The 144179-nt window shown below is 28.4% G+C and overlaps 3 protein-coding genes, 1 long non-coding RNA gene and 1 pseudogene across 11 annotated transcripts; 4 read left to right on the forward strand and 1 right to left on the reverse strand.

Moving 5' to 3' along the window:
• Positions 1-7670: 7670 nt before the first annotated feature.
• Positions 7671-18853, forward strand: lark (RNA-binding protein lark). Of its 7 annotated transcripts, XR_016190828.1 has the most exons (12): positions 7671-8261; positions 10638-10819; positions 10934-11170; positions 11432-11571; positions 11704-11748; positions 11842-11980; positions 13791-13844; positions 13906-14102; positions 14185-14235; positions 16955-17093; positions 17162-17217; positions 17490-18853. XR_016190828.1 is itself a non-coding variant. In XM_089222685.1 (10 exons), exons 1-10 carry the CDS (start codon positions 8180-8182, stop codon positions 17509-17511), a joined length of 1149 nt encoding a protein of 382 aa, XP_089078811.1. In that variant the 5' UTR covers positions 7672-8179; the 3' UTR covers positions 17512-18853. The 7 variants fall into 7 exon arrangements, 4 of the variants coding, with proteins under 4 accessions (XP_089078811.1, XP_089078810.1, XP_015368028.1 ...); XR_016190827.1 differs by lacking the exon at positions 17162-17217; XR_016190829.1 differs by lacking the exons at positions 16955-17093; positions 17162-17217 and having other exon boundaries at positions 7672-8261; positions 17490-17630; positions 18587-18853.
• A 6715-nt stretch (positions 18854-25568) lies between these two features.
• Positions 25569-31802, forward strand: LOC107164641 (synaptotagmin-15-like). 2 transcript variants are annotated; one of them, XM_015512534.2, is made up of 9 exons: positions 25574-25820; positions 25894-26186; positions 26321-26564; positions 27561-27671; positions 27741-28027; positions 29259-29459; positions 29521-29647; positions 29754-29859; positions 30013-31800. In XM_015512534.2, the coding sequence occupies exons 2-9, from the start codon at positions 26041-26043 to the stop codon at positions 30342-30344; spliced, it is 1554 nt and encodes a 517-aa protein (XP_015368020.1). In that variant the 5' UTR covers positions 25574-25820; positions 25894-26040; the 3' UTR covers positions 30345-31800. The 2 variants fall into 2 exon arrangements, with proteins under 2 accessions (XP_089080483.1, XP_015368020.1); XM_089224357.1 differs by lacking the exon at positions 27561-27671 and having other exon boundaries at positions 25569-25820; positions 30013-31802.
• Positions 31803-35277: 3475 nt separating this feature from the next.
• On the reverse strand, positions 35278-40028 carry LOC149057820 (uncharacterized; annotated as a pseudogene).
• Positions 40029-52150: 12122 nt separating this feature from the next.
• On the forward strand, positions 52151-64189 carry Cals (calsyntenin 1). The gene is made up of 15 exons (XM_015512543.2): positions 52151-52618; positions 56551-56711; positions 58817-58938; positions 59000-59208; positions 59314-59460; positions 59526-59717; positions 59933-60196; positions 60281-60408; positions 60477-60654; positions 60747-60920; positions 61005-61137; positions 61207-61406; positions 61468-61772; positions 61857-62261; positions 62325-64189. The coding sequence occupies exons 1-15, from the start codon at positions 52531-52533 to the stop codon at positions 62535-62537; spliced, it is 2919 nt and encodes a 972-aa protein (XP_015368029.1). The 5' UTR covers positions 52151-52530; the 3' UTR covers positions 62538-64189.
• An 8371-nt stretch (positions 64190-72560) lies between these two features.
• Positions 72561-80131, forward strand: LOC149057821 (uncharacterized). The gene is made up of 3 exons (XR_016190986.1): positions 72561-72944; positions 78174-78225; positions 78469-80131. It is a non-coding gene; the product is annotated as an uncharacterized LOC149057821 (long non-coding RNA).
• Positions 80132-144179: the final 64048 nt, after the last annotated feature.

Raw genomic sequence — 144179 nt, forward strand, 5'->3', positions numbered from 1 at the left:
TTTGATTTCATTAAATAATTCCGAATACTCGGATACACTTTCAAAGCCTTAGAAATGATAAATCGTATCATTGAACTAACCTTTATTTAATATCACTGTTTTATCATTATAGTCATTGCTCAAATAATTGTGTTGGATACTTCTATTCCACGACTATAGTAAATGAAAGCGACATCCGCGTGTATCTTTATCTGAGGCCAAACATTTTTTACATGCAAAATGAATAACTTTCTCGAAATCTATTACAACACTGAAAGGTTATATTGTATTATAGTTTTGAAAACTAAATAGACAAATAGATTTTAAGCAATTAGTGTATAATACTGTATTTTTTTTCTGAGTGTAAACATATAACGAGTGGTGTATTTTAGCAGTTGTAAAAACCATGTATTGCAGTAAACATTAATTTAAAGTATTTAGGACAGTATGAAAATGTACCATCCATGAACAACCATTTTGATAATGCAAGAGCTTTTAAATTAGAAATGCAACCGAAACACAACAACTACTCTTTGTTAATTAATTTCACAAATGATATGGTTTTGGTAAAAAATAAAATTTCTGTGATATAATTGAAAAACGACAGATTAAGCTATACCTTTTTAACATGTACCTATAAAAATTCAGGCACAGTTTACATTACACATTTTTAGTATAGGTATATATAACGTGACCATAATTTTTTTCCTTCAAAGCGGGACACCTGTACATTTTAATAAGAAAACCATATAATTTTGCGTAAAATAACAATTTTTTTTATTGAATAAAAAACATTAATTGTTTATATGAAAAATGCGAATATTATATTAATCATAATAGTCTCCCAACAATTATGGATTTTAGTGTTTCACAGTTTATATAAAATAATATGTAGGTATACGTCATATACTGTTAACTGTATAGATACAGTCAGGGGCGTCATTTGAGGGGTGAAAAAATCATTTCATATATGTACCTACTTATTTTCTATACAATATTGTATTATTTTTTCAAGTTATCAAATCAATTAAGAATGCGTAAGTGTAAAATATAAGTTATATTTTTAACTTTTAAGGTTACGTGTAACCAACTAGCAGTATTACCCGATGTGACCGGTGAAATTAACTCTCGATAATTTGTTTTTTTTTTTTGGGGGGGGGGAGGGGAGTAATAATAATTATTTCCTAAGCTAGCAGGTGATTACTATTCCATCCATATATTTTAACTCTTTTATCTCGGGAGTATAACCACACGGAGTAAATATACAGTAAGATAAAAATAAAAATGTATACCTGACAAATGTTTAGGAATGAGGATTATTCCATTACGCGTACTTAGGTACAGTAATTACTAAATTATGGTTTTAGTAATTAGATATTGATAATTATTTTAATTTTTACCCAATTTTATACATATAACTAGCTTAGGTATTGTTATATTCTGTGGTATTACTTTGTGGCTAACGTTGCCCGGTGATAATTTAAACCGAGATGGGTAATCTTATTTTATTTGTGGTAGATTATAATAAGTAACTTATTTTCTAACGTAAGCCAATTGAAAACAGAAATAAACGAATATGACGTGGTAATGATTTTAATATTATTATTATTAGGTAAGCCTCTTTAAATTGCTGTTTCGATCTATCGCCCTAAAATTCCTTGAATCGCCCAAATCGGCCGAGTATTTAATTGCAAGCAGAAATAAATTATAATAAAATGTGAATTGCACCAATTGTGGGGTTGATAAAATGAGGTATAAACACTCTCCGAGTATTTATGAATTTATATTACTATTATTGAAAACGGTCCTGTAGTTTCTGCGTCTATAGAAAATAAGGAAACATAAAACTTTAATTTTCATATATTTAGATAGGTATACTATATTTTCTACGAAATAAATGAACATAAAACTTCGTTAAATAGTAAAAACAGAATATAAAACAAATAATTAAGCTCAGAAAAATTTACTTTTTAAATTATCTATAAATATATTCAAACATAAGGTTTATTCACGTCGAATATTTTTTTAATGTTCAATAAATAATAATATATACAACATTCATTCGAGTTATTTTTTAAATTTATCTATGTAGGTACACTGTTCAAATTTTTGATATTTTGATTAATAATCAAATTCAAAGTTTAATTTAGTTATAATTACATAAATATTTTTAAAAATTAATCTTTATAAACAGGATTGGATTGATAGATTAATAAATTTAGTACGTTAATGTTTTATACTTTTATAAAGCGCCAATCACTTTCTTTCGTTGTTCCGATTTAGGTAAGTACCTATCTAACTAATCAATATACGAAAAACGAGCATATTCATTTTGTATAGGGCGTGGGATATCCATATTTCCTGGTTATTAATTAGCTAAACATTAATAATTAGCTATACTAAATTATGATTAAGATACTTACATTTCGGTTAAGTCTTAAGTGGTATTTTCATGTTTATAGTAAGAGTTTAATCCGTGGGCGTATTAATCTCGTATTTTAAAACCTTGATTGTATATTAGGTGTTAATTTTAAACATTTATGATGATAAAATACTACCTATTTAAAAAAAACTATGGTCGAATTGATTTTATATTATTGAAGTTTGTTTTAAAGACATGACCCTAGTCCCTGATAATAAAATATTATTAAAACAAACTGCATATCCCTACCTATTACAATAAATTAATGCAGTTTGATGGTTGATGACTGGTGTACGAATATAAAAAAACGTTCCTCAGCAATCTGGTCTGGACATGAGCCAGTATAGTTGCACCTACAACAAAATGTGAATTTAAGGATCAGTATACCAATCGCGTCCTATATTTTACGGCTAGTAACATTGGTAACCCAATTACCTACGTAAACCATTTAGTTTTACCTTCAGCACATTCTGATAAATATTTTTTTATCCAATATAATATTATCAATATTGAATATTCATACATTAAAATATAAACTAGTATAATTTAAAATTGATAACTTTTATTATGTAGACCAGGAATAATTAGTGTACTAATGTGTGTGGTTAAACGAAATGGAATATGTAATCTGCACCACACTTTCAAGTTTCAACTTTAATCGTTGGAATTTACCATCAGATTTTAGATAAATTTACTAATATATCGCATCGGAAATACGATAATACCAGCTATAGCGCGTGCCGGATGTACATAACATTTTTGACTGTTGTGTTCTACTAATAATAAGTAGATACGAGATCGATTATGCCTAATTGGTTATCTTTTGTATAACAATATGTTATCTTTTGTTTATAATTATTATAATTTGACAACTGATTTTTAAATATTTTTAATATCCAAATTGTACTTAGCTGTTACGTGTCCTGATATACTTTTTTATACAATTATTTAAACTTTAAAAATATTGTTTAGTTATTTGAAAGTAGCCCAAATTACAATTTTTGAAATTGTATAAAATGGCGCAGATTACATAATACCCCTGTATTTAGTTTTAAGTAGCACAAATTACAAACTTAAACAGTGGCCTAAATTACAAAAAATAATTTCTAGATGTGTCACAAATTACATAAATATATTTTTTGGTGGGTTACTTTTGGGGCAAATTACATATGCCCATAATAATGAGTATAATGGATAGTATTACATTAGAATTCGATGATTAATATCGTTGTATACGAAAAACGATTCTGAGCGGAGACGGTTTGTTGGTCTATGATATTTTATATTACATAAATTATATTGTTATTATTATTACTTATTAGTTATTATTAATATGGTAGACGGTAAGTTGAATTAATATTATAATATGCAATTCTTTGTATACAATTCAATTGACGGATGTAATTTTCCAAAGTTTAAAAAAAAATTAAGTTTTGGTTCAAGTGTAACAAAAATAATATAATTCATCTAATAATTTCACTGAATTGTTATAAATATTAAACTATTTGTTTTGTGTAGTCTAATGTCTTGTTAAATTATAGTTAAAAATGATATGGTGTAATTTAATTTTAATGAATATAATATATTCCTTTCAATGCATTTAAACATTGAACATTAAGGGGAACCAAGGCAAAGTGATTTCTATATACTATAATATACTTAACATTATTTTATGATATATATGAAAAAATAGTATTGATTTTTAAGTATCCATATGGTATATCATATCGAATGCATATGTATTAATTGTAAATTGAAACAATTTAGTGGCTAGTTGGCACTTAAGTAAAAGTCAATGAGTAAATGATTAAATTATACTTTATTGAAAATTGCTGATGAAGTGATGACATTTTTTTAATAATTAATATCTACAAATTACATAATTATGTAACAAATTAAAATTTTTCCTAAATTCAGTTGTTTTTTAAATATTAAATTAACTAATTAATATTATGTTTTTTTGTACTAGATAGACAACAGCAACTATAAATTCAAAAAGCTTTCACAAAAGAAAAACTTCATATCTGTAAAAAAATAAAATTGTCAGTTTTCCATAATGGAAGAAGCTTTCACTGATAAAATGTATACTGCGTGGTACACATAGATGATGTATAGTCTTAACTGCCTTTTTCATACTTATCTTGTATTGTATCTGTACTGAGTATACTGCATGTCGCGTTTAATTTTAACCTGTAAATTACGCATTTGTGTCATCTACGGTAATGCATAAAATAAAACGTAACATTGTTTCATCCACTTGCTCAAATATAACGATAATCCATGACACGAGGCATTTTGGACAAGTTCAACTCACACCATAGATACTATATATCAATATTATTCAATACCAGTAATTATTTGAAAAACTAGTTTATGGTGATTTTTGAGTTCACGTTTGTATACTTGGTTCAAATAAAACTAGTTTTTTTATTTAGGCATAGTGCACTTTTTTGACTCCGGTAATATTAGTTATATTATACTACCTACTACCTAGTAACCTTATGACTATACGTTTAAAAAAAGTGTTGTTTATCTCTTTTTAGATAAAAAAAAATTATGGTTTGACCCTATTCTGATTAGTTTGATGGAAATTCTGTGTTAATGGTGAATACGGTGGTGGAATATTTCGGAGTCTGATACCATAATTTAGATTTTGGATTAAATACTAATTGCTAACTCAGCAATAGACTGTAAGCGGCCGCTCTAAAACTATATTCTAACGAATTGTATTACTATAATAATTGTGTTGTGAACTTGTGGACCATAAGTAAAATATAAAAATAATTTAATTATTCTGTTGGATTTCATAATTGATACACTATTAAATTATTAAAGTGCTTGTGTATTTTAAATTGTATTATTGTTATTTTAATTTATAAATGTATAGAATTTAAATACAGTATAATGATTAGAACTTCGAAAATAAAAGAAGAAATAAGTAGAGAAACGTGAGCGTAAACGAAACTATATAGTACCAATAAATAATAATAAAATTTTTAAAAGTATAAAAAGCAAATAGTTAAAAAAAATTTTAAATCTTGAGTGCACTAAACTGCATTAGTTTCTAGTCTAGTTTGTTATGGATATAATATTAACTATATTAAGATAGAATTCAATATTGTAAAAGCATCGTAAAAACATTGTAAAAATACTTGGTGTGTTGAAACAATTATATTAATACATTAAAAAAAATATAATTTGGATAGGTTTTTATAGTTTTCTTCTTATGACATTTGTTTTACCGTTTCTTCAATGAAAATTCTAACTTTAATTTATTATTTATAATTCGGATGAATTTATTTCAATGAAATATTTCAACAGGATACCTACATAACATATTTATCAAAATAATTTTAATATTATGTGAGAATGTTGTTAGAATAACAGGTTTTAAAAAACTAAAATTCAATCATTATAAGCAGTTTTCTCATTATAAATTATCATTTATCAAGCCAAAACATTTCTTGATATAGATAATATAATAACGGAAATTTTCCAAAGCTATTCGAATACCATATATTTTTCGATATTTACTTTATGGCTTTATGCATAATATCTAAATTAACAATTATCATTGTGGTACACAACATATTACATGTTAGGTACAATAGAATCGATAGATACATATAGGTGTTATAATATTGTTTTTTATTATCGTACAATTTTGAAAATAAATGTCATCAATTTCTTATAAATTGGATATATTTTAAACTGGAAAGGCAACTATTTTATGAATTTGGAAACTATTCCAATTTTGGACTGATGAATAAACAGAATAATTGGTTTATATATTGTAGGTGAATAACGTTAAAATAATGTAAAAATTATAACTGCACTCTGTTAAACTGTTAGCTAGTAATCTTGTATAAGTATAACCAATGTCCAATGATATTTTATATACAAATGTCAACAATTTAAATCTATGTTCCTAAATTTAGATGATAAAAAATGTCGGGAAATCTTAAATAATAATACTAAAAAAAATAATAATAATAGTAAGTTTTGATTATGAAAGGACCTCGGAAAGGACCGATGACTATGACATGTACCTAGGGGTCTTACATAGTTACATTATTGATGTATGTTTTGCGTGTATGGTATCACATTAGTTTTTGAATAAAAAAGACAAAAGCTTGACAATTTAATGTTATTATAGTAATTTAATATTTAATACTATAATACTAGGTATAAGGTTCCTTATATTTTTTTCACGCCCTGGTTAAAAAATATCAAAATTACATAATAACAATTTCAACATTTCACAAAATTCATTAAGATCACGTAAATTTGCAAATTTTTTCTGTAAAATTTATACACAATATATTTTTTTTAAATATTTGAATTGTTTATATTACTTTTTAGACTCAATAAAAAAAGCTTGAACATTTAATACAAGGTCCCACATCAAAACAGCTTTTATAGTAAGTTAAGGAATATATTAAAAATACATCTACTATGTGTTTTTTTTTTATAAGCAACCGAAGTTAAAATTTTGGCGAAATTCGCAAAATTACGAAATTGTTAAAATTATTTTCTAGATGAAAATTACATTTTCAAATGGCAATTTTACAATTTTAATAGTTTTGGGCATGGGTCCCCAATTTATAGTAGATTTTAATGCGATATAAAAATAAAGTACCAAAAGATTTTTAACTTGACTTTAAAATTGGTTCGGGATAATAAAAAATAAATAAATACAAAAAAAAAAAACATTACCAATCATAAGATGTGCAAACCCAAATATCACAAACTCACAAGCTCAATATTAGCTTAAATAAATACAAAACTTGATACATATTATTGTAATATTGTGTATTGTACTTATTTTTTCAAAAAGACGACCAACAGGGGTAACAATGATTGAAACCGAATGCCTAAGAAGTTGCCTATAAAATGTTCCTTATAATCATAAGGCCTATAATTTGCTTTAAAAATCAGAAAAATAATTTTTTACAAACATAAATGCATATTTATTTTAAGTATTGAAGTCCATAACTCTTATTTATCATTAAGTCATCACATTCATCATTCAGATCAGCTCAATATAAAATCTAGGCTGCAGCAGCAGCTCCAGCTCAATATGTTGTACCCACTACTCGCACGGATTTCATGGATGAAAAAAACGACGGAGGTAAGCGTTCGGTTGTTCCATGAGTGGGCAAAGACGTCGTGCAATTGCTCCCTCTCCCGGCGGCGTCGCGTCAGGCCATCGGCGGCTCATTGCGCTCCATGCACCAATAACACCGTCACTCACACAGTTACATACATTTACACAAATATACACAATTTATCGTGTACACACGCACTTGTACACACATACACATTAGCTTAGCTATTTTGTACACTCAACACTGACGTTTTATCCGAGAATTGGTTCTCCCCGACTCCCACCAGTCCCTCCACCCATCACCGTCGCATTCTCTTGTGTTCTATTCGTATTTCGTATGTTGACGACTTAACATTTTTTTTTATAGTTTGTTAGTGAATTTTTTTTCGTTTTTTGTCGCCGTTTACTTTTTGCTGTCCAGACACTTCGGTACATAACGTAAATTCGTTTTGGCCGCCGTAAGCACATCGCAACAACTACACTACAGCCACCGATCGACTGACGCCGCCGCCGATTCTGCTATTGCTGCTGCTGCTGCTGGTGCTGCTGCGTTCTGTCGTGTATCGTCCGTGTGTGGTGAGTGTATGACGTGGTGGCCCTTGAACGCACACGAAAATACTGTAATTAACAACGAAAACAACACTCGATCCACATCACAGTGTTGACGAGAAATGCGAGATTTTGACCACAAACGGGGCAGACAATTGGTTGACTGTACCACTGAAGAAGACACCGTTGCCGAGGAGACAGCCGGTCAGTATTATAAGCCACCGGATGTCCGCGACTCAGCATTGTCCCACATGCGCGATCGTTGTTAACGGAGTTACAATAATAAAGAGTTTGCGGTCTGCGTTTTAATTGTGCCACTGGCGTTTCTCAGTAAATTCCAGTAACAACCTGACCAAACTCGATAACCTCTGTTTCGTTTTATTCTTGTTATTCGAAATTCGTGATCAGATCATTTCAGTGTGTAAGAATAGTTTTTTAATTGATTAAACCCTAGTGTAAAATGTAAATGATTAAATGAATGTTAAATCTTTTGTGTATGTGATATCGCTCCCATCAATTAATAAGTAGTGAGTCATCAAACATCAAAACTGTATATCTATGTATACCTATGCATCTACTCAGTTTTTATTCACTTGATCACCTAAAAGTACCTATCTGTTTTCTGTTTTGCCTCAATGTGTTAGTTCATTCCCAAAGAGCAACGTTTCAAATAATTTTCAAATTTATTATGTAATGGGTAGATACTAGGTACTATTATTATATTATATTTATAGGTATTAAATAAATGCATTATCTGACATATTATCTATCTGTATATCATACCTATTTTACAATCAGTAATCTCTAGGTTTATTGAATACTGACAAAATCAAATAGGTAGACATGTACTACTCTAATTAGTGGGGGAATAGATTAGAAACTTGACATTTTGATAGTAAAATAATTATAGAGACAGTCACTCAAACATAGTTTTAAAAATTTATGATTTATATGAATATTACATATATATATATATATATATTATCTTGATGAAACATGTAAATTTGACAAAAATTTTAAATATGCTCTGATAGGTTCATTTCATACTATGTAAAATATTGAATAAATTATTGGTATGAGTTAGTTAGCACTAGTAGGTTAATACTACTTAAAAACACTTAGTTGTAGGTATCTTAATATTTTATGTAGGTACTGGTGTCTGGTATCAATAGGCATGAATATGGATAATACACCTCACAATTAATTTTACTTAAATTTCTGTATAAATTTTTTGTCATATTTGAACAAGTCTCTTAATTTTTTTCTTTCTATTATAAGTATGACTATAATCACTTCTGTAATTCCTATAAATATTATGGCTGGTAATTAGGTATATTGTACATGTTTTTCCTCTTCACAATAATGAAAATTTAAAATTAATTCAAATAAAAATACCTATTGTGTTGGTAGGTATAAAAGACTAATCATACTTAAATATGTACCTATGTTTACACATAACCAACAATCAATATTAAATGTCTAACAGATTAAGACTATTATTTGAGGACTTATCATCTAATAAATTGATGTTTTTCTTAGAAATATAAATAATTGTTTGCTAATTTTGTTTTGGTTTTATACTGATTCATTAGTTTAATTTTTTTGTGTTAGGTTGTATTAAACATGATTGGTAAATTTTTTTAAATTGTAAGTAATGCAAATATGAAGTCAACAATATTATCTTAATATTTATTATAATATAATCTTTCCATACATATTGACTCTAAAATCTAAGTGGGTTATAAACAATCTTGGAAAGACTGAAGCCCTCTCCCCAGTTATATTTATATAGACATGTTGTACATCTATCTTACCCATTAGTTTAAAACTTAACTATACTGATTAACTACTACAGTATTACCTATTGTAAACACATTTTTTGGATATAATATTATACTTTACTTAACACTTGTACCTACTTACTATACTATGTAAAAACAAAATCTATATATATTACAACTAGCTTACCATTATTATCCATCTGTTCACTCCCTACTTTCAGCTCCTTTTATATCGTATTGCCTAATGAAACAATTTGTTATTATAAACAATATTCTTAGCATCTGAATAACTACTCATTTTTTGAACTATTAAAATATTAAGAGGTATAACTAAATATTTCAGCTTTAAAAATGATTTTGGATTGAACTGATATTGTTGAGAGGTAAAATATTTACCTAAATCCAAATTTTGAGAAGATTTCAAGGTGTGTAGTATGAATTTAGTCAAAATTTCAAATTTTAAAAATTGAGAAAAATATTTTTATAAATGAACTCATACATTTTGAAATGTCAATTAACTTACACTAATAATACAAAATGAAATTTGAGTTAAAATTTAAAACAATTCAATGATGTAACTAATGATATTACATTATACTATGTATTCCAATAAAAATTAGCTCAAATATAAAATTATAAAATTGTATTTTATAAATTGTTATTTGAGTTCTCATTTTACCTTCTGAAAATCCAGATTTCAATCTAAGGTCATTAAGTTGAAAATTTCTATCGTGTGTCAACCACACTATATGCTAACTCTTTTTTAAGAAACATTAATAATATTTAATATGTTTTACAGCAAAAGAAAAAATGCCGTCCGACACCGAAAGTAACACAAGTTTTAACAACAGTAGTGTACGAACTTTTAAAATTTTCATTGGAAATCTTTCTGAAAAAACCACATCTAATGATATCAGACCACTATTTGAGAAGTATGGCAAAGTTGTTGAATGTGATGTAATGAAAAATTTTGGTTTCGTTGTAAGTATTTAAAAATTATATAACAGATTGTAAATATAAATAATCAATTTGCATACAAATACATAGTATAAATCTTTATTTTATTCATCCAAAAATTTGAATTTCCCAATTTAGCATATGGATGATGATAACAATGGCCGTGCAGCTATCAAAGCTTTGAATGGTACAATGGTTAATGATTTAGCCATGAAGGTTGAAGCTGCCACTAGTCGCCGTGGTCCCAATACCCCAACTACAAAAATTTTTGTTGGAAATTTGTCAGAAACTACAAAGGCCAATGAAGTACGAGAATTATTTGGGAGATACGGAACTGTTGTTGAATGTGACATTGTTAGAACTTATGGTTTTGTGGTAAGTGTTAATGTTCACATTTTTTTTTTTAAATTTTTTGTAATTGTTTTCTGGATTTCCAACAAAACTGATTATAGTGTGAATCAACTTAAAGATATTCTATACAATAAAATGTAGTTACTACCATTTTTGTTAAAATTCAGAAAAATAATTACATCAAATAAAAAAATAAAAACTCAAATTTAAAGAATAGAAATAATATCTTTTCCTTTGTGGGGATCATATCACAGTATCACTTTTTATTGACTTATTTAATTTTAGCATATTGATTCGACTGATGTAAGCAGACTCATAAAAGACTTAAACGGGCATATGTTAGATGGTCAACCAATCAAGGTGCAAATTTCAAACAGCCGTGTTCGCCAGAGACCTGGAATGGGCATGCCAGAGCAATGTTATAGGTATAAACTATTTATTAGTTTAGTTTAAAGAAAATGTGTTTAGAAGTAACTTGCTAGTCACATGTTTTGTTTGATATATAAAATAAAAATGAAATGAATTTCATTAAAAATGAAACGGGAAATTTTGTTCAGGTGCGGCAAGGGTGGCCATTGGTCTCGGGAGTGCAGTCGTGAAGGGTGAGCCTTACAACTTATTTCGCACATTGTTCTTTAACTCATAGCCATCATTTAAAAAAGTTGAAATTTGTATTTAAAACTATTCCTTTTTAGGTACGGATATGGAAGAGATGCTTTACCACCGCTTCCACCACCACGTGCGTTGCTTTATCCACCACCACCACCACCTTCATTTGTTCGTGATCGCATTCTTGGTTCTTATGGTACCGGCTTAAAAACTGATATGACTAGAGTAAGTACTTAGTATTAAATTATAAGTTGATACTGTTATATTGTGTTTTAATTTTGGCTCAAGAAGTACTTTTTCTTAAATTTTAAATTTGTGAACATGTATTAACAGCATTAAGATTTTAGATTTTTTGATAAGGAAAAATAATTTTTATCTTTGTAGAATTAAGCATTAATTCAGAGGTATTCAAAACTGTTTAATGTGGCATTGTAAATATGTTCAAGTCAAAGTATGGTAGATTAAATGTATATGTAATTATTACATTCATTTGTTTTTTGATGATTGGTTGATTTTTAATACTATAAATAAATAAACACAACCACTTACAATATTAGAAATAAAAAAATTATTTCAATATTGTCTTTTTCCTTAAAATTACCTAGAAGAATTAAATGAGATGTACAATTTTAAATACCTCTGTAATTTAGTTTTACATTTTATTCTATTGAATTCAATAGTTTTTGAATTTAACATTTTTTAATTATTTACTTAACACTTAACTATTAGGTATTACAACAATATAGTCGGTATATTATCATTATCAATCTTACAATAATTATCTAAGTTTTTGTTGTTGTTATTACTGAATACATAATATTAATAAAAAAGAAAAAACTATTATTAGTTATTACATATTCCAAAGTTAGAAATGTAACTACAGCCTACATCTGTTTCTGCCGGTATTCATGTACAATAAATTGAAAACTTACAGTTTTGCTGAAAATTTCAAGCTTTCAGCTCTTGATTTTTAACCTTAATTTAAATTTGAGACTACTTAATTAATCATGCACAAATTATTACATGTAAATATTTTTTTTATTGCTTGTAGAAAAAAAAATCACGGATCTAAAAATCTAATAGGACATTGATGCATTAATATTAACTCTGTATATTTCATTAATTTGTTTAAATATAAAAAAATATCATTAAAAGGGGTTCTTTTCGATTTAATAAATGTATTTACTTCAAACGGAGGGTGTTAGTGCAATAATCAGATAAGTCCACTTTTTTGAATTATTAATTAATCAGAAAATTTTTTTATTTGGTGACACTACTATTACTATAAAAAATACTTCTAGGTATTTCTGGTTAAAAAAATAATAATAAATACCCATCGTGAATGTCATTGATTGATGGCTTCTCACAACCCTTGTATTCATTTGTATTCATGTAATATATGCTAGGTTAGTATTTTGTTAATGTTAACTGTATATGTATGTATCTCTCATCTCATGTACTCATTGTGCTTCATAGGTACAGGTTGTATATTTCAAAGAAAGAAAAAAAAAAGGTATTTCTGGTTATTACTCCTAATGTTATTAGTCATGATATTCTACCTGGTGCAATAATCAAGTATAAAAACTTAGTTTTTTATTTACATGTATAAAATAATTTAATAAATTATAATGATTGTTTCAAAATGTTGGAAACACAAATAATTAAACAAAATAATAGTACTTAACTGACACAGCTGTATTGTGTACGTTGACCACATCAAGCAATTACCTCTGAAGAACATTTTTTCTTCTGTTATTAACTATGTATCTTAGCTTAATCTAGTTTCCAATATTGGTGGAATTAAATTATAATGATTATTGATCTACTAATATTTACTAGCTAAAAACTTGACTATAAATTTGGTTACTTATTGCATAATTAAAACATCTTTAGTTGAAATGTGTAAATCTAGTAGAGTTCTTCCTCTAAGTCATTTTTTTAGTTCATAGAAACCATAAATAATTAGGTCCAACTTGAAACTTAAGTTATATGTAAAGCTCAAAAATTGTATTTTATTCATTTTTTTATTTTATAGATGGATGATTACTCAATGTTATCACACTCTGATCTTGGTGGTCATATGTATGAAGTAAGCGTTTAAAAATATTTAATAATTTATCATTTATGCTGATTAATAATTTCAATTTTAGACTGAAGGCTTGTATGACCGTTACTATGATCGTAGCCTTATGCGAACAGCTGCTGATGGTTATGGCATGGATAGAAGAATGCCAAGAATGCCATCTAGTCGCGATTACTTACCATCATCCACACGTATTGGAACAACAATGCGTGACCAAGATTATGTATTCACACGCCGTTCACCATTGTCAAGCAGTCGTACATCGTTAGTATTAAAATTACAATATACATAGTATATTATCAAAATAATGTTAATGCTTGTAAAATATTTGATTTGATTTTTACAGTTCATCTCATGCATATGATGATTTCTCTAGGGATTCGTATGATGATCGCCGGTAAGTTTGTTTATGATTAAATCTACTTAAACTCTAAATAAAAATCTTCTTTGATGTTGAAATGAATACAGTTAAAAGAATTTATCATTTATAATTTATTTCAACCAGTGAACAAATAAATTAATACTCTTTTTAATATTACATTCTAAAATAAATAACAATAGTACATGATATAATATACTCTATTCCAAGTAAGAATAAACTGTTTCTTGCATGAAAACTGATCACCAAACAACTCGGCGCTTTCCTTTCAGATAGTTTTACCTTTGATAATCATGAATAGAGTTGAGTAATAGTTGACCTTGACAATCTATTGTTGTACCCATTTAGCATTTTTTGATGAAAAACCATGATTATTCAACATTTCTTTTGGTTTATTTTTGATTACACAATTAAATAATTAGGGGGGTGTTGTTACTAGGCGGATTAGGGTGTTGGTTGCAATGTGCAGCGTAACTGGTTCGAATCCCAGCCATGGGCAGCATCGCTTTCTAAGCAGTTCATGCTATCTGGAAAGTGAGGCTGCCGATGTGGCAAAAACCTACGGGTACTCATTCGAAATTCTGCCAAATAGGCGTCCAAATTAGGCCTTCATGCCTACTCCTGGACATAGTACCATACAGAAAAAAGAAAAAAAACCCAATAAAAAAAAGTTAAATTATTACTTTCGGTTGATCAATTTTTTTTTCTAAGATAAATTAATTTATTATAATATGACATACCTAATAATATAACTATTAATCAATTAATTACTCAGCTTTAATCATAGTTCATGTGTGAACCAAATAAATTATTGGTTTTTGGTTTATTCTTATATAGAATAGTGTTACAGATTATCAACATTAATTTTTAAATTTTTATTTATTATCTTTAAAAAAAACATAATTTCATTATTTATTATTAATAGTACCATAATTTATTTGTTTGTGAAGTAGGTGATAGTGTTTGCATAAAAAACATACAATATGCACTATTAACATTTTATCTCAAAATAATATTTTAAGTGATATGAATTTGTTATTATTTTTAACTTTTGAATGTACATTAAAAAAAATAGTATATTACTTACAAACTTTTTATTACTCACTACACTTCAACAACTTTCATATAGTGTTATTTATTAATTTGTTATACTTGTTTAATTTTATTGAAAAAAACAGTTAGTATATTATAGAAATTATATAATATTTTAGGATTCTTCAACGATATTAATATTTCAATTCAGTATCGATATTGCAAAACTTTTTTTGGAAACGTAGATATTCAATAATCTTAATGTATTGTACAATATATTAAATATTGAAATAAATTTTAAATTAATTGGCCCAGGCCATTAAGTATTTACTATTTAGGTGACAGAAAACTATCTGATTTGAATACCTAATATTGTGTCTAATATATTTAAAAATAATCTGTTTACTGGTCATAGGTCATAGCCCATAGGTATATCTATAAATCTTAGTAGGTATCATTATTAACTAAATAACTGTAGGTATATTAACTAAATTTTTTTTTAATAAAAAAAAAAAAAGCAATATTGATATTCAAAAATATATTGTTGAAAGAGCCTAATATATTATAATAAAAGTTCACTTTACTATTTTAAAATCATCAAAACTACTTTTTTATTCCCAAACAAGTTTTTCATTTTAATATATCTAAATATTAAACAATTTAGAATCATTATTATTTGTATTTATTTTTTTGTTGTTTTCAATAATAATTAAAAACAGTATGAACAAACTATAATACACTACTTCTCACTTTTTCCTTGAGATAAAAATGTTATAGCTTTTTGTATTCATTACTTAATGTTTACTTGAATAATTTAAATGTGCATGCTTATAAACCTTAATATTATTTTGTTTTTATTTGTGTGTGTGTAAGTATGTATGTATGTATGTATGTATGTATGTTTGTTTGTTTGTTTGTATTTATAAATGTATTTGGTTAATCCCCGATTATGTTTTTCTTTTTCCGTCAGAGTTTCGGGATCTCGCGGTTCGTCGCGTTACACGCCGTATTAAAAAAAACGTGTATATATTATCGTGCCGCCGCCGTATATTCGCGTCGCCGGATCGGATAACCGTACACTCACACATCGCCGACCGTCAACAATTTTTTATTTAAATCGGCTCAAGTTTTTAAGGAGCTAAAATTATATTTATGAAATCTTGATAAGATTATTTGTCTACATAGGTTTTTTTTTTTTAGGTTTAATTAAAAAGTATAATTTCTTAGTGTCACAAATTACAATTTTATTTTATTTATAGGTATTAGACATAAAAGGTTAAATTATCTGGGCTCTTAGATTATTTATATTGATTCATATTTTCTACTTTAGATGTATATAAAATAATTTTCTAGAATTATTTTAAGATTCATTGACTTATGTTTTTTTTTCTATATCACTATAATCACATCAATCATATATTAACAATTATTTCTGGAATTTCTGTTTGTCGAGTTATTAAACAAATTTTCTTTAGAAAATTAGAATGTAAGCCTTTATTCTTAAAGGTCATTACAGTTAGGTTAATGTATTAATTAAATTACTAAAATATATTAATATTGTAAGCCCAAATAATCTTATGACAACATTACATTGTAATTCTCATTGTAAAAAATTATATTAAAATAAAATTAAAATAAGTATAATAAATACCATCTAATTTTGTAGTCCCTGTATTCTCTTATATATTAGTTAAGTGTTTTTTAGTTTGACCGTTACAGCCGACCGATAACGTAGTTTGCCGAAAGCGTGATATTTCCGTACACTGTTCGATGCGTACAATGTTCCGAAGACTATTTGAACGAAGCCGGTGCGTTTGCGATTCGTGTAAAATACTCATTCTTAGGTAAACAAATATTAAATTAATTTAATTTGTTCGTCTGTGTGTAATTCAATATCATTGGATTTAAACAGGCCACTCATTTACCAATTTACCAAGAAAACTTGGTTGTTGTGGTTAAATCCGTGCGGTAAATATTTTATTTATTTTTTTGGGAATGGCCATTTTCAATCAGTAATTAATGATTGTACTACCAATCTTTTACAGTGACCATTTAAAATAATAATTATGACATCAAACATTTTGTATTTCATTGTTAAAACACAGAAAGTTATGTCATGTTAGAATATGAATTCATGTTAAAATTAAAAATATTTGAATAGTTTTTTGTAAAATGATTTAACTGTCATAATATTTATATTGGTTTTAAGCATTTTTAAGATGTTGGTTATTATGTTACAGAATATTATTAACATGTGGCTGAATGTGGATAACACTGACCAGTGACCATACTACAAAATCGTGCATTTTTAATACGAATAATTGTTGTGAATATCATCTTCTGACGTATATGATATTAGCTGTATTTAATGATTATCATTGGTTTGTTACTTATCATTATTTTTATAAGAGAATACTATATGCATGTGTTGTCTCTATCTTACAAATGTACAACACAGCAAATTTTAAGATCACAATGATTGAATGAGCCATTTTTACTCTTTTATTTTTCAAAGTTAAAGTAAATTGGCTTATTATAAAATTGAAAGTAAGATTAATATCCCTGATATCTCAAAGGCTTATTGGTTTTTAATTATGAAACATGTTATGAAAACTACATTTTATAATAGGTCAATCCAGTTTAATTCTATAAAATATTTGTAAAATGGATTATTGTGAGTGTAAAATTTACTATATTATATATTCTTTAAGAAAGAGAAACATATTTTGGAGATGGTGTTCTCGGTTAATTAGTCATTACATTTATTATTTTGACAATGTGGTGGTTTTATTATGTTATATTTTGTTATAAATTAATTTGCATACAATATTGGGGTAACAGTATTATTTAGAGAAATTTAAATAAGTTATTCAAGGATTATAAAGTTTCAGATTATTTATAATTAATTTTACAATTTTTGTAAAATGTAATGAATGTAATGAATAATGTAGTTTAAATGATTGATGTAATTGATATAATTACTGTTTTGAATATCATACATGGGTACCAACTATACTATTCCAAATAAGTATGACCAGTTTGGCGTATGCATACTGAGCTACCAAATCACATTCAGACTACCAAGATCTGTGAAAGAGTACTCTATGATTGGTCGCCGTTTGTTGTTTGTAGGTTTGAGGATACGCGGTGGCAACCAGTTTTCCTTGGTCGAGTGGTCATACTTATTTGGAATATAGTATAATACTGCAGAGTTAAATATTTAAACTAATAAGTAATAACTATCATATACTTGTGCAATGAAAAATGTAAAGTATCTTAATAATTCTAACCATCTGTTTTATACTTTGAAAAAATTGATTATGTTTATATTTTTCAGGGCTACTCTATTTTATGTATAGAGAACCAATGTTCAAGTGTTTTAAACCATGTTTAAAAATGATTCTTAGACATGTTTTTATACTTGAGAATATTGAGTTGATTGATTTTTCGCTCTGGAAAGTGGATTTGGTTTTAGTCATTTATAGATAAGTCATTAATGTCAATTGACATTCATAGTTATATCTATAATAATCTTAAAATGGGGAGCCAAATAAATTATCTCATGATATTTTGATATTTGAAATAAACATTAATAGTATACTCATCATTGTTAATTATTTATCCTTACATTTTATAATATTTATGTCATTTTATAATTTTATACTTGTTGTATTAATTTTATTTTAGATCTTAAGTAAAAATGATCTCTTATTAACTTAATATGACAGAATAATCCTATCCAATCATTAGTTATTTTCCCACAATGTGAGAAGGTCGGAAACTCAAAAATATTACTGATCAGGTGCATCATTCCGTACTTGTATATCTGAAAGTCTACAAACGTGTCATTAAAGGAGTTAATGCTTAGGCAATTATTTGGTTTCTTGTAGTTACTGCTCGTCTGTGTGTGGCAAATTATCATTAATATGTGTGTATTCCACACCAATCACTAGCATCATCCTTGGATTATTTTTCACACCTGCATGCACATGTCATTAATCATTAGATCAAAATATTTAACAATTCAATGAAATAAAATGATTATATATTATTTAAACGAGTTTACTTGATTTATTATTAACTGCTTGTTATAATAATAATATTATGACAAGTAGGTAAACAATTAAATTGTTACCTTTGTTTTTTTTTATAAAAAATAATTATTTTATTGCTTTTGTTACTACCAGTGCCTATTCTATAATAATAAATAATATTAAGCAAATAATACCTATTGTAAATTGATATTTTTAAGAAAAAAACTAAAAAAATACTTTACATGAAATTTACAATCTAGACCCTTCCAGTTTCAAGATGTTCCTTCTACTTATAATTCAAATCAGCTACAGGTAAAAAATCTAATTTTTTTATCAAAATAACTCTTAATGTTGAATATCAAAGCATTTATTTTTATAAAACGTGTTTAACATAGAAGTAAGAACTACAAAAGTCTATAAATTCATCGCATTCAACTACGCTTACGGCCTTAGTGCCTTACCCATTTCATTTGGCCTTTAAAATTGTTTATTTTGGGTACAAAATTATCATAATCCAGTCGTCTAGAATTTAAAATCTGAATTGATAATTTAATTCAGTCTTTAGTACTGTGAGGTGTACCTATGTACTTGAGTGTGGATTTGAATACGAAAAAATGTCAAATCCATCTCATCGTCTGTTTTCAGAATATGTGATCGCCTTGATATTTTCGTTTTTTTCAACGAAATTACGCACACACTATGTATACGATAAATCTTGTTGCCATTTGTCACTGGCGACGGCGAATGTCACGTTGACGATTCAGCCGTCTACTAGCAGGTACTGCAATATCAGTGATCTGCACCCTCAATGCGTGTGATGCATCTCACGTATATATTATATACCTATAGTTATATCGTTATATGCTTTATACATGAGTAGGGTATATTATGTAAAAAGATTTATAACGCACGTTAGTTTGTTCATTCCTTTATTTATTTTAATATAATGTAAAAGTAATCCATTAATTAGCAAACAATCCACATATTATCAACAACTCTAGAATATAAACTCAGACATAGATTATTTTTTTTAAGTGGGTAGGTGGATGTTGCTCTGCTGTACCCCTACTGCAGTATTGAGTGTAATGGATGGTGTTAAATTTGAATTCAATGATTATATTATATAATATTATTGTATACAAAAGAAGATTCTGAGGGGAGACGATTGTTTAGGTTAGGTTATTGGTACTATATATGTTAATTGTATTATTATTTCAACAAAAAAATAAAAAATGTAGGTACCTATAAAATAAATGTCTAACTAATCAAATCAGATTCATTATGTACCCGCCTCACTCAGTCATTCATAGCAGAAATACATTATTTATTTTAACGTATTTATGTATAACTTATAATTCATTGACGACATTAACTATTACAGATAGAATATAAAGTAGGTATACTCTTATAAATAATATTTTTAAATTAAAACTATAACTAAAATTGTTATTCTTGATTATTTAATATGTAATTTCATCCATATTTGAACTTCAAATAACTATAAAAAAAAAACTGTGTAGAAATAGTTTTTAGATTTTTTTTTTTACAGCCTAATCAAATACTAAAGTGGATCCTTGTTTTAAATTTTCAACCCTTAGCTAAAAAATTTAAACCTTTTATAAATTTTTAACAATTGAAGAATTTGTAAATTAAATAAATTTTGTCAAAATTCGAACTTTAAATGTGTTTAATATGTATTTTTAATATTTTCGAATTGCTATTATATCAACTTATGAAGAACTTTGTATTAAATTTTCAAGTTTTTTGACCCAATGAATAAAATTTTATTGCCATAATTAAAATAAAAAACAGAAAATTTCTAATGTCTATAAATAACTGAAAAATATTTAAAATAATTTGAAAATTTTATCAAGAAGTGTAGAAAATGCTAGTATAAACATTCAATGAAAATTTCATGTGTCGGAATTTTTTTTTAGAGTTGCACCAATATCTAAAAAAAATTGATTTTGCGTAAAACTTCCCGTTTTTCTTATTTTTTTTTTTTTTTTTTGTTTTTCACGGTGCTTTTGAAAACTACTGGAAATTTAATCTCCCCAATGCACCAACTGACCAACTAGATTAACTTACCAATCGGAAAAGCTACTGATGTTGAAAATCGAAGCATTATTTGAACAACTTATTGTGTACACACACACAAAAAAATCTACGACATTGTAAACTCAATAAGAAACTCAGAAACTAAAAAATAAATAATAAACCCAAAGTTATTTAGGCCTCCAAAGAGCTAAAAATATAATGAAAATCGTATGCTGCATATAAAATGTGAAAATAAACATTTGGTAAAAATTTAATGTAGGTACTACGATTGGTTTTTTTTAGTCACACCAAAAAAGCATAATCGTTATTTAATTTGACTAAGCGTAAGAATTTCCTGATTTTTAGTTATATCAAGTATAATTTGCACACAATTTGTTTTTATATATTGAAATTTGTCTAAAGCATGTATGATATATACATATATTATATACCCTATTTCATAGTATGTAAAAAGTTTCAAGGCATTTAGTTGGTTAGGTATTTTAAGAGAAATAGAAACAAAATTGTTTTGCTCATTTTTGCAGTGCATTTCACCGTTTAGGGTAGTTTTTGACCATGACTTAAAATTTGAATGATTAAAATAACGAATATACTTAAATTATCATTTCAACATAACTCACTTCTGTTCTGGGAAATTAGGAGTACCTATCCTTTAAATAATTTGTGGAAGTTTCTGTACTAAATGATAAATGAGGAATCATAGCTAAACACATAGAATAAATAAATTTGATGAAATACATATTTATTTGAAATTTCTAAATATGGTTTCTTAAAAAATCTATTTATTGATTAAGACCTTTTGACACATTTTCTCTTACAGGATGGATACTTGTTGTCATTGTTGATAGGCTTTCTATTTTTTTAAAACTACAAACATTTCCTGATATATTTTTGAACCCAAATTAAGCATTATAAATTTTTAAAAAACTATTATTATTTCATGAATATTTTTGCGTGTAAATTAATTAATTTGTTTACACAAATATAAATTGTTTAGTATCTGTGTTTTCTTTATTAAAACCAAAATAACCTACTTACTGAATTTGTTTATGTCTTTTTACCGTCCGATAAGCTGAGACTTTTTTTTTTATTTGAATATTTTTGCTTGCTTTACATTTTCTGATATTTTGCGTCAAAATAAAATAAATCAATGTGTTACAAATCGTAGTGAACTAGTGAAGTACGTACAAATTTGATACTGGACAAGACTACAAGAGTCGGTTATGGAAAGCAAGAGAAAATTTCAAGTCGTTAATTATTGTGATTCCCGGTTAATAATAAATAATAATAATAACACAATCCATAATAAGATTTCTATGTAATATAGTAATGCGCGGACTAATAGCACATACACATTATGAAATTTCTTTTACCGCGCGGTAAATGCGAAGTATTTGCTCACCCACACTAATACAAACTTACTCACTTACACACATACACGGTCAAGCGCCACCAATATATGTGAATTGAATTGCCTAAATTGTACTCCTAAATAAATGACCGGCACCGACTCCCTTGATAGACTCGGAATCATAACTACATATTTGTTTATTTCTGATCGCAATTGGTTCACGTTAAGTATTACTATAAACCGCAGATTTCAGTTTAATTTATTGGCAGGTAATTAATACCTATATATAACTATATTATTATATAATATACATAATATTACACATATACATATTAATATATTATACAAATGCTATTATAACTTTATAAGCTTACACATTAGACTTAGCCTATAGTCTTAGCTATACTGGCATAATACTGCTATATAATAAGGTACCTATAACACACTCGACAGGACTGATTATTGACAATTATTATGTAAAACGACGATAGTGAATCATTGAAAATTCGTTATACAGAGTGATTCTTTTAAGTGGGTACACTAATTATCTCGAAAAGTATTTACTTTTTTAAAAATATTTTTTTGCATGGTTTCAAGTTGTTAAAAAACCAATGTTTTTATTTAAGTATTTAAAGCTTAGATTGGCAGAGTAGTGTGGTACGGGGTTACCCCGAAAAATGTTTGTCCACTACTCCGCTTGTCTAAACTTTAAATACATATAACTCATAAACTACTCGTCCTAAATTCGAGTTTTATGAATCAAAATACTTAGAAAAATATTCTGCTTTGGAATATGAAATTAAAACTCTGTTATCATTCAAAAAAGTAAAAAAACTTAAAAAATGATAAGGATAAAAAATATAATTTTTTAATAAAAAAGTTGGTTTTTTAACAACTTTAAACCATGTAAAAAAGTAAATACTTTTCGAGATAATTAGTGTACCCACTTAAAAGAATCACCCTGTATATTTATAATATAACATAATATATGAAACGTATGAATTTGAATTTTGATTTAAATAAATAGGTACTTTTCAAGAATCCGTAAAAATCCAGTTAATATATAAATACATGTGCAGACTTGTATACGCTTAGTGACATACTGTTAGATATGATATAGTGGTATGTGTGTGCATCGCCTTGACGTTTTGAGTGGGTTGCTTGAACGAGTGTGTCGGAGAAACGACGGTTGTTTCAAAATTCGACATTGATTAATTGTCACATTCTGAGTATTTCAAATTAAGGTATTTTACCGACGAATGAATAAATCGTATTGCTTATTTAAATAGCTTGAACAGCCATAATATCGTTATTCTAATAATTAATGATAATATATTATATATTTATATTAGCCGGAACAAAAATTACAATATTCAATTTTTGATTATTGTTTTGTTTCGTTTAGAATATCATGAACTAAGCCGTGGGCTTATAGGTGTCAGGTGTTACAATCCCCGAATCCCACTATTTATATAATATTATTATAGGTATATCCATAACCCATATACACCAATATATATAGCCCTTTCTTGGTCTAAAAAAAAGGATACAGTGATTACTCATTAGTTTTGATTGTATAATGTAGTGTCGCAGACCGCAGTGACTTGCCCATTTCAATCCTTAACACATAATTATTATATCTCAATATTTGGTAATTATTTCAGTTTTTGATTCAACCTATTTTTCCATAGATGATTACTATGTGACTATGTATATTGGATATTACTGCAACTCTGCTTCCCCCTCATTTTTCTTGCATCCAATGACCTCCGTCCTCCAACACGAATGCAATAATCGCATAGGTCCATAACATAACCCCACATTCCATAGCAAGACGCTTATGAAATTGTCCACAGTGACTTCTCATCCAATCTTTTTAAAATTATTTATAAGTTACTTATATAGATAATTATTAATTACTACCTATATTCTTTAGTGTTATAATAATAAATTTGTGTTTAGTCATTAGTGTCAATAATAATCTATATTTTGACTGATTACAGATACAACTACTTTTACAGAAAATAAAAATAATATATAATATATTTACGTCTATAATATTTCGTGTCTTGTTTAAATATAGACTGGTCATAAAATGGCTGAAAAAAATTAAAAACAAAGTTGTAGTCTCCTTTATATAAACTGTATCATTAACAGAAAGTCAGAAACGAAATTCTTCAGATTTTATATACCGTGGCATAGATAATACGGCATATTATATAATAAATCGTTAACATTTCTATATAATACAGAAGGTTTAAATGAATAGGTTACATTAATTAGCTATAATACATCATATAAATTCGTAGCTATAAAATTTAACGGTTTGTGCGTAAATAGTTGGTAATAGTTTTCTCGCGCTGTTAAGATTACACCAACAGAAAGTTTATGTTCTTATAAGTTGGCATTTAGAAAAATGTAGGTTTAGAACTGGAAAATATTGAGTCTGTGCAAACAGAGGTACATGTTGGACTTTTTTTAATCAGCATCTCAAGAGCCTTTTTTCAATGTCATATGTGATAGTTAATTATACACCATTATTATACGAAAACAACGATGATAAGCCCTTGGAGTGCGACTTGTGCATTGTACCTACCCAGATTTAATGTTTTAATCATATCATATCATAAATTAATAGGTATTTTCTTAGCAATTTTAATTATAAATAAATTATTTTACAGGTGAACACATAGCTATTTCTAACAGTATTAGTAGGTAACAATATGGATTAGATAATAGCATTGTGACACGTCGATACTATATTCATATTTAATATTATTTGATTTTATGTAAAAATAAATAAGTAAGTATTAATAATATTGAATATACTGCAGAGTACAGATTGGCTAAATATAAAATAATCGCCATAAAAAGATAGGTACTTCCTATACCGATAAACATGGCATATTTTTGTGTAGTTTTTTACTCTGATAGGGGCCAATACGCCGATGATGTTCGCCTGCATAATATACTAAAATGTTTACACAGTTGACCGAAACATCTGTCTACATTGAGTTTTCACTATTTCCAAGAGTGCTTTTAGGTAGATATAATCAAATTTGAGTGTATTCGCCGGTAGAGGTACACAAAATCAAATTCTTTCTTTTTTTAATGTTTCATCCTCTCGTGTAAGTTTTTTAAAGTAAATTATTAAAAATGGTTTAACTATTAAGTAATGACTGATATTTTTTAATAACGCAGGTTTATAGACTATTCGAGGTTAGCTGGTACCAGTTATAATATGTTTGCGGTTCGTTAAAATGATATCAAACAGATGGTTTCATTTTAAAACGTTTTCGCCAGAGTGTCGACGGTTTATTCATTTTTCCACAGCGAAATTTCACTGAAATGTTCAAAAGTTGTTACCGATGTTGTTTATTTTATTTTGGTTTCGGCCGTCGTTCCGAAGACGTGGGCATCAATCTAGGGCTGTTGGAAAATGGAAACTCGGTTGCCGGCAGTACCGAACACTATACTGTTCAAAAGATATCGAGGTTGGTACTAATCAAATTATTACAAAAACGATTAAATTGCATATAAATTCGTATGGATAAATAATACGTAAAATACGCACACACAACTTGACCTCGTATGGAATTAATTATTACCATTTACCGGCATATTACAGCTTTGGTCGGCATATTTCTCACGATGAGGATGGACTTTCTGTGTCAGGTTTTACGAGCGATGGCGAAGATGATGACACTCCACCGAAAACACAAACCATGAAGAAAAGAAGTAAATGGGGAAAACCAATGAATAAACCCAAAGATCCAAAAACTCCAAATTCATTCCAGACACTCGCTGGTGTCAGTATGATGATGTTACAGCCTATCACAGCGGGAGCTGGTTCTACATCCACACCAGACTTGGTGAGTTGAGTATTAAAATACTTAAAATATTAGGTATACCCGGTAGAATGCAATAAATATTCTTAAACATTTCAAAAACACATGCAAGATTAACTTTTTTTTATTGGATTCTATAAATATTTTTCTTAAATAATAATACATACGATCACAGACATATTATATTAAGAGTGACTAAACATTTGAAAAAATTTAAAGTAGGTATTCATAAATATCATATACTCGTATTATTCATACTGTATGTCTGTATTACACTTTTCTATATTTTATTTTAGTCACTTATACTATATACATAAATACATAATACATATATAATATACATATTACATAATAATATAATATCATAGATAATAATTAATAACTAATTATTAAAATTTGTAAGTTAGTGTAGGTTATTTGTAGGAATTTCCGGTAGACGGCAATTACACTTGTTGTCTGTCTACATTACGTACATCATCGGATTGGCGGCCTTCGATGTCGATCAGTTATTAATAAATAATAAGTTATAACATACTGTCATACTCACTTCGAAACGGCATTATCATACATTTTATTGGTGATTTTACTGTATCCATTAATTTACAAACCACGGGAGAAGGGAAACTTTTTAATAACTAATAATTTATTTTAATTTTTTTGAAATGTTATTAGTAATAGGTACACTAATACATTTGTAGGTCAGATAATTTATTTTTTGTACCTACTATTTCGGGGGGGGGGGGGGGGGGTGTTTAAACCTCTAACCCCCCCCCCTCCTGTGTTCTCCCCTAGAGATTTCTGTTTTTAAATACCATATTGTCGCTCGACAAAGTTGCACATTAAAATATATCGAATATATGTATATAGGTACACGGTAATATTATATTATGTTTAAAGTGTAAAAGCTGGATAGCCTTAACGAAAAACTCAAGAATAACCTGTACAGGAATAGAACATTTTTTTTAGATATTAACGTTCGAACTACTGTTTGTGCGTTTTTATCGTTATTATTTTTTTAAGAGTTTAACATCTGGTAAAAAAGAATTTTCCAAGAAAGAGGATAAGATGGATTATCTTTCTCCTGCGTCGTGTAAAGAAACTACAGGTTGGCTTAAATCTCAGAGTATGCAGGTAAAAAGGGAGTTTCCTCTTTCGATTAAAAACAAAATAATAAATAACAAAATTGATTTCTAATTTTAGGATATGACCTCAACTACAGACTCAGATAGTTTCGCATTATCGTCAAAAAGTGCCGAAGACAATACCTCAAATTCAACTGCACGTCCTCATCGTTTTGGATCAGTTGCAACTTCTATGATTAATGTCACTAGTAGATTGACATCAATAAGATCAAAATCTAGTGAGGTGGTTTCGAATACTTGGAAAACACCAGTAGACAATGCGCCTTCGGTTGATCCTAATGCACATCAAGAACAAGCTTATGGGAACGTTAATTTTAAAGTCACATACGATCAACATACAAAAAAGTAATATCATCAAAAGATTATTAATACAACCTTATTTTAGGCATATAGTATTATATATACATTCGTACTGCAACGCTAGTAGATACCTATTAAATAAAACTGATGAAGTCATTGCTGTATAGTATATATAAGTATGTAGGTTTCAAGTATACCACATCATTAATAAATAATAGGTCACTGTAATGAATCTCTTAAATTTAAATCTAATGATTTATTCTCTGCATGCAAACAACGATTCCGAGCGGAGACTGTGATGTCAGTTTCTGTATTTTTAAGAATATTTTAAAATGTATTCATAAAAATAATAGCGATTTATTTTTAATTAGTAATACTTACGATATTGAATTGGATATTACCAAAAATATCACATTTATTATTTTATTAATTGTTAAAATATTATATTATAATATCATGTGGTATTATTATCGGTTCAACTAGACATTTGAACAAGGGAGTGCTTATGGTCTAGGTTTTTTTTGTGACTTAATGGTAACTAACTTTTTAAACAACTTCTTATGTTGCTAATTTTGACTTAGAGAATGCTAAGGACCCAAAGCACCCCTCTCCCCCTCTAGTTGCACCAATGGGTATTATTGATTATTATTATTAACTTTAAGTTAAATATAACGTGATATAATACAATTATCATACCGTATATAATGATGTGAATAGGTACGGTATAAATAGCTTAAAATTAGTTTAAATATTTTGGATATTTCGTTGAATATAGAAAATGTTAATAAACGCAAAGATAAAAAGTTTTAAGTTCTTACAATTAATATTTTTTTAATCACAATAAATTCGTTAGGGTTGTGGTAGTAATATAAAATTAGTTCATAAAAATATCCGAGAGCTATAAATTCTCCATATTATACTACCCACTATTATATTCACTATTTTATTGATGAGGGGAGCTTATTATCGTGAATTAAAGTAACTTTGTGTCTTTGTTTCTCTTTACCCATCACTATTTGTCTAAGTTTATCCCCAATTTTCACAATGACATTTAAAATTTCCAATAATTATATTTGTTTTCTAAGATTGTTTATAATATATTATATAGGTATTAAAATGAAAAGTGTGATATAGTATACCTACTAAATATAAGTTAATCATTTGATATTAAATATGTTTATGAATTATTAACTTAATGCATTTAATTAATAATATAATTTTAAGTGTAATGATAAGATAATTTTAATTAAAACAAAAAAAAAACCAATTTTTTTAGACTGTTTGTTCGTGTGGACAACTTGGATGGATTAGCGCCAAAAGGAAAAGATAAACGACCATATAAGACAGTTTTAAAGCTTACGCTTTTGCCCCAGGAAAAAACTACAAAAACTAGTAAAACTATAGCTGCTGCTATGAGCCCCGTTGTAAATGAAGATTTTTTTATTAGTACCAAGTGTATTACAAACAAAGTTTTGAGGTAAATGAGGTTTAATTGAAAATGTTTTATACATATTTTAATGGTGTAATAATCTATTTAGGATATCTGTTTTTGATCATGAATACCAAGGAAAATATGATGCAGTTGGTCATGCTTTATTTTATTTAGATAATATATCACCAAGTAACGATGGAGCGCAAAGTGTTAAACTCTACAAACATTCTTGGGTAAGTGTTTAAATGTTGAATAGAATAATATTATAATGTCTAATAAATAGTGTAATCACTGTAAATGCCATTCTTATATATTTTATGTATATTTTTTTTCGTACAGCCCGATATAAATCTTTGCAATATCAATATCAGTTTATGTTACAAAAAACAACAGGAAACCTTGCATATAGTAGTCCACGAAGCTAACAATTTAAATCTTCCCCACGGTTAGTAAAATAATAATATATTAATATACCAATATACCAATATCAAGTATTATACATACCTATATTACATTGCATAACTTGAAATTTGCGATTTACTTTATCAAAAAAGTTCTCTAAAATATTTTTAAATAATAAAATATTATATTTTTTTAGAAAAATCAAGAACTTTTGTGAAAATAGCATATTTTAGCAAGGGTAAACGTGTCAAGGAATATCAATCACCATCAGTGCCTAACACAAAAGATGACCCTAAGGCGACATACGAGTTTAAAGCAGCTATACGATTAGATTTAAATTCCACCGCAAATGGCTATGTAGTAATTGGCTTAAAAGAAAAAGGATTTTTAAAAAGGAATGAAAGTAATTTAGGAAGAGTAATATTTGGACCCTTTTTATATACAGAGAGAGGTTATGATTTAACTCCTTGGGGTAGAGTTCTATTAACTAAAGAAGGTGTTTCAGATACATTTAAAACATATTTATAGCATATACAGAACAAAAATATAAGTAGTTCAATATTGAAATTAAATATATAGGCATATATAATAGTATAATATTTATTGCTAAAACGAAACATTTTATTTGTATTGAAATTTGTAGTTTACCAAATTTAAAATTATTTTTTATGAGCCATATAATTAAATTATTATATTATTATTATTTTTTTTTTTTTTTGATATTAACCATTAAATATTTTTAATAATATAAATATCTACTAATCGTAGTATACTATTATTGATTAATATAATCAATGGTACCTATTATGTATAAGACTAACCACAATCCACAAGTTTATTGATTTAAAAATATCAAATATATGGCTAAAAAGTGCGAAAATCTTATCATATTATATTGAATTTACTAGCCTCTGGAAATGATTGTAGGTATTTATAAATTATAAGTGTTTATCATTTTAAAAATTTGCATATTTGTAATTTTTCTAAGTACCTTAGAAAAAAAGTTTTTATTGGAGTATTTTTATTGTTTGCTATTATACTTTAATTTGTCTAATGTTTTAATAGGTAGGTACTTCCTATTATTATTATTTTTATTTTTAATTTTATTATTTTTATGTTGAATATTTTAGTTTTAATAATAATTGTCTTTAATTAATTAATCATCATGAACTATAATATGGGGTATAGACGCAACTAGATCTCTAAAACGAGGGGTGCTAAATCTGTAAATACATCACAGGGGTGTGGGGGGCTTTGCCCCCACACCCCCTACACATATACCAACTTTAATCGATGCATCAAAACTTTAAAAAATATATCAAGACTTTTTACAAAAATAAAAAAATGAACAACATTTATAATACTCTTTTTTTACTTCAATATCAGAAACATATTGAAACATTTTAATTTCATAATCCTGTTGAATAAATAATAATTTATACATTTGAAATCAGCATAATTTTTATGGATTTCATGCAATATTTATTCAAAATAGTTTCGGTGTTTATCTGATTGAATAAATCTTTTTCAATATTCAACAAAGATAAATAGCAAATTATATTATACGACCAAACAGTTATACATTTTTTCAGGAAATTTCTTATCATTTAAAAACATAAAATTCATTATATTAGGTATATAATAATGATTATGTATAAAAAACAAAGGGTACTAAAGACCTTTTTTCACCCCCCTAATAGTTGCGCCACTGAGTCGTTCCATCTGTTATTAAAAAAGTTTTATTTATAAATATATATATGCAAACATTTGTATACACACGAAGAAATACATTCTATACACGGAAAAAACAAAACAGTTATTTTCACCATAAAAATAGTAGGATTGACTGTATTATACAATTGCTATAGGGATAGCTATAAAGTTAGTCATATTTACTAAAAATATGTAGTTATGATTTTATAGTTATCCAGACCAAAAATATAGTATTATGAACTATACATTTTTAGTACTCATTGCTTTATAATTCAGTTATTTGTACAATGTTTATAGTAATTTTAACATAATTTTATGGTAACTTGTACTTTTTAATTTAGTCATTTGAACAATGCTTATAGTATTTTTAACATAATTTTATGGTAACTTGTACTTTTAATTTAGTCATTTGAACAATGCTTATAGTATTTTTAACATAGTTATACAGTAATGTGTACTTTTTAATTTAGTTATTTTATAATGTTTATAGTAATTTTAACATAATTTTATGGTAACTTGTACTTTTTAATTTAGTCATTTGAACAATGCTTATAGTGCTTGTAACATAGTTATATAGAAATGTTTACTTTTAAATTTAGTTATTTTAAAATTTTTATAGTAATTAGAACATAATTTTATGGTAATATAAAAATAAAACTTATAATGTGACCACTTAAACCCAAGTCAAATTTACTACAGTAAAACTTGTTTACTATAACAATTTTTTGTCTGATTAGTAATAAGCATCATAGCATTCAAAGCTATAAACTGAAGTATTATTGATGCATTTAAAATTGGATATTTATACACACTATTTTTATAGAAAAGTATGACAGTTATCAATTGATTGAATATTTATTAAGTGCAAAATATATCTTACAAAACAATAAACAATGTAATTAATTACACATACAAAATATAAAGTTATAATAATAATGTAATTTTAATATAATATGAACATTAGAGATAATTTATAATAAAATTACTATAAATATTATACATAATACATTAAATACCTATAGTGTATTATAATAAATTATAGAATTCAGTGTAATGCACCTATAGGTACAGTAAATTTCTGAAACTGTACAAATAATAATTTAAAAAAAAAAACAATTTATACATATAAAATATTTATTTTTTTAATTTAGCCAATTTAGGTATACATTTTTATAAATATAGTTCCATTGGATATACTTATGTGGTGAACAGGAAAACTATTATCTAATTCATTTAATTTTATACATTGTAATTCAGAAGTTAACATAACATTAAATGCTCCAAAATGTTCATCATAATGAATTGTTTTAAACATATTATAAATAATAAATGGTTCATTATCTATGATAAAAATACATTTAATTAATCCAAATAAAGGTAACATGTCATTTTCATCACATATATTAATAATAACTGACATATTTTTGGTATTGTACACAATTCCCTTAATTTTTACCCAGGTAACAAATGATACATTATTTAAATCATAATAACCTGAATATCTATTATATAATTCAATTTCCATTGGACTTAATTTTATTATTGGCCCTATTTCCATATGAATGCTATAATGATCAATTTTAGTTGATAATAATCTATAAGAAAGTCTTAATTGTTGTTTTAGACATAATGTTTTTTGAATATTTTTTCTTGATGTTATTGAATGAGCAGTAGTTTTTAATTCTCTGTGCTTACCTTCAAATCGCATTGCCCAAAATAACGATAAAGGGCCAGATTTTTGAATGATTAAAGGATAATGAACCATATGATGATGTTTTGGCTTTAAATTGACACAAAATATTTTAAGGTATGTATTGTGATGTTCGGTAATAAGATTTTCAAGGAGTATTGAGTCTTCAACTTTAATCCACTTCGATAAAATTATATTTAAAATTTTATTAAGTATAATGTAGATTGACCAAATCTCTGAATTAAGAGGAACTAAATCTCCAATTATAAGTCCCAGGTTTTTAACAAAACATAGCATTTCACCAGCTGACATTTTTAGTTTTTTCCCTTTACTTTTTAAAGTTTCGCTAGCAATTAAGGTTGGTCGATTTTGAATATCTACTGATCCATAGTCAAATAACTCAATTCTATTATTGAGTTTATCAATTGTGAAATATTTTAAATCAAAAATCATTATTTTTAGCATCAAACCTATATCATAATTACAAACACCTTCAAGCATGTCGTGCATTATGTCAACACAATAATTCTGTGTTACATGAAAAGAACTTATTTCATTCCACACACATGATTCTTTTACTCCAGTTAATAATACATCATTTAATTCAAGATCATCAGCATAATTTATACTGTTTCTAAGATTTATATCTACCGCTGTGGTTTGTACATGACATTCATTTTTAATGGTTTTACAAAACCTGCATGGATATCTAGAAACAAAACTTTCAGTAAATCCCAATATGGAATGTAAGCCTAAATTATCTCCTATAATCAAACCCAAAGAGAAGAATATATGATGAACTTTATTATTAACTGTGACAAAAATACCAGTATTTTCTAAATAATTTAATTCAGAAATTAAGTCTTTAAAAATAATACTATTTCCAAAATATTTTTTGTCGTTAGTTTTAAAAAGGGATACCAAAAATATTTGATCTAAAGATGAAGCTAATTCTGGAGGTAAACATGCTAAGGATACATATACTGCTCCTAACATTTGTGAACCAGCATGCGTTCCGAGTGGATTATTGACTTCAAAATCGTCATAATATAAAAATAATGGGAAAATAAGTTTATTTGAATTGCTTGAACATTTTTCTTGCCACAATTGGGACTGCATAAAGTTGTAAGTTAATTTACTGGATTTCATGTTTTCTGTATATTTTAATATTACATCTAATAAATTTGAGTGCTCAAGATTTTTTTTAAGTATATCTCGAAGTGGAATTAAGCATATTTTAACATCTGTAGGCTCTACTGAAACTCTACCATTTACTAATTTGTCACCTAATCTGTGACCAATAACTATTTCTTTAGGATGGATTAATACCCCTAATTTTTCAAGTGTTTCAAATCTCATGTACTCGGTTTTCATATTAACAAAGGGATCTGACAAAACTTTCATCTCATTAAGTATTACTGATAATTCACACTTAACATTAGTATCTATGCATTTATCTATACATATATTAATTTTAGAACTAAAAACTGATATAATTAAATCAATAAAATCTTGAACCTCATTAATCAAAACATCAATTTTGTTTCTAGGAATAACTGTATCACTGTACCACTTACAGATCATGCTTATAGCATTTGATCTTATTTTTATTAAATCGTCAGCCAGAGGGATACCATTATTTTTTTCACCAATATTTTCATCATCAAGATATTTTTCATGGTCAGGCTGGTCAGTAATTTGTTCAAACAAATTAAATGTATTTGTTTTGTTTAAATTCATTTTAGGATTAGAATCAAATTCATGCTGTTTCAGATGTCTTTTATAAGTATCAACTTTATTAAAAATCCGTAAACAACCCTCTAATGGGCAATTAAATTTTTCAATTGATTTTAAATCATGGTAAATATTAAAATGTATAAATAAATGATTGAGGCACTGGGCCTCGTAATTACATAAAAAGCAGCTTATCATTTTAGAGTTATATTTTAGAAAAGAAATTTGAAATATTAATTGAATGTATTTATTATTTCAATAAATTTATACAAGTATGTAGTATGTTTACACAAAACAAAGAAAATATTTGAACTAGGTAGAAACAACAAACTATAAAATATAAAACATAGTTAAACAAATGAGTACTATTGACTATTATCCTATATAAACTCCATATAACCTAAGTAGTAATTACTGCAAATCCTTAATTAGGCTTTGGACACTTATAAATTTTTTTTTTAAATTATTGTTTATTTCAAAAAAATAATCCTGAATGAACCACCATACCTGTTCAGCCTCTTGAGGATATTCTAAATTGAATGCATGAAACGATTTAAAACATATATCTAAGGCTTTGATGGGAGTTTCTAGTTTATAATATATATCATTAATAACTGTATAGTAGCTGAGTGAAGTGTTAATTTCTTCAAGATTACCCACAATGGCAACATATGGTTGAACAGTAAATTAAATGCCCTGTTAACTTTTTCTTCATGTGTTGTTTTAAGATCATTGATATTCTAAAATAAAATAAATATAAACACAATTATTATAGCTACTAGGTATGTATAAATGTATTCAAATGCTAGATTTTATTTTTTTAATATATTAGTTATTGTTCTATAGTTTGGAACTTACAGTTATGTGAACTATAACTGAACTAGCTTGTTCCAATTTCGTTGGTCTTCGCATTGAATATTTTGTAACATTGTTGGCAGTGGTTTTTTTCGGTACTTTAATGTTAACAGGATTAAATAGGTAGGGTAATAATTGAATGGCAGCTAAGTCATCATCTCCTAAAGTAATTTTAAATATTAGTATATTAGATAATACAATATATTGTTAGGTATTTATTATTATTGTGTGTATAAACATTACATGTGTGGAATATATATGTGTATATTACATTAGGTACCTAGTTTTTTTATGCAGTTATTATTATACAGTTAAATTTATAAACTTGCCTAAATAATCAGCTGATAAAATTGTTTTAACCAAATTTTGTTGTGTTAAATTAAAGTTGAATGTTCTGTTCTTAAGATAATTTTTTAATTTATCTTTAAAAATATCAAACTTTTGTATTAGATTTTGATTTTTTTGCGGATATAAATTATCAAAATCCATATCAATCTAAAAAAGTGAATATGTCTAGTTCTAAACTATTTTCAATATAATGTTTAAAATATAATAAAATTAAATGTAATTGGGATTTAGTGTAAAAGTAAATAGTAATATTAATATTATTAACTCATATCAATATGCATCAATTTATATAGGTAGATAAACTTACAAGTATATGACCTTTTGAATTTTTTAAAGCTGGGTATTTAAGTGTGTTTGTGTCAATACTTTGTTTTTGCAAGCGATAACTTGCAGTTTCTGCCCACAGTTTGTACAAAGTTACTTCAGGTTCAATATTGTGCTTTAGCCAATTTATTGAATCCAAAATGTCTATTTAATTAAGAATTATGTTAGAAATACTAAATTAGTAATGTTATAAAAAATTAGGTATATTAAATTATCAGTTTTGGAGAATTTATAAAAAGTATTTGTTAAAAGTTACATTAAAATTTTATTTATTAAAAAGTAATTATAACCTTCTTCGTTTATAAAAACTGCATCATCTTTGTTACATGAGTTTTTTTGTTTTGTTGCTGCATTAATTTTATTAATTTCTTTTTTTATGTTACAATATTTATCATACAGTTTACCCCGATTTGGGCTAACTTTATTGCCTTCTCTAAAATATGGAATAAAATAAATGTATTCCGATTCCGAAGGAAATAACTCTTCTATACCTATTAAGTAAACATTTAATATTTAAAAATCAAAATAATTAAATAAATTATTGTATAGTTTTAAACTTTTAATATTAATGGTTGTACTATTAAAAAACAACTTGGGTAGTAATCAATTATCATTAATTATATATATAGTATATACATAATGTACTGAAGTACCTAGTTTCAACATAATTTTTAATCCATTTATGACAAAAATGGGTACCTTTTGCAATTTTGGAAAATTGAAATTTATTAATTTTATTTCCACCTTCAGAATTGTGTAGAGCATCCTTTATCAATACTCCACAGAGCCTGTTTCTCATTTTTTGGTTTAATGTCTCATTTGCAGTATAATACTGTAGTACTGTAACACCGTCTTGGTATTTTTTCAGTATTTGTTTAATAAAATTATCTAAATAGGTACAATTTAATATTTTAATTTTTTGTCTTATAAATTATAATATATTAGGTATTTAAAAAAAAAAAATTAATGATTTTATTGATTTAAACAATATAACCTTTACTGGATTTAACATTGCTTGAATTTTCATCTGCAGTTAGATCACTACTGTTATTACTATTGGAACCTTCATTATCGGATAAATTGTCAAAAATATTTTTCATTTTTTTGTTTGAATTTAAATTATCTAGATACACGATACACACATAAATAAAAAATTTCATTAAGTACCTAATACTGTTAGTGTATATACATAAATTTATACGGTGTTTTTTTTTTTTAAGTAACATTGTTATAAATGTAGGTATAATGTATATTACCTATACCTGAATTCCTTTTAGCGTTCTCAACAGGATCAGTTGTATTATTTTTAGAATGTCCGGCTACATTGTATGATATATCTATTATATAATATATAATAGGTATGTAATTAATCAAAATGTGCAATGTATCTTACCTAACCTAACCTATTTTTACATTATATTAGTATGAAAATGCATTTTCTTAAAAATATGCAATTACCTATGTCATCTACAACAACCTCCATATCCATTATCGATTCTGTCAATTCATATGTAAATGGTGACTCTTTTTCACCATTTTTTAGTTTTTCCAATTCACTTAAAAAATTGGCCCTCTGTCCCATTATAGGAATTAATTCAACTAACATTGATTCAGTCAACAATAATAATGCTTTTTTATCAATTTCTTGGTCTGGAAAATATTACCAATTATCATATTTAATGACAAATTCAATAACTATTTGTTGAAAAAATATCATTCGAACATTTAAATATAATTGATCAAGTTTATTAAAGTTCAATTTTGAAACTATTGAATATTAGTCTATGCAAATATTTTTTTCAAGTGTTCTTTTGTTCAAAAATAGGCATTCATTTTAAATACTTTAAAAATACAAGATTCAAAAGTTAAATAGTTAAACATTTTAATCTGAGCCCTTATACCTAACTCCATATTGTATTTAATGAAACCGTTAGTATATTATATTATTAGGTATCTTGTATTTATAAATTATTTAAAAATCAGTTATTTTATACTTGAGTCTTTTAAATTAAAAATTAAAAAAGAGTTACCTTCAAATTTATTAATCAAATGTTTGAATCCAATTTCAGGTAACCATTTTTTCATAAAATCATCCATGTCTATATATAAAATAAATAGGTACCTAAATAACTATTATCACAACATAGATATATTAGATATTTTTATTATACAACATTTTTTAAAAAACCACGCTGACTAACAATTATAACGATTTATTTCATAATTGGTAGTAATACTACTGTAGTAATTTCAACATTACAAGTGTATTTGACATTAAGAGATTGTCAAACGTCAGCACACCATTTATTTTCTATCTGCCCCACACGAAATATCAAATTTACATTCAACAGAACCAATTGTGTGATGTTAATTTTAGTTTTAGAATTAATTTATCTATTATTAGGGCGCGGAACTTGATGATCCAAATATATATAAAAAAAATTGCATAAAATGACGTAAAAATGTTAAAAAATTATATTAAAAATGTATATTTTACTCTAAAAATTGATAAATATTGTTTTGATACAAAAATTATTAGGTATATTATATTATTATTAAAATTATTTTTATTTAGCTAAATAAAACTAGGTAGGTACTTATATATTAAAAAATACTACTTTTCGTAAAATTTGTTTTTCCACTCCAATACTAAACGAAGATAATTTATTTGAAGTTAAAGCCCCCATACAAATTATAAAATAAGCAATATCGTACTTCAGTACAGATTATACAATATTGTGTATGGATAATTTCGTTATTACCTATTATTCAGTACCTATAAAAACCATTTATTAATATAAGTCTCCCTCTACATTTTACAGGATTATTATTATTAGGATATTAGCATATATTTAGACAAATTTAAAATACCTTAGGGGAGATCACCTTGATTCGAATTCACTACTACATTAAAATAATTCGAAGAGACACCAAATTGGAGGAGAATATAATATATTCTACAAATAAATTCATATCTTACTAATAATTGTTCTCCTAATATATTTTTCTGGGACAGCTTGGTTATAAAAACGATTCTTTAACATTAGTTTCTCCGGCGCAACTTATAAAAATCCTGCGTAATTAAAACAACGTACTGTAGGGCCTCCTATTTTTATAATCAGTATGGTGATAATTTATTATTTACTCATTTGTTCAAAATATTTCAAATGTTTCAATTATTTATAAATACGCATTGCTATGGCCATGTATGTTAAGGTTAATAATAGGTATATTTTTATTACGTATTTAATTGATTAATTTGAAATAATTAAAAGTAAAAATTTAACTGTGTATAAAAAAAATTTGATTTAAAATTATAAATAATAAATATATAAACGTACCGTTTGATGTCTGTTCTCTTTTGTTTTCGCGTTGAATAAATAAAATCACTTTATAACTTTATAACCGTCGGAGATTGATCATTAACTGGCGAATCTCATAATCGTAACGAATAACTGAACTTTATTAAGATCCGTAGTCGATCGACGATCGAGTAATGAGCATCATACGACTATTCGAGCCCGTTGTAAGCGTTGTTCATTGCAATGGACACGATATTCAGTATTCACTGGATTAAATTTCACAGAATCGCATGTTGCATTGAGTGCTTTGTGTCCTTTGTCGATGGTGGTTTGGGTTTCTACCACGGTTGTTAATAAACGATTTTCGATATTTTTCAGTATTTCACATCACACGATAATAATATAATTTGACCAACCACATAAACATAATAATATTATATAGGCTTAACACTATAATAAATAATAATATATACCTAGGAGAACATTATCTAAATTGTCCATTTTCAAAGAAAACTGCCGTAGATAGGCCTATAATTAAATATAATGATTGTAATGATCAAAATTCTTAACCGACTAACAGGCAACAGCTTATTAGTTAGTTTGAAATTGTTAAAATTGTAAGAATTTACCATCAATGTCTTCCGTGTACCATGAACATTTCAAGTATATTATATAGACTATACCTATATATATAGTCCACTAATTGCTTAACATAACATGCAATTGTACGGGACATGAATTTAATATTTTAATACGAAAATCGAAAATTGTTCCCGATAATGTTATCCATTATCATCAAATTACATTATTTATATTATATTATACATAATATTATTGTACGTATTATATACTTATATTTTTTATAGTATACTAATTTTAACTATGTTATTTTAGTTAGTTCAAACATTTAAGCTAAAAGCTACCTATTCAATAATACCTATTATAAAATGTAGTAGAGATTACTATACAAAAAATTAAAAACCAACTATATTCATATGGTAACAATAATTATATTATTTTAGTTATTTTACCTATTAAATAATTATACTTACTTATTTTATAGTTATTTTAACTATTAATATTAGTAAACTATTTTAACTATATTGTTTTAGTTAATTAAAACATTTTACCATTTAAATTACTATAAAACATAGTAAATATTACTATAAAAACCAACTATTTTTAAATAGTTGTATTAATTTTATCATTTTAGTCATTTAAACTAGTAAATAGTTATAATTACTGTATTTTATTTAACTATAATATTTTAGTAATTTTTTTTTTCCGTGTAGTATTGAAGTATTCACCCAATCTCTAGTTACAAAACTTTACATGTTACCTCAAAGGTTTTAATTAGCAAAGTTTCAGAATTATTTTAATTAACTGTTTGGTATTCTTATCGTTTTTTAATTTAAAATTTTTTCCTGATTCGTAGTTTTAAAACGGTTTAGGAAAGCTCATTGCAATTTGCAAGCGTGCTAAAATTTCGGCTTCTAAACGTTTTTTAGTACAACGCATTAAACTATATAGTTTCATGCTGTATTACAATTTAAAAAGAATTTGGTAACCTTTATATTTTGATACCTTTTTTTAATATTGATTAGGTTAGAATCAGTATACATCAATGAATCTATATAAAATACTTGGATTTTGATGTTTTTCATTACTGATTAATATGAATTTATTTATTTAGAACCGATATAAAATTATTTATTAGTGCTAACTAATTATGTTTATAAACCTAAAAAAGAAGTGATGTTCCTTGTTTTTGTTGTTAGTGTCTTGTCTTCTTATTAGGTAATCTAGAATAGCTACTAGGTAGTTATTATAAAATTCTCATTGTTTACCACTTATAGGCACATGTGGCTAGTTTAAACTATATAGAATATAGATATAGTGCATAGACTGTAGAGTACTGTCGTGGTGTCATAACTCAGGTCGTATAGGTACTTATTACTCGTATATTAATTATTATTGTAAAAGATTATACTTTAAATTCCTACCGTCTAAAAGCTAAAATTTCAATAGAACATAACTAAGACACTAAAAGGTCAGTATAGTATATATTTCACTTTTGAGAAAAAATCTAGATTATTACGTATTCTTCTAAAACACAAATTCCCTCGATAGTAATATTCACTAACCCTACCGGGACCCATTGAGCAATACTATTCCTGAAACTCTCCGTTTCAAGTTCTATGATTATAGCCTTAAGGATACATGACGTACAATGTACATGTATTGAATGTAAAAGGGACCAGGCGTATGAAAAATAAACATGTAAACATATATTAAAAAATGTATTACCAATACATATAGACTTATACGCATTATATAATACCTAGGTATGTATATGGCTATATAATATAATATGTAGCTAGTTGAACCATCATGCATCCAAATTCCTAGCATATATGGTGAAACGGAAGAGTGGTATAAGTATTTTCAGCCAAAGTATATGTTAATTTTTTGTACCAATTTAAAGTTGAAACAAAATATAAAATATGAAAACTTGAAATTATCATACTGAATAATTGTGCTTTTATGTGATTGTTGTGTGAATGGTATGTATATAAATATTAAATATATAATATATCTATTTTTTATTATATGTATATGGGTATGTTGTGTATACTGCATATCTGTTTAATGTACATATATTACATATATAAAGACTTAAAGTATACATTTTACACGATACATACTCTATATTGTACGTATTAATACGAAACTATTACCATTTACCATTGATTATAAATATTATTTATAATCAATGCTATTACTAATAACGATAATGGTGGACCGTTCGACCGTCATTTGAACGGTTAAAACGCTACCGTCATAATATAGGTACGTAATGTATAATAAAATGCGTGAAGACTATAGAACTTACATTGCGAGGACAAAATCAGAACTGATTTAATATACTATCTGGAATTATTGTTATAAAAACACATAAATTATAATCAGGGCCGGTTTTAGATACGATCGACGTGTGCGACGGCACAGGGCGCCAAAATCAAGGGGGCGTGCGGTTGCCAATTTATATATTTAAAAACAGGACGAAAGGCGCCGAAATAATAATTGCACTGAGCGCTGAAAAAGTCAAAAAGCTAGAGTCGGCACTGATTACAATAACCTATATTTGTAACATTTCAAGTTACAATTAATCATAACAACAATAAAAGAAGTTATGCGGAAGCTATGATACACGATATTGGACGTAAGTATACGAATACGCATTTTTAGTTTAACTGCATACCTAATAAAATATTGAACAAATAGATTCGCGTAGGTACACTCCTGTGCGAGTGGTGGCCAAACATGTGCGCATATATTATACACACATAAACTTATTAAATATAAATATATATAAATATATATATATATATATATATATATATTACATTGGCGCCCGCAGGAAATTTAGCAGGAAGGGGCATAATGAAATCATGCAAACACCATAAAATATATCAAAAAAAGTTTATTCCTTGAAAACTACAAAATGTGTAAGAATTGTATGAAATCAAACTCCAAAAAGTACATTAAAAAATACATTTCTTGCAAACTAAAAAATGAGTTAGAATTATATGCTATTTGTTCGTTATTAAATAAAAACTGAAATCTGTGTTGTTGTTCTATTGCAAACCTTGTTATTAACTGTTCATAGGTTAGGTTAACCTAACCTAACATACATAGGCCATTTAATAGGTCTTCACCCGTCGTAGACCGAAGCCAAGTTTTAACTTTTCGTAAAGTGCTAAATGACCTTTCGGCTGTACAACTTGTAGCTGGCAAAGATAGAAAAATTTCTAATGCAATCGTAATACCAGGGAAAAATATTTCGCTATTTTCTAGTATATCTATTATGTCTATACTTTGGCATTTTTTTTTCGCCATAAACTATACCAACTTTCACTTTCAGCTAACAGATTTTCAATTTTATAAAAATTATAAATATTATAGTGTACTCTTAGTGTACTCTTGTTTTTCATTTTTGTTAGTTATCTAACAAGTGATAGATGTCGTGTGCGTATGTGTGCATCGGTCATCTTAAGTGGTTTCGGACTATTAGGCAATTAATAGCAATTCACAGAATTTAAACGTATTTAATTTTGCGTGATTAATGTAATACACGTTATTTTGTACGCCTTTTTTTTTCTTTTTTTTTATAATCACAGATCAACAACCCCACACATTAAAGTAAAAATATCGATGAAATATTCATTTAAATCAAAACAGAAGTTAAAATTCAACATTCTTTTTGAATTCCAGGGAGGGGCAAATGCCCCGTCTTGCCCCCCCTACCGGGCGCCTATGTATATATATATAATTATAGACACAAGACGAACGCGATCAATTATAGGTATGCGTATGCAAATAGTTGTATCTTATATAATTTTTTTAATGCACTCTTCTGTGAGGATAATCGACTTATATAATAATAATGAGCCTATCACCGTTTAGATAACAGCGTGTTCACTATTCACCTTAGATCATTTACTAGTATATGATCTAAGCTATTCACACTGTATTTATACGTACACACACACGCGCGCGCGCGCATGCAATTAAAGAATACTTATGACCTCGGCAAACACGTAAAATAAAGACGGCTAATTATGAGTGTTGTTTTTCGCTGTTTAATGTTAATTTCAGTCAGTAAATCATTAATCTCAGCACTCACCGCCATGGCGTCATCATAATTGCGTCGAGTACTATATCAACCGCACACCAATGGCAAATATTTTACATAGGTACGCTGCAGTGATTCACTAAGCAAGCTCACTCTCATTTTATCCTCTAATAAATTTATTCAAATTCTGTTTTTTGGAACCTGTATATTCTTGAAAAAATCATTTTTTTTTCAAATTCTTGAGATTTTTTTTAGTAGGTACCTACTACATGCAACAGGAGTGTCCTATGGCGATGTAAACATCTGTTTCACAAATTAAATGGGAACCCCCAATTTTACCATATAAAATATTTCCCTAGTGAATTATTTTATTTTTTTTTTAATTTCACTGTAATAATCTTATTTAAAAATCGAACTAGAAGTTTTTTAGTTGTTAAAATGATTGGCGATTGCCATTAAAAACGGTTTTAATATAACATAATATACATATAAGTAGGTATATAATATCAAATCTAGTATTAATAATTATACTTAGAATATACATATAAATTGTATAAATATTGAAAGACTAATATAAATTCTTATATAGTCTCTTCACCTTTTATACCTATTATTATCATGGATCTATTATCTTTAGTAGTTAGAAGTCAGTGGTTAGAACACAAAGTTTAATTAATCGAAAACTACTAAGGTTTTTGTGGAGTTTGTTTGGCAACTATTACTGTTGGGAGTGATTGTCCCAACCTATACCATACAGGATACAGCTCTTATTTTTTGTTTAATACACCACTATAATACAAAGTAAAATATTTTTTTTTAGAGAGAGGGGACCCGTGGCACCATAGACCATTGGATGTGGGGTGGAACAGTGGGGGTTATTTTTGTTTGTAGATTTTTGAGTTGATAGAGTTGTAACACGTGTTTGTGTATGTATGGCAAGGATATTTTTCTAAAAATCCCGAGTGGTCACCCATCTGGGAGCTAGCAACTGTAGCCGGTACGTACGCTCAGTGCGTTTCCGCAGATTGAGCGTACAAAGCCACTAAAATAATTTATATTTAACAATAAATTTTTTAAATATATAATAAATTATTATCATTAATTAGTAAACATTTAACACCATTTTATAAACTACTGAACGAAATCTAATCAATGAGTTTTGTTAGATCGTTTTTCACAATTAGTACTTCTAGTACTTCTACAGCATATTTTGTGGACAGCTAACATAACTTATTCGGTTAGTAAATTATATTTAATTATAATAAAAGATCTTTCCTACCCTCGCTATACTTGTACTATACGTCACTGATCCACATATATAAAATTTTTAATATTTTGTAATTATATATCTAAATGACTTGTACCCTAAACGGCTAAACACGTTACCTACAGACGAACAATTTAAATGGTGTTATTCTTGTTGTTTTATTTGATAATGATTTAAAATGATGAGAGTATGTACGTATTTAATTCCACATTGACGCATATCAGTGTATGAAAAATTTAAGATTCAAGAAAGCATTATTTTTCACTTTAGGTTAAGTATATTATTGTTTATATGTTTACATGACTGTTGAACACAATCAACTGTTATAATGGAATAAATAGTATAATTCTTTTATAAGAATGAAATTCATTAAAATTCTACGTGACAAATCACAAGTATATAATTATAAATTTAAGAGTACGTCGTAAGCGTAATAATATATCTCGAGTACCTAACCTACCTATTTGTTGAAAAGAGGGGCTACACTATATCTGAAAATATTTTAGTCGAATCGTATTTTATCCGGAAATGCATTTACAAAAATTGTAGTATACGATTTTTTAAGAAATATCAATCGTCTATATTGTATATATCTATGAGTAATAGATGGCGCCTATTAATTATTGTTGGCACTATATTATATAGGCACATCTTATTAATCGTATATGCGGTCAGCACTCAGCAGAGATAACTGTTACGCCTGTTACGGTTAAATCTATATATTTCTACAGACTACAAGTACCTATACTCATTGTAAAATCTTCTACTTATAACATATTATTGTATTATATTACTTATCAGTTTTATACCCCCGTGTGCAAGTAAGAGCATACCCAAAGGGAGGAGGGGGTCAGGGTCTGGACCCCCATTTGTATACGGGGACACGTATAATAATATAAATCCTTTTGTATAGCTATTGTTGCAATGCAGTATACCATACCAGTATACGTCATGTTTTTAACGCTACACCCGCATGCGTGGTGTTCGTCTTACAACCAAGTGCGACGCTATACACAGCAAAAACCAAATTGTACGTTCTGAATTATTCATTTAACCGAATCATGTTTAATATTAGTGACTTGCGCTAGTATTAAATTTAGAAGTAAGGAACAGTTCAGAAAAAAAAAAACAGGAAAATAAAATTAAAATTATTTAATCACTTATTTGTTTCATGGTAAAGTACAATATATTTCAGAGGATATGTGTTGTCTCCGTCTTACAAACGTATAACATAGAAAAATCTGTTAAGCACGGGACAACTTTACTCCCTTTGTATTTATAGTAGAATTACCAAAATTCCACAACGCATAGGTAAGAACTTTATCAGTGTCATTATTTTTTTGATAACATAAATATAATTAAAGATATAAGTTTAAGAAAATACATTTATTTTTTATTTTTTCATTAAATTACTTAAAATTATTGGTTTGTGCTATCAAAAAAATAACGACGCTATGACACAGATAAAGTTCTTACCTATGCGTTGTGAAATTTTGAAAATTCTATTATAAATATTGAGCGAGAAAAGTTGTCCCGCGCTCAACAGATTTTGCTATGTTATACGTTTGTAAGACGGAGACAACACATGCGGGTGTGGCGTCCTCTTAAGTAGTTATTTAAGCACTTATAAGTATAACATTATATTATATTTATATTGAACAGAGTAAAAACAAAATTACATAATTGATAATTCCTATGTATATTGCTCTTCGTTATACCTTTACGTTACAAGTAACAAGTTATAAACTAGTATTATATAGTAAGCTTACATTTTGCTGTTCGTACACCAAATTTTTTATTTATTTGCCTCCCTACCCTTACGTTAAGTTTTGTGAAGTAAAGCTTAATTTCATGTAGGCTGTGAGCCTGTGAACCGGGACGTTATGTCATCGTTATCTCTTACTTCTTTCAATTAGACCGCTGATAAAATGCAGTGAAAAAACTATTACACTTATATGTATACAAATAATATGCAGCATAAAAGACTGAAACATGCGTAGATTATTATGTTAAAATATGCAATGCGAATATATTTAAAAAAAACTACAAATTAAGTATTTTTTTTTTTTGAGATTCATATATTTTTGTTATGTATATAACTTTATAAATATAAAATATAGTAGTTTAATAGCTTAAAAATATTAGTAATATTTCACAATTCACCCTTATAACTGTGACATTTAAATATCATAAACTTTAATGTAAGAATTGATAAATGTTGACTAGGTACCTATTACAGACAATTGCTATTGTAAAATTAGTATGTATATTGTATAATAATATGGTATTAGATATTTTGCTATTTAACATACCTATTTACTATAGGTACTCAAATTGCAATAATATCACAATAATTTACAACAACAACCGTCAAAAGTCTAAAATTTAAATGTCAAGTTATCTCTAAACGTTCAATAACAAAACTAACATTATTAGATTATTAAAATAAACGTATTACGTTCTAAAAACGAATAGGCGCAATGAGGGTGTGCAATATGTTCTTACTTGTTAATTGTACACAACAAATAGTATAAATAATAAATATACTTTTACTATTTAGAATATTCCATGTCTATTTTCTCAGAATTGTAATCTATTATTATTACGATAATGACGTTAGATACTATAGCTGTTGGTCTGTAAAAATTTTGTGTATACGATTAATACAAAGAAATCTGTATATATATACTGCATGAACGTGTTTTAATTTAATTTACATATAATATGTAGTATGTGTTGTAGCGTTCTCATAGTTAAACAATTATAGGTACACCGTACACCAACTGCAAGTATCAATACAGTGGGTTTTTAAATTTTTTTCTATAATATTATAGAAATGCTTAACTGAACATAAATTTCCTTAAGATACAAAAAGTAAAAAAAAAGATCATGCGGAATTCATCCTCCGTATCACCCCGTCACCCGTCCAGTAAATATGTCACTGCGTTGAACCTCACTGTACAGAGCAGTTGTGGTCTACCAACACGGCGGAAATGAATTTTTTTCTGAACACTAAAGTATGTACTTCAATGTCACAATTATTATCAGAGCATCATTAATAATAGATATCATAATAATTATAATGATGTTAATAATAATGTTAATGTTGCTAGGTATTTGCCCATTGGCAATAAAATAAAATTACCCATATTTACCTAGTAAATTTAAAAATAAGAATAAATTAAGGTAATATTGACTGGATATGGTTTAATAAATTCTTAGATATTACGAAGACAAAAATAAATGGCATGAACAAAAAATATTCCTATGAAATCATTATTATAACTTTTAAATAAATGGATTTTAAATTATTTCGTTTGAGTTATTTTTTGTTAAAGAGAATGTCAGTACGATACACTGTTGGTTTTTTTCTCTCAGGACCGGCGTATAAATTAGACAAAACGCATTTAAACAAAATCATTACAAAATCGACAGAGCATGACATTGTTTCTTTTTATACAATATCGATTTATTTAAATTTTAAATATTGTCTCAAAACAATTTAAATTCCGAATTTTTTTTTTTTTATTTTGAAAAAAACAAAGTACAAACTACAAATCCAAATAATAATAAAATATAACACGACATATCATTGACATTCCCTCAAAAATACAATTTTTTATAATATTTGTTATATTTATAGTTTTTAATTTTATTATAAAGTTACTAAAAAATCACAAAATTATTTTAGGTGAAAACGTCGTATATGTGTTGCGTGTGGGTCTGAGATTTTGCACTGACAGACGACAGTTGCTTGACATCCTCTTAATAAATAGTAATATTCTATCATATTGGTTCGCGTTAAGGATCTTTTAATGACATATTATATATTTTGTTAATCATTATTTGTTAGATTTTTTGGTATATAATTATTTTTTTTCCGTTATAATTACGTTTTGTTTTTTTTTTCAAATACCTTGGTACCTATAATGCATTTATATTCATAACGTTATTATATAGCTTGGAAGCATTGCAGTATGTTTAGGTACTTGCTATGAATAACATATGAAAGACAAGACATAAAATACTCATTAATAAAGAATTTTTTTTTAAAGTTCTACATATTTTAAATTATTTATTACTTGCCGTTAAACGTGTAAAACGCAAGTGGTGTAGAAACATACTGACAAACTAATTCAATCTTAATATTCATGTTAGTTTTTATTGTAGTACGTCCACTGGGAGGCTTCTATGGTTCTGCGCTCTGTTCTATGTTATATCTATATATTTGTTTTATTTTTATTTTTATTACTATCTATTATCTCAGTTTTTCTTATTGTTCTTTTTTGAAACAAATTGAATAAAACATTGTAAAAACAAAAAAAAAATAAAAAAAATTATGAGCCGTAAACCGTGGCTAAGAAAGTGCTCGCGGTGCTCAGTTTGGGAATCGCTGTCCGCTGCCCTAGACCATAATAATCATATTATACTATTTTTAAGATATGCACATACACGAGTACACGGACGCACTATCCCAGCCTACATGGTTGGATTGGAACATAGGAAAATCTGGAAATTCCCGATTTGCAGCATATTATTAACTATATAGTTGACGGGACCACTGCGTGCACTACGGAACTCAACGGCTGTAGGTTTTTGTAGCCTACAGAAATTAAGTATAGACAGTTTTTTGTTATTTGTATTTCGTAAAAGATGTGACTTTTAAGGGCATTTTTTTTTTAACGATTGAGAGCAAATATATAGAGTTAATTTTTTGTCAGTAACTTATGATTTAATTTTACCTAGTATTACGGAAAATACTTGAAGCAAAATTTTTAATTGTTGCTAGATTAAATTCAATTTCAAAATTCAAATTTAAACCAAAACCACGCGGATGTTTGTAAATTGCATTTTTTATTTATAAATTGATATTAATTTCTTTTTAGACTTAAATAGCTTTATGAGAGTTGATAATTATCACGTATTTATAGGTCATTAATATAAAATACAATCTCTTGCTTTTTTTTTGTCATGAATACATTCTTATAGGTTTATTAGGGCATCAACATTTGGACCATAGACATCTTTAAACAATAACTAATCAAAAAATCCTCATCTCTGGATAGCTTAATGTCTTTAATCTAAAACACACATTTTATCGTATAAGATTAATTGTGTTAATATTAGGATTTCATGGTTAAATTGCCTTAAATTTATATTAATCATCTGATTTTATACATTAATGTACGTATTATTATATTATAAATATTGTCTATTACTAGGTACTGGTAAAATGTTAAATCTCAGTAATATTATTGTATTTTTCAAACAGCACTTATATATTTTATATTTTTTTTCCAATTAAAACCAACAGCTGAGGGCTCTTTGTGAACAATACTACTACTCTACTATCATCATCACTTATATATTTTATATTTAAAGTAGGTCAAGTGATTTTTAACACAAAATTACATCTATAATAACAACTAAGTATTTTATACGTGTATATACTTTATAGCCTATAGTTTATAAAAGGGTTGAAATATTTCAACCATGGTCTTTATGATCGTCAAACTAAATAATATATTATTATAATATAATAATTTTTGTAGGAAGTATTATAATTACACCATAAAATGTCAATAAATGTTTACTACCTCTTTAAAGAACTGAAAAATGACCACTTTCAGTATGGTACTCCGTACACTTTTGCTAAAAAAATACATGATTTCTTGGAGCCACTAAAAGAATATTTTTCCCCGGTGTGGCCCGAAATTCCAATCCGTCGTTGTACCGTCCATATGGTTTAAATTTTTGGCGCGACCGATGTGTGCTAGCCGAGAGTGCTGAGACGTACACATGGGCATGGGCCACAGACAAGTAAATATGGCATGGACGGCTTACGGGTGTGCCCTGACAGCTCCACTATCCACCCCTGGTGCTGCCACCGTGATTTATTGTCATATATGCATGTGCATTTATGCAATCAATTGTGAAATTCGTCGGGTCATATTATTTACACATTATAATTTGATTTTGCTATGTTAAAAATATTGTATTATGTGCGGAAGCGTAAATTAAGATTATTGTTTACACACGTCACGTTGTGTACATATTATTATGTTAATAATTTAATAATATACTTTTTGAAGGCATAAAAATATAATATAAAAATATTAATAGTACAATAATAAACATTGTGTTGACATAGCACCCGACCTTGACACCGGTGCGCTCAAGTTTTTTCTTCCATGATACCGGACAAAAGAGGAAAACGGCATTCTGCGCTCTGACTCATGTAAATTATTGATTCGTCGCGGTGGCGGCTGCGGCGGCGGCGGTGGAGGGCGCGAACGGTCGTCGGCGCAGAGCAGTACGAAGTGGTGGCGTTGGAGGAGGAATAACTATCGTCGGTGGTGGTGGTGGCGGTGGTGGTGGTGTAGGGTCAGGATGATGTGGCGGAGGTGGAAGAGGGGGAAGAGGATTCCGCCGCCGACGTCGTCGTTCTTGTAATGTAACGTTGTACGAGTGTATCGTGTATGGCGGAACCGTCAGTGCGTGCGTGTGTTACTTGATTTTTTTTTCGTTTTTTCTATGTCAGTGTATAGTTTCGCTTCTCCGCGTGCGCTTACGCCGTCCGATTTTGTTGCCAAACTTCGGAATTTCGGTTTTCACGTGTAAACTAAGGGCTGTCATACACCGCGACCCCTTGGGAATAGGTTTTTTTTTTTAATATTAGATAGTTTGTAATTTTTTTTTTTATATATATATGTATATTTTTTTGTAAACACCGTTATTACCTATGCGTTTTTAATAAATAAACACAATCACGGTGAACTCCGTTTCGCGTCATCCGTCGTAGTTTGTTTTCCTGCCGGCCGTACAACATCCGCGGTGCTGAAAAAATGTCTTTCAAGACGTCGTCGGTCGTGTTTGCCGCCGCCTTTGTCGCTCTTTTCGTCCCATTCGTTTCCTGTTTCACGACGTCCGACGGTAAGTTCAACGGCGTTTTTTACTTGACTCTCTTGCCGTCTACGGCCGTTTCGGTCGTGTTTTCCTTGTGTTTTATGTACCCACCCCAAACTGCCTGAACTGTATACGACGGATTCGAGTCGCTTGCACGGCTACTTATATTATTATGATGCACTCATTTGGCCGCCCGTAAGGGAGTCTGTCTGTGGCAAACGAGTACCCATACGTTACGGGCTTCTGAGGTGTTCGCAAGTTGCAGAGAAAGAGAAAAGGAGACACACACACACACAGAAATGTTAATAAAATAACGGTAATAAGAAAAGAAAGAAAAAACGTGATTTATGTGTCGAAGCTCGCGGTCACGTAGTCGGGCGGCGGGCAGGTGGTGTGCCGCCGATTGGGAAAGAGATGCACGGCGGCGGCCGGCTGGAGTCTGTGGAGAGAGTGTAGGCCGTGAATCTGTGATAGTGTGATGTGATGTCGATCGCAACGACTGTGGGACTCTGTTTTTTTTTTTTTTTAATTTCCAATGGCGGCTTCGCCCTCGAAAACATACCCGTCTCGGTTTTGTACTTGTTAGGAATCTTTTCGAGTTTTTTTTCGACACGTCTACCCTCCCAATCATTTTATGCCACTTTTATCTTATTTTATCCGCTGTGGGGATAATAATTGTTCCGTATTCGTGCACAACTGTGCACACACGTCTTCATGTTATCACACAACTATATACCTGTTATGTATTTTATTACATTTCCGACCAACTAAGAGCCTCGGCCCTCGGACGTCTTGTATGTGCCAGTTGTTCAAACAGTCAATGATGGTGACTGTACAACAAGATACAGACATTCTTGCATATTATTATTATTATTATTAAGTGTTGATAAATTTAATACTTCTATAAAAAAAACGACATTACCAGTTATTGTTTTCCTTACTGTTTTCTTCCTACAGTTTAATCTAAAGTACTCTTGCTATTCCAAGACAGGTGTTTTTTCTATGTGATAAGAGTTTTTTTAATTCTTCAATATTAGGTATCATAGTTTTAACTTCTATGCAATTATTCAATAGTCTTATCCGCTTGGCACTAACCACTTAAACACAATGTATGATTTACCTATCTTAAATCGTGCCACTTTTATAAGGCAATGATAATCAAATACTAGTTATAGAATTTGTTTTGTTTGTTATCTTGGTTAGTTATGTACGTGAATTTGATAAACAAAATATGTAGACATTTGATAAAATTATTAATTAAATTATCTAACTATTAGGAAATATACAAATTTATATAAACTACCTAGGTAATTACCTACATTTTTTTTTTATTATTTATCCATAATACTATAGGTACGTTATATTATTCTAAATCTATTTTATTTTTTAAGTAGATATACTTAATATTTCACATATACTGTTTAAAAAAATTAGATTAATTTTATATGTTGCTACTCGTTGCTACTTCCCAACCTATAATTTTCTATAACACTTTCAAGTTAGGTACCTATCTGTGTTGCATAAATTAATATTACTATAACAATAGGAATATGTAGGTATATAGGATTTTATAGTAAAACTATAATTGTTATATAGGTCTTGTTAAGTTGCAGCTGCAAATAAAAGACTTGGGTGGGGGACAGGAGTAAGGACATCATACAGTTTACTAGCAAAAGTATAAAAATAACATTTGAAATTTGAGGGGTTAGCTAAAGCCCTGCTTTAATAATATAGAATAAGCTTAAAACAATATTTAGGAAATGTTTGGAAGGTTATGGAAACTTTTTAAAGAGCTTAGCTCCTATTTGCACCCATATTTAAGAACATTTTGTTTTATTTTGTTTAGAATAACTTTATTAGTAAAATAATTTTACTTTTTAGCTGTGCTTGTTATACCCTTGTTTGACATTTTAAACGTTAAAACCTTATTTACAACAGAGTTTACAACTCAAAGTGAAATTTTTTCCCATTTAAAATTTTAAAAATATGTACCTATGTTATGGGTTATTGAGACCTTATAAACTGATATGACTCTTCTTCAACTAGTCTTTTCTAAATTCAATTATAAAATTAAAAGAACTATGTACCTACATTGAAACATACACTCTAATTAAATAAACTGAATTTGCTATTCCCTACCTAATTATTTGAATGTGTATTTATGTAACAATCAACATAAACATGTGTATTTATTACAATGCACAAATCTATGTAACAGGGGTGGCCAACATGAATATGTACACGAGCGACATGGATAATTTTTTTACACCAACAGTTTAGAGAATATTTAAATTACCTATCAATTAATTGATAAGAAAAAATAAATTAAAAGCTTTAAAATAGGAATGTAGGTTTCTAGTTACTCAATATTTCAACACATCTACTAATTGAGTATTGGTGAAAACAAATGCCCTAATAAATGAATAAATTAGTCGTCATTTTAAATGTTTGTTTAACATACAATGTACCACTCAATGTCAGTTTGTCAACTTTTAGTTAAATTTTCTTTAGTAGGTAAAATAACACTTTTTAAGCATGCTATTAGAATAAACTATTTATATTTAAAATATAACGACAATATATTATTGAAGAATATAACATTTAAATATAACATTAGTAATTCTTTTTAGATATTTCCACTTAGGTAATACCTATTGAGTATTATTTATTATTCATATATTAGATAATTATAGTAGGCAGCATGTACCTACCTATTATCCTAATTCCTAATGCTTTGTAATATTGATTATAAGCATTTAACTCTTAACACTAATTGTATTGTTTAAAGATAGCCTTTCTTAAAATCATATTAACTCTGAAAGGAGACTGTAGGGTTCTAAGGTCTTCTAAGGTTATACACATTTATTGTTAATTTTTAAAATGAAAAATATTTTTAAAAAATTATTCAATTTAAATGAATAAAGATAAAACAATTTCATTGTGAATTCTTGTTTATAATTTTCATATTTCGCTAGGTAATTCTTTAAAAAATAATATTTAAAATTGTATTCAATTAAATATTTAAAATTACTTTATTCATTACTAATTTCTAACTAGCTAATTAGGTATTATGAAATTGAATATCTATTTTAAATTTGTCCATAAACAATATATGATATATTATCAATTGTGATAATCAAATATAAGCAAGGTATTACATTTTGAATTAGGCAGGTTTATCATTAATACTTTTAAATACAATAGTGACAAAATATCTATTAATTTATAACATTAAAATGTTAAAAAAATGTTAAATATGAAAGAAAGACAAGAATAATGTATATAGCAGGGCAGGCCAATTTGCGACTCGCAAACCACATTTGGTATGCGTCATTGTCGTATGTGGCTTAAGTCTTACTTACAAAAATCAAAAAAAATTTCATATACCTACATTTATAGAAATAATATTTGTATTATACATGGTGTTTCGCGAGGATTTACCCATTGATATATCTCCTGAGATAAATAAATATATTATCATAAATCTGTTTTTTTTTTTAGACTCACCTAGACAAGGACTACATTTTTTTAATTTTTGAAAAATAAAAAGATCAATTTTTATAGCTTATTTTTTTGAAAATTTTAACCTTTCAATATTTTCATTAATCTCTTTATTTTTGATAATTTTTTTAGTTTATAGATAGCAAAAACCTAGTTTTTATCCGGGCTGTAAGTCCCCCTCTACGGTTAATAGGTATATGGGACACCCTCATCAAACATCCTGTATAGATCTTAGTCTATAAATTACAGATTAATGAACAAAAATATATAATTTATATTCGTAAAATAACATTATTTATTAAATAAAATGATAAAATACCTATATGTTTATAAATATTTTGGCTCTTCATATCATTGCGTTTATAAACATGGCTCTTGAATATATTCATGTTAGCCACCCCTAGTATCCCCTAGTATATAGTATTATAGTAATAATCTATTATTTTTTTGATTTTCAGAAATCTTACCAAAATTGGTGATAGATGATAAGCTGAGCGGATATCATGGCTTAGTAAAAGAAAATGAAACGCTTGTTGAAGTTGTTCCAGAAATTTATGCCATTGGTGATGTTTGTAATTTTAATATAGTGAACAAACATCATGGAGAAGCACCTTTTGAAGTAAGTGCAACTGTTCTAGAAATTGTCTATATTATCAAAGCATCTATTAGGTAATTAAATGTACAATTTAATTATTTAACTTGTTATTTAATCACTAAGCGGATAATATTTAACAATTTCTTAAGAGGATGCTACACAACCATTTGTTGTCCCCATCTCTTACAAATACATAAAATTGCAAAATTCAGTAGATCACGTTTAGCTCTGTTAGTTTAAAAATTATATTGAATTAACCTATTATGAAAAACTAGATGTTAAGAACATTATCTATGTTTGTATTTAGGTTTTTTTAAGATAGTTCAATTTTGTAGCAAGTTGTGCATTTATAAAAAAGCGTAAATTAAAAATGCTCATAACTCACTTTAAAACAAATTATCGTATAAAATCCACATACAACTACTGATAATGTTCTTACCATCATTTGCATAGTAGGTCAATTTACTCTTCGATTTACTCTAATTTTTAAACTAATGGAATTAAACGTGGTCTGCTAAGTGTAAATTTGTTATGCTACACACTTGCAAGACGGAGACACCAAATATGTATGTAGCGTCTTCTTAAGGATTTCTTTTAGGTATCTAATTGTTTTATTTTTAAATAATACATTATAATTGTGTACCTGTAAGTTATACTATTATATTGAGTTAGCTTTAACTATAGCTATAAAATATATTATTAGTTAATTCGGCTGTCTCCCAATATGCGATCTACCGCTGAAAATGCGGTCTACCAGAATAGACGTGGTTACTGGTTATAATATTAAATTGTAGTATTTCAGAGACCAGCATGAATAGGCACATGTGGTATAAATAAAAATATTAACAAATGTTAAATAATGATAATAATAATGATGTGATATGGTACGACCCGTCGCTAATGAGGCACTGGAAATCCATCCATACTCAAATTGTTTCGGACAAGGTAACAGACCATACTCTTGCAAGTATTTAACACCTGAGGCCTCAGTTAAAAAATTTTCATAAAATTCTTTTACAAGCACTTTAAAGTTAAAAAAATTTTCAGTTAAAATTTAAAAAAAAGTTGTTTTACCACAAACGACACTATGACAACTAACATGTTATTAGCTGCTATATGATAAAATATATATCATTATAAAAAAATACGATAAAAGTGATAAAACATAATATATTAAATTAGTAGGTAATAAATAAATAAATAATAATGATGCGGGATTCCCTACTATAGGTAGGTATAAGTGTATAACACATAAAATTGGTAGACCGCATACTATATTCATATTTATAGTTAGGTAGTACGCAAAATACAGGTAGACTGCATATTGGGAGATAGCTGTTCATTCAATAATACTATAATTATGGTAAAAATATATTTTTTTAATTTTAATTTGTTATTTAGATTCTTTGTTTTAATTAAAATAATAAGTAATGTATATTAATTTCATAAACATGTAAGTGAAATTAGAATATAGCTCTTAAATAATTAAAATATTGGAACTTGATTAGTTGATATGTACTTTTTTTAATGTAAAAACAAATTTTCTGAAAAATGTAAAAAATTAAATTACTATAGGTGTATTTCAAATAATAATTTGTGATTTGAAAGTTATACGCTTATATTAATTCATTGGAATATTGTTTGAGCTACAAGTTAAATTTAATACAGTTAAATTACTAAAGATTACAATCTAAAACATGTAAATATTTACTCTGTTTCTTATAAGAGTAACCTAGTTAGCGATAATTTTTTGTCAAGCAAACCACGCCTCTTGGCAAAACGGTTGTCGTCTTTTTCTGTGTCAGACAACTGATTATCAATGAATGTACTGAGTTACTTCTGATGGACTATTGATCTTTTGAAAAGTTGCTGGTTGTAGAAATTAATAAGTAATACATCCCATGTCATAGAAGTGTATGACTACATGTTTGTTAGCTACACCCATTATTGCCGCTGTGCTCAGAAATTTGTCTCCTGTGGTTACTTTTATATAAAATGGAGTATAGATATTATTAAATGAGTTACAGGAAGTCCACTTAATCATTTTTAAAATGTATCTTTATAATTTATGCATTCAAATTTAAAATTTAAATAATGCTATGGTTTTAAACAATGAAATTCATTTTCAGATCATTCTTCGTCCAAATGGTTATGCTGAACTCCGAGCTCGCAAAACTTTAAATTGTGAGAAACGTAAAACATATAAATTTGAAATTGCTGCAGTTTCATGTTCTGGTTTGATATCGGATAAGTGAGTTCTGAGTAGTTAATATTTAATATTTTTAATATTAATTTGTTTTTAATTATTTTAGTGTTACTGTGCATATAACTGTGGTTGACATCAATGAATATGCTCCACTGTTCTTAGATGCATCTTATGTTAAAGATGTTGATGAGGGCCAATTGTATGAAGAGATAATTCGAGTAGAAGCCACAGACCGTGATTGCACTCCACGTTTTGGTGATATTTGCAAATATGACATACTTAATGATGATCAACCTTTCACTATTAATAATGAAGGTATGATTAAGTTATTAATTTTTTTTTTTTCTACCAAATATTTATAAAAAAAATTTTATTTTTAAAACTCATGTGTTTAAATTGCTTGTATGGTTAATTTCTTAGGAAGTATCAGAAATACTGAACCATTAGACTATGATCGCAGTCACAATTATATATTGTCAGTTGTTGCTTATGACTGTGGCATGAAGCAATCTGCTCCTGTTATGGTCACTATTAAAGTAAACCGAATTTGCAAACTGGGTTGGAAAAGTGTGTATATCAATACTAAACTATATTTTTAATATACAATTGTTAATTATTCATATACTTTTTAGGTATTCCCGAAGAAATTGATTACTATCCTACTTCCGGTCGTAAAGATTTGTTTCCTAATGCGCAGTTAAGACTATGTGATGACCCATGCCACGTGAAAAATGTTAATGCTAAGCTGACTCTAGCAACATCGCATATCGGTAAAGGTTGTGACCGTGATACATATTCTGTTCAAAGTCAAAGAAAACTTTGTGGTAAGTAATTACTTTAGAGTATATATTGTATATCATCTATGTACATTATTATTTTTTGAGTTATCAACACTCATTGTCTTGAATAGTATGATTTAATAATCTGAAACCTTTTGTGCCAATAATGGTGGTTTTGACTGATGACTAATATATAATAATGAGAAAATAAATAATGAAATTTACATTTTTTTTTGTTTAAATTTTACAATCTTGTATAGGAGCAAGTAAAGAAAGTGTAGAACTTTTACCCGCTAACCATGTACCTTTATCTGCTGGAAACGCAATTAAGCATGACGAAGGTCGTGAATCTGATCAGATGTATGAGTTTGATGGCAGTAGCACTGCTGTTGCTATACCCAATGATGTTCTTGACCATGGACTATCATCAGCGTTCACTATCTCTACATGGATGAAACATAAGCCTATGCCACACCAAGATAAGCATGTTAAAGAACATATTTTATGTTCTGCTGATGACCATAGTATGTTATTTAATATATTTTTTTTTTAATTTTGAGTTGAAACTGTGCTGACATTTTTTGTTTTTACTGATGTTTTCTAATTAGAAATGAATCGTCATCACTATGCTTGGTTTGTACGAAATTGTCGTCTCATACTTCTTTTGAGACGTGATTTTTCACAAGGAGATCTTAATATCTTTAGGCCAGCTGAATGGAGGTGGAAAATTCCACAGGTTAATTTCAATAGTTTAATTAATAATTAAGAATAATTATGAATATTTGGTATAAATTATATTTCTAGGTATGTGATAATGAATGGCATCACTATGCTGTATCAGTACAATTCCCCAATGTTCAGCTATACATTGATGGAGTACTTTTTAAATCTGAAAACAAAAACCCTGAAGTTATTGATGATTGGCCTTTGCATCCAACTAAGGGAATTAATACTACTTTGACTGTTGGAGCATGTTGGCAAGGTACAGTTAAATTGTCTGTCTTGTATTAGTATTTAACACCAATTGTATCATCAATTGTTACCTAGTAATAATGTTTTATTTTATTGTTATAGGTTCAGAAAACAAAATGAAACATCACCTACGAGGATATTTAGCTGGCTTATCAGTACTCTTGCATCAACTTGAAAAACCTGAGGTACTCGCATGTTTACATAAATGTAAAGAAAGTTTAGAAGTTCCTGCAATGGAGTTGTTGGAACCTGGAATGGAACTGCTAACTAACAGTGGTAAGTACCATTTATTTCACATTTATAATATACTGTAAGTCAATTATAAACATTTAATATTACTTTGTTATATATTAATTTTAGAGCTAACTGAATTATCAATTGAGGGTGATAATAAGACAAATTTAGAAGTGTTGGTGAAGAAAATTGGTTATTCTAACAGCCGTGACTATCCAACTCCCGGTAGACGTAATCTACACTTGACTACGTCTCTTATGTAAGTTGAAATTTTTTAAGTATTTTTTTGATTATTGTTTTATATTAATTTATAATTATTTTTATAAAGTTGTGAAGGTGGTCGTGAAGTGAAGATGCCTCCCGCTGAAAGCTATATAATGGTCCACCGACCTCAACAACCTAATATTATCATTAATGGTACTAACACAGTACCTAGAGAATACCATGAATTTAGACAGGGTGTACAAGTTTTCCCTGATCTCGCCATTAGCATTGAGCCAGAAAGTTATGATTATGAATCTAAAAACCGTAAGTACTGACTACATTTTATTTTTAGAAATTACTTCTAATGTTGTACTTTTGTTTATAGCTGAATTGACAAATGTATTAGAGCGTCGCATTGATTCCTGTATAATATCTGTTTATCCTTCACTGAATCCGGACCATGAGACATTGACCATTCCTGCTGATATGTTGGCTAAATTTGGAATTTCTGCTAAAGTTTCTAAAGACGGTGTAGCTTTCAACAATGCTGATATTGTATTCCATTATCAAGAAGCCTTACGTGATGTCCATTACACCAACTTTAAGCCTGCATACTATCTAAATCGTCAATTCAAATTGGTCTGTTCTGAAATGAATGGAAGGTTTTTGAGTAATGAATACATACAAACTGTGAGTTTCTTTGCTACAAATTTTCTTGATCACAGATTTTTATCTAGCAATTACTTATTTAGATTTTGATAATGATATTTTCAGTTGACTGTAATTCATCCGAAATCTCCAACTGTTGTTAATACTACTTCTACAACACTTCCGACAACTGCTTTGCCTGCTGCTTCATTAGTTGAAGAAAATGACGCTGAACCAAAACCAGCTCATGCTCAAATTGTACAACATTCTGTTGAAGCAAAACAAGCACAAACTATATTTGGAAATTACTTGGATGGATCTATTGATGAACGTGCACAGGCTATTGTCACTGGTGGTGGACATGCTGTTACAATTATCATTGTGGTGTGTGTTGGATTTTTAGTCTTAATGATTACATTAGGAATTGTGCGTATTAAGGCCGCCCACCAAAAAGCAACACAGGATGAAGTCCAGGACACAGAGATGGCTTGGGATGATTCAGCTCTTAACATTACCATAAACCCCATGGAGGTAAACTTCAATTGTTGTTGTCTGTTGATTATGTTGATGTATCACATTTTATGTTATTTTTAGCAATTGGAATGTGATGGCAGTGGTGCAGTTGGTGGTGCGTTATCAGCTGGCAAACATAGGCATGCTGAAAATGAAGACGATTCTTCTGATGACAATATGAGTTATGATTATGACGATAGTTCAGATGATGGTGGTGGCAATGAAGAAGATGATGGTCTACACAGAGGCTGTGCACCTCGTTTAGAATGGGATCATTCTACCATGTCTATCTAAGTCGTGTTTTACTATCAAAAAATCATGCACACCAATACGACTTGCAGCACCTGTCCTTTTATAGGTTACATGGTGATTCTATTTTTTAATACTAAACAAAAATCACTCTTTTTTTGCATATCTTTCGAAAACGCTTGACTAACGCGCTTTAGAACATTTGAAATTCGTTTTTAGACATACAAGTTTTAAATAAATTAAAGAGTGGGGTTTTGTTGGGAGTCAATCAGACTTTTACTTAACTTATTTTGCTGTCCTTAAGTTCAAATAAATTACACTATTATTTGTTTGCACTGATATCAATTTATATTTTATTATAATATACATGATTAAATGTAACATTATAATCTTGACACTGTTACCGCGCAACTTTCTATATTATATGATTATGATTTTTTTTGATTTTTTTTACTTTTTTATAATTTTTTTCAGACATATCCTAAATTATGTTATTATTTTAACTAGCACTATCCCCACTCTTTCTTTAACTTAGTGTTCATACATAAAATGTATACATATATATATATATAGAACAATTTTTTTTTTAAATGGAGAAGACTGTAAATAATGTATAAAGAAAAGAAACAAATTAAAGGCTAATATTCGCATTTTTAATGTGCCATTCGATCAATCAATATTATATGTTTAGTTTTATAGTTTTAAAAGCCTTTCAAATCACAACCATCAACAAAACTGTTCTCCTCTCTACTCCGTAATTCATTCCAATGCACTCGCTTGTCGTCTTCTCAACACCAGAGCAGCCAAACTCTTGCCTATGTTCGTGTTTCCATTTATATATTTGATACCGTCCAAATAGGTTTCCTCGTGAATTTTTATTTTTTAAAGAACTGTGTTTGCAGTTTAGTATTATTGGTTGTGCAATAAAGTACTTAAATATATTATAATAATAAAAATAAAATTAATGATGAAACTACTGTGCACTTTGTTATTTTGTCAGTGATATTATTTTTTTTTGTATCATCATATTATGAGACATAAATGTAAACTTGGTGAATATTTATACATACTGCATTTTCTTACTATGGACAAATATTACCTTATCTTATACTAGTTAAAAAAGTGAACAAATTAACACATATTATATTATGATTTATATTGTTACAATAATATATACATTTTATGTTTATTCTAATTTTTATTCAAAATAATAACCAATAAATTTATAACTACTAAATACATAATGAAAAATAAATTATCATTACATTTATTAATACATATTAAAATCTAAAGATTATAATAAATGAATTAAAAGTATATAAGATTATTTTTATGTAAATTTAGAGTAAATTGTAAGATTATACACATAAATTTTAAAAGTATTAATTATAACATCTTGCTTTGGTATATCATAAGTATATATTAACTAATTAGGGTGTAGGTAGTGATTGGTGGTATTATAGTAATTATTATCCTAAATTATTTTTATTTAACAGTAAATGTATTATTATTTTTATCCTTTGTAACTAATGATTATTAGTAAAATTATGATTTAAATTAATTTCTTCCAAATTAAAAAAAAAAAAAATTGATGTGCAATAATTTGTTAAACATATTTTCTGTATTGTGTGTATTCTTTAGATATTGCAATGTAATATTTTTTTCTGCTAATATAAATAAATCACCTACACCTGTTATGACTCCTGTGTTAATATTGTTTATACCTGAAACTTTCAAGTACTGTACCGACCACCATGATAAGTATAACTGTCATTTCTTAATACCAATGTGCTAATAAAGTTATTTTTATTAACACATTTTTCAATAAACAAAAATTAAAAGAAAGCATACCAAATTTTTTTTTCTCATTTTTTTATGTAATGTTCGACAAACTAAATAAGTCATCTGTATCAATTTAAAGTAAATAAATTATAGTATATTATTTAATTTGATTGGCCGTTTAATTTATGCTGGCTGTACTTAACAGCAATTTTATTGGTTTCATAATATTATTCATGTATATAGATTTGAATGCCATTTAATAAATACATGTAACTTTTAAAGTTTAGTTATTAGATCAATTTGTCTACTTGTTCTAAATATCATCAAGAAGACGAGCTTGATTTTATTTAAGTCATATATACTATATAGTATATACATGTTTGTTTACATATTCACTGAATTATGAATTAATTTCAAATTAAATGATAACCAATTTCTTGGTCCATGTAACTTCGTCCATTAATGTATTTTATTGAAATTTATAGGTAAGTAAACTTTAGTACTTTACAGTTGACATGTGACCTGTCTTTACAAATTTAATTCTTTAGTGGCCAAGATAATTGTGGGGGAGAGGAGAATAATTCTGCTCAAAATTTTACTATTAATTGTAATTTTGAAGATTAGCTGTGTAGGGTTTTACTTCTCATTGCCTACAAACTACTTAGTACTAACTTGATGACTTCTTTAGATAGTTAAAAAAAAACTAAGGTTACTAATAAGTAATAAGGAATATTAATGTCAATTAAATAAATTAAAAGAGGATAGGGTCATCTTTGCATGATCCTTAGCTTAGACTCTGGTCACAATTTAGGCACAATTTATATTTAGGCTGTGGTAAAAATATTGTTAATGTGAGCCTTAGTCGATTCCCTTTAAATACACCTACTGTTAGACAGGCAGTTTGGTAATCAAGTTATAATGTTCTATTTTTTAATAATTTAATTTAAATTTTATGTAGCTGTAGCATAGATTTGAATAATATGTTACCTATGATATATTATATTCATTTACCCTACCAGCTACCTATTATTCGGTCATAAGGTGACTTATAATTAGATAATTGCCACCTGGAAATTTAAATTATTTAATGCAAGTTTTAAAAATTTTGTGTATGGGTAATTTGAAAATAGCATTTGAATGTGGTTAGTGCTGACATGCATAAAATAGTAAAATAGTGAGTTCTGTGAGGGGTTTGCTTACTCAAAATATTGTGAACTATTACACGTCATAACAAACCAAAAATTGAAGAAAATTAAGATTTTTACGCAAAACTAGCTGTCGAAAAAAATGGAGTTTGTTTTTTTAGTGTAACTTTACAGATAAGTGAAATGTTCACTCAATGTTTAAATTAGTGATTGCAATACACCATTCAATTTTTGAAATATTACAACTTACTAATTTTGAGCAATTTATCCGTATAAGAAAATTTAAACGTTGGTTATTTTTTTTTAAAATTATTGTCGATAAAAAAGTTTGCTCATTTAAAATACTTGAAATGTAATACAATGTTAGGTACTTATAAGTTTTTCTCAGTGGACATTTAAAAAAAGTTCAGTGTAATTTTTTATGAGTGTCTGAAGTTAAAATATGGACAAAATTCGTCAAAATCATGAAAACTAGCAAATTGTTAATAGTTAGAAATTCATAAGAATTTTTCTATTCATATCTAAGCTTAAAAGATTCATTTAAGTTTCTTACATTTAAAATAAAAAGTATACTTTGAAGTCAAATTAGGTAATTTTTTACGAGCGTTTGAAATTAGACATTGGATACTATAACCTGTAAATTAACAAATTCTCATATAAAGATTTTTCTATTTTCTAATTATTCAAAAAACAATGCTACCAATACTCGCAAGTACTTTAAACTGTCATTAATCGTTTTTTTTTTTCAAAATATTTTGACTTATTTTGAGTTAATTAAAGACATTTTAAATGTGTCGGTTCCAAAAAAAATTGTTGTTCTTATAATTATAACCACGCACTTACCATATACAGAGACTTCCTCTTAACAGGGAAACGAGCATATCGTAAGTAAAACGTTATTATATATTGTCTTCCACGAATTTCCATAATAACCTGTCATCGAACAAAACAATTGCAATCAAACATAAAGACGTACTTCGCCCTAACAGACTATAGATACTGGCCGAAATGCTAATGCTAGAATACCCACAATTAAAATTATAAAAAAATAAAATAATATCAATAGATATCGCCATGGATCATTTTCTACTCCAAATTGTTACAGTTCTTTAAGAGGACGTTTCACCCGCATGTGTTGTCTCCGTCTTACAAGTGCGTAACATTACAAAAACTTTTACGCGCGGGAAAGAACCGAGAAAGATACAGTTATAACTAAGAAACGAAATTTTCATCACATAAAAAGGAGAATTTTGTCTGTGCAATATCGTTTTTATTTTTTCGATATCAGAACTACAAAAAAAGTTATTCATGCTTAAAAAACGCAAAATTAATGTATTATAAAACAATAAGAATTTTTGTTGTATAAGTGATATCGAAAAAATAAAAACGATATTGCACAGACAAAATTCACCTTTTTATGTGGTGAAAATTTCGTTTCTTAGTTATAACTGTATCTTTCTCTGTTCTTTCCCGCGCAAAACAGTTTTTGCAATGTTACGCACTTGTAAGACGGAGACAACACATGCGGGTGAAACGTCCTCTTAAGCGTCGAAAATAACACAAACAATATATAACCTGTGAAATTATCATCAAAACACCTCCATCGGCTCCATCCATATTTATTCAATCAACTATACATAAATAATCATTAACAATCCTGCAAAGCAATTAAAAGCCCTCATATTCCACCCATGGAATCTCATGCAAAACTATGTCAAACCCAAATTCGAATTGAATGGTAATTAGATACCATGGAGAAAAAAAATGTAAACTTTTATACATATCAAATCCACGGGGACAAATCTTCACCTCTCTACTGCTCTACTTCAATCGAATTTATCAAAGAAGAATTAGGCAACTGTGGTTTCTTGGCTCGGAACATGAATAATGTTCTTCATTATCAATCAAAAGCCCTCTTACCTCTATTCTTTGTTGACCTTGAACCAGCTATTAACAACAAAGACATGTTTGAATTAAAATTCCTCTGCTACACAAACATCAAAGTAGAATCTCCTAAAATAAAAAATAAAAAACAAATACCACAATGTATGAATTTCCAGGACTACGGTCATACGCGCCATCACTGCAGTAACATACCTCGTTGCGTTCGTTGTGGCGACCGACGCGACATGGCGACATGCCGAGATACCTCGGACTGCACCTGCAAAAAAAGCATAGACTTTCCAGTGAAACGTGTGCTCTGTTTTGGCGATCATCCAGCAAATTATAGAGATGGCGCCCATAATTTAAGAACATTCGAAATCATCGAAACCGCCATCCCTCTCAAGCAAATAAAAATCATCTCAACAATAACATCAGATACCAAGAAAAAAATAATAATGTACGAACTCGCACCAGTCGTAACATTACCTCAGAAAATCAAAAAACACCCCCACACCTAACCTATCTTACGCCAAAGCAACTCAAAATAAAAATACACCAAAAAACCAACCCCACTTGGATGTATTACGGAGGATCATTTTTTCTGAATGAAAATCGTGATAATTATCGACACGTATATCATCGAAATTAGACGAAACACCAGTTTTTGACAAAAAAAAAAAAAAGTTCATTTATCAGACCGGTTCCATTACTTTTTACGTACCTACCTATAGAGCGTTTCGTATATTATCCTTGTAACGTTTTTAATCTGTATCGTCAATAATTATTATTTATTATATTGCGTCGTTGTCGTGGTTTTGTGCGTTAAGGTTGCCTACCGTCAGAGCCGTTAAAGGAGGAAGCAACGTCCTCATTTTGCCACAGTCCTCATTTTTGGAATATTTTTAAGGGGTCCCTTTAATGTCTTGATGTATAATAATTATTACCAATAACGGACTGTTATCATTATTGAGATGTTTACCGATAAAAGACTAAGATGTCTGGATTAAAACTTTAATATATATGTAACAAAAATTATTTTCGTTGCGTCAGTCACATATTATATGTAATACTACTATAATCTGTATTATATTGCGGTTAGAATGCGATGACGAGGCTCGATTTTTTGTGGTCGGTCACTGTTGTAGTGCAGACGATATTGTTAGGTGAACATTCTTAATTATCTGTGGATAAATTGTATTGAAAATTACATTTAAAATTTAAATGAGGTTGGTTGATTTAACTATTTAAGTATGGAAGAATACATTTACAAGCATTTTGTTAACCTCGATGATTATATATTATATTTTGTTTATCAAGCCACATTATGATGGCCGAAAGGCCCTCACATATTAATTTTCCCCCACCCCAAAAAACCTCGGTACAGCACTGTCTATTGTCTAATGTCTTTAAAGTAAGTTGTTTGCTTAATATTTATTGTCATCGATCGGAATCGTTCGAGGTGCATGCAAGTTGAATGCCTACCTGAATCATCACAGGCGTTTTCGTTAAAATTAAAATGCTTACATTTTTTAGTACCGAACCAAACTAATAAAATATATTACTAATTCACCCTATTGAATGGTCATTTGAATTTATAATTGTTCATACAATTTCATTAGGCAGTAGTTGATGACTTAAATATGATCATAATATTTTCTAAATAATTCGAAAATAGTTAATTTCTTTTTTCTTATCTTTATTTCTAATTTATTTCAAATTTTTATTTGTATTGTTCACATCTGAGTTATCAACATTTATGCAGATGAATGAACAACCATTAATTTTAGGATTGTTCAAATAAACGAAATCCTATTCATACAAAAACGGTTTAAAATATTAAACGGATTACTATTAAGTCTTACCTCCGGGCTCCGAAGCTTTGAAACGAATATTTTTATTTTTTATGGGTGCTAATGTCGTAAACGTTTGTTATATTGTTAGAGTGCCTGACGTATGTATACTTGTTTTTATTCGGAAACCATCACTGTTTTATAATATTAATTATTGATACAATTTGTAACTACTTCTCGCTCCCATCCGTACTGGATGATTAAAATAAAAACTTTGTTTCTATTTTATTTATCTTTGTAACATTTTTTTTTACTAAAAATAGTAAACATTTTACATAAGATTCTTATAATAAGTTTTTTTAAAGGTTAGGTATCTACTTAATTATTAATGATAAAACAATTTTCGTGTGATTTAAGTAAAAACTAAAAACATTTATCTACCATATTATATAAAACATTAAGCATAATAATGTACAAAACTTGTTTTTATGTTGGTTAACCTTACCAATTACAGTTTGCTTTTGGTTTATAACAGGGATGGGCAACTGGCGGCCCGCGCTACATTTTCAAATTACTTCATATAAAACTTCATCTTCAAGAATCACATTAAATAATAATTGTAAATATAAATAAATAAAGATAAAAAATAAATGTTAGTAAATTTCAAGGATCTTTTTTTTTTTGCTTTCTCCTATATGCACTTAAAAGTACTTAAAAGTGGCCCGCTAGTTACTTTGAGTTGCCCATCCCTGGTTTATAATAATATGGAGTACCTATATATATTATAAACGTACTTCGAAGTTCGAAGCTAGTAACAGCATTTTTCAATTTGATTAAAATTGAGATTGAAAGTTCTGTTATATTTTTGTTTAGAGACGTAAAAGAAAAAAAAAATCATTATGCATCGGTATAAAGTTTTTTCCGTAGCCACTTATCTGAATACTTACGGTTCCCAAAATTTCTCGAGGACGACTAAGAATATATTATGTAACAATAATGTTACATATTGATGCGAATGATGCGATATTGATACAAACAATATGGCTTGTATACAGTAGTTGACAATATAAGCTATTTACCTATATGAAATTTAAAACCATTTGCCTGTCTTTGAAAATGGCGGCAATGAATAAATTTCATGACAAAAATAATTCATAACTGACGATTTTGTTATCATATTTGTATTGAATTCGTTACTGCTCACTTGCAGAGAACGTTCGTTAAATTTGAGTATTGAATAGATCAGATTTTTTTTTAAAACTAACATAAAAAAAAGCGGGTAAGTGGATGTCGCTCTGCTGTACATTAGGGGGTGGGGTGGACTTCTGACTAGGGTAGGTTAAATTTGAATGTGCAATGATATGTATCATTGTAAACGAAAAACGATTCTGAACGGAGACGGTTTATCTGTCTAGGATATAAGATATAATATTATAGATTATTAAACATTTTCAAATTTTAGATTTAAAAAGAAATTTTTTTATGAATTTCTAGCTTAAAATGATTTGCGAATTTTCGTGATTTTTATGTATTTTTGTCAAAATTCAAATTTTGAATGCTTTTAAAAAAAAATTGTGCCAATATATTTCTTTTATTTTTCAACTGCTATTGTAAAAATATGATAGGAGCCTTGTATTTAATTTTCAAATCTTAGATCTAAAAAGAAAAACTTTTATGCATTTCTATCTAATATAATTTGAACATTGCCGTAATTTTTACGTATTAATAGTCAATATTTTAACTTCAAATGATAATAAAATAAAATTGTGCCTATGTATTCTTATAACTTTTTAATCACTATAAGAATAATGTATGAGGAACTTTGTATTAAATTTTCAAGTATTTTAATTGGGCCAAAAAAATTTTATCGATACTTCAAAAAAAAATTTTCAGAAAAATTGAAAATTTCAGTTGTCTGTTAATATCTCAAAAAAGTCAAAATATTTTGAAAATTAAATTATGTAAAGAAAATGTCAATCCAAATAACTGTTAACATTTTCAAGTATCTACGACTTATACTTTTTGAATAATAACAAATGTTTAAAATCGTTATCGTTACGCTATCTCGTAAAAATTTTAAATTCTAACGCACTTAAAATTTTTCCTATAATGATGCTTCGTGTTTTCTCTATAGCTACTTGAAAAAAAACTTATGGAAAACTTAGTGTTGTATTTTTAATCCTTAGTTATAACACAAACAATTTTATGATTTTTCAACTTCAATAGTATTTGCAAATTTTCGCGTTTTCGACAGATTTCATAAAATTTTGAACTATAAACGCTTATTAAAAAAAATCGTGGCTTACGATTTTTAATTTTTTTTAGCTACAATAAGAACAACTCATAAGGAACCTTGTATTAAATTTTCAAGTCATTTAAAACTTTTTTACCGACACTTAGAAAAAATTCTCATAAAAATCGAAAATTTCAGTGGTCTATAAATAACTCAAAAAAGTCAACAATTTTTTTAAAATTAAACCGTAAATAGATAACATTAACATAAACATTTGGTGAAAATTTCAAGTATTTACAGTGATTAGTTTTTGAATTACAACCATATAAAAAATCGATTTGGTCGAAAACTGGTTTTGCGTAAAAATTCCAGTTTTTCTGTCATTTTTTTTTTGTTTTTCTCGATTTTTTTGAAAACTGTTGAAAAATGTTTACTTTTGACCTCTATAATGCACCAAGGATATTCACTTTTACATCGGAAACCACTGTAAAATGATAAAATCAATACATTCATCACTTCGTTCAGAATCTAAAACATATTATAAATGTATGGTGCATTGGGGCTCTGCACTTTCTGCTCCGTGTTCGATTTGCCTCCGCAGATTGGCTAGGGACCCTTTTCATCTTGAAATATTTTAATATCTATATTCTATAGTCTATAATATTTAAAAATAATGTATCCATGTAAAGGATAAAATATACAAACATTTTTATATGATAGAGATATTAGATAAAGTGTGTATTAAAATGGTGTTATGGTTTACTATACCTACTGGGAGGGTGGCAAAAGACTGTAGTTAAATGTTACCAAAGCAAATTTTAGGTGTAAATAATTCGATCTATTCTATGTATATTATAGGTATTTATTTGATTGTCGAGCCGTAATAGTTTAATAATAAAAAATAAAAATATATTTTAGAACAAAACTATAAGTGGATCTAGTAATAGTGACAGTATGCCTGAGCTCACGAGGTTCTCCGGTCGCATAGAGATGATGGATATCAAAGGTGTATTATTTAGACCAGAATTGGAAGACGATATTATTGGCGGTGGGGTGGGGGGGAGGGGGTAGCAACCTCACCTGCTCCGCGACGGCGCATCGAATCTCCGCTGCCGCTACTGGTACTGACGTACTACTACAACAACAACAACAACAACAACTACTACTACCACTACTGATACTATAATAGTACTATTACTACTACAACTACAGTGGTTGTGGTGACCGTGCGCGCCGCAACGTACAACGTCGTCGTCGTCGTCTCGCGCGTGATACCAGTCGGCAGTCAGTCGACAGTTACGTCTCGTCGTCGGCGGTTGTCTGCTGTTACACCGGCACTTCACACTCGATATTTTATCTGTCCGTATTTTAGTGGTTCCGCACCGCAACTATCGCCGTTCGTTCGATATCAATCTCTATCCACGAACGACAACTCATAATAATCGTAATAAAATATTAACGTGACGCTTTTAGTATCACATAATACGACAATAATCGTCGTCGACCAAGTGGTTGTATAACACGTATATACTTACTGTTTTTGTACGAGAAACTCGAGATCGACATGCAAGAACGTTTGACCACGACGTGTCTGCTGAAGGAGGCGCCCGCCAACGAGGTAAGCGCAGCACAACAAATTAACAAAATTATGTAATGACCGGGTACTGTAATTGATATTATATAATACGTTTTCAATTAAAAAATAATACACCTATCAAACTCACAATCGTTAGTTTGCACACTCACGTTCAAAGTATTTTGTATCCGCTTAAACAAAAATTATAGATGGGTACCTAGAAAGTATAATAATATAATTTCAGACATTTGTATACCTATCTAATGATGTTAAAATAGTAAATATTAATGTTTTTGGTCTAAATATTATTTTCGCTCAATAGTTTTTAAATCTTGTCCATATAAAAAAATACGCTTTGATCCTATTGGTAGTAAAAAAAAAAATCCCCATAAAATAGATATAAGATAATACTATATACACCTACAATATAATATTATAACAAACATTTAGCTTTTAGTTTATTATGGAAAACAATTTTTTTCCTTTTAACAAAATAAGACAATTTTTTGGGATGATATTATATTATTTGACAAATTAATAAATTTGCTTGCTCTGTGTTTTTGCTATACCTATATAAAGTATTGAAATGTTGGTTTTAGAAAACAATGACCGTTTCTATGTCATGTCTGTTTTGTGGCAGTTTTAACTTCTGTTTAATGTCAGCATGACATTTCCTAATTTTATGAGTGTCTCAACTTGACGAAAACATTTTTTAACTAATTCAGTTATGAACAAAATATCAATACTATAAATTCAAACATAAATGGTATAAATATGGTTTGTTACCAAAAAAAGTTAAATTGTTTTTTTTTTATAAATTAATATCTAGTAAGTGATAGGTTTACTAATATACTATTGTTAATAGTATTTTTATTTATTACTTAATATACTACATTATATATATTTTGTCCAAACTTTTGATAGTATTTATTATTTAATTATTTATACCAAAACTGTGAACTGAATAAATTTTAACAGGTATGCTAATATTTAATACGGATTTACGATCAACTGTTGTTTCAAGTGAAGAAAGTTAAATGTATTTCACACGCATGATTACGATTTAGAGCAAAAGAAACTTCAATATAATTTTATAAATTTAACCATTTTGTTTAAATATTTAATAACACTTATAAAATGGAAATATGCCTAATTTCGCTTTATTGAATAATATGCCGGCTACATATTTATAATGATTGAGGGGCCGGGAGTAAGTCCAACAGCAATAATTTTCACGTTGTTTCGCGCGTACCTATTACAAACTGATATATAGGCAGGCGTGCGAAAACTTAAAAAGATTATATTCGAACCGACCTCCTGCCAACCTACTTATCAATAACAAATTTAAACCTTTTCAGTCTGATTAAAGTACACATTTCATCAAAAACTATAAGTTATTATTCCGTATTTTTCTATGTTTAAAAAACCTTATATAGTTATATATGAATTTAACAACCAGATTCCTCATTATTAGGTGACTAAATATATAATTATGCACGCATAAACAGTATAATCACAATAAACTTAATGTGATAGACACCTCTGCGTTGAATTGCATTCAAACTTGAAATATTGTTGTTTTAAAAAATAAAATTATTTGATACAGGTAATATGTGACATTTTATTATATTAAATAAAATCAGATGCCTCAGTTCTTAGAAACGAAAATTACATAGCTTACCTATAGATATGACTTACAACGAATTGCATCTTCGCATGCCTACAAAGGGTCACTTTCAAAGAAGACCATCTTAACTAGATTTTTGACTGTGCAATTACACCTTTCTACAACAGTATTTGAGTACCTAAAGTTAGTGTTTTACAACCACTTGGAAACTTTCCGTTTGATATTCCAAAATTAACTCAAAACTTTCGCTATATTGCAAATGCCACGTAACTATATAATAAGATTGACTTTTATACTTGGGTGCATTAAAATAAATTGTATATAATATATTAAACTAAGATACACCTATAATAAATAATTTATACAGAATTACCTGTGGAACCGGGGGCCGTTGTTTTTGAGATACCGTAATTATATCTATGCTTACTATAACTATGCGTACATTTTAATATTAATATAACAATAATAGTGAGTTGTAGGCACACAGTGACGCTCGTCGTTGTCGCGTCGTTCGAAAAAAAACAGCGTGTCACATGTGAATTGTCGTATGGCAATATAGGAGGTAGGTACCTACCTAGCATATGGCGATATCAATTTATTGAAAAGGTGCATATCCTCGTGGAGGGTGTTTATAATATTATATTATATATTGGTGCTTATGATTTTTGCAGATTTATCTATAATAGGCATCCATAATACCAGCTACCATAGCTACGTTTAATACAACTGCATACCCTCTCCCAGACAAATTGTTTGTAGGTACGCCTATACAGAAAAGTAACCCTTTTTTCTGTCTGCGTATAGCTTGGCATTATTCGCAAATCACACAATATAATAACGCACCCGCGCTGCATACCTTTTCTTGAAGTGAACACTTCTATATTTGTTATTCGCCAGCCTATATATATATATATATATATATATATTATATTATGTTTTATTATACCAAATCGAACACATGCGGCCAGATGTCACGTCGCTACTGTCTTGTACGCGCTTGTATCTACTCGTATAGACTCAATATTTATTATATTGGATTATAGTATTATTATTAGTACGATTATATTATTGTTTTAAGATACGTAGGTGTAGCAAAGTACCAAGGTACTCAAAGTGCGTTCTTAAAAGTTCTTTGAATCATCAAATAAGGATTGCATGGTGTAAAAACAATATAACAGACAACACAAGACACAACTTACTTTTTTCGTGACGTTCGTTGAAACTTGCTGCGCTTCAATTTTTTTTTTTATTTCCCTTGGTGCGTTCTTCCACGGATAAAATGGCAGATGGCGAAACAGTCATGTAGGGCGATAGGCTTATTATTAATAATAATATAATATAAACATATATATATATATATAATATGTGTGTGTGTGTGTGTTTTCAAATTACATATATACTCTCACCCACCAGCTGTGCTTGTACTCTCCATTAAGAATTTGACATGGTCGAAGAATAAAAAAATATGGCAATACATTATACGACGAATCGAACCGTTTTGTTTTTATATTTTTTAACTAACTTTATTTAAATATAATACATTATATGTTATACAGAAACTAAAAATTAAAATAAATGTATTTAATGATTCGGTATCGATGATCAATATTTACGTACCTAGGTATCTGTATAATATTTTATGGTCTTATAAAGTTATATATGTTGTTCGTGTCGCTGCTCCTGCAGAATAATTACAATCTACGTTTTAATCGATTTACTTAAATAATGTACTCATGTCTCATATTAATATCTTTAAGCAAACGGCTATATAGGTATATAATAATAATAATAATAATACTATAGTTGTATTTGATGAACACATTTAACATATATTTTACCTATTGATATTATACGTTTGCATGATGATATTATGTGTCGTATAATATAATTTCATGTAGGTATATGTGTTTAATTTAGGATGTACCTACATATTTTACTTAGTACCTATATAGGCAGTGGGGCTGTATAGTGTATATTGTATGATATGTAAATATGTTAATCATTGTCTATTGAAATAATAATACGATTCGTGATTTGTGTTGTGTACATGAAATCGTCGTAAACTGGTAGAGCTTTAATATTAATAATAATAATGTGTGCGTTGTCAGAGTGCACAGTAAAATGTGACGCACGGGTCTGTTGAAGTCCATCAGTCGCTACCATATCTATATACCACTACAATCGTTGTTTATATTATAATATTATTAGTGCGAAAATAAACAGAATACTTTTAAACTGTTCATTTGACGTGTGTGGAAAAAACTGGAGATAGATGGAGAAAAAAATCACCAAAATATATCTTGTAACGATTATTACCTTACATACTTGTGCTGTGGAATTTATATTAATAATGTCGTCGCAGTAAAATCAAAACATTATTATAATAATTATGAACCTCCACTATAATACATACCTATCTATACACATTTTATCCACCACTGGCAGACAAAAATGATGGTTATTTGCTACCTACAAAACTAAACAAAAAAAATGGTACTTACAGTATGTGGTGGATGAGGGGTTGGAAAAGGAGTCTGGCCACGAATTTTAGTTATTTGACTTTAATAATAATATATGTATTATATAATATTTTATATGACGACGCCTAGTAATTACGACCGGGGTGTGGGCTAGAGGTGGGTGAAAAATAATATCATAGTTTATTATTCACAAGAATATTAAATACTTATCGGTATGTTCATATGATGCCGTTATTATTAGTAAGATTTGATTGGATTATTTGAATTCATGCGTGATGTGTCACTCTCCGCGATGTGACTGAATATGTAGTTAAAATACGAATGTAGGTAGCCGAACAGATTTTTTACGAGACTTTGCTGGATATATTATTAATAATATTATATTATAGTGATAAATAATAATAATATATTATTTATTATGTTATACACGGATTTGGGCCATATCAACGAGTCTCCCGGTACTTAACTACCTATACATATAGATAAATCCTTGTTGATCCAGCATTAACACGTGCACATTGATGATAGTAATACCTATTTTCGACTGTATTCATTGTTTTCGCCTGGACGTCCATACACTGTTATGCGTCATAACAAAAAAATGTCATAATAATAATATGCTTCACTATATTTCGTATACCTATAATATGGCCGATGCGACGTCGTTTTTAATCCGTGTACGCTTCGCGTGTAATAATAAATAATGGAATTCACTATAATATAATACGATGTAATGTCGATCCTTCTCTGTATAGTCCTTAAAAGGGATGCAAATGAAAACCGTTTAGTATGCGTGTTAGTGTGGAGAAAAGGCGCACTCGAAGCCCCCCTTACCCTTATTGTTGTTAGCTGTACATAATATTATTATAATATACTCCGTAAACTCTATATTATTATAATATTTTAATTTGTAATATTTTACTGTTGGTGGGTATAAACACATTATATTTTTCGGTTAGTAGCATTATTATTAGTATAGGTACCTATATTATTACAGAATACAGATAACACCATTTACTGGTCTCCACCGATATGTGGTTCACGTTAATCCTTTAATCTTCTCATACATATATATTATTTATTATTTCATTCTTACCTATATTAATATATCGTAGGCGTATAAATATTTTGGTCGTATAATGATACAAACTTTTTTTTTTACAGCTAATGGCCGTCCAAGAAGAATCAGGATCGGCTTTGCCCGTCGACATATTCCGTAAGTATACTCGCCTTGTTGATTTGTGATCTTATAATATTTGGTATATGGAAGGATATCGAATAACGACTACACTATATAGCATTGATGTTATAAATTCGTATCGTATTCGAGTAGAAATTATAATATATAGGACATGGTAAAATACAACCATGTGTATTGTTTATAATATTAAAAAGGGCTTAATGATATTATTATGATATACGTTTTTTTTTAATTATCAAAATGTATTTGATTTCACAGAAGTTGCCGAACTCGTAGCCGGTTACATGGATTGCATGGAAGAAGCGCTCAGATACCTGCAAGAAGTCGAAGAGTATCCCGAAGAGCACCCCGCGGTCCAAGGACTCCGCAGCCACTTGGACCGATCCAGGCAGAAGCTCATGGACCAAGCACTCATGTTGCAGGCTTGAGGCTCGATAATCGTATTGTTATGATCTACATAATATTATTATAACAAACCTTTAATATCACTATGGTATACTGTATAAGGTTATACGTGTACGGTTGTATTTCCTCGAAGGGGACAGCCGAGTTTGTCGTTACCACAACCGTATGTATGTATTATTAACTATATTTATAGAATTTTTTTCTTTTTCGTTTTCACGTGGCTGTGTTATACAGAGCTGTGAGGCACTGTTACTGCTCTCGCTGAACGAAATGGCTATTAAAAAAAAAAAAAACCAATCATACTTAAATCCTGGAAGTTCCGTTTGTATATATACATGTACCTATCTTCGAACCTGCACTTGTTTGTATTATTATGACATCATTATCTTTAATATTTTATTATTTATATATTATATAGGTACATTATTATACTATATATCTACGGCGACGTATCTAAAATACCTATATATATAATAATAATATAATCGCGATGGTCTACGTCTTGAGGGCGTGCGCGCGTGTGTGTCCGTTTTTGTTATGTGGCCGCACGGGAACAATATAGGGAGAATGAAATCTAGTTTTTATTTTAAATTTTTTTCCAAGAATTAATTACCGTCGCAAGTATATATAGCTGTTCCTCGACCCGGAGACAACATAGTGCATGGTGACCCCGTCAGGCATAATACCATATTTTTTTTCCACTGATTGATTTATCGTTTGTTATAATATTATATATTATAACATCGCGTATCCTCTCTTCGTCGTCCGGTGGCTGTTTTATAATCGTTTCGGTAATTATTATAATAAACATGGACGATGGACGTATTCCTGATCAATTTTTCATTATTTTTTTCGTTTGGTCGCGAAAAAAAATTGAGTTTTTTAAACAAATAGTCCCTACGACAACCCAATAACAACATCCGTCCACTACGACGACCAGACCACACCTATACTTATATGCGTACGGCGACTACGTATTATTATTAATATGAAATATTATATTTTGGGGGGGGGGGCCCACCTGAACGTCATAAAACGATTTATACGATATTTACGGCGCACGTGTAATTAAATTCGATTAATTGCGCCGCGGGGAGTCGCGCGCGCACAATAATAAACTCGTTCCCAACTGTTTTTTTTATTTTTTATATTTTTTTTTATCCGTGGTAAGACCTAAATGTAGTTCATAATACTCGAGGAACGCAGAAAATGTCGTTATTCTTTTTTATATATATATATTTTCGTTCATGTGCTTCACTTTATGTATAATATTGAAATATTATTATAATATAATGTCTGTAAATGTAATTGGTTAGAAATTCGCACTCTTGCAACGCGTTATCCGTGTCCTAATTATAATTTTTTTTTTTACAATATATTTTCTTTTTTTATGTTTATTATTATTATTATTATTATTATTATTATTATTATTATGTCACTCGATTTTAAGAAAGGTGTATTTTTGTTACATACTTTATTATTTTGTAATATATTAGCATTATTGTTATTGAAAACATTCGATAGATTTATTTATTTATGTCTCGTATCATACAATCATTACAATCTAACCCAGCGTTTCTCAACTTGTGGTACGCGAAATGCTCCCGGGTGATATCCTAAGAAAATCTCTCTTCGTAAAAAAAAATAAAAATATAACGTGATTAAAAGCTATTCACATTAAATATTATTTGGTTTACTTTTATTTAATAATAATAAACCTAATTATTGTATATATCTTATTTTCTTTTTACGCATTAAATGCTTATAATATTATAGTAATTTTGTAATTCCTAATAATATATTACAATTCCACTCATGTAAAATAACGTGTACATTTTTTTATAAGAGCGAAAAAAACGCTATTTGATCATATGATTCTCGGACATTTTCAAGCTGTGTAGGTGGTACGCGAATGAAAAAAGGTTGAGAACCGCTGATCTAACCTATTTATAATAATTGTACCTACTACGTACGGGTACTATACGTATATGTATATAGGCGGGTAAGTTAAATGCATCGTCACAAATACACAATCGATTTTTTGAAAGGTTAGGTATTATGCATATTATGCATATTATTAATGAATCTGAAATAAAGTTATTAATTTGATGATCATTAAGATAATAGTTCTTAATCATGTGTGTTGGATATCCATATTGTCATCGTTTCATCAACGTCGTCTCCATCGTGAACACAAGCCGTAAGTGCATAAAATATTTAATGTTCAAAGGGGTTCGGTTTGTGGCTCGCTACAGTGGACCGATCATTTCGGCTGTGCGACTAATTAGAAATGGACCCCAATCAAAACGAGTTCAACTGGTTTGGTTTTGTTTTATTTTAGCAAGTCATCAACGACGCCACCTCCGTCGTTAAATCGACGACCCCTTTCGTTTTTATTAATCGTCGCGACGTAGGTACAAGGTGGTATCGACACACTTTTAATAATAATACGATGACGTCTATAGGTAGATACTAAATACTCTTGAGTAAATAACAATATTAAAAAATAATATATATGGGAGGCGGCGGCGCCGACGACCGCGACGGTCGAAAAACCGTATAATATTATGATAGGTAATTGAAAAACGGGCCATTAGCCAGCACATTTCATCTCCTTGGACTCGTGTCCTAAGTGTATTATATATAAGCACCTATTGGCTATAATATACTGATATTATACTATAACAATTTATAACATACTACCCTTTATGTATATTATTAATTAGTCGAGCAAACAAATAATAAACGGTGTTTACGTTAGGTTTTCATAATAATTACCGTAATTGGATATAGGCGGTTGCTGCTGCTGTGGTCTGCGTTTTTTATTGTTAGCGTCTACACTTAAAAGGGCTAATAAATCGAAAGATAAACGATAAGGTGAAAAAAGCTGATAATGAATGGACGTCTTGATGACCTGGCGTTTTACAACGATGATGACAACGATAGTAACAAAAACAACGAGTGAGCCACTACAAAATCCTGATAATAAAACGAATTTCTCTTAAATTAAAAAGCAAATACTTGTAGGTTGTTCATATGAATATAGAATATAAATATATGCAATATAGATCGGTTGTTTTTATCACAAAATTTTTTTTCCATTTTTCTTAAAAAGCAAACATATTTTTTTATATAGTTACCTACATTGTACAAACATCCAGGTGCGTGTAAGGTAAAATAAAAATATTGTATTATTATTAATATTAATATTATTATATTATATTCAGCTGCTGACGTCGTATCTATCTCACTACCTTAGACACGCAGAGTCCAGGGATAGGTTGCGATAAGGCATGAGGATAATATTATTATAAAAGTTTTATTCAGATAAAAAAAAACACCGGCGGAAAAAAGTAAATGAAAAAAAACTAAAGTACCACGTACCTTTATATGATATGACGATCAGACCCTCCTATTCATGTTTGTAATATATGCTAGCTACCTATTAGAAATACGAGTTTTCGTTTATGCACATTTCGTCTGCACGCATAAAAAACTAAAATGATTTCAATTTTGTTTTTTTCATAGCAGTGCGCTGGACCATTATTATTATTATTATTAGTTTTTTCATAGGTGGTAAACATTTTAGGACTCACTCGGAAAAAAAACATGAAGTGTAGCAGAAAAGACCCAAAAACATTGGATATAATGGCATAAAGTTTTTATTTATTTTTTACCATCGCACGGATTATAAACTAAGTAATGTGTCAGGCGACAGTTCTGTATTATTATTATTCGTATTAGTTTGTGTTTACTTAAAGTTAGATAAAATATTATACGCTACAATTGAATTTGTTAGGTCATTTTTTATTACGCGTATGCTTTTATAACATTATTACACACTTTAAGCGTAGGTACACACTACACCATGCACAACTACAGTTTTTCAAAACTCAATGCGTCGTTTGTTTTCCGAGGATTAAGTACCTGACGCTCAGACATAGACGAGGATAAACGCCACTTTAATGTTTACTTTATACTGTTTATGGGTTTCTTCCTGAAAATAGAATGCTTTTAATATATTGTATTATATAAATGGAATGAATTCATAATTCTTTTTTAAGCTATATCTACTTTAATCACTTTTACTCGTTTACCTTTATGAAAAACATACAATCTAAATTATGTATAATATAAATATGTAAATGAATCTGTTTTGTCTATAAAATGGATTTACCTCTTTTCAAACTTTACGATATCAAATTATCCTAACAATAAAATACTTAAGTTTGACATTCGATATGCTTCTTACTTGGGCACAGCATTTTAATTATAAGAGAAAATCAGTCAAATCCATAATACACATATTACGTCCACAAATCAAGTTCAAAATGTTCACTAGAATTAATTTATTAAGTTGTGAGCAGATTAGCGGAGTCCTATAGGCTACAATAGGGATTCAGATATGCGGAGATTCGTCATATTTACCAACTTGGAATTATAAATGCATGCCTTCTAATCAATATTCTCCTTGGTTCGTGAAAATTAATTATCTGCACAATGACTTAAAAATGTCAACATATATTCAATTATAACCACTTGAGCAGGGCAAGGTTAACGTGTAGTCATAATATTAGTTATTGTACTTTTTACGATAATTATCCATTTTAAAAAAAAGTATGCTGGAGAATATTTGAAGAAATTCTATGATAACTATATTGTCAAAGTGGATTTCCATAGACTAAGGTATTTATAATATTCTTTATTTATTTCTAGAACAATATAGTTTATTTTGCACGTGTGAGGTGTGACGCTGGCCGGCACTAGTGGGTGATGTGGAAATGAAATGACGAGGGAACGACATTAAATAAAAATAATTTATGTTTAATTTTGTATTTAGAACTTTCAGTTTAAAACTATTATAGTTCAACTTGCTTTCCACGCAACTTCCTATGGTATTTTGTCGATGCAACGTAGAAAATATGCAAAAATAATATTATGTACATAATATGTTTATTTAAGAATTATTATGTCGATTGAGTTCTGAAACATTATTGCTAAACAATGGCAATATAAAGGTAACACAAAAGCGCTGAAAATATACGTTGTTCGAGATAGCCAGTCGATAAAATTGGTTTTGGGTGAGTGCTTAAACTTTGAAAATAATTATGCCAGAGCCGTTTCAAAAGGCATCATGGATATTTCTGCAGACATTTTGATAAAACGTGTTTGGCTTATAACTTTACATTTGTAATAATATTGTATGTCAAAGTAATTTTTATAAAAAAATTGCTCGATATCAATGGTACGCCTATTGTTCGTTTAATTTTTATACTACGCCTTATTCGCTGGTGTACTGAAATAACCTATGCACGATATGTTCGTTTTAAAATGTTCACGACAATATACTATTTTATGTACCTATATCTATACCATCTGACATAAATAACGTTCAGTCGTTTCCATCACAGAAGACTGTGCTCCACGCACATTTAATAATATTATACACAAAATAATAAATCTACTAGAGAACGTTGGTTTACAATATATATTATATATTTATATATCATAGTGTTGCATGTTCGAAAAGCGTAATTTCCTAGATATTTAGAACGGTGTAAAATCGCAGGTAGGTAAACCACTGCTATTACTACGCATTTCGAGTTAAATAATTTGAAAACTTTTAATGGATATTAATTTTTAAAGGAAACAAAGCTCCTTTTCCGAGTTTCATTATTCTAATTGAACCAAACACGCGGCACCAACTACGTGTGCGCTCGCACACACACATACACACATATTGTGTTTAAATGCAATGTGTTTATCTTATTTATAACTCATACCAAGGTACTATATATTAGCTAACGGCTAACTTGTACAAAGAGTAGGTACTCTACGAGTTTACAAGATAATCCCATTGAATGTTTTAAGTAAAGTATTATTAAAAGTATTACAAACCGTATAACGTCGTATAATACATATTAATTATTAATGTAAATATTATTACGGGGCTCATAATTTTTGTATTAAACGCTTATGACGTGTATTATAACTATTATAATGTGAGTATTATATATATTATAAAAATCTTAGTGTGTACCTACGAACATCACTTTTAGTGTATAGGTATACCTGTCAACTATTTACAATTATTTGATTAAATTGTTCTGTGTAGTAGAGTTTAGATACAATATAATATATCTAAAATCTAAACAATAACCTCTGTATTTTATTAACCTACTACTATTTTATTCAAAATCACCATAATATTATAAATTTATCGTCTGTTTATCACGTCTCGTTAACAAGTTCACGTTGAATTTAGTTATTATAAAGATTTACGATTCATTCGCGTTTGGGTGTTGCCAACGTTATTAGTATTTTGTTTTTAATTAAGTAATATTATATTAAAAGCGTGTAAAAAATATATTAACTAAAACAAGATAACTTGAGAAATTATCATCCATCCTGGTTCTAAGTTTGTGTGTGTGTGCTGTGGTCCAGGTACTCACTTATCTCAGACAAAATTCGCACAAAATTGCTAATTATTTTATTTAATTTTTAATTTTTTTTTATTTGAATTAAGCCTCGGCAACTATGGCCATTGGCAACAATGGGTTTAACTCTAAATTATTATCAAGTCATATAATTTACATCTTAAACATTATTGATAAAGTTGGACTTAGTAATAAAGGTTACTATTTGTCTTATGTTGTCTGGGTGGAGGGCTTCCGACAGGTTACTAATTATTATTAACCGAATATTGATGAACATGAAATACTGTTTAACATCCATAAATAGTTGATTCATTTTATTTACGCTTATAATGGACTAGTCACACTTGCATTATAAGCTCATAAAATTATAACCGCATGTATTATTAAAATACTACAAACTATGTTCAGTAGCGTACACATGGTGCCATAGGGCTAGTGTACCCTACATTTGCGGACACACAGTATATATTAAATACATAATATGCATACCATTTTTTTTCTTCATAAAACCTCTCTCATTGAAAATATCTATATAATATCCACCACTGACAGTACTGTACAGCAAAGTTGATTTTCCTATAGGCTATAATTTCTAATATTATAGTATAGTCACTATAAGGGTATCGAAAACAATCAATATGTACAAATATAGCTAAAATATTGTCAAAACAAGAATATTTTTATTTTTATCACGTGTACTAGGTAGTGGCTAACCTTGTATTAAATTTCACTACGTATAAAAAATATTCAAATTGTTTTCTAAATTTGTTATCTTTAAAAGGATTACAATTTTGGTTTTTTGGTAATGTTTATTCTATTGTACACAACTACACAAGTAGACGTTGTATATATTTTAAAATTTTTTTCCAATCATATGTTTTTTCTAAACCAATTTTTTATAAATATGATTAAATTATTATTGAAAATGAAATATTATATTATATTGTATACACTTATTTACTATTTATAATAACATTATAGTAAAGTAGACAATGATCGAGTTGGGATAACTGTTGGAACATGTCGACAGAAGACTTGAAGAATGTGTATTTTGTTTTTTTTAATCTACTTGAATTAAATAACAACGACGGCGTATTGGTCGTGGTGGTGGGTGTGAAAGTGCTAATTTTTTAAATAAAATTTAATCATACTATATGCATCGTTTTTTCTCTATTGTTGCTATTATAAACCTTAAATCTACGATGTGGGTGTCTTTGTACTCATTTCATAATATTATCAAAAATGTTATCAGCTTCCGCCCATTCACAAATTGCAGATTAAAAACATTATGAACATTTAAAAAATACAAAGCTACCTTAGCTTTCTTCAAGTTTGTACTTATGGCTTACATGTAACTAGACATAATAAATATATTATTATAAAGTATATACTAAATAGCACGTTAACTTTGAAATAATAATTTGTTTACCTCTACGTTACCTATATTGTTTTTAGCATAAAATGTTAATTGAGAAATTAAGTTTGTTAGAGAAATCATGATCGATATTTTACCAATCAACATAATCGACAACGATTAACATTTCACTAAAATAATAATATAACGATAAAAAAAAAAATAATGACAAGTTTTTGCGTTATATTGTTAGAAGTTAGAGCCTTTGACCAATTTATTGGAATACATTCAATGTTTTAACACAACATTCACAGACAATTATCCACAAAAGTAAAGACTAACTACCTACCTATAGTATCTAATATAATTTACAGTATAACTTTTGTTCCATAATATTTTAAACACAGCAATCAATGATCGATAGGCAATTGTTTAAAGTTATAATAATTTAAAGATTTAGAATCAAAATGCCGATTATTTTATTAAAATATGTAGGTAAGAACGCTAAGGCTAAGACCTATCTGGTGGCAATGGTGGAGGCATGGTATATAAATCGTAATAATAGTGGATTATATTATAATAAAATAACATGGTCATGAATATTAATGAAATGCGTTTAAATAAAATTAATTTTTGAATTAATTATTCCGTATAACACTGTCGCACGTCTTGAAAACGTATATTTTTTTAATCTCATCACTGCGAGTTTATGTCCATAATTATTATCCTGTAATCATAACAGCGACGAAATTCAATTTGTCTGTCGTTTCGGTTATACATATATTTTGCTTTTCACGACGGTTTCGTGGTTTTTAACGTGTTTTCCGACGAAAAGGAATTTAATTACTAGGTACGCCGTATTATAATAAATTAAAATATTCTCGGCTAAATTACTCAAATCACTAAAAGACAATCTATTCAAAACGGTGATGTTTACACACGTGTTATTTAAAATGCAACAATTATAATAATTATGAATTAACAAATATAATTAAAATTCTGTATTAATTATTCTAAAATTAGCACGGTCTTAATTATAAATGTGTTTTCTACGCGCTTACATTATTTATTATAACAATCTAAATGGTCTTTTTGTTAAAAAAAAAGAAATACATTTAACACATCTTACGAAGTTTATAATAATATCAACAGCAAACATATTTTCAACGATTATATAAAGCTACTATATCATACTAGCTAAAGAAAATCCAAAACTTCCAGTATCATGATAGTTGAAAAACCTGGGTTAAGCCAAAATATTTCTCTAGGCAAGATTTCGACGACGACTCCGTGCCCATTACACATATATTTACACGAATAAGTGAAATATAATTTAAAATTTTTAGAATAATATTAATAAATATTAATTTAATATAATATATAATACATCTAGATTTATAGTAGATTTAAAATGAATAGTGTGGCGTTCGTTAAATAAGCCTGAAAATCTCAGACCTCTAGAAAATGGTATGCTTAGGTTAGGTTAGATAATATTATTTCGAACGCTCGGAAATTGCATAAAACAATTCAATAACTATAAATATAGTAGTAAAACTCATTATGTCCACGTGAAGTTCTGTATCAATGTCTCGATTGATTATTTATTGTATTTATACGATTTATACCTTCATTGAAAGTGTTGTGTGAAGTCTGCACGTCCATCGACATCACCTTTCTATGATTTCATTGGTGATCAATCATATTATGGCGTTGCCACCATAAACACTTCCCATTATGATATAAAACCGTGTCAACAATATACCTACTTATTATCGAGGGAGTTCCCTTGAGATTTCGCCAGTTTGTGCCACTGGTTACTGCTAACTTCCATAATAAAATACAGTATCACTTAAACGATTATTAAGTTGATGCAGTGTACGTATAATATATTATAATGTGTATATTATGACGTATGATGTTATGCGCATACTTTGTATAATATAACTTATATGTAAACAAACTTTGTAAATCACATTCATTGACTGCCGCTGTCGAATGTCAAGTGTTTCCTTGAACAGAGAATAATAATAGCTATATATAGTTCCATATCCCACTCTATACAATGGCCGTCGTAGTATCTGAACAAAATGATTTCCTTGAAACGGTGTCGAAAGTTTTAAATATAAGTTAGGTTACCTACCTCATTTTTGCTTTCAAACTTTTCTGATTACATTACATACACTGTTATATACACTTTTCATCTCAGATGTAAAGTTTCAAAAATGAAGAATATTACTTCTCATATCTCATATTCACACACACAAACAGTCGTATTACAATTATATTACTCGTGTCTAATACATCTAGGTACGTAATAAAATAATGATAAAAATAATTATTTATTTAAAAAAGAAAATCCTTCCAATTTAAAACCATATAACATTATACAGGACATACTCAACCTCACCACGCGTGCACGTGTTAAACAATATTATCATCGAGTGTGGGTATAATAATATTTTCATTTAATTAAGTTAGGAAAAACGAGTTCAGCGTTTAATACATCTCGGTAATAATAATAATAATAATATTAAAAGACAGTATACCTACAAGTATATCTATGGTAGGCTCGTCAGTTTACTACTTTTCGTGTGTATGATAATATAACTGCAGTAGGTACCTACACTTAGAGGGGCTATTTTGTAATTGCGCTGTATTTTTGTATCAAATTAATAGACGGTATTATATTATTATTATTATTATGGTCATCGTAAAATATATAATATTATAATAATGATGTTACGACGTCAAGAGTCTGATAAAAAGGGGTGGGTATGGTCGTATGGGATATATCTCTTTTAATAAAAAAATATATTGTATTATTATATCCAGGCATATTAAAACTAATTACGACGTCTGGAGAATCGTAACGCGCCTGTGTCGGGTATGATATTATTATTATTACTATTATAATGATCGGTATATATATCTGTTTGTATGAATAGTATGATTAAAAAAAAAAATACGTGTATAAACGTTTCTTGAATATTATATGACAGTCAAAGTATAAAACTCGTTGAGTGGTTTTTAAAATAATCTAAAAAGAAATTAAAATATAGAAAAAAAAAAGGTTTTTGCGGTGATGTTTTATATTTTCTGTACGTGACATATGCGTTTATGTTTCTAGAAATTTCGAATGAGTTTTATACCGCCGAGTATAAAATATTACTACGAAGGAAAAACAATTTCCGCAAAAACATTCCGAACTCATTCTGCAGCCTGCAGGGAATATAATATTGTGCGTGAACACATTTTTTGCTATTTATTAAAAAATCTATAATAGTTGTAATGTCACAGGATTTTGTGTCTCCAATAAATATTAATAATCTAAAGAACACGGCTCCCCAAAAAGATTATTATTACTATTTAATCTGCTCAAATATATTATTATTATTATTATTCCTACTACATGCGTACAATATTATCATTATACGTATGAGTGATGATAACGGTATAGGTACAGTAGTCACTCGATAATTCGAAAAACTCTATGGGACGCTTAGAAAAACTCTATAATTATATTTTATAAGAAAATACATGTACTCCGGACCCCCCGATAATTCAAAATGTTTGTCGGTGGGACACACTCTACAATAAGATTTTTTTTTCTAGAACCTCTATAGATAATTCGAATATTTCCTTAAACGCGATTATATATGTATGTTCATACGTATAGAGTTACGATGTTGATGACTTTTGCATTTTTTTCCTTTGATTCTATACAATGTTATATCCTACCTAAAAATTTGTTTCATGCTCCCTTGATGCAGAATATTCTAATTTTATTTTGCATTTTTTTGTTTTTTAACGTCATTTTTCAACATTTTAAAGTCATTTTGTCATCTTTTAGGACATTTTTTGTACTTGTTGTACAATGTGGAGCATTTTTCTCAAATTATAGATTTTAGGGAAAATGTTACACCCAATAGTATATTGGGTTTATTTACCCAATAACTTTATTAATGAAAATATTTTAAATATAATTTGTTTTCATTTATATTTTATTTTTAATATTGAAATTTATTTATAAATTATTTAAATGCTTAATATATTTATAATTCATATTTTAAATTACTATTACACCCATATCTCTAATAAAAATTATCATTTATAAATACTTTTTTCACTTACTTAATTAGTGTTTTAGATAATTTTTGAGGTCATTTTTGCACTTTTTTAGGGCATTTTTGTGCGTTTTTTAAGTCATCAACATCCTAACTCTATTCATAAGTTTAAAGATTACGTACAAACTATATTTGACGTACTTGTATTGAAACTAATAACGACGACGATTAAAATATATCATTTTACTTTAACTACCTAATCTAGACTTGATTCGTATCATTTTACCAAAATAAACTTCTGCAAAGGGTAAACAGTTGTTGAAATCGAATAAAACGTAGTCAGCCGGAATACGGATGCATAATTGCATCTGAACGTGCGTCATCGAAATGCATACAAAAAAAATCATTAAAATCAGTCCAGCCGTTTAAGAGGAGTTCAGTGATATACACACGTACAGTAGAATTATATATATAAAGAAGAAAAAAATTAATTTAAAAACTAAATAGTATCCAAATGGGTTAATATTATTTTATCTATAAGAGTTAAAATAATATATGTGAGTAAAGTATAGTATTATTTGCGTCTAAGTTTCAAATTTCATCAACATCACTGAATATTCATATATGTAAATAAAACAAATATTATATGACAATCCTCAAACGATATTTGTTATTTTCTTTAGGATAAATAAATCGTAGATAGGTACTCGGAACATTATACTGTTATCAAAATCATAACATTATATGTATAGTGAATATTTCAAAATATTTAAACCCATTTTAATCTATTTAAGCTATTATTATGGTTTGACGTTTTCGAATATTTTGTAATTTTTTAATAATCAATTTCGATTATTTTGCAGTTAAAAATTCAAGAAAATAAAATTAATTTTAATACCTAGCTATCTGAACTTGAGATTATACTATATGAGGTACTTCATAAGTTGTTATTACAAACATTTAATTATATCGGATTATATAAAATCACGATTTATTTTTATAAGTGCTTAATTTTAAAATATTGACATTTTCAAATTATTTTGCAGATAAAAATGAATAAAAATTGAGATTTTATTAGCTTGGCGGCCAAGGATTGAGAATGTAAACAATAAATATCAAAGCTACATGGTAACATTTCTTTTTATCGATATTTTTAGACGAATGTCTAATTATGTGTAAAATATCGAAGAGGTTTTTATTGTAATTAAAAAAATAAAAACGTAGTCCGTAGAGTTTTAAAAATGTTCCTACTGCGTGTTTTATTATTATTAATGTATAATATTCAATATGAACATTGGAAATTTTAAAATATTTGCTTAGTTAAAATTTATAAATTATTCATACGATTGTCTTAAATTGTATGCACATTTTTGAAAAAAATAGATTAACCTATAAAAGTATAAAATAAAAATAACATTATTATATAAAATCAACTATTCTTAAAAACTGCAGATACTGATCGGTAATCAAGCTTTCATTTTTATTCGGAATCGGCTTAACAATTTTTAGTAAAATGGATGATTTTTAGGTATTTGAAACATGAAGTTAATTCCAGTTGGTTAATTTCACACTTGGATAGGCACCTATTCCTATATAAGTATCATCGAATAATAATATTATGGTTTTTGTTGTGTGGTACGGCTATTGTAATCAGAAGGGAATAAGGGATATTTTATCAATACTATGGAATTGTATAAGCCTCGTCAATTCATCTGGAACGAGAAATGCAGTAATTCCCAGCCTCTAAGCATGTATAGGATTTTTAGATTTTCTCAAACCGTCTAAAACTCGCCGATATTAACGTATGATATCCATTATTCTTCAGGTACGTTACTTTGACAAGCTATACGCCATTATTTTAACATGGCCTGTGGCTAGCAGTGGCTATCGCTGCGAAAGAAGTTTTCTGTTTAACATAAAATCTCGTATTGGTTGCACGTCGGCCATGTGCGAGAGAACTGCAGTCAGTGACCGTATCGCGGAAAAGTCGAGACTAATTGCTTCCAATAATACGGGCTGTCGGAACAAGACAAGCTATAGACGACGTGATCGTTTTATAAACCAAGGGTAGTAAATAGAGTGAAAAACACAAGTTCGTTTTCGTATCAACGCGTATATAAAACGTATTAAATAGGTAATGAAATATATTATTCTGACATATTGTATGAACATGATTAGGTATGACAACATGTGTGAAACGTTATGCGAAAAGTGGACCATCGGCCTGTATTGTAATATCGACAGGTACTGCCAAATCTGGATTGGCAATGCGGGCAACATTTTACATTGCCCAGTCACGTCGGGCAAAATGTAAATTTAAATCTATTTAACACTTATTACATAGTTATATTGTACTATATTTACATAAGAAATATACATTTTTAAATATTACTCTACAGTATTAATTTAATTTATTTGCATTTAGCACATCACTATATTATAACGTTTCATAAATTGTTAATTATAGTACGTTATCTGTTTATTACCATTTTATATAATAATAATTATGCCAGTTGTTAATTTGATCCATTCTATTGTTTGCTTACTTTAATTATTATGTTATATCGTTCAAATTTATTTATTACTATAATTTGTATTGTTCTGTTGGGATTCAAGCCCATTAATAAATTAATTAATCAATATAACATATTAGCAGTCTAATCCACCTAATTTATACACGACTGCAGCTGTATAGGTAGGTATAGGTACAGCACAATAATAGTAACAACAACGCGCATGTATAATATGTAATTTATGATTGAAATAATGTTATTTTACAATGGCATACATTTTCTGATACCAACATAAATGTTTACTCTATTAAAAATGAGATCAAGACCGGATGGTTGTCTAGTTCTGGTCGGTGACGGTCAGATCACACCGTCAGCCGCTTCGGCCAAAGTTTCGGAACGAATCCACGTCCCTAAGCACTTGTTGGTAAATCGGTACTGTACAGATCTCATCTTTAACAGAGTATAAGTACAGCCACGATAGTTGACAGTTTAGCGCGGTATCCATCACTGCAGTCGGAAAAAGTAATACTTAGCATTAATGATTAGTATTAGTACATTCTTTTTTGGGCGAGTTTCACCACACTTTGTGCGCCTGGCACGCAACACTTATTCGGAAGCCATCACGACCAAAGTGCTTGCCCGGTCCGATTTGTTTAAGATTTTAATAGTTTAATACGGACGTAAGACGCATATCAGTCAGTACAAAATGTTTGTTTTTTTTTTAAGATTGACCAGGGAAATGGGCAAGGTACTATATTATGTATAGTGCAGAAGCGTTTTTTGCCAATTTTACGTCAAGTAGTATTATTGTATCGGGTTTCCTCGTATTGTGTTTGATTTTTCTTGGTATAGAACGTCTGCGTCATATATAGAAGACGTAGAAGCCTATATTTCAGAATATATAGCCGATGATTAGCCTCTTCTGCCGAGCAGGGTTATTTTAAAATAGTATTGTGTTTCTAAACAATAATATGGGGACCAGAACTCTGTGATTCTAAAAAAGTAGTAACGTGAATTTATGCACACGAAACCGAAACAATAGGAAAGTGTTAAATTGTAAAGTCAAATTTTGTTATGAACACATTATTTAAATGGCGTATTATAATAAAAACTATGACTCAAATTTCCCGAACATATATACCAAGCGTGCATGTGAATGATTTCGTATTCAATGCGAAACAATAAGTTTTTTTTACAACCTATTCCACCAGATGTGGAAAATGTCTTTATTTCTAGATGTTATTGGAAACCCTATATTTTGTGAACGGGGCAAAAAAAAAAAATACCGAGAAAAATACTTTCAGAATAATAATAATAAAAATGTTCAGTGTCCATATTATTGTCGTTACACTCCTGTAGACCTGCACGGGATAGTAGGTCGTATAATATAATAATATATTATCTACGCTTTACAGAGTTTTTTGACCGAAACGAGTATATATAGGTGTACCTACATGCGAATGCAGTAATAAAAAACTGTAACCGTTATATATCAGTCAGTGAGAAAGAATATAATAATATTAAATATGCCGAACTGCAAGATTGTTATGTTTTAAACAAACATGTTACACATATTCTACTTTTCTAAATACAATAATGTGTTTTGGTATCAAATAAAAATGGACGTTGAAGTATTGATTAGGTAAAAAATAACATACTACATGATGTTATTTAAATAAAATATTTATAGGTTAGGTTATATATATTTAAATAAATCAAACATTAATTAGATTTGATAATTAAATATCCATTCTTTTTTTAGATTCTGAGCGGAGCGAGGAATGTATTGATTTTACTATATGATCTGTGTTTTTTTTAAATTTTTATTTTAGTGTCTGTCATCACGTTTTGGGGCAGTAAAAGTGCTTCGATTTTCGACTTCAGTACCTTGTTCGATCAGAAAGTGAATGTAGTTGGTATTTTGGGTGGTCAAAAGTAAAAATTCTCAATATTTTTCTAAATAATTTTGGTTTTTTATGTAACTTTAAAACAAATGACCATAAATATACATGAGATTTTCACAAAATGTTTATATAAGTATATTGTATCCACCATGCAATTTTTGTTTTAATAAGGCATATGCAATTTTTGATCATTATTAGTTTTTTTTTTTCTATAAATATTGATAAAATATTTGTTGGGTAGAAAAGCTAGAAAATTTAATTCAAGACACCTAAAACACATTGTTATAATAGCAGTTGAAAAATATTAAAAATACATAGGTACTATTTTATTTTTTATAATCATTTAAAGTTCAAATTTTGACTAAATGTGTAAAAATTACGGCAATATTAAAATTATCTTAGATAGAAATTCATAAAATTTTTTCTTTTTAAATCTAAGATTTCAACATTTTTAATAATCTATAATAGGTATATCTTAGACAGATAAACCGTCTCCGCTCAGAATCGTTTTTCGTATACAATGATATAATATCATTGGATTCAAATTTAATTCCATCCATGACAGTATAACCCACTTGTAACCAACTGTACAGCAGAGCAACATACACGACTTACCAGCTTTTTTTTATTATTCATTTATTATTGAGATTTTAACACAACATTATAATATATCGACAATTAAATAAGAACGTACATTAATATAATATGTATTGTTTATTGTATATAATATGATTTGGTAAATCTTACACTTTAAAATTCTGAGGCCTTATCTCAATATATAATTGAGTGTATAAGTTGATTGCAGACGTGGAAAAAAGGGACTTTAGCTGGGTTCTTTGAATGAAAAGAGAAGGACAATTTAGAAAAAGGTGTTGAATAGCAGTAATAAATTAATATTCAAATTATATTTTCATAATCACCACCGATTTCCAATAGGTGCCTATAAATAATAATATTAATTGCTAACTCATGATAATTGTGGGTTTTGTCACAGAATATTCTGGTGAACACTCTGTACCTACTATTGTTTGTTTTAGTACTATGTACTATTAAAAATAAAATAATTTTTATCAATTACCTAGATTATAATTTTTTATCATTATCATATATAGTTATGATATGATTATATTTTTGGAGGTTTATATATTGTTTTTTTACTGGAACGGAATCACAATACAAACTCTTTAAATTAAAATATCTAAAATAAAAAAAATAAATTCATTCACGTACATTTTTTTCTCGAATTTAAATTCATATTTTCATCATGAGACGAGTTATTAATATTAAGAGTTTTTATGGAGTTATTTTCTTGTATTGAGTTAGGTAGGTATATTTAAAAATCCACTGCAAAAAATGTATATGCACTCCTATAGTAGGTACCTACCAGCTATTTATAATAATATGATGCTATATGGAATCTGAATATGCAATGGCTGTGGTTATATTTTAAGTGGACTTCGCACCGTCATGTTTTGTCTCCATCTTACACACATAGTAAGACATATCAAATTTTCGTTCGCTAATTTCAATATAGTGCGCTGTTAGTTCTGCAATTATAGAGTGAATTGACCTTTGATAAAATTTAAAGGTAAGATTATTATATTATAAGGTTCAGCGTATGTTATTATAATTTTAAAATTTATAGTTTCAAAAAGGTTATAATATGTAACGTACTTAAAAACAAAAATATCAATAAAATCTTACGTTTGGCCCTATCTCACTCCAATATGAAAATTAACTTCACACTATTGAAACTAGTGAACGAAAATTTGGTATGTTGTACGTAGTACGTGTGTAAGACGGAGTCAACAAATGAGGTTTTGATACATTCTAAAGAAATAATTATGTTATTATAACTTATACTTTGTACATAATATATTGTTTAATACAATCAACAAAATAGGATGTTAGCAATATTTTTTGGTTATACGATTTTGGACTTGGTTTTTAGTAGTTTTCGTTCAATTTCTTAGTATGACCAATGGATATATATTATATAATAAACCTAAATTGATAAATCTATATTTTTTTTGGCAAGAAAAGTGTAATAAAGCCAGAATACAGTAATCTTTTATTTTTATTTTTTTTCAGTTGATTTTAAATCACAACATTTCTGATCATCGTTATTCGTACAACGAACTAACTATAATAAACTAGCAATATTAACGTTTTGTTATTTTTAGATATTCACCTACGTAATGTATAAAAAATACCGTAATATCGTATTGTAAAGCATCACTTATAACTTTATGTCTTTATGGTCATCATAGTTTTTACAGCTTCATAACATATTATTTATTATTTTATTAAATAATAATACAATAGTATTGAATTATATGTTTATGAAAATATTGAAATTATGGATGGCAGATTATTCCTAAATATATGTATGTGCTTATTTTATAGTTTTATTTCATTATAGATAAAATTTTATATTATTGACGTATTTTATACTGTTCTTAAAACATTTACAGAGAGGAAAAAATAACAAATAACTGATATCAATGATTAAAAATGTATTGATTTAATGTAATATAACAGATTATATACCATATATGTGTCTTACTGGCCGTACAAAAAAAGCTTTAAGTGTATTGATAAATCTATATTTGTTTTCTTTTTAATCTAAACGACTGCGCGGGTCTCAGCCAAAAATCTTTTGGCATGTTTATGGCTTTTAATTTTATTTCACACTCATTTTGGAAATAGTAAAAATGGTATTGCCACTATTCAATTTTATATTTATTTGTAGACTAAACAATAACGCAATTCGATAAATGTTGATGTACCATAAAGTAGGATGTTCATTAAAATATGCCAAAAGGCAAAAAGTTTACGTTGATTTTTTTTAAACATCGGTGACAATGATGGCCATTTAGTATACTGTATTTAATTAAATGTACTATACAATATTATGGTAAATAATAAACTTAATCCCCGGGTTTTCTGCACGGCCATAATAATTTTAGTGTTAATTGTGCATTTTGTTGCAAAGCAAAGTTTAGCTTAATTCATTTCATTCTGTGACTAACAATTTAAAAGCTAAATATGTCTTCGGATATCAATGTTTAAGTTCTAAATTGGAACTCTCCGTTTCAAATAGTTGTCTGAAAATTAACTATCAGAATACTTGTGACCTTCATACGAAATTACTCAAACTTAATTCGAACTTGATTTTATTGACTTAAGACGGTTACATATTAACGGAAAATGGCTTACTGCACTAACCAGCTAAATATCAAATGTTGAGTTGAGTTTTCAACTTCCAAGGGTATGCAATATTTACACAGTGATTTTGTGACAGTATATTATATAGAAGAGGTACTATTTAATTACAATGAAAATTGATTTAAGATCTATTTTTATAAATTCACCGTGTACCAATGTTTTTTAAATTTATTTTATTGATACGAATGCTATATTTTTGCATAATTAAGTATTAAATTAAACACAAAGAAAGTTATAAGAAATATCTATTTGATAAATCTCTATTTTGCACAAAGTTCTTATTTTCTATTACAGTAATTAACGTGTGTTTACAGTGGTGTAGTCAGGATTTTGAAACTATACAAGAGGTGTTAATAGAAATTAAACAAAGTTTTTATATTTTTCGTAAGTGTATAAATAATGTAAATAACATATTTATTGAAGTGAAAAATATCAATGTGGGTGGATCTAAACACCCAAACATCCTTGACTACGCTATACTGTGTGTTTTTTAATTATAGTTACTTGTTATGTTCAAGTTCATGCAGCGACTATATCGGAGAAAAACACACTTGTCTACGTACTAATTGACACATTATTTCAATACGTCATTAATATATTATAGAAGTGTATACTGACAGTAACATATAATTATTATTTTTTATAAATATTACACTCACACTATATTCAACATAACATTATTATAGAAGAGAAAAATGTTTACTATACAAAAAAAAAAAAAAAAAATGGATTATATAAAAATAATATTAAGTTTTTTGGAACCATGAGTTTAACTTTTTAAGAAATACGAGTAGTAACTACTAAATGAATCATAATATTGTTATTCTGTGTCTATTACTCATAGGCGCAAATAGGGTGAGGCTTGGGGGGGGGGGGCTAAGTCCCCCTAATGTGAATTCAACTCCTCAGGTTTAATATTGTATTTATGTAAATTTGAGAAAAAAATTTAAATATGACCTACGTAATATAGGTGCATAATACATAAAAATAAATTGAAAAAAAAAATATTTAAAAAACTAAGGGTATACTTGTATTTTATAAAAATTGTTCAAAGATTTCAAACGTTTTGTAAGATGTACACATAAAGATAAATTATATACATAAACGATAAACTTATTACTATTATCTGAAATAACATTAATAGTTTTAGTTTTATGTATGTGTTTAGTACGATAATGTCGAGGTTGACATTAGAATTGTCAGTACTCAATGAGTTAGTTTTAATAGCTGTTTCACCCATCATGTATATTTGTTGTTTTGTGCTCGAAGATCATTGAAATCGTAAATTTGTTAGTCGTTAATTGTGTGCATTTATTATTTTATATGATTGTGATTTTAAAATTAACTAAGCTTTTATCTAGTAACATTACAGCTGTTAATGATTATAACTAATAATAATAATTTAATAATTATTTTGGGTCATACTTAAAGCAGTTAAAGCTATGGGGATAAAGCCTTAATTTAATTTTTAGTTAAAAAATGGTAGGGCTGAAGCCCTCCCCCTTATTGAAATTCCCTATTTGCGCCTATGGTATTACTGGCTACTGCGTATAATATACGATGAAATGTGAATATTTTCACCTGCAGCGTATCCCTTGTTTCAAGTCAATTTAAGCGTTTAGTGAGTAAGGTAGATATTAGTACAATGTACAAATACTTGACCAACATACTAATTATTTGTCCCAAGACCACCACCGCCGTCGTCGGACTCCGTCAGTTTAATAAAAATAAAAATAATAATAATAATAATAATAATAATAATAATAATAATAATAATTGATCGTTTGATCGCGTTTATTGTATACGCGGTAGGTGGACCGGTCGTTGAAGCCACAGCCAAAATTTAATGGTCTAACCTGCCGCCACAGCCGGCGACGCCGACGTTATAATTATTATTGACGTATTAATTACTATTGCTACGCTCGAGATTGTTGTTGTTACCCGGTGGAGAATAAAAGTAACAAAACAAGGGTCGACGACGGCATCTATATATATATATATATATATATATATATATACAAAATTTTATATTCTGGTTTAGTTCTTCGTTAATATACCTTTTTAAGTTATAATACGCCACAAACTATACGTATTTTTACAAAATATCAATTCATTTAATTTTAGTTGAGGTAAAAATATAAATGATTACGAGGTAACTCGTATAGAAATATCACTGCTTTATAAAAACAAATTCGAAATAAGACTGTTGCTTATACAATGGATTGTAGCGTAACTCTTTAATAATTTTTATTTTTTTGATGATGGTAGAAAAACTTGTTGAGAATAGTCCATCACAATTTCTATTGTAAGCTTTGAAAAGACATTTTTTGTATAAATTTGTAACTGAAAAATAATTTACATAACATTATTCACGACTAGCACAAAAAACGCAAAAACTGAAAAAAAAATATTACAATGAATGGAAAATGGTTATATGAATATTTGGTGAAAATTTAGTGTCTAAAGCTATTAGCTATCAAATATCCTGATTAATGGAATTTATTAATTTACTGTTAAATATTAAATATCGTAAGAATTTTAAATTTTAACTTTCATAAAAAATTAAAGCTACATTTATGTAAACTTTTTTTTGTAATAAGGATAACAACTTATGTGAAATCTTATATTAAAATGTTTAATATTAGCTATTAAAAGAAAAACTTTTAAGAATTTCCAACTAGAAAATATTTTGTAAATTGTTGGGGTTTTTTCAACTATTATTCTGATGTCGAAAATTAGAGGATTTTACTTCCTATAACGTTGATGGCAGAAAAAAATATAAAAAAAAATATCATTGTAAATACAATATGCATTCATCCATTTTTTTCATCGAAATAATTAAGGGCTTAAGTATTTATTGCTGGGCATTGGCACACTATTTCAGTCCAACACAATAATTTCTTAAGAACCTATTTAAAACTCGAGTTAAACATTATAACAACTGTTTATGGTAATATGTTTTCTTCTATTCTTTATATACTTCACAATTCTTATGTATTGATTGTTTTGAACCACCTTAAAGGATTTGAATAATCTAATGGAAAATGATCACAGATTACTAACAATTTAAAGCCTTCGAAATTAATTAAGAATTTTATTAACAATTAATTGCATAAACATGTTTAATCAAAGTTTTACGATTGCAAAAAATAATTTTTTTCTTAACGCTCCTCGATATATTTCTTTCTTTAGTAGTTCAAAGTATAAATAGTTTATCCATATTATAAAAAGGTTCAAAACTCAATAAGTGGGTAAAAATAAAATGTAAATATTTTGTTTGATAATTTATCATTATATATTATTATACCATCTACCTATATATAACCTTTTTTGTTTATACTTGTAAGCTGAGTGGTTAAACAAAATGGTTAAATCACAGCCTCGACAACCCATATTTATCCATACCGAAACTATCAACAAAATCGTCCAACTGTATTTAATTTTTCCAGGGTAATTCTCTATGGGGTGGTTTTCGGTTCGAAAATTACAGACCTACAAGACATCTCTATTGATGATAGTTTAATATAAAAAGGTTTCTCTGAAGATTTTATTTCATCCATATGCCCATTTATAATAGTTGCTGTGTTCCAATATATTTTTCCCATACATATTCTAGTTAAAATATTTTAATATAATTTTAATTAGTGTGAGGACCACCCCGGGATCGGGCACGCAAAATAAGTTTTTTTTTTTAATTTTCCGTGTGATGTAGGTAATTATCCAACCTGCTATATTTTATTGGAATCATTACAGACAATAACAATTATAATTATAAGACACGAGCGGTCCACGTAGATGGTATCTTGTAGGTATAATATTATTATTACATCATAGTTATAGTATAGTCACTATCTATAATACAATTTGTATGTTTAATATTATTAAGTGCGTACGTCGACAGAACAAAACGAGTTTGAAGAAAAGTGTATAACCAAGCATATTATGCAGTATGACGTGTTGTATGCTCGTATAAGTTGGCTTTGGGCCTTTTGGAATGAAAATACGTCCAGATATTAACGATGCGCTATTATTTTTACTTTTAATCTTGTGAGGCGTGTATATAAACTGTCCAGCTGATAAAACGATACCGAAACGAATTAATCGTTGCCCAAAGACGGGATGATGTTTAGAAATATCTCAAGATCTCGGACCACTAAAAATAAAAGTAAAAGTACTTAATAAATAAATATCTTTATAAACAAATATTATGATGGTTTATTGATAAAAAAAAAAATATATTTTCCTCTTAGTAAAATAGTAGCAATGATGGGTATAATTATTTCAGGGAGCCAGGGACTATGGCGACGCGCGACGACTGCAGCGTGTTATTATGGAAATAAAAATAATATTCCACTTCAATCTTTCAAAGTAATTAAAAAAAAAAAAAAACTATGGTCAACCACAGCGTACGGTCCATGAGGATATGGTATAATAATATGTTTATGGTATATTATGTATTAACGACCATATTAAATGGTCCATAATATTACGCATAGTTCGTGTCCTAGAAGTTTTGCTGTTATAAGGGGTTAATAATTTATACTGTGTATGTTTTCCCTGTCGTAAACCCAGCATTTTTTCGATATGAAATTGTAAACACTTACCACTGATGTTGGTTAACTTTACATTCTAAAATAAATAGCAAAAGCTAAACGATAACATTATTAAACCGTTTTTATGATCGTCGCTTTACGATAATATTATTATGTTTATGTCGTTTATGATCAGTTGACTAAAACTATAAAGCAACTGCCTACCTAGGTACTAATAACTATAATAACAACTATTGATTTTAAGTTGATACAAAGATGGAAAGAAGATACAATTATGTATTTACACAATTATTAATAAATGTACATGCTAATAAAAGCGATTGTACATTAAATTAAACATAATGTAATATAATTGATATTTATTATTTTTAATATCATAACAAATTAGTATTTTTAATAAAATTATTTTTTTCTGTCCTATTTCAAATCATATAACCTACTTAATAATTAGTACTTAATAGTTACTATGAAAATAAAAATATTATACAGTTGTTATTTATGTGATCATAAAGAAAACAGAATAATGTAAAAAACAGTTAAATTAAATTATGCTATTGTGTGCACTATGAATTAACATATAGTTACAACGAATGAGACAAGCAAAATATGTAATTCAATTTTTTTTTATAGCGTTTTGGAACTTGAAAGTATACAATAGTATGTAGGTATATTTGGAAATAAAAAGCTATTAAGGTCATTTTTAATTTTAATTACTTAATAAATCATTTTTAATGTTGATAAACAATGTTCTTTATATGTATGCATAAACTTATGAATTTATCTTGTTTTAATTTATTATATTAAATTTTTAGTATTTTTAAATGTCCTTGGCCTAGTTTAAAGTTTTATTCGTTACTAAATGGTTATAATTTTTCAAATATATCTGTCGTAAATAGATACTCAGACTTAGTGCAAAATAAAACATTATTATATAATTGTGAGCTGTAAGCGGAGACGGTAATCTAGTATCTATTATTAGGTTTTAGGAAGTGAATTAACTATACTAGGTAGTATACATGTATTAGTAATTGGGGTATCTTTTTATTATTAACAGAAAGTTGAATTAATTTTTTCCCAATATTGCATATTAATAATTCATAAATCAATACCAAAGAACAGTGAAACGATTTAAATAAAAGATTACAATAATTAAGGTAATAAAAATTAATATTTATAATCTCTTTAATTAAGTTAAAAACAATATGAGTTTATGTTAAGATTAAAATGTGTTGATTTTTAATTGTAAAAAATTGTTTACATAACTATTATTTCTATTATTAATTATGAATATTATTATTAAGTATATTTGACTTTCATTTGTAGCTTTTCACTGTAATTTTCTGATTTTCATGATATTTAATAAACTTTGTTTAGGGGTTGTTTTATGCAATATTTATTCTTTAAACCCCGGGCCGATCAATATTTGCCAATTTATTTTTATATTCCGTCAGACCTAAACTCGAATGAACTATGATGTTTTTCAAGTTTATCCATTTAACGAAAATTGCTTCTTTGACCGTTCTACCGTGATTATGTATATTATTTAAAGCATATATTTTAAAAACGGTTTAAATATTCTCAAGATTGTATAAATTATTTGTATTGCATAATGCACATATTTTATTAGTAAAATCGTAAAATATTTTAAAAAGAGGAATGATAATATTGTTCATTAATTTAAGCTAGCAACATTTTTCACTAACTCAAATTGATAAGTAAAAAAATAATTTAGTAACAATACATTCATAAACAAAACATAATAATATGTAGATTCATAAATTATAAATTATACAATTCATGGGCGTCTACGTTATTACTTAAGTTTTATACTTTTTAGATATAATATAGTAATAAAGGGATCTTTTCTGAGATGACTAAAAATTAAAATCTAATAAATAATATTCTATACATAATACGTGTATGTAAGTATACATTTTAAGCCAGTAATTTCTATTACTGGTTAAGATTTGAATGTAATGTTCAACACAAATGTGCGCCAAAATGTTTTATTTTTATTTTATACTATTCCAGTTATAAAAATATATGATTCAACTTATAAGATTGTCAAGCATTTTGAAGTGAAAACAAAAATATAATTGTTAAATTGAAAAACAAATTTAAGAAGTAGAATATTTTACATCTCAATAAATATATTAAATAAACACCAGACTATTTAGAAAATTGTATATTATGACATGCATTTATTTCTTATATAAGATCACAAATTGATAAATTATTTGTATGTACTTATTTAATATTATAGCAAGTCTTTAAGGTCATTAATTTTTTATCTACAAAAAATAATTTTTCAAAATATTGGTGACACGATAATGTTTCGGTCTATCGAGTGACCCCTCAAAGTACCAACTAGATCAAGTCGTATATCATAAATCGCCCTCAAAGTTGAAGGGACAGTCTAAATACACAAAGATAATTAAATACATGAAAAAACCATGCATCGTTCAGAATTTTAAGTATATAATATCTTTCTGTTATATAAATATTATTAAATTAAAACAATAGTTTTGAATTTCAAAAACTAAATTAAATGTTTGTTTAGCGAACAATAATTTCAATATTTCGAAGTTCATTCATATCATACACTTATATTCAAATTATCGAAATTTCACATCAATCGTAATGATATATTCTGTGTGTATTTATATCACTTTATATTAAGTAATACATTATAATAATGATTGAGTTCCATGTAAGCATTATATTATGTGCAATAAATTTTTCTTTTCATAGTATTTTATTATTTCTTCGATTTAAATGTATATTATACGTACTACCTCTTTTATTATATAAATTGAATTATACAGCGTATTGCACAAGTATCATTCAACTACTCGTACACTTCGACTGGTCATTGTCCATTTTGTTGTTTCATGCAATCCACACATTTATATATATTCTATATCTATATAAATAAAATGTGAGGGTACAATGAATTGTTTCGTTTTTCGCGTACCTTAAAGGCATATTCGTGCTTGATGTCAACCATAGTCCCATACGGTGCTGTACTTTTGTAAGATAACATTACGCTTGTAACCAAAATTGCCACTGTCGCCGTAATTGAATAGGATTAGATGATGTATATTGTAGCGATGTGGCTGCAGTTATTGAAGTATAGTAATTCAAATCGCAGTCATTTTACTTGTGAGTTACGACAATGAATGAAAAATTGAACAAATAAAAACCGGAGATTTCGCTCTGCAGTTCTGCTGTATAGAATATTTCAAAGAAATTAAGTACCTAAGCTAACTAAGTAGACCACTCTAATTATGTGTTAAATTATATGAATTGAATGTAGAAAAAAAAACGGCTTTGAGCGATAATGGTGATTCAGCATTTATTATTATAGGTTTTAAGAAATTAATTAACTATATACTAGATAATATTATGTACTAGTATTTTAACTCTTTATCATTAATACGGTTAGTTGAATTATTCATTTTCTGAAATTGCGTATTAATAATTCATAAGTCAATACGAAAGAACAGTAAACCGATTTAAATAATAGGTTTATGGTACACCGAATAAATCATTCTAGACATAGCTAAAGCGTTTGATAAAGTCTGATATAATGGGCTGCTTTACAAATTAAAATTTCTTTACACCCTTACTGCAGTTATCTTAAATATTTTCTCTTTTTCGCGATTTCACAATTTAAATAGATGGCACTAACAATGATCAAAAATAAAAACTAATAAAAATTTGATTTATCCACTATAATGAAGACGGGAATAGCTCTATTATATGTTTAATGATACTGTAATTTATAATAATTCTGATAAAAAATGGAAACGTAACAGAAAACATCCAAACTCGTCTTGACGAAATAAAAAAATGGGTACAATGATGGAAAATTGTCCTCAATCAATCGAAAAGCACGCCAGCAGAGTCGTGCCGTTAAGATTCGACGCCCAGGGCCAAATTAAAAATATTCGCCCTCTTAAAGTTTAAAATATTATTAAAAAAATTTTTGGCGCCCCTTTAAACGACGTGCCCGGGGCGTATGCCCACTAGTCACCCCCCACATGGCACGGCTCTGCACGCCAGTGCTTTTCACTCTACGAAGACTCAGAAACTATACTACTCTAAAGCTCAACGTCATAGGCGTGCGCAGAGTTTCAAGTCAGGGGCAGCGAATATTTTTACCGGCCCATACATGGGTATTAAGTTAACATTTTTAAGCTCAAAATCAAAATTTAACTTTTGACCTTTAAATAAAAATATTTTAAACGATAACCATTGGTTAATCATAGATTGTTTTTGCTCAACACCGGTATACCAAATCAAAATTAAAAATACATCAAATATCAATAACACATTATTCTTTATTATTATGTTATGTTATTATTATATAGTAATAGTTCGGCCCATACAAATATATTCAAACCGTCCAGGAGCAGCAAGAGCACACCTTGCTGCCCCTGTGCGCACGCCTATGCTCAACGTACAAAATATATCATAGTCTCTTAATATTAAATATTTTGGAGTAAGTAATATTAGATAAAACATAAAATTACTTGGAATCCTCATCCAGTAATTTCCAAATTACAGCAAGTATGTAAATATCAACATTTAAAAATAGTATATCCACTATAATCAAACGTTAAATTTCACCGAGTTGGAAGTGATCATTATTCTTATATTATAAACAAATTATTTGTACTCTACTTCTATATACTGTCTCGGTTTGGGGTCAATATTATGTCTAGCTTTCCTAAGAAAAAAAACCCGTATAAATAGTCTAAGCTTATATTAAATATATAAAAATTTATCTTGAATAGAAAATAATAATACAACGTAATGGTGAAAAGTTTCATTTTCATATACGGTAAATATTGTTTGAATAGGTAACAACAATATAACTAAAATCGTATAATATAATGGCTCAAACTCTTGTATAATAGATATAGGTTTTAAAAATTCTGAACGTAATTCGGTATAGCGTGGAAATTCGATTTTCATTGTTTCAAACAATTTTTCTTCAAACATAATGCTTTTCTTGTAATAGGTAGTTATATGGGGATAGGTGGCGTGCAATAGAATGCTATATTAAATGACAAACGAGGGGGGGGAGGGGCGAATGTGGGTACGGCCGAAAGTGCGCAAGTTATCCAGTGATCGAGTGCCGACATTTTTAATCCTACATATTATTATACACTAATATTGATATAACATGTACTATTTTAGGAACCAGATAGACACACTCTCCAAAACTATATACTTTAAGGACGAGGATTTATCGTAATATAGCAAAATTAAGTATTATTATATTATATAGTGTATTTCGCATTACACAGTGCTGTTATCATGCGAATTTAATATTATACATTTTTTACTCGCAGTTTTCTGGTTTTCGAAAAGGATTAAAATATTATTCAGTGCGTAGTATGCACACCTGTTTAAACGATTAAGACGTTGTAGAACTAACCGAAAACAATAAAAAATAATAGGTACCTATAGTTGTCGTGTTGTTATTGTTGGGATTGTGTGAACATAATATTATAATTATGTAATAAAATTTAAGCTTGATGTATACGTCGTTATAATAAAGCCAAGAAATTAATTTATGCTCTATAATAAAAAAGAAAAACTGAGAAAATATTTTTATGCCTCAAAACTTCAAAATAGTGCAGTTGTGTTAAATAATTATGAGAAAATGAGAAAGTTATTTAATCTTATTTACAAGTTTTAAATGAACAAATATTTTTGAATACGTTTCGAACATTTCTTACAAACCACACAACTTTGTAGCTCATAGTTGTTGATATTAAATATCATATTTTATTATATTTCATTTATTTCATTTTTTCAAATGTCTCCTCAGCTTTTCAAAATTATTTATTATTAATAAACATTTTGTAATAGCGTCTGATTATTATATAGGTACGGTAGGGCACACGGAATTATGCAGAAAATTTGACTAGTTATAAAATTAACTCACTCACCGAGCGATACCAAGTATTATAAATATAATATTATAGTGAGTCTAAGTATACAGCAATATAGACACGTGTAAGGTGTATTTAAAGTATACCGTTAAAAAACATCGTACACGTGTCTATATCGCTAAATTTAGTTAAAAATGTCGTTTTTACAATAATTGAAGGGTTGACTACGTAATATTGTTAATTGTTAATTATTATACCACGAAAGTTAAATTTATCATAATTTACATGAACGTGCTTATCCTTGTGATTGTAGTACGTATATTTTTATAGTGAAGACAAACTTTGAAATAAATTATATAACTATAACTGTATACTAATAGATATTATGTAATAATATTTGTATCCCAACAACCAGCTGCATATTATTCATTCGATTCAAATTTCAAACGAATTAATTTTGATAGGACAGAAAATAATAATACTATATAATTGAACTGTATTCTAATTATGCTGAACTTGTGTAATCATAAGTTGCGCAAAGTTTCCGTCAAGTGCAATCAAAATTTTATTTTTTACCATCCAATTTTGTATTACTATAATGACCCAAAGATGTATTTTAATACATTTATAATTATACTACATTTATCAATAATTATGAAGTGGTTCTTAGTCCTAAGTCTTTTTATGTCCGAGTATCACCCACAAGTTTTGAAAATGTCCACACGTAAGTTTATATGCTTAAAGAAAAATGTATACTTAAGCTGTCTTAAGCCAAACATTTCGTTTTACGAGCTTCATTTATACTCATTCTCAGAGATACAATTATAAGCTGCCAGCACACTGCACCGTTAGTATTCATAAAACCGGCTAATATAAAATGAACCTCATTTTAATCCTTCTCATAATTATTGACATTTTTTTTTTCTACAAAAGCAATATTTTCTCTGCACACTATCTTTGGAGTTTTTCACGCTCCACTAGTGGTACTTAAAACACAGGTTAGGTTGAAACAAACTAAACGTGGCTGCAGTGCTTTTAAAAATAATTTCATCTAATTTAATTCGTTTATTATAATATATACTACTTAATAGTTAATGTGTTGATGTAATAATTTATTACCTACGTTTATAATTATTATAACAATGACAAATTTTGAATTTAAAATCAATTACTATTAATAGTAGGTAGGTATTTCGTATGTATTAATAATACTATTTTCTGACAATCTGGATATCAGTATGCAGTCCATTAAATTACAAACAAATTAATTTTAACAGAATATATATTATTTAGTACGTATTCATCGAAATGTCGAACTGCATTCTAATTATGGTAAACCTTTGCTTACATAAATACATAATTTAATATTATTTTATTTTAATGGATACAACCAGAAGTGTCGGGATCACGACATTGAGCTGACAACCAGTAGGCCGGCAGGATATCAGGTCGTCGGCGTTTAAATTGTATGTATTAATGTTTAAAAATAAAAAATGTTTTACTTCATTTCAATTTATTTTTGTCTAAACAATATTTGATGTAATATAAACAATTTTAAAAAAATAATCACATTCACTATTCATGTTATTAATATAATCGTCTAAAAAATCGTAATAAAAAATTAAATTTATAGCTTTATATTATAAGCTATACCTTTTAAAAAATCTATGAGAATCCTATTACATTTATCATTAATTATATTATTCAACCATTTCTTATGAGCAGCATATTTTGGATGTTGTCGAAGTATTGGTTCACCCGATAGTGTTAGTTGAATTTGACCTATAACACTAGATTTAATTATGAATATCATAAATGGAATATAATATATATTGTACGAGTATATTAAAATAGAAACGAGTGGAAGAATTCTCGAGTTCATACCTCCAACTGGTGCGTGAATAGTATACATTTGTAAAAATATATCTGGGACTGTCTTGAAAGTCCCGTCCATAATCCAAAATTTAGCTCTTACAAGTTTTTCGATTTCAAATTTAGTTGAAAAAATCAATATATTATCATTTTCTATTTTACACTCACGTAATAGAAATAATTCTCTGGAAAAAGTATTTCGTAGGCTTTCAGGAATTTTAATATCTTTTAAAGTTGTTGGTTCGGCTGGTAAAGATTTTCTTCTTCTACGTTTAAATATTTTCCGCACAGCTTCAGGACCAGGTAAAAATGGTTGAATACTTAAAGGTATATTACAATTACTAATTACTTCTTACAATATTTGCGAGGGTTGATCACGTGTCGAATGTGCTCGCTTTTTTTAAATGTGATTGAACTGTTGCCCTGTGTGCTTCAGGTGCATGGCCTGGTTATGATCTGTAGACGTGCCACGAAGTTTATGTACGCCATTGGCACGATCAGTCGTAGCTCTGGCATTACAATTTTCAGTTGTTTCTAAATTTTTTCGATGAACTCTTTCTCCACACTCCCAGTATAGTTCCGATTTTCATATTATTATTATAGCCATTTATAACAATGTTTTTGTCCAACAAATAACACTCCATTATTATAAAATAAAATACGACGAAAGCACAAACACCACTGATTCAATATAACATTAGAGTACAACACATCGGCTCTTCGGTTTTATATTGTATAATGTATAATACTGGTTCGATATCTTATCTCTCTAATAATTCCTTTGATAAATATCGATATAATTTGGAAATTTTGGATATAGGTAGGTACATAATATAATATCTTTATCGCAATAATAATACCCAACATCGCCATCGGCTCTTCTGTTGTCGGCTCGTCGGCTGTCGGTTTACCGCCCTAGTCCCAGAAGTGATACTATACCTAGGGAATTAACATTTACATATTATGTGCGGCATTAAGTAAGTAACAGCTTAATTAATCATATAATATATAATATTATAAAAATCTGCGCTTAATTGTTTTGTTTCGAACAGTCTTAATAATAATAATAATAATTAATAGCTATAATATTTTGAAAACACAGAAATATACGCTTGTGTACTGTGGATTTTTTGAATCGACAAATTCCGATGTTGAATAATTTGATACGAATGATTTTTCTCCAGACGATGCTTAAAAACCGTGGACACTTGTAGTAACAAATCAATTAAAACAACGTGGCAAACTCGTTTCGTAGATTAACATTTAAATCGTCCATTTAAACAAATGAGTCCGTTAACGATCAGAGGGGGAGGGATTTCAGTCAATAACACTGTGTAATATATTATTATTTATTATTATTATAAATGTATAATACTGCCAACATTTTGTCGCAAACACGTCTTAACGACAATCGAGGAATAAAATGTTACAAATTATTATAATGCACCGTTAATGTTGTTGTGTGACAACTGACAATAACACACGCGGAAATCATCGAAGGTTTATCAACGATATATTTTTATTGTTATTATGTCTTAAATTTTAAACACGCACGTCACATAGTAATTCCATATTGACATCAGCATCCGCACTTTATGACGTAACTACACCGAAGAAGAAGATGGACCTAAGTTCTGTCATAAGACTTACATATTATCCGTATAGTGGTCTCTGCAGCAGACGCTCGATCTCTTGGTGTATACCTAGGTAATAACTTGTAATCATTTACCTGTACCACTGATGTACCTATAGTATGGGTAGGACGCGTGATAGGTTTGGGAGAACACGTGTTATTATTGTCACGATGTTGTGCACAAATAATTTTATAAGCCGGTACCTATATCTCCAGTATATTATTGTGATTTTTTTTTTGGAACGGCTATGGTGTATTTTACCGTATATAAAAAAAAACTTTAACGGCTAAATTATAAAATAGTTGTTTCAACACGTTTTTCGCAAACTGATCGTGTAGTGGGCGTACCCGTCTCCGATGCTCCATGCGTATTTAGTGCATGTATATTGTATATATTATGTATTTATGTAGAATAGATTATATTTTTATTATAACCACAGTTTAAATATTATTATAAATTGTAGTCCGTTAAAAGTTGTCGAATTGATGTTATGTAAACGAGTTGAATCAAATTTAAGTGTTTTAGTTTTTTAAATGTAATTAGCAACTCTTTTAATGATTTAATGACAGAGAGAGAGAGATAAACGCAAAGTGTTGTTTTTAATTTAAATTTTTTTAAATATATCATTATAATTATACGTATTAAAAACAAACTGTATACATATACTCGTAAACTAGACGATTTGAATATTCAAATAATTTTTGTGAACGGATATGATGGGAATGATGGGATATGCTCTAACTGAGTTACATAAAGTTTAAAAATTTTAAAAATTAAACACGAAAGCGACTACAATATTTCGATTTAACTTTGAAGAAATATGATTAAATTAATCTGCTATGAAATTTAACAAAACTAAAGGGATGATATTTTTATATTTTTATAAAAAATGATAATTTATGAATGCAATATCCAACAAAATGAATTTTTTTGTCAAGTATCACAACAGAGTAATTATATGACGTGGATCAAATAAAAACCATCCAGCATAAAATTGTGGACAGTAATTTTATTTAAGGATAGTGCTGTATTATTTTATTATTTATTACTAACTCAATTTATTAGCGCCATAAAATGACATAGAAACAAAAAATTTCACTGAATAAAGCATAATATGATTAAACCAATAAAACCAAACAAATTAAGAATCCTATATACTATATTGATTAAATTTTAGATTTTAGGCTCGGGATATTAGTATTTTACATTTATAAACTTTTTGATGTTTAACTTTTAAATTTATTTCAATGAATGAATTTCATTACCTTTTTTATCTTTGAGAATGTTTCCTGCAGGTAGAAGATTGGATACATTTGGTATACTTTGGATCCAAAATAAAATCGTATAACAAAGTGACTGAGAAAATCAATATAATAATTAGATATAAATAGGATTTTTTATGCATTTTTATAGAAAATCGATACCCTTATTATGTTGTAATTCAAAATCCACGAACTGTATGGGCTTTATATATTTATAATTTATTATATGATATTTTACAACAAATTTCACCAAATATTCAAGTTAACTGTATAGCTTAATTTAACTGGAGTTGAAATCATTTATATAAATCTGTGTTATTAAAGTTATTTATAAATATTATAAATAAAATAAAACAATATTTTATTACCTATATAATTATTATATCGGATGATAGTTACAATTGTTGTTTTAACCGTTTTTGTGTAAATAAAACTTGAAAATTTAGTACAATATTTCAGTTAGACGATCGTGATGATTTGAATTGACTTCTGTTTAAAATAAAGTGTATCTAAATGTACATCGTCATATTTCAAAAGTCTACAAACAGATAATATTGAAATCGAGGAAATATACAAATTATTGATTGCAAACTTGTAGACAACATGTGAAAAACGATAATAATATACAAACGAGTTTGGGAATAAATCAGTTTGGATTTATTGGGCGATTTAGTTGAGCGTGGATGTTGTCACAGCAATATTCGTATAATAATGTATTGTGTGAGCGTAAAAAAAAGAAAAATCGTTTGGCGAGATCCGTTGACAATCTTACACCTGGGTAATAGTCGGAGAGTAAAGACGTCTAAGGCGCATTGTGTATGTATAGTTATAGCCGTGTGTAGGTATTATGGTAGCTGGTATACAGAATAGTACTATACCTAATCCGGTTCCCAAACGACTTGAGCCTTATTGGATCAAGGTCGTCGCAAAAGCATATTTCTCCGCTGCAGCCATCAAAGCGGGTGCGCCCGAGGTGTGGTTCCTTATATGCCTACCCATCACTGCTGCAGTGTGTTGTGCTCGCTTAATATTCAAATGCATTCGTCGGTTATATTGTTTTGTGAGCGTGTAGTTGACAGAGACCCCTATGTGAGTATATGATGTATGTGTGTGTGTGCTTATGACTATTTGTACATGGGGCTAACACACACACACACACACACACACATCGGGCAGGTATATATTCCTTTCAGCAGCCGTGTGTGTGTACTAGCGGTGCGCTTTTTTCCCTCTCACACGGTCTCATCATTGTGCACCGCGTAAAAGCAGGTGTCGGTGGGGGGGACAAATCATCTGTGCACATGAACGCACGGCCCATAAGAGTCTGGCGGCGGCAGCTGACGGTGGGAAAAAAAGTGAAAGAAAAATAATAATGAACGGGGAAAAAAAACCAAAATCGTCTTATTAATGCCAACCGCGCGCGGATCCAAAGTCGGAGGGAACGTTCGCCACCGATTCCACATCCATTATTGTTGTGGACTGGTGTAACGGTTTCTTCGCGCGACCCGCGACCGAACGCCTCGCGGACTTCCGAAAACGGCAGCTGCGACGAAGAGCTCTGCCGAGAAAAACACGACAGCAAAATTAAAATACATCTTTTCGATACACAAACGCCGCGCACATGTGTGATGTGTATGTGTGCACACGTGTGGGCACCGGTGACTGAACGGTCGCGTTTCTGATCGCCACAGTGTTTTCCACACCATTACCGTGATGGTTCTGATCGATCTATTTACATACCTACCATTATAACTTTTATTTATCTGTTTTTGTAATCACTGTATTATACGTTGCGTGTTATGCGTAACATTTTTAAGTATAATATTAACGGTCCGAGAGTTGCTATATACCTACTCGTTTGTCGGTATGGTCGAATGGTTCGAAACAAACCTCTGTTATTTAATCTCACGAAAGTTAGTTTCTCATATTATTATATAATATTGTATTAATATATTATATTATGTCGTCAATCGGAAATGCTTGATTATCGTGGGCTGTACAGACCAAACCCGATTGTTTGAAACTTTTATGTTTAGACGTTTTCCAAATGAAGCGAAACTGTGTGTTCGTATTATTATTATTAATTTGGCTGTTTAATCTAAATTAATTCAGAAGTATATCATTATTAAACAGAAATAAATGTACGATCTATCATTCTATATTTATTATTTCTTTAAACTTGATCAGAAATGGAGAAGTCGTTTTTAATACATTGCCGGAGTAAAACTTAAAATCAATAAATTAATACTATTATTATTAGTTTAATGAACTGTTTATAATACCTCGCGTAAATAAAAAGCTATGTCAGTTGTGCTATAGAAATGTGTTCAAGAATGAAATAATGAAGAATACTAGGTATGAAGTAATAAATAATGGCAGAGCCAAAGACATGAAAACAAGTACCAAACACATTGAAACAAAATTATTAATATTAATGTTCTTATAGTTCGAATAAGCATTAATTTGGCATATCACCTACGTACCTATATGTAATTTTATATAAAATTCGTATTGTATAATATAAAAATGTTTTGCTCAACAAATAATTTTAATTTAGTTTTTATGTGTTTCTTAGTGGGAAGTTTGTTAAAACATAAATAATAATAAAAACTATTATGTTATAAATCAATGCCATACTTAGACAGTTACCAGTTAGTCGTGTAAAATATATATTCGATTTTATTTTTCGTAATGGTGATTTAATTAACATTGGTGTTACTAATATTGTTGATGATAGATTGTTGGTTAACTCGTATAATGGAAACTACTCGTGAATGTCATGTATTGGACCCAATTTACAGCTGGTAACGAGGTAACTGGTTTTCCAAGTGTGTTGTCAATGCGAAGGGACTGGATACGTTGACCAACACTCAAACCATTAATAAGCTATTGAGTGTGGTCTGGTATGAAACGTATAATAAATATATTGAAAATCAATTAGTTCTATTTCGTAAACTTGAATTATAACAATCTCCCGATTTTCGATTAATTTTTTAAATGTCAAGATTGACATTGATTTAATGTAGAAAAGATGTTTAGTTGCAGAACAAGATTATTAGCCCCAAAGCTTAACAAAACAACTTTTTATTTAAACATATTTTTTAACGTATATAAAATGAAAAATTATCGTATTTAATTAGTTTTAAATGTTTAAATCAGCAAACAATATGTATACATTTTTCTCCGTTTATTTGTCAACTGACAATTTTAAGAACATAAATTAGGGTATATTTACTACAGTATTATAATTATATCATTCAGGGATAGATACTTGAAATATCACACTTTATTGTATTTTCTTATGAGTTAATAAAATATTGTACATTTAAATTTCCTTCTACATTTTTCTTAAATACATTAAAAAATATACACGTAAATTGTGTTTTTTATATAAGCGTTTGAAGTTTAAATTTTGAAAAACTTACCGAAATATTACATTATAAGTACTTAATACTATGTATAATAACACTGCGTAACGAAGTACATATTGGTCAAACGATTGTTTTGAATTCAACTCGATCGTAACGGTACGAAACGCTCGACATTATTTTATATTTATATATTTTGATGATTCAAGCTTATACACACGGGTGAGGTTCAAGGAAAACCGAACATTTACAGTTGCCATAATAATATGATATAGAGTAGTGTGATATTATAATATAGCCAATTAGGCGAGTGCGATGCGCGATGATAATCACCGTGTCTTATTATTCATTATGTAATATATTAAAATAAAAAAGAATTTCGTATAATTGCATCAGTCCAAAAAACCATCATATACTCTATATTATACGTATATTCAGAGATTCTAGCAACACGTGTCGATGACGATGACCTATAGTTGTGAATTGACGGTGCGGTTCGAACTCACTAATTATTATGCCCATATAAAGTCGCGATATTGTACGTAGGTACAGACATTAGACTGATATTCGTTGGTTTATCGTGGTCGGAGATTATTGGTGGTAGCAGGCGCGTTAGGAGTCGCTGTATTTTTCGTATTTGTTTATTTTATTAGTATGTACTAATTTTTTTCTTTCGTGTAGTAGTTATTTGTTTTCGTTTATTTTTTTTTCACACTTCGGTGTAAGTTTCTCGGACCGAATACGATCCACTCATTAGCATCTGCTCTAATCTCGTTTGTCATCGTTAGCACACGCTGTTTCATGGCCCCCGAAGCCCGCGTATACCGGTTGTTGAGGGCGAGCTAGTGGTTATAGTCACAGAGGTGACTTGTGTGTTTGTGTTTGGGGGGGGGGGGAGAGTTGGAAGAAAACTCGCAGTCTTTAATGCAACATACTGTACGACCCACTCGCGTTTAGTTAAGCGCATATTGTTATAATATTTACAAGAGTTCTACACAAATATTGAATAAGGCATTATACTATAACTTATTATCATATAGGTTCAATTTGTATGATAACCGTTACAACATTTTTTAATTTTTTGTATATTCTTTTAATTTTCCCCTGCGGCCTATAGGCGATCGATCGCGACGCCTCTGTGTAGTGTGTATAATACAGTGTATGCGCATATAATATTATATAATTATTCTTATTAGTAATCAGTACCCATATTATATTAAATAATTATCAAAATATTATGGTTATCTAGCGCGAGATTTTTCTTGATGCACAATAACAAGACTACGATCATATTTTACGACAATCTTTTTGATTTCCGCCGGGGACCATCTATTATTGGACTCATATACGCTGAACGTACAAATATAATACGCAAAAAACATTATTACTATGGAGTCCATAGTCTAGGATGTTTAATCTAGGATCGTCTAGAATTTGGAATCGTTCAAAGTGAAATATAGAATGATAATAAATTATAGTTTTGAAGTTCGTTCGATAATAAATATTTTATGTAGGCACAGCAACGTACGTGTTATATAATTATAATAATAAACCTAATATTTTATAAAACAAAGGTTCTGTTTATTAGTAAAAACTAGTGAAAAATAGTAATTATACGTCACAGGATACATATTTAAGCTGAATCTTCGTTTGAAGATTTGAATCAAATTTCAATTTTTTTGCGTATTACAAAATGTTATTACTTACTTATCAATGATTTAAAGGCATAATTTAGGAGGCAAAGAAAGTAATCACCCCTTATGTATCACACATTTTTTCCAATAATTACCTACTTATATTTGAGCACAAATATTACTTTCTGAGTTAATATAATATAATTAGTAATTATTAATAGTTTTTACATAAATTATCAATAGATATTATTGGTAAACTATTTAAAGTGTAAAATAGGTATTATCAAAACTCCTTACGTACAAAATACAATTTTTTTAATCCAATCATCTGATCATATTACTACTCACTTCAGTCGAAATTTTCAATCATAATATTCATTCCAAAACCTAGTAAGTCCCCGATATTCTGTCATCGTATAGAAGTAAAAGCCTTCTACAGTTTTTCTCGAAGGTACTTGAAAAACTAATTCTCAAAAGAATTAGCCAAATCATAAATAACTGAAAAATTATTCTAACACGCAATTTGGCTTTAAAACCCATCATTTCATAGTACATCAAGTGAACCGTATAACAGACATAACTACTTAAGCTATATAAAAAAAAATAAACAATTTCTTGATGTAACGCAAGCATTTTGACAGGGTATGGCATACTGATCTTTATGAATAAAAAAAATCTTGCCAATTATTCTGATTATAAATTTTTTAAGAATTCCTATAATTATGTAATAGTGTTGCTTTGTATGATAAATTAAAAATAAGCATTTTTTACAACTTGTACCTATTACGCTAAAATTATTACGGGATTTTTCGTAAAAAATCATCTTATTATTAAAAAAAAAAATAATTATAAATGTTATCTGCAGGAAAAAAAATTTCCTAATTTAGGTTAAAATAATTAAAAATGATTGTGAGGAAACCAATTATAAGATATCTTATCTAATTTCTTTTACATATATTTTAAAACATTAAAACTATACTATAATTATAATTACTATGGTTATTTTAAAACGATATGAACAATATAGCCTGAAGTGTACAAAACGAATATATGTGTTAATTAACTAAAATAGTGAAATTACTTGTTAGAAGAAGACAATCAGTGAAACTTCCAATTTGTATTTTGTTAGTTTTATTTTATTGCGTAAGAGATCTCTGCACTATTTTATTTTCAGACATCTTGGAGGATTACTAGAAATTGTGACGGTTGATAGTTCATGGATTAAGAGCGATTTAAGAAGTTTATTAGAATCCCTTGGAATCTCTTATAGATGTATTTTGCATCATCTTGAGCAGCTTTTAGACGCAAATCTGTGTGATGCATGTGGTTAGATATGTATGGCAGGGAATTTGTTGATTTTCTTAAGGTAATATTTTGAAATGCTTAAATTTTTTCAGATTGACATTCTCCAATATAGGTTGAGAGCATAGATTTAGAAGGGATTTTTACAAGTAGTTTAATGTTTAAGTTAGATATTGTGCATATTATTATTGAATAGTATTTAAAGCATACGTAGCTGGGAGTTTAGGTTTAGTCTTTTTGCTTTAATATAGTGCGATGATAAAAGTTGGTGCGACTAAGCGTTAGTCCGAGATATTTCAGTATAGATGATGATGAATTTCATAGAGTGTTAAAGCCGGATATTGTACGTTCGTGCTTGTTTAAGGGTGAAGTAGTATGAATTGATATGACTTGGTTGACTTTATAAATCACCAAGACCTATATAAATATTTTGTATAGAGAATTGTCAAAGAAGAAATGAAATAACTTATATTATATTATTACATCTCGTAATTACATGTTCCGTACATGCTTTCTAGATACCAACCTATGTATAACACAGGTAAACAGTTTCCAAGATCAGTAATGAAATACTATTGTATCATAAACGAATTTAGTGGGTTAGGTAGAGCGGATAGTTCTAACAACTTTTTTCTTTTCCATTTAGGTTTATCAATTGAAGTAATCCAATTATATCTGAGAATCGAGATAGGTATTAATGCCTCATATATCAAGAAACTTGATCGCAACAAATGGCAGCGACACATTTCTTTCCCCCTTTTTTTGAGTAGTCAGACGTAAAAGGGTAAAATGCGATAGAAAGTTCTTTGAAAAAAAAACTCCCATCCATTTACAACATTTGTAGTGAAGTTCTCGAAGTATTTCATTATCGTTATTATGGGTTTGTGAACATTTCTAAAAGGTACTTTATACCTCCAAGCGTCATTAAAGGGGAAAAAGTAAAGCTATAATATATTACGCTATACATTATAATATAGTATAGTATAATATGAAAATACTATTAAATATACAGGATATATACTTATCATAATTTATTATCTTAAACCATTTTTATGATAGGTACATAAAATGTCATTAGAAATAAAATAATACGAACTTCAAAATAGCTATTGGTAATATGACTTAATATACTACATGATGTCTTTGATTTAATCTAAAATAAAATAAAAAGTATACAAACAAACACATCTATAAAATATAAAAATAATTATAAATAAACAAACCCTAAGTACACGTTAAGTTACTAAAATGTTAGTGTTTTTAAACATATTATAGGTGTAATAATCTAAGCCTATATATGTTATAAGTAATTGTAATTGCGAAGAAACTTAGTATACTTACCCATAATTTAATACAAGCATAAGCTAGAGCAAATAAATTACTAATGTAAAACCGCTAATAAAATACTGTAGGTTAATGTTAATTAAACAATACAATAATTATACCTGTAAATATCAATGTCTAGTGCTTTCCATTAACACATATGTGCATAAATTTGCATAATATGCCACCTAAGAAAGCCTGAAATTTATGTACTGAGCTTTTAGACTTCATCATAAACAAATTATATTAGTATATTCTTTTCAAATGGTTAAGGTTTCGTTGCCATATTCTTCATTAATTTCCCACTACCTAATGCTTCTGAGTGGCAACATTTTCAAACTGGTCAAAATCATAAATTTCTTAATGGATAACAAAGTTTTTATTAACTAACATTCATAAAAACGATCACTCAACTGTAAATGGATTTGAGTTATTTGAGATAATATTTATTTTGCCGTAGTTTATACAAAAACCATCTTCACGAACCCTATTTGCTATACGTTGCAATTATTTTACATATATATAACCATTAATATTTACAAAAAGTTTTGTAACACAAATAAAATTACAAAATAACAATAAACGAATGTTTGTTTTGTCTAGATAAAATTTCGAAAAAATTAGTTGGGGTACTCCGTCCACCTGTGTCAGTGTGTCGACCCCCCCTCCCCAAAGTCGAGCACTAGGTATATTTCTAAGCCAATCAAAATTGTGCGTGGACCTTCTAGTTCAAATATCCGGGCCTGATAGGTATTTAATTTGTATGATATGATGTTATTCATGTTCTGATTAAAACGTTTAAGTTACTTGTATATGTTATAATTTGTCGTACTCATTTAATTCTACAGTGACGAGATTTCGTCTTTTTCAGTCTCGGAGCTGCATTATTATTAATTTTTAAATTTTTTTGGTAACGTAACGTTTTAGGTTTGTGTGTTGTAAACTTTTAAGATCAATATATCGAGTTTGTTTAATCCGAATTCAAGGCTAAATCTCAGAAAAAATAAAGTACCCTCCGTAAGCTGCATTCTGATTTATAGCTCCCCACGGCGTATTTCTTTAAGATAGATACGGGCAGATAAAAGACACAATTTCGAAATTACATACATCTTAATTCTTAATGCATTCATGAGCACGCTTTTAACAAAAAAAAAAAAAAAATTAAAACATGGTGATAGTAATAAATAATTATATTACAAAAAAACTGTCATCGTACTATTTATTATTAAAATCAAGATAGGAGATTTCAAGAATATTTTTTATTAGGTATCATTGGTTTTCGATATGAATTGTGAATTAGTCAGTTGTATTGTACCTATGTATTGTAATTCTAATCGAGTTGTCATGGCTACCAAGTATCAATTCAACCACTGATTATTATTCTATGAATACAATAAAGGTAATATTTTGTCCATCCACTATTGAAATGAAATTGTCATAATAACTTGATATCAGTTAATAGTAACTTCGACACGGAGTATTTACTATTTAATAAAATACCAAGGTACCAAGAGTTTTAAAATATATAGACATACAAGTAAACTTAAGAATTTATTCTCGAATTTTTCATTAATATTGTAATTAAATCAAACATTATAATATTATATACCTACACAATATACATACCATTGTATAATGGTCGACACTCGACGGTCGTAGTCTTGTTTTTTTCTTACCGTACTATTTTCAATACTTAATTGATTACTTCGCATGTCCTCATTATAATAATATAATATATTAATATAGGTAGATATTATGATAGACCTTCACCTTTCTATTGTATTGATTAAAATTTAAAATCCGTAAAAACAATGGTTTTAATATGTAGTTTTTACGATTTTAGTTTAAAATCGTGCACCATATTGTTAGGATTAAATGAGTTTAAAAGGGGTTTTGCATGATATCACAGCCCAAATTGAGTAGGTTAATCAAAAAGCTAATTTATAAGCACGATTTAACTATTCAAGAAATATTTAATGTACTCGTATATTTGAACTCGTGGTAATGAGTGAAGTTAGATAGGTTTTCGATAGATAGTGACTTTGTGTATTGTGTGTTACATATTTTATAGTATTACGAGAGGAAATCAAAGAGAGAGAGAGAGAGAGAATCCTTCATGTTAAACATTGATTTGGAGTTTTACATTTAATGACAAGAGAGATAATATGCGACCGACACGTCGGAATTCAATACCCTGGACGGGTATATATGTGCAATACGGGAAACAATTTATTTGAGTATGGATGTTATAGATAAAGGGTAAAAAACCGTAACATCATATATGTACAATGCACTGCACGGAATTAATAATGTGTATTGTATATACGGCGGCAGATAAACAAACATACCGGTTATTAATATCTGTTTGAAGAGGGCTTCAAAATTTTTGAATGGATGAAAAAAAAAAGAACGACATTATGTTTATAATAGCATAATAATATGTATCATGTAATACTTAATATAAATGTGTATATATATTATACACACACGAGGTAAAATCAGAAAAAACCATATTTGAAAAGTACAAGGAAGATAAAAAAAAAGGTTATTATTAAGCTGTGCGCATATTATTTAATAATATGCAGGTACACACAAAATAAAAAGTATGAGTAGTATTGATCGGATTGGAAAAAATTATGATTGCTTGTGTTAAATATAAAAAAAAATATTTGAAACAATACTCAGTAATAATAATAATACATAACCAATCAATAATTTAGTAGGTAGGTATTGCTGCATTTATTTAAGTGGTGTACGACAATAAAGTTCAACGATTGGGCGTATCGACCCAAAAAATGAAAACTGAGTGATTTTTTTATTGAACTCTTTAAACGTTTGGTATGACTATAATTATACATCTGCGGTACATAATATTTTTTTTTTTATTAGTGCTTGATCATTGATTGCACCAGGATTTTTTATTATTTTTTACTTTTAAATCAACAATGCATGGAGGGTCAAATGAATAGTAATGAATTATTATTCGTGTAATTAATGAGTACCTTTTTTCCTGTAGGTACAAAGCGATGTACAATGTTGGCGTACATTTTTTTTTTTTTTTTAATAACGACCATTCATTAACAAAGTAAATAATAAAAAATACCAAATACACTGTATACTATAAACTTTTTACCTATACATTTATGATTAAATTGTAAATCAATTGTAACGATCGCCACGAAGTGTAGAGAATATTATTTATTTAATACAATATTTCTCCCCCTATAACATACGTATACTTAGCAAAATGACAGATAACTGATATAATATACGAATTACGAATATATAATTCTATGAATTATTGTGGATATATAATCAGAGTTTAAAATTTTAGAGTCGCTCGTTTCTTAATCTGAGCATTTATATAGTTTTTTTTTTTTTTTAAGCATTTTCTATGGAGTAAAATTTCTATGTTTAATAGTGCAGATTCGAATTTTCAATCCTGATAATTCTTTTGCTAGTTTTCACTGATCAGTGTGTAAATGTGGGATCTAAATGTTTAACCATTCGTTTCAACAATGATACTCACCGTATTGTAATCGAGGTATGCCTTGATTAAAATTTAAAACATTCACTATATTATAATAACACCTTAAATTTAAAATTGTAAATTATAATAATTATGATGGGTAATTATTACCCATTAACATTACCTATGCATTGATTGGCTTAATGACTGGTATTTTAGCTACTGAAATAAATAAATAACTTCTTGAAAACCACGGTGTTTTAGTGAGCAGTGTTCACAAACGAGATAAAGGAGGCATACTATTATAAATTAGATCTAATGAATTTGGTCCGTGATTCAAATTCAAAATGTTTAATTCAAGTTTTCTCAATAATATTAATAGTCAGTATTTTTACTCATGACTTATACATTTTGGATTTCTGTTTAAAAATACATATAAAAATACTATGTACAACGTTTTGGCACAGTCAAAAATTTAGATATGCAAAAATAGCCAAAACTTAACCACGATTTAAATTCTTTTCACTCTTGGGTAATTGAAAATTACCAAACTTAAATATTATGTTATAAATAATTATTGAGAAAACTTGAACTCCAAATTTTAAATTTGGGTGACTAATTCTGCAGACTTTATTACATGCAGTTTGAACCAATTTTGTTCTCCATCAACTTATTAATAAGTGACTAAAACATGTGTTTTAGAGAAGTTATTATTATTTAATTCAGTTATTTTAGGTAATACTATATAGTATATAGTCATTTAGTCGTTCAATACACAATAATATAAATACAGGTCATTTAAACTTCAGTATGATGTGTAACGAAAAATCTACAACACTATACATTATAGGTGGGTATATCTAATACGTATGCGATAATATGTTATTTCTTGGAACATATTTTCAAGTAAATAATGTTTGAAACAACGAAGATTTTCTGTTTGAACAGTGTACATCTAACCATGTTATAATATTATGGTTAAAAAGTTTTTATTCTATAAAATTATGTTTGATAATATTTTACAGTGAAATGAAGTCTTTATTAAAGCACAAATAAAATATTTGTAAAATGCTCATTAACGATTACGTAAAAATAATTAAAATGTTGTCTGCACATCGAAAAACTATAGGTACAATATAACATAATAATTATACAATGCAATGTAGACGACGATTCGTCTGTACTTCGTGTTTCACGTCAAACTATCGAACCGTGATACCTATATGTATATAACCATAGTATGACAACATAGTCTTTTGGTTGAATGATCGATTTTCCAAAAAAAAAAAACAAACAAAAATCGTTTTAGAGCACCTCGTTCTATATATATTATAATTTATAACTATATGCGCACACGTCGCGGTTTACGATGTGTACATAATCATATAATGTTATATGTATTATATAGACTTAAACCAGACGCCGTCGGAGAGCCTTTAAGCGATGTTTGTTTACAAAATATATATTCCGAGCGTTTTGGCCCCACACACAGACACAATCCGCCTCAAAATGCGATGATATTAATCAACATTCGTACCGTCCGTCCAAGGGCTGCAGCCAAAACATTCGGATCGTGTCCACGGAACACACATAATATTATGTACACAATGCACACACATATACTTTTAACATAGACATCAGCCCAGAGCGGTCCATTTACATGGGGTTTTTTTTCTTTTTTTTAATTGAGAGCAGACCATGTATATGACGTAGGTATACCACAACATTACCCGTCTCGTTCATCCCCCGCGGAGGCGCTCGTGTTTTCTAAATTGGATACTCTCGGATAAGTGAAACGTTATGTTATTATTATTATGTATAATATCGTATGTATGTTTACCTGTTCTGTCTGTCGCCGCCGCGATATCGTTGACAAATGAACCGATACGAGTCTGGGCTTAATTGAAAAAAATATAATAACAAACCAACAGACGGATGGGTGTGGGTGGGCAGAGATTTTGAAGAGAATATTAGGATAGTTATTTTTTGTATGTATGCGTGTGTGTAGGTATGTGTGTCGTTTTTACTCGTTTACATTTATTTTTTAACGGAAATCCTCTAAAACCTACACTGAAGACACGACCAGCGCTTGTAATATTTCATACAAAAATAAGCATAATATAATGATTATAGTAGGTGCACCTATAAATTATACTCGATATTATAAGTGTTTGGCGTGCGTGGTTAAACGCAAATCAAATATCCATAGACCATAATTTAACAATTGGCAATCTCCGGTCCGGAGCTCAGAGTGTCTGAGTGGGTAAATTGATGAATTACCCGTCTGGTACCACTATAAGCAGAATAAGGACATAATATTATTATTATTATTATTATGTAGGTGTTTTCATTGATACGTTGTGGTCCTTCCCGAGTTCACGATCACGACCGATTTCTTTTTTAAGCATTGTGCTGTCTCTATTATCGTTGTCTCAGATGATTTTTTAATCCACAAAAAGTTAAAATTATTGCATGTCAAAATATTAATATAATGTTCATATAACATATAAACATGGTGTAGATTTTGGAAATATTCTAAAATTATAATTGTAATTACGTATTTGGTATAGGGTTTTTGTCCTTTATTCAAATCGGCCGAAACTGTTTTATTCAGTATTTAATTATATACTACGTAATACGTACAAATATTTTAAATCAATATATAGGTAGTATTATTTATGTCATAGTATCTTAATTTGTATACAATACATATAAACAACATGATATTATATTTTATAGGTACACATTCGCAACTTATCTTAGAGGGGTATGCGTATGAACTATTTGAGTTTAATAAATGGTATTTTATTTATTTTTCCAATAAAAAGTTCCAGCGGTAGTGGATGTTGTTGTTCTGGAAATAATATTACATACCATATTATAGATTATATAAATAATAGATACTATATTTAAGTATTTATATACATGTTGTTTACAAGTTACTTTATATGCACAGTTTTTCAGTAACACGAAGGAAGTCATTAAATTATCTGCGCACACCCGTTAAATCTTCTGTAAACACAATTTGGAAATTAAGTGTATAATATTATATGTCATACCCAATAATATCGAGGGTTATAATGGAGCTTATACTGCTTATAGTAAATATTATGTCACCGGTGTTTGATTAATATTTTCAGTGAATTGAATATTTAGTTTCCAAAAAAATGATAATAAGTCTTTAGTATAAAAGGCACATAATATAAAAATGAAATATTATTTTTATTCAATCAGTTTAACGTAACGAAGTACAGAATAATAAGAAAATAGATATTTTTTAAAAGATAAATCATTTTAAGCTTTTATTTCACTCGGACGCTACTTGGGATCTATAGAGTGCACTGACTGCAGCATATTTTTTATTATTTACTATATCAAAACTAACTCATTTGGTATAGTACAACATAAATGAAACGATTGATTTTACATGTATATTGCTTATGTGAAAAGCCTTTCATAGTTATCATACCATTATGGGTATACTATGTGATCATTTTTCATGTACCTAAGTACCATAGTTATGATATAATTAATATTTCGTTTTAGTACCACTACGGCACTACCTATATAGTTTTAATCTACAATATTATGTATTATGAATATAATTTATGTTGTTTTGTATCAGTTCAAGGAAATTAATTAAAACAATTAAAGTAGCGAAAATAGCTATGCTGGAAACAGTGTAAGCAACAGTGAATATATTAATATTATTATAAACTGTAATTATTTAACGAAGCAACGGAAACTCCACACCGTGTTTAATAATAATTATTAATTCATTAATAATGATGTGTTGACAATTGAAACAATACTATTGGTATTGTATGACATAACGGGCTAAAAATATTTTTAAAGTATATCGAAATTTCATATAAGTATTTATATATAGTATTTTTTAATACATCAATTAAAAAGTATTTGATAAACAAAAATACACTCAAAAACTATTTGAACTTTTTTAAATTACAGACTTAATAATCTTTTTACATTAATTGTTTGTCCACATAAACTTCATTATTCTCAAGTCTGGATTTAGGTAGGATGAAAAGTAGATAACAATATTATAGTTAATAAAAAGTATTTATAAGATTTTAATCTTAATATTTAAATATGCTTGACTTGACCAGTATAAGTTATATTAGAAACACGATTAATTAGAAAATTATTATCAATGCCATTCTCTTTTTAGATTATATAGGCATAATTTATCTTAATTTTTTAAGGTTTAATTTATTATAACTAAATATATATATACATATTCTTTAGTTAAATATTTTAGATTCTGAGCTATGAATGTATTGGTCTTACAATTATGGGTTTAGTTTGCATACTCTAATCGTCAAATAAAATCAAAATATATTACTACCCCTATGTTTTCAATAAATACAAATCGCAATAGCTACCTAGATTTTATATTGTACAATATTAACAATAAAGATTCCTCTTCATCGACACGCCGCGCCGTTGTGGCCAGTAACGAAACGATTGTTTTTATTGTTAACATTTTCACTACCAATGTGCACACACTGCTTATTATATGGGTATGCCATGCTTTGGTGATAAGGGTTATTCAGGCCAAGTGAATCAACTGAAAAGTTTGAAGTTACATTTATTTTTTGCAATTAATAATATTAAGAGCTTATAAATTTGGACGAAACTATTTAGACTTCTTTTGAACGTAAAATATCCTAGATACCTGAAATAAATGTTAAATGTGAATTTATACACGCGCGATAGGAGTTCCTTCCTTTGCATTCATCTCAAAACTTAACGTTTAACTGTGCGGCGCCCATGGTATGTTAAGATAATCAATTCACTGCCAACGGCGTATCATTATGTTTGAAAAGAGTTAAACATCGTATTCGGGTATGCAAGTCTCTTCAAAATCCTCTTACACACAAATATACTTATATGTTTCGTGATGGATAGTACTAGTGCGTTAGTTAATTTAGTACAAAACATGTTCATCTGAATTATGATTAACACGCTGTATTTTGATGATATACGATATTTTTCTTTACGGGGAAATCGAAATTCGAAATTAAATTCAGCCGTAACTAATATTATATTTTGTAATAATTATAGGAAAAAAAGGTGTCCATCATGACGTTTTAATTTATAAGTGTATAAAAGTAAGTAGGTACTTATAATATTATATGATATTATTACTATTAAATATAAATACGTACATTTGAGTGATATGGTTGTAAATTAAAACTAGGTACTCATAATTAAGTGTTTTCGATTATTTTTAAAGATAAAACAAAACATGTAATAGGTATAATTATAATAATAATATTATATACAATGAAAAATTGTCGATCAATAAATTAGGGCTCATTAGGTATACCATTAAAAAAATCAGAAAGCGATAAATTAAACCTAAACTAGCTCTCCTGGTCCTGCAGTAGTGAATAAAATATGATATTAATTTCTAATGTATTTTCCTTAAAAAAAAAAAATTATAAGCACTTGTAACATTTTCATATTTAATCCATGAATCATCGATAAACGGCTAACACGTTTTAAAAACAGATTTAAAAAATCAGTTGGCAGTTATTACTTATATAGTTATATTAAAGATAATAGACGAATAAGTACAAAATCATAATATAATATAATAATTTATAACAAGACCGCGGGTAATAAAACCAGTGTGAACAAAGTACCTATATGTGAGCATAATACGAGCGGACTATGTGTCAAAAGAATTGCGTCGTAAGTACTCTACTCAGATATAATTAATAGAACATTTTTCATTAAATTATTGTGTGCATAACATATTATATGAATTGACTTTACAGTATCGGAGTAATAATAATATTATCGGATATGACATTGAGCGTGTACCTGTAGCCGATCATATTGTATTCCTATATGATAAATTGATAAAATGTATAACGACAATATCATGGTATTATACCGACGAAATCTGACTCTCGTGACTGTCAAAGTCTAATCGTGGTCCTTTGCAAATGTATTAAGCTTATTGCTAGCAGCCGTATATCCATATACATACGAACAATATATCATCATATATATTATTATGTGTAAAGGAACGCGAGTCACGTCCACGTAGATTTTTCTTCCCCACGTCAGTATATCGCAAAAAAAAAAAAATCATAAATAAATAAGCCCCGTTGGATCATTTTGCGGAGCGTAGGTACCTATATACGCAAACCTAATATATAATACCGTCGTCGATTTATCACGCGCGTTACTGTCGATCGTAAATCACGGAACTCCATTTTTCCATGTCAATAATATAAATATAGTTACTATTAAGAGTATATATTGTGTCTATAGAACAATATAACATTATTACATACACAAAGATCGTACAAAATTAACACGAATTAGCCCCGACTACAATACGAGTCGATGTGCAGATTTTCGTTCAGCCGGTTTCGTCGGCGAAACGAAAAGGAACCCGCGGGTTTGCACGCTGTCAAAGACGTGGTAAAATATATTATGATATTCTGCTATAGTATATCATACTAGAGTTTTCAAAAATATAGGCACTAATTGTAAAAATAAAAATATGAAATAAAAAAATAATCATTATACATTGTTAGACGATAATTTCGTTTTGTTAAACATTTTTATTTTCCTAAATATCACATAATTTAAAACTTAAGTGTTGCACCTACTCTTTAGGTATTGCGCTTAACTAAAAAAAAAATTATATTCAAATAAGAAGAATACATTATAGCATATAATAATATTGAACTATTCCAAGTTATAACTGCAGATAATAAATAACCGATAGGTTTGAAAAAAAAAATAGGTAATGATAAAAAGAATATGTTGACCACTCAAAAGTACTAACAAAATCTAAATGCTATCAGAAATCCCCAAAAAATTGAAGATTTTTTGCTATTATAAAAAATACACAAAAAAAGCCACGTTTGTAAAATTAATCGTATCGTACAGCTTAGAATCTAAAAGACTTCAACTAAAATTATAAAACGAGTCCAAATAAAAATCGAAATACGGACCCATGTTAAAATATATGTAGATTTAAAATGTACACGTAAAAATGTATTTTTTGTCGATTGCAACCCATTAAAATCAAAATTTTGAAAAATTCTTTCTTTTTGTACGGTGAAAATATTAGAGGAATCCCTATTCCAAATTTACTGCGTTGTGTAGTTTTTGAGATACAGCGATCAGTGAGTATGTAGGTATTTGGATTTTATGTATTAATATAGAATACAGCGGATATAGATAGATTATATCGCCTACTATTAATATTATTATAATACAATGTACTTAACACACGAAGCCGTATACGGCGACTAAAGACGTTTTTTCACGAATGTTTTTTTTTTCGTCCATCGCGTTTTATCGGCCGACTACACGCCACCGGACTATAAATCTACGTCGAATTTCGCACCTCAACAATATGATAATTACACGCCAGACCAAGCAGTGAATATATTATTATTATATTATTGCACATAATACCATCGGTAGATCGTACACAATTAAATTTCACGAGCGTCGTACATCATTATTAATATTGTATCAAGTGGTGGAAACGTATACTACAGCTCCCCGTATTGGCTCTGGCTGGCTAGGTGTGCGATAGTAAACGATGACGACCTGCCTATAATAATTTAACCGACGACGAATCGCTCGCAAATTACACGTTTTAAAAGCAACAAATCTATATATTATATTATTACTGACATCCAAGCATATAGGTAATCGCTGTGCCTAAATAACGACGCAATGTTTTATTATTATAATGTATAGTATAATATTTATTATATTATAATTATTATAATTATTTTATTATGTACAGCGTATAATATGGTACGAACAAGCTCTCAAACGGTGCTACACGACCGCGGCGATCCACCATTACACCTGTAATACTTCGGGTGTATTTGATTATAATATTATTACGATATTATTATATCCCGGTTTTCGTCGTATTAGATTTCGAAATGGGTCTTGTGTTTCATCGTGGTACCTATGTTTTTCTTTCGCCGTCACGTTGTCGTAATATATTTCACGCAGTATGCAGTGTTCCTTATAATAATATTGTAAAATACTCCCTAAATATTATTTTTTAATATTGTTATTAACATTGTATATAATATAATATTATATATGTGTATACGCGCGCACCTGTCGTGATTAATTTTAACGACGAATGAATATCGTTCGCGACGGAGTGCTATATATAGATTCAGAGACAGATATGACTTATCTGTAAATTATTAAAATTTAATAATATGATGTACGAATATTACGCGTACCTATAAGGATGGCAATAATAATTTTTTACGATCGTTTTTTTCCCACTCCCTTCAGCGTTCGGCCATTCGTAAAAATATTAAATTTTTTAGGATTATGACGTGGTAATTAATAAAAAGCGGCGGCGCTTAAACGGCTAGTAAATAAAAAAAAATATATATAATTTATAATATAATAAATAATATGTCTATTCATTAAATACTCATACAGTTATAATCCAATAAATTATATATTACAAGCGGTCGGACGCGTCTCAGCTCTCGAGCTTGAAAGTGCTTATATAATATATGTATATAAATCATATGAGGTCTTATAGGATATTGGAGGTCGATGCATAGTATACACTATATATATGCTATCTATCATATATATATATATATATATATATATTTTATAATAATAATAATAATATAATGGGTCCTTATTTATAACGCAATCGAGACCACGGGCCACGTCTTGTTTACTGGCAATAATACGTAACGTATACCTATATACACGTCTTAACAGAAACGTTATTATTTCGACTGGCGGAATACCGCGATTAAGCGTCGAGCTTTACCTTTTTGGCTATACATTATTATGACGTCCTCGCGTGATTTAGGGTTGCCCATGCAGCTGGTTAGATTTTGAGGGGGGGTGGGGTGCGAACGTTATACCGACTCCGAGGAGTTTGGGGGGGGGATGTTTTCAGACAGTTTCTGCATACCGACGGAGATTATATTTAAGGGATTTATGGTACGGCGATCGGGTACAAAACCAAGGTGTTCAGCCCCCCCCCCCACCCCCCACCCACACACACACTCCTTACCCCATCGGTATGTGTCTCGCACGACGATGTACACTTATTGGCGATTCGACTGCAAATATGTAACGTTGCGTTTTTCGGAGGAGGTCGAATAATATAATAATCCCTCATCAATAGGATTCGCACGCAGACACCCGACCCGTGCCACTGGCAATCGTTCGTAATGGACCGAAAATATCCAATTTCATCGGTATTCGTAATGTCCGAGCGTCTCGGCTGCAGCGGCGTCCGCGACGACAAAGCCGATTCTGTGCCTCCTGTATACGATGACCGCGTGGTGTGTGTAGGTACATGACGTATACATACATGTAGTGCACATGCATAATGGCGAACGCATAATATAATACACATATATATATATATATACACGCACACACACACACACACACACACGAGTACACGTTATAACAAACAGGTGTTGTGTCCCGGAGGATATTATATTCTGTTTTTTTTTCTTTATTATTATTTTTTTTTTTTTGTACGCGTTATTATTCTTCTGGTCGGACAGAACTATATACGGGACCAGATGAATGGAACATATTGTATAATAAAAATATATAAGTATAATAATATAATATACGTAAAGCAAGGGCGCTTGCGAGCGGCAGTAGCCGTAGCGGACACGTCCTCGTCGTCGTCGTATTCTTTTTTTCGGACGCCGTCGGATAGATTTAATTGAATTAAAATGCGAAATACGCTCCTCCATTGAGTCGTGGGCGTCGGGGTCGAAACCACAATGCGGCCGGGCACTTCGCGGTCTACCTTAAATATATATTGTATATTATATAGGTGCCTATTCATGTTTCTTGAACGCGTTTATATATTATGTTTTTCGGTTTTCTCTCCATTCTCTTTGAAATCCGCTTAACCACAATAGAATAAACCCAGTGAGATATACGCGTATAACGTATATACCTACAGTGAAAGAGAGGGGAGGAGAGTGAGAGACAAAGATTCGTCGCCGCTACAGTCTGCCAAACTGATTTAACGTTTTTGTTCAACTAGGTACGATGTAATACACATTATGTTGTGCATCGAGCATATGCACTGGGAAATATGTTATTTTCTGCAATACATACGCAACTATGTACATCTTATCAGAATAGTTGTCGAAAGAGGGTGGAATATACCATTCAGCATTCCTCCCATTCCTTTTACCAGTCATTTTCCATCTCTCTTGTTTTGCCTATAGGTACATCTTAGATTTTGAAAAGTTAATCGTTACATAATTTGTTGTTCTTAAAGCAATATTGAACATATATTTTTTAATTATATTTTTTCAAAATTTCAACATTTGACACTGGATTTCAACAGACAAAAATATCATTTAGTTGCCACTCACTAAAGCTATATCATTTCACCAAACAATAATATAATAATTGGAAGTAATCAATAATATAACTGAGGTAGGGTGTAATATAGGACAATACCGATAATTGCGGCTTTGCTGAAGTTAATTTCAACGCTCATTTTATGAACTCATTGGGTTGGTGCTTTACCCGGCCACTTATTTTGTTATACTTCGATAACTTCACATAGGTACCGAAATAAAGACTATAAAAAAGAAGTGTCCTAAATGCGGGTAGATATACTGGTTTATGTAGAGAAATAATATTAGTATAATTGTTTTACATTTACACACAAAGCATACATTAATTATCTTACTTAATGGTCGGCAGGACCAGCGTTAAATTTTAGGTGAAACTTGAACGTTAAACAAAAACTAATGACGATAATCGGGTGATTCTGTAAACCCTTACGTGCTATATACTCGCTAACTACTGAATTATGAATAAAGGTCACTCGACATTCGAGTTGTATAATTGTAATTTGCAAGATAATTATATTAACTCCAAGAGTAGTTCAAATAAATGCACATAACAATGTACTCTATATAATATATAATATTATACCTCATGCCCATACTATATATATATTTTTTTTTTATTACATTAAGGTGCCCCTAGCTATTATATAAAATTATGATATGACTATTTAATGTATTATAATATGACTAATTTAACTAAATATGACTATTTAGTATTTCTTTATAGCTATAATACTCAAACCTTTATGCTATGCCGCTTTTGTTATATTACCACCGTTAGTTTTTTTTATGTGCTTCAAAATGATATAGATATAATTTATAAAAGAAAAATTTAAATCAAATTTAAATGAACTATTTTTTTTTTTAATTTAGTATCTCGGTGTTTTTTATAAATTATGTTACAGTTACACGCAGTACCTATTTACTACTACAAAAGTACTACCTATGCGGCTTACAATGCATATAGTATCTATCTACTATTATACCTAACGCAAACACTGTCAGTTATTCGGGCTAAGCATCTCCAAACAACAAATATCTAAATTCGAATGTACTACAAATATGTTCACTTAATTTGAGTGATTCGGGTTAATGTTTAAATTTATTGTATTAAAAATATAAATAATATAATAGTATAACTATTTTTTTTTAATTATACACTTTTTTTTTTTAAAGTGTGAATTACCTAAATGATATAGTTCTATATACCAGTCACTGATTTCAGATTTGATTATCATTTATAATTTACAAACAAATGTATTTTAAACGGCAAATACCTACTATCGAATGTCAAGTGACATTGTCAACGTTCATTAGTTTTTAATGTATTAAACTTAATGATGATATTATTATGTGGCTTGTTGAAGTTGCAAAACTCCTACTTATGGAGCATTTCATATTTAAAGTTGCTGCTTTAAACCCATAGTAGCATCAATATAGTTGGAAAAAAAGTTTATGGCATATTAAATGATAAAAGACAGAATGTTGTATTACTTATACCCATATTGCTATATCAGTTTAGTCTATGATATTATATATCATAGTATCATACGATATTCTTCTAAATGAAAAAGATAAACATTTGTTTTATATAATAACAGTTATAATTTTAACAACTATAGTACCTATGTTGCGATCGATATTTTTTTACTCCATACGCATAACAAACAGGACTGAATTATCATTGCTTTCACCTTTTTTTTTATTGCGATTATTTCATTTCCAATAATCTAGATTATAATTTTCATAATGACAAAAAATTCCTTGGCCAATTCACATGTACCTACATTTTATTCACATAACAACGAATTGTTGCGAAATACCTACTCGCCTAACTTATGCCATAATTCATAAAACTAGTAAAAAAAAGCGTTCAGTTGGAAACTTGGAACAACGAACAAAATAGGTAGCCAACTCTGCAAATATCTGCAGAGTTAAATAACAGCCTAAAAAATTTCTCGAAATCCACGCAGAACTTGATACAATAAAAATCTTACCAATCGGTTCAGCCACTATCGATTTACACCATAAGAACCTCCGTTGTCGCGTGTACCTAAATCTAAAGTGATAAAGTTGTGTATTAATAGATACGATGACTTACCTTTCTACCTTGAAATCTGCGCGGGTATGGTACTTATCACGTGGGATTTTCTCATCCCTCAATTTTTTTCTTTGGTCTGTATAATATTATGGTGGGTCCCAAATTTTCTTGTACGTAGAGACAAATGTTGCGCGTGTGGCTTTACTGATTTTTTTTTTCGTAAAAACGCTCACCGCTCACGACCCGTGGCGATGAGTTCGATTTCATATAGATGCACACCGCCGCCGCCGTTGTTTCAGACGGGTTTTCCGCGCGATGATCGATGTTTCTTTAAACGGACACGTCACAGAAATCACAATAGAAAATAAATTGGGCCTCCCGGAGGCGCTCATTATACATAATAATAAATAGGTATCTAGGTAGGCATACTGGTAATATTAATATTATTTTAGAATAATGCGATAATAGTTAAATGACGGCGATGGCGAACAAGTAAAATGTACATTATTATATATTACAACAGCGGCGGCGACGGTAATAACATCTTAGGATATCAAATAATAATAATAATAATAATAATATAATACACTTATTACAATATATTATACACGTCCGTTGACCGGGCTGGGGACGGAATGTTCGATAAATCATCCGGTCGTTTCGGGGTCGTGATTTATGAAGTGCACGAGCAGATGACGTCTCGCTGCAGACGCGTCGTGCGGCGGTCATCTCTCGGTCGGTCCACGTTTAATTAGCGTCCGACCGGGGCAACACACTACGCCAGCATTATGTAATAATATTGCCTACAGTGTACCATACACGGCTATGGTGGTCCTCTGAGCATAAGTACACTAATTTCAATTGTGTTCGAGTTCATCGCATAACCATACCTGATAATAATTTGTAATTACCGAGACGACCTATCTGCGCTCATTACAATAAAATATATTATTATGTAAACTGTATATTAATATACAAACTATACTGTATACATATAATATAGTACAAAATATAAGTAATATTATTATTGTTATAGTCATAATTAGATAGGTAGGTAGTATAGAGGTACGGGTCACTCGACATACGTACTCTTCACATTGTGGCGTTATTAATATTATTATAATATATTTCTTCGACGATGCTGTATTGTTGTATGTACAGTTAGTAGATATTAAGATACTTCAAAGCCAGAATACTGTCTGGCTAAAAAAAAAACCATTTTTTGGTCAATATAAGACTTAATCACGACGGGAGTTCGAATTCGATACGACTGATTATGGATGATGTTAAACCACGATTTCATGTCACTTAGAACATATTTTATGAGTTGAATGTCAACGAGTTTTATTGTGCATCTATATATGATTTACCATAACAAAATATCATGATTACCTGCATAATTAAAATATGACCAGACGTATATTATGCATAAAAAAGAAATACCTACAATTGAATTAATATTAGTATAATATTTGTTTTTAACAAACAGGCATCAACTACCGGGGTTATTGGCGTTTCAAAATACATATTATAGTTTACTTAATTTTTACAAAATAATAAATAATAAATAGGTGAAAAATTGATGCAATAAGTTTTTTTTTTTTATTCATGGTACAGCTTCAACTGCTAAGGTTATTAGCTTGTAACAAAATTAAGTATTTAGTACATAGTAAAATGTAATTGTACAATAGATTCTTAAATTAGATTATACATACCAATTTGTTTTAAAAATGTGATTATTTTGTTGGTGTTGTCATAGGTAGGGCTGAAGGCTTCAAAGAGATTGTCGGGCAATTTTAGACTTTTTCTGGTATCTATATGGATACGGCAGTGGATAAGGAGATGCTTGACTGTGAGAGGTTCTCCGCACAAAAAGTTTTAAGAGAAGTATTTTAACGAAAAAAATTATACTTAAAACCACGAGTATTACTCATAGAAGTGAATGAATACAAATTAATTTACAATAAATAATTTATACATTTCAAAATTATACACTTTAAAGTTTAAACAGCTATCTAATATAATATATAATATTTACCTAACTAGAGAATTTAACGAGCAAATACGAATCCGACAAAACGGTATATGGCATCATTTGTCTGAAGTATAGCCAAGTAGATTATATCCACGGTAAAATACAATCACCGTAATATGTAAATCTGAAAATATTTGAATTAGGTACCACCTATACAATTTATATGTGCATAATAAAACCACAAGAAACTTTATGGAAACAATTTTCTCGTATAATATTAAATTTTCTTTGCACAAATATATGTTGCATAATTATATTATGTTCGTACGCACTACGCCTACTCGTACTCCTATTAAATACAATAATTAGTGGCTGTTACAAAATGTAATATGACGTGTTGAATATTATAATATTTTGGGTATGTATATAATTATTTTAAGTCCATAACAATACGGTACTCGGTTTTTGTATACGATTGAAGATTAAAAATAATAGTTCGTAATAGGTAGCATTTTGCTCTGTAATAAGCTATTGAAGTAGATATAATAATATAATATAAGTAGGTAGTCTAAGTTCGTAAATTGTATAATTTTATATTTATCTATTATAAGTTTTTACTTGCGAATTCGCACACAAAATATAATTACGTCTTTTTTGGTTAAGTGCGCGACGTGTACTTCAAAACGAATTCAGCTGTAATATCTGTTTTCTTGTATAATATTATGATTGTTATTTTACATCTCAAATTAATTAACTTTATGTTATAACTAATAAAAATTATATTATGTGTAATACTCAATAACAGAAGAATATATTAGTATATCGATTAGTAGGTACAGTTATTACTGTGATGGTCCATTTTGCTGTTCATCTTTCTTTCTAAAATGTTTAACGGCCCATGTCATTTTAGTGTAGTCAATACTCATTATTGTGCATCCATAGATACGGATATGGATCCATATAACGTCTGCATCGGATTTGCTCACTGCTACGGTTTTGTTATAAATTTTATTCTTTTATGCGCACTAAAATATGCGTGAAACTACTTTTTAATAAATTCAAAACTATACTTTATATTTAAATAGTTTTGATGCAACGTCCAATAGAAATCTAATCATGCGCATTTTTCTTATCTATATTTATGTTTTTCTATTAATTCAAAATTTATCTTGATCGTTATTCACATTAAATAACACTGAAAAGAATTCATTTAAGTTTATCATTTGTTTATTGGATAGAAAGTGTAACCTAAATAGAAAGGCATTGATGGAATAAATTTAAGAATCGCAACTTTAAAAAAAAAAAATATATATTTTTGTAGCAGTAAATGTAAAATCAATAAGATGGAAAATGTGAAACAAAACCATTATTTTTTATTAAATATCATAAGTGTTTTAAAAAGACTATTTTTGATAATTTTTTCAATGTTATACAAAATATTATGATTTTTAAATTTAGTAGCTATAAATTATTTTTATAGCAGAAAATGCCAATACATTTTTATCATTAATTAAATTAATTAAATTAATATTTTTAAAAATTATTATTTAATATTTAACAAAATACTCATATTTTCATTATAAATTGTGTTACACTTAATTAAAAAATGTATATATGACTAAAATGCTGTTTTAATAGTACTAGCTACATAGAAACAAAAAATTTAAAATATTCTGCAGTAAGTTGCAAAAAATAAAACCATACATTTATTATATGTATATTACACATTTTTATTTCTCATACTCAGACTACTTTAGTATATAATTTGATTCGCTTGTATTAAAATTTTTTATTATGCATTACTTTACATTATGTGATTAAACTTACCAATTAATTTTGCGTGTAATTCTTTTTCACGGATAGTTACAAGAGTTGAAAAAAAAATATTATTTTAATATGAAAAAGAACTGCAGCAAATATTGCTCGTATGGTAAATAATACACATACCTATTATGAATAATTCAGTTGAGGGTTTTTAATTTAAAAAAATATTTTAATAAATTGTGAATCTTATACACATCATTTATTCTTTTTTTACAATACATGTTGAACACATTCAAACATACTACATACTTTATACATACTTTTTAAATTGTTTTTATGAACTTCCACTACAGAAAGGCCATTAGATAATTTTACATTTTTTTTTTTAAACAGATTAATCATTTTAATTAGGTTAAAGTTAGATATTGCTAGAGACGTGAGTGCTGTAAATTTACAAGGAAATTTTGTTCTATAAAAAAATGAGCTGTAAATTTTACTAATTTTTTTAACAGTAAATTATTTTTTTATTACAAAAAATGATGTTATATAGCCCCTCTAATCAAATGTTATCAAAAACGAATAAAGAGATTTATTTTTATCAGCTGATAATAAACAACAATAGGTGCAATAACTTTTAAATAAAATATATTTTATATTTTCTCGACTCTTATATAAATATTAGTAATAGTTAAAATAAATAATTAAATAAATATAAATGTTTTGCCTTTTGGACTTACAAAAATAAGGCAAATGCTGTGATAATTTAATTTAAATTGTTTATTAATTGTATTTTAAATATTTAAATATACAAAATATTAATTAATAATTAATAATTACTGTAACAGAATAACAGTTTCAATTAATTTATTTTTATTGTTATTGTTATTATAAGAAATAATTAAATTTGTCTAGTATACAACAATATAAATAACAATTTCATTTATATACTAATGAAAAAGACGGGGCTAAGATATTTTATTATTTATCCTTAGATTCTATTTTACCATTTTTACCACTTTATTGATAAATTCATCAATATTTTTTTACGTAAATTCTTAATCTCTAAACTATTGATGTATATTTATAGACGTTAATTAATTATTAATGTTAACCCTCTTCCTCCGCCAATAATATTTTATATTCGATTTCCGCCCACAAGCTACACCTATAATATACATATTATATCAGTAATATTGTTCCAAATTGTTACCTGAACTCTGAAGTAAAGATTTCACAACAATTCATCGACGCGTAACGACGTAGCAAATTAAATAAATATGGAGAATCATATCTTATTGTGTTGTGATTGTGCACTTCAGATTTCGAAAGCTCGTTGAGCGCACTGATATTCGGAACATTTTATGATTATGCTATAACGCTGTGACTGGATAATTGTCAGCATTGTATTGTTTAGTGTATATATTATATATGCCTATATATATACATATTAAACGCACAGTAATAAAATGTTTCTAGGGAATACATTTCACTTAACTAATAATTGAGTGCTAAGCAATAGAGTTTGTCATACATATATATAATATATAAACAGTATGTATTTTATACGATTGCGTTACGTACGAAGGATTTTAGTTCATACCGATTGGGGTATCTAAATGTTTCATCAAAAGTTGATCAATGAAAACAAACATTAATAAACAGTTGATGGAAATTAAATTAAATAATAAATAGGTACCTACGTCTTAATTCAATATTGAATGTTTACCATTTTATCGATGTTTGATATATAAATACCATTAAAACAATAATGGATATTTTAATTTTTAATTTACTTATCAAACACTCATCAGAATTATAGTTTCAACTGTATAATCAAACAAAATGAAATTTAATAAATAAAAAAACTATCAATGAAATATATCATCACATATTTTAGGACACAACTATTTTATCTAATATTTCTTCGATGCATAATCACTAAATTATAATATGATTACTGATAACTAAAAAAAAAATTACAATATTTAATATGCATAAACTATAAACGTGAAAATTCGGAATTCTTATATTTAAAAGATCACTGTGCAAGCAGTATACCTACTTACTGGTGTTCACTGTTCCAAGACCATATTTATGACATTTAAAGACTTATTATGATCAAGTGATAATTTTACCAAAGTTTTATTTGAAAAAAAAAACAAATTTAATTATAATTTAGTTATACATAATTTGAAATTAATATGAATTCTTAATAATATGATAATACAAAGGCATAATATTTAAAATAAATGGAACTCATTTGGGTAGATACCTATAGGAAATTACCAAGAACTTCTAATTATAAATTATAATTTGCAATAATATTTTCTTTAAATATTTTGGTTTATTTTACAGGCAGGATTCGAACCATTATAAACTTGAGAATTCCTTGATAATATTCATTATACCTCTGAAGTTTGAATATTGTTTGTGGTTCTGCATTATTCAGATTTACAGAAATCAGCTAGTTTTTTTTTTTTTTTATAAAGAAAGCACTTTTTGTTTTCATATATTTTTTACGTATATTTTAATGAGTTTATTAACATGCGTATTATTTAACAGTTACGGAGGTTTTTTTTTTAAGTACACAATCAATATGAATTTACACAATTTTAATTAATGTTCATATCAAACTTAATAATGCTTCCGACAATATTTATACAATATATAATTTTTAATTTTGTTTATAAAGTTTACAGCATGAACGTGCTATTTATAATTTTTACGAAGGTTTTTCTATGTGGAATATCATTTTGTTTCATTTATGTTTATGATAAATTTATTTCATTCAAAAACATTAATTTAAGGCGAATTTTTAAGAAAATCGTAGATTTTTTTGTTTAATATTTGTTTTTGTTCCTCGTTTTCAATTAAAGTGAAATTGTTCTGAGTATCATGATCAACAATACGTTTTGTTTCTCAGTTTTAATATTTTTAATTTTTAATGTATTGTAAAGTTTAAATACTCTATTTATAAAATTAATTTTAAACCGAGTTAACAAAATACTATATTCGTATTGTACTGGTTAGTTATAATTTTTTATATTAAAACTACACGGTTCATTTTTTAATTTTTTAAAGAAAAGTAAACTATTTTTTTAATACATATAAATTCACAAATCATGTTTCGTATTAAATAGGTATTAATAATGTTAAGTATTAGCTACTTGAATGCGTATTAAAAGAATTTCTATACTTAATTTCTGTATTTAAATTATCAAACAAAGGAATAAATCGTAGATACACATTTTATTTATAGTTTTTAATCTGATTAAATGTCTGGTTCTCGTAAATCTTATCATAAATATGTTTTATACTATTATCATTGTTTTTATTTTATTTTATATATTTAATGATATATCTACTGTATATTTTGTTTTTAAGACTTGAAATTCGAATAAAGGATGCAATGAAGAAAAAATATTTTTGGGAACTGAAGATTACCATTTTTAAACAGTTCAACTAAAATGTAAAAATCACACAGGATTTGGATTTTGTTAATTCGCTCACTTCTGCTCAGGATAAACGTATGCATATTTGTATATTATTGTTTTGAAAAAAATT

This window comes from Diuraphis noxia, unplaced genomic scaffold (assembly GCF_037042655.1).
Source record: "Diuraphis noxia isolate RWA-SAM2 unplaced genomic scaffold, SU_Dnox_SAM2 contig0003, whole genome shotgun sequence".
Classification (NCBI taxonomy): Eukaryota; Metazoa; Arthropoda; class Insecta; order Hemiptera; family Aphididae; genus Diuraphis; species Diuraphis noxia.

Coding starts and splice junctions, on each gene's coding strand:
- lark (XM_089222684.1), top strand. CDS start 8,180: ATGCGAGATTTTGACCACAAACGGGGCAGACAATTGGTTGACTGTACC. Junction 10,820..10,933: donor TGAAAAATTTTGGTTTCGTT/GTAAGTATTTAA, acceptor TTCCCAATTTAG/CATATGGATGATGATAACAA. Junction 11,749..11,841: donor CGGGAGTGCAGTCGTGAAGG/GTGAGCCTTACA, acceptor ATTCCTTTTTAG/GTACGGATATGGAAGAGATG.
- LOC107164641 (XM_015512534.2), top strand. CDS start 26,041: ATGTTCAAAAGTTGTTACCGATGTTGTTTATTTTATTTTGGTTTCGGC. Junction 29,460..29,520: donor ATTACAAACAAAGTTTTGAG/GTAAATGAGGTT, acceptor TAATCTATTTAG/GATATCTGTTTTTGATCATG. Junction 29,860..30,012: donor CAATTTAAATCTTCCCCACG/GTTAGTAAAATA, acceptor ATATTTTTTTAG/AAAAATCAAGAACTTTTGTG.
- Cals (XM_015512543.2), top strand. CDS start 52,531: ATGTCTTTCAAGACGTCGTCGGTCGTGTTTGCCGCCGCCTTTGTCGCT. Junction 56,712..58,816: donor ATGGAGAAGCACCTTTTGAA/GTAAGTGCAACT, acceptor ATTCATTTTCAG/ATCATTCTTCGTCCAAATGG. Junction 60,655..60,746: donor TGTTGGAGCATGTTGGCAAG/GTACAGTTAAAT, acceptor TTATTGTTATAG/GTTCAGAAAACAAAATGAAA.